The sequence below is a fragment of the Molothrus aeneus genome, chromosome Z (genome assembly GCF_037042795.1).
Source record: "Molothrus aeneus isolate 106 chromosome Z, BPBGC_Maene_1.0, whole genome shotgun sequence".
Lineage (NCBI taxonomy): Eukaryota > Metazoa > Chordata > Aves > Passeriformes > Icteridae > Molothrus > Molothrus aeneus.
The window spans coordinates 63,414,115-63,558,293 of NC_089680.1; the positions used below are offsets into that span (position 1 = coordinate 63,414,115).

General features: G+C 38.6%; 1 protein-coding gene across 1 annotated transcript; it reads left to right on the forward strand.

The window, feature by feature from the left end:
- Window positions 1-121,807: 121,807 nt before the first annotated feature.
- Window positions 121,808-123,937, forward strand: LOC136569403 (endogenous retrovirus group K member 9 Gag polyprotein-like). Its single transcript, XM_066569796.1, has one exon. The coding sequence runs from the start codon at window positions 121,808-121,810 to the stop codon at window positions 123,935-123,937; it is 2,130 nt and encodes a 709-aa protein (XP_066425893.1).
- Window positions 123,938-144,179: the final 20,242 nt, after the last annotated feature.

The window sequence follows — 144,179 nt, forward strand, 5'->3', positions numbered from 1 at the left end:
CCACAAGTGAGTCATATGGTCCAACCCCTCACTATTATTAGCCACTTAAAAATATATATAATTTGACTTCAAGAAATTCTGTCAGTATCTGGCCTGTGATGCAGAGCTCAAAAAATTGCAGTGATTCATGTAAGGTTGTGTGGAAGGAAAGTGGTAGTCCTTTAAGGATAACTGGTCAAGGGCCTTTTCAATAGAAAAAATTTCAGAAAAAGAGGAAGTCATAAACAACACAGACAAACCTTTCAGTGCAATAATAAGGGAGAAAGAAAAAAACAAACCTTGTCAATCACACTAACTGGTAAGGTATGTGGAGTGTCTTTCTACAATTTTATGACCTCTGGACTCTGCAGCAGTCTCCTCACATCACCCTGGATCACCTTTTATTTCAGATGAAAAGAGCTATTTCCCTTGCATCTTTTTCTTGTTTACTCTATTGACAATGTATTGCATGTGTTTTGTATTAGGAACACTGTTGCAGCATGGCAGGGTGGTAGAAATGCTGCAGCCTTCTTTGAAACATCTCCTTCAGAAGCTGCCCAGAGTAAGGCCACAAGAACAGCCATTTCTAGCCCATGCACACACACACACACCCACCACAGATAGCTCAGCAGAGGAAAGACAGGAAGGGCCTTTGTATGATATATTCCAGTGAGGATTTATTACATCCACCATGCCAAAGGAACCAGAGACAAAACAGTCACAAAAAAATTGTGACTATGTGGTCTGCATGACTTAAGAATGGGGTCAGTGACCAATGACCTGAGGGCACAGGGGCGGGCAAAGGGCAGGGCAAAGGGCAGGAACCTGTAGGGGAAATGAGATGAATAATTGGGGTGCCGTGTCAACTGGGCAATGAGGGAGGCAATCTAATGTAGATTAGGAGATGCCGCAGAGCATCATGGGTTAAGTCTTCTCAATCAGCCTAGATGGGGAAAACTCTATGATACAGTCTTCCAAGACAAGGCTTTGGGGATTTCCCTGAGGGGGACAAGTCAGAGGATTCCACAGAACTCCTTTTTCCAGTCTTTATCTTGCACAGAGAGACAGACAGAAAATTATGGCATTTAAAAAAATATTGTAACAGGTCTAGCAGTTGATAGACTGAAGTTTCAAATAATAGGGTATCACCCATTGAGAAGTCCAGGTGACATGTACATTGCTTGTAATCTTTCATATTTCCCTTCTGCTGATGTGTTCATACTCAATTATACTGTGTGTTCCTGCAGCCCATAGATGTTTATAACATCTAGCAATTTGTTACATTAACAATCAATTATCAAAAGGTTGATTAATTGAACAATAAAGTCAGTGAAGATGATTTCTCAGCAATTCTTGGAGAAATAGCAAATTACTTTCACATACAGCTATCATGGGTAAAAACTTAAACATTTGGAGAGAATTTTAAGTAATGAATTTATCAATTTACAAATTGATAATCCAATTCTGGCATTGAAAGATGAAATGAACAAGCACTTTTGGAGAAGAGCCCTTGCTCCTGGTGTGATAAATGGATGTGATTCGTGCTAATATAATTGTAATTATATCAATAATTTGGGAAAATAATAAGAAAAAGTATATGTGATCAGTGTTAAAGAGCAGGAGGGTTCCCTTACAGATGTTTCTTGTGAGAAACTGGATATAGGATATAATGTTGGAATAAGCAGAATATCCAAAAGTAGAAATGGCTTTGAGGAGGAAAAACTCCCAACACAAAATTGGTAGAAGTAAGATGACTCCCAAAGCAAAATCGGCCTTGAGAAGAATAATGTTGGGACAATTCCAGATAGGGAGTCTAAAATAGTGGTCTTATCTATGAAATAAATAAGGTTTAATTGAAACATAGTGCTTACTTGTATAACACCAAGCTTAATGCACATGCGCCACCTGCCAGGTTATCCAGAGGGCATGTGAGGAAGACATTGGCCTTTCTCCAGGAAGACCACAAAAGAGCCAGAAGACCCCTTGGAAACAATGGGAGTATGCGCTGTGAAGAAGAGTGACGTAGATTTCAAGAATCAAAAATAGGAGGGGATTTATGGGAAACTAGTAATGAATATGTATTAGCACACAGTATGTAATTTGTGTTTGGATCCTTTTGCCTTTGTACATGAGGCAGGGTGGGAAACCCTTCCCATACCTCGATTGGTTTTCCTTATGCTTTATCCAAACCACTGCCAAATTTCTTTTCTGTAACTACTGAATTATATCTGATTGTATTACTTCATCTCAATTAAAATTACAGACCTCAATTAAAACTGCTGCTAAATTTTAAGTTTGTGATTTATGGAATTGGACATATGGGACCTCATTCATAACACTGGGAAACATCATCTTTACTCTCTTCCTGGTCTACCATCTTGTTCTGCAGGTTGCCCTTTGGGGCAGCAATGGGTACTAAGAATTCAGTATGACAGAAACACTCTAATTGTGCTAAGATCATTCTAATAAATACAAGTATCCATAAATAGATCTGAGTTGGAATGCCTGTGCACATTGGTGGCTGAGCACTCTGTTTTAAGAACACAGAAATGGGTTCCTCAGCAGAAGTCCTGCTTCTGTTATACATCTGCACTGAATTCCCATGTGAGCTTCAGTCAAGAGAAGACACTTGCCCATGGAGGTGCGAAGCAGTCTACTAAGGAGATGCACGTAAGAGTGAAGAGGCTCAAGGTATTAAGTGCTGTAAATGGAGAGACAATGTACAGCACAATAAATAAACAAGTCACAAGAACACTAAAGAAGGAAAAAAAAGTCAAGTAAAATTATAAAATTATTCAAAACTTGCTTTCACTGATCCATGAGGAAAGAAAGAATTATATGGCTATAAATATATGGAAAGTAATGCTAAATTTTTTCTGTCTGGAAGATTTGATAGCAAAATGTTCTGATTGCTTTAGAGTTAGAAGGGCTGGCATGATAATCTGTCTAGTCTTGAGATGAAATCTGAGATAATTAAGACTGCTTTGTCTACAGCATGTACAAACAAAAGTGTAATATTTGAAATTTCTTTTGTGTATGCCCTGAAAGTTTTATTTAAAAAACTCACAAAACAAAATAAACAAGAAACCAACAAACACACCCAACAAACAGCCTTTCTCTGGAATACTGTAATGTCAAAAATCTTCAGGAAAAATCGGCTAGTGACAAAAAGATCAAACTTGAAGTTACCATGAACAATTAGTGAAACATAACACACAGAGCATTCAGCATGCCCTTTCTTCTTATAGGTTGTGGAGAGCTTTGTGGACAGTTGGCTAGCTGAGAAAGGTCATGTTGACATGATACCGTTGGTTAAGTTAGAAGGAGGCAAGTCTAGGATTCAGCAGTCAGTGTCCAACCACTGACAAGGGTATTGTGCCTTTGATGCAACAACTGGATAGAGGAGAGGATCTTTTGCCAAAAATACGAGGATAGTTTCAGCAGAATAACCACAAGAATGTAGAAGTAGTAACAAAATAACCATAAGAATATAGAAGTAGGCATGGTTGACCGATAAGTAATTAACCAATAATGAGCTCAGCTTTGCAATATGTATAAGCTTCATTAACACCAACATAATATGTATGAACTATCAATAAAGTTTGAGACTTGCTGATCATGCATATTGTGTGCTGCATTTCTTCCACCGATCCAACAAACGGTGACCCCGCGACGTGATACCGGCAATGGCAACCATAGTGGATCGGTGTAGGAGTTCAGGTCCTGTCACAGCAAGGACAGTGAATAAGCACCGCTGAAAAAGGGAAGGTGCCGTGCCCTGGGTGACCTCAATGGAGAGCCTGGTCGATACGTGCTGCCAAGACCTTGTAGGGCTGCAACAGCGCGCTGACGTTTTTAAAATGGATAGAGAAAGGCAAGCAGCATATGATTTATTTACTTGCTTTTTACAAAAGCTTCAGGTTAAGGGCATAGATTTGCAGAAAGAGCTTCCTGGGTTGTTAGCTTATGGGTATGAACAGGGACTTTTTCAAAATCCTCACACAGTACATAAGTCAATAGAGTGGTGTAAATTTGGGGACAAGCTGTGGGAGGGAGTCACAGACAATGATAAAACTACAAAAAAGTTGGGAAAGCTGTGGCGAGCTGTGCATGATGAGTTATTACAATATCAGGCAGAAGAAAAGGCTGCTCAGCAAGCTAGCACGGTGCATGAAAAGAATAAGGGTTATGGGGACTGGTTTAATTGTCTGTTACCCCCTGCCACACCTACAGTCATTTTGCTACCAACATTGGCTCCTGCTTCGAGCAGCAGCTCACCCCCATTGGCTCCTGCTTCGAGCAGCAGCTTACCCCCTGCGTGTGCTACAACAGCACCGTCCACACCACCTGTGTCAGACCCTCCATCTCCTCCTCCTAGTAAATGAGCTGATCCCTGGGTCAGAAAGTGACCTAGCGGGGGCCATTGCACGGGGGCGAAGGGAGGCATGGGCAGCGGTAGCAAAAGATATCATGGATACGGGGGATGAGGAGGCTATAAAAGCAGCTATGGATGTTGTTTGTCCGGTGATATATTCTCCTGTGGCAGGGGGTGGGCTTCAAGCAACAATAACTGCTTTAGACTGGAAGTTGTTGTCGCAATTACGGTCCACAGTTAGTCAATTTAGGGTAACCAGTGAGCCCACAAAACAAATGATTGATTACATCTGGGAGACTCAGGTTTTGCTGCCGGCTGATTGCAGAGGAATAGCGAAGCTTATCTTCACTCCGCATCAGCAGCTCTTGTTTAATGCACAATGGCAATCACTCTGTCAGGAAAGTGTAGCAGTAATACGGCAGCCCCGTGACCTGTTACATGGAACAACCCTAGAGGAGTTAATGGGTCTAGGGCCTTTTCTTTGGACAGAAGCACAAGCGTTCATCGGTCCTGATAAGTGTCGGGAGGTTATGCGTCTGGTGCGGTTGGCTAGAGAGAGGATAAAAGAGCCATTCCCAAAAGGGAATTCCTTCTTATATGGGAATAAAGCAAGGGAGAGATGAGTCATTTGGATCTTTTATAGATAAGGTAGCCAATGCTATTGAGTGGGCAGGAGTCCCTGATTTCATGAAGGGTACTTTGTTAAAACAATGTGCACTCCAAAACAGTAATCAGGCTACAAAGAACGTATTAAATACCCTAGGAGCTAATTGGTCTATAGAAGAAGATTTAGAACAATTGGCAAATGTGCCCGTAGGGAATCAAGCAATGTTAGTAGATGCTAACTGGGAACAGGATTACAAAAACAGGCAGAAGCCTCACAGAGTCAGGTGTTAGCTGCTCTTGCCCCCCTACAAGCAGCGGCAACAATTACTCCACAGGCTCCATCTACTGGCCGATTCAAATGTTACCAGTGTGGAGGTATAGGACACACGCCACGGGCCTGTCAAGCAGCCAGAATCTGGTGCAAAAATTGTCACTTGGATACCCACAACACCGGAGCTTGCTGACGCCTCACAGGAAACAGGAAAGCCAGCGCGTCCACCAGCAGCCGCGCCCAGACACAAGTAGCTGCTGTCAACACCTCAGCCCAGCTTCCCTTCAACCAGCCACCGCCGGGAGCCTCAGATTGGACGTGGCAGCCTCAGCAGCAGTAACCTTGATGACCACCCAACCGGAAAAGGTTCCGACTGGAATAAAGGGACCAATCATCATTGATGGATTACCTATGGGAGCTTTACTTCTAGGACGATCATCGGCTACCGTAATAGGATTATTTGTTTTACCTGGGGTAATAGACGCTGATTATATGGGGGAAATTTGTGTTGTGGTGCATACTCTTTTGTCCACCTATACAAATCAAGAATGGACAAAAGATAGCTCAATTGGTTCCTTTGGAACAAATGGCTAAAACTTTACCCCCTCGTCAATCACAGTCGAGAGGGGAGCGAGGATTTGGTTCTACTGGAGGACTTACTTTATTAACAATGAACCTGAATGATTGACCAAAGCGCACTGTAATAATGGAGTATCGGGGTGGGAGGCAAACCTTGGAAGGATTATTGGATACTGGCGTGGACTCCAGCATGATGAGTCCAGACTTCTAGCCCCACAACTGGCCATTACAGCCAACCACAGTGACAGTTACCAGGGTTGGAGGCCTAACACTTGCAAGAAAATCACCCATGTTATCCGTAACTATTGATGGAAAAACTTTGTGGAGTGTTTTCTCAATTGTACCTTTGCCCCCTACTGTACAATGCCTCATTGGTTGGGACATTTTGGCTCAAATGGGAGTAGTGCTGACAAATGAGAACCCTTTGGGCCATTAGGCCATTGCGTGGACTATCCCAATCCCATTAACTTGGACCACGGATATTCCAGTGTGGATTAAGCAATGGCCGTTAAAAAGGGAAAGTCTGGAACAAGTTCATATACTAATACATGAACAATATAAACGTGGTCATTCACAGTTGTCAACAAGTCCATGGAATACCCCTATCTTTGTTATTAAAAAGCAGTAGCTGGGAAGATCAGGGTGACGTGGCAAACTTATGCTGCTGTTTTACTAAACTTCACCCTCTTAATAGACAGTACAGATGTTGCTGGAGGAGTGGAAACCCATCATGTATGGGCCCCACTTCAGCCCAAGACTAACATCTGGGTCACCCTGGCAAATTTAACTAACCAGGAGGCTATTTGCCTGTCATTATCTTCTCCTGGTAATCCATGTACAACCTGTTTGGTTGGGTTACCAGCAGATCCCTGGCCATTCTAGCCTTTTGCTTGATGTTGATTCTATTCGCCATGCAATCCTTCAAAATAGAGCTGCAATTGATTTTCTTTTACTTGCACAAGGCCATGGTTGTGAAGAATTTGAGGGCATGCATTGCATGAATCTTTCTGATCATTCACAGTCCATTCACTCCCAACTCTCTGAGTTGCAGAGGTTAACTGGAAACCTACAGGTAGAATTGGGCTTTGGTATTGATGGATGGCTCAAATCTTTAGGCCTGGGATCATGGTTACGCTGTATTGTTAAGGTCAGCATTATAGTGGGCATTATAGCTTTGTTACTAGTATTAATTTTGCCGTGCTTTTGCATATGCCTAGAGAACATGGTGCAAAAGATGACATCTGCTGCATTTAATCAGACCATGCTTGTTCAACAGAAAAACAGGGGAAGTGTGGAGAGCTTTATGGACAGTTGGCTAGCTGAGAAAGGTCACGTCGACATGATACCGTTGGTTAAGTTAGAAGGAGGCAAGTCTAGGATTCAGCAGTCAGTGTCCAACCACTGACAAGGGTATTGTGACCTTGGTGCAACAACTGGATAGAGGAGAGGATCTTTTGCCAAAAATATGAGGATAGTTTCAGCAGAATAACCACAAGAATGTAGAAGTAGTAACAAAATAACCATAAGAATATAGAAGTAGGCATGGTTGACCGATAAGTAATTAACCAATAATGAGCTCAGCTTTGCAAAATGTATAAGCTTCATTAACACCAATATAAAATATGTGTGAACTATCAATAAAGTTTGAGACTTGCTGATCACGCATATTGTGTGCCGCATTTCTTCCACCGATCCAACAATAGGTTGCATGTACCAGTGTTTCATTGTCGACAGAATTCTCTGTGGCTATGTACTATGATGCACACTGATATACAGAAATAAATACTTTGCTTAGAAATACACATGAAGTTTTATTCTCTTACAATGAGAAAAATTAGATGCTCCCATGAGCTAACTGCTAAAATTGGCAACATAATTATCATACAATTACTTTCATTTTAAGTAGGGCTGTTCTAAATGTATTTCAGGTTCAGAATGACAGATCATATTTAGAATCAAACTGAACACAGTAGAAGGAAACTTTGGTTTATTATAGATGTATCCATCAAAATCTCTTCTACTGACTGTCCTGTACACTCAGACTAAATAGCATGGAGGAGATGGAAGGGAAAGATGAAAGAGGGAACAACATAAAAGAAGCTAATCTGTCATCAAACAGAAACAACAATCAGGAGACATCTATAAATAAATGGAACTGAGAGTCAAGAATGTGCCTCTTGTCTTGTAAAGTCAAATTTTAATGTAGATTGCAGGGGGCATAGTTTTTCACTGCATGAAATTTGAAGTACAGTTACATTTTCAGTTAGTAAAGTTATTTAAACTACTGTTTGCCATTTACTGAATGTGCATAAACAAAGCCTCTTTCTGTAGTATATATCAGATAAACAACTGTGGTTTTGAGTGCATTATAGTTTAACAAAAAATTCTGCAGTTTCAGAATGTTTATAAATCTGTCTCTGTCTGCAAGCATGCAGTGATATGAACAGAAGCATCCCCGTTGTGTTTAGGAGGAGACCTTACGATCATCAATACCTCAGTACAAAAACCAAATCTGAAATTTCTAGAAAACATGGAATTATTAGCCCCATAAACCCAGATTATTTTCATAGTTTCAAAAATGTTCTTTCTTTACGTAAAAAATATCCCACTAAAATTCAGCAACTATTTAAGACATTGTAGTAACTTTCCAGTCACATCTTTATCATAAATCAGAATCGTATTGCTAAACGTTTGCTTTTTTCTTCTCACACTGGGCAGAAAGAAACCCCTTTATAATCAGATTTTGCAGTTGTGATAACTGATAAGAATGTATTACAACAGTTTCATTCCTCTATTTTGAAAATAGAAAAAAAGTCATTTTTACCAATCCAGATAAAAATTCTGACTATGAACCAAATTCCATGGTCTTGGAATAGACAGTTAATAAGTTTGAGTTGGGTTAAGATCAACCAACTTTGGAGGGGAAAAGACTTTAAAAATATATAAAGGATATGTTGCTAAATTTGTTCCCATTGAAAAGAGTGTTTTAGATCTATTTCTGCTTCATTATCTCACATAATATAATAACAGTATTACTTGATCCCAGGTCTTAAAATAGCTCCATTATATTTAAAGTATTTTACATATATGATAATTTCAGATTCTCTGTGAGATGATTAGAGATGAATACTACTGGTTTAAACTAGCAAAAGTACTTGATATGCATAATGCATATTTTGGCTGTACTTAAAACTGACAAAACTATGCCCAATATGGTGGTGTGTTTTTCTGTTACAAGTTTGTAATGGTCTGTTCCATTAGCCTTATGTAGATGGCTTATACCTGGGTCGTATTCTCGCACCACCCTTGTCCATCTTCCCAAAGACCTTCCCTTTGCTCCAGGCCCTTCCATGCCTATCATTGTAACTCTACCCTCCTCTCTTGTCTATCATTGTGGCCCTGCCTTTGTTCCTAAAACTTTCCATGTCACTTGTATATCCCCTGAGACCACATCAGTGTACTCAAACTGTTCTCCTCCCCTGTTACTCCCTACTGGTCTAGACATTGTAGTCCCCACCTTGTACTCCTCCCGTTTCCCTGCAATTGGTTGAAGTTCTGTGCCCTCCCCCTGTCACCTCCCTCCTTTATAATTTACTGTACTTTGTTGTTCTCTGTTCTTTGCCTCTGGCTCCTCTCGAGAATAATGCTTTGGGGAATTCATGCAAGGGACCCCTCCCATTCCTTTATCTTGATCCTCGATGCCTTTTAGGATCAGTTCCTGTAGAGAGCAGCACAGCTGTTTTGGGTGCCAAGCAGCCCTGCTCTCACCACTACCCAGACCAGCCTCAGGGACAGGGAGGGACCACTCTTGGTGCAGTCCAGGAGAGGGCTAGCCTGGAAATATCTCCTGTGGAACCATGTCAGTGCAATGAAAGAAACATCAGACACACTGAAATGTTTAATCAAAGTTTTTTAGTATTGTAGTGTAAAATTTTCATACTCAAATAAATTAAAGCAATAATCTGCAAAAAGAAGGGGGAGTTAATGTGGGGAGATATCGCAAGGTCTCAAGATATCACGAGGTCTCAAGTTATCGCGATGTTACGCTTAGGCGGAACCCCTCCCCTTTTACCGTTAACTGACTGTTACCCCCTGTTATAAAAGACCCTGCCTAACCGTTAATAAATGCCAGTTACTGTCCACCACATTGGTGTATGCATGTGCTTGGCCCATGTGGCAGAGGCGCCACCACTGAACCGTCTTCGACCCTGGACGCCATGCCCCAAGTGGTGGCAACAAGTTTCTTGAGTCATTCTAATGCTTTTGTTTTGTAGTGCTGAGCCAAATATGTCTGTAAAGTGCCAGAGGAACTGCAAATTGTAAAGTTAGTAAGATGTTTTTACTGCAATAGTTTCTGATTTTATACAGAATATAAACTCAACAAGTTCAGCAGAGAGAGTTATCTAAGTAAGAATGAAGTGCACAGTGGAAGTGCAAGTGAAGGAGCAATTTGGATATCAAACCTGTATTTCTTCTTCTTCTGAGAAGAAAGATTTTTCTTCTGCCTTTTGTCTTTGTACAAACCTAATAATGCTTCAGTCACATCTTCATTGCACATAAAACCAATGTATAATGATAGTAACACAGGAAATAATGGAAGAAAAAGAAAATAGGATCCAAGGTTGATCTCATTCCTTTCTATTCATTGTCACACAATAAAACAACCTACAGCTGGAAACCAAACAATACTTTTTCAAAACACTTGAGACAGTGAATTGATACTGAAATTGTCTCCTTATAAGCAATGATTTGTAGATGACAACAAAAAAAATCTCTTAAATTTTGCTGAGCTGTTCCTTTTTATTTTTATAATGGTAATTCTTAATTGGGCTTTTTCTTTTATTTCCATTCTATTTATTTGTTTTCCATTTTAGTATCAAATACTCATCCTACATTTTGTCAGTGTCATATCCTGATCTAGCCCTGTCACATGCCAATCTTTTTAAGTATGACTATACTGATTCCTGACTATGTAAATAGAAAATCAGGGAGACACTATAACACTGATCAACCACACTGCATTCCACATTTCCTCATCTTGTTTTTGTCTGTAACTGGCAGTATTCACTGGCTCAATAGCCATGCATTATTCAATAAATGTGAGAACTGTCTGTAGTGGGAGTATGAACCTGACTGCACCATTGCTATCACTGTTATTACTTGAAGAGCATGCATGTACATTTATCTCTTCAGATCACATACGCTATTTGGGGTCCAGAGGAGGCCAGAAGCCATGTGCTGTATTACAGATCCATCTTCAGTGCAGATATTCTTCAGTGCAAGAAGAGTATCAGCATAGACTGAGATTGAGAGATCTGGGTTTATGGTTTATCGTGATTTTAAGAACTTCATTATTTAAGAACCTCTTATTTAAGAACCTCAGATTCATTATGCATTTTAGCATTTTCCCTGGCATGCTTAAAGTGCAATTCTGGCTACCAACAAAACCAAATTCCTGAGGCAGTGAGGAGACTTTAATAGAGGCAGATTTCCGTCACAGAGCCAGCAGTGAAGGCAATCCAAAACACTTATATCATCAGGCATGAAGGGCCAATTCAACACAGATAAGTGTTCAAGGAAGATGATGAAATGGCCATTTGACAGTACTTAAAAATAGCAGATAGGCAAAATTTTAAATTATTTAACAATGTAGATGGTAATCTTGAAGACCATGGTAGTCCCAATGATAAAATTGTTTATTCATCCAAAACCATCTGCTTGGTCACTCTTCTACTACAAAAAGGAAATTATTTCATTGGCATCTGAACCAAAAGGAGCTAGTATGGATCATTCCCAGAAAAATAAGAATCTAAAGGACTCTGCTCCTGTACTGATTATCTAATTCAGATGATTTAAAAGTACTATAGACAGATGAGATAATGAGATGTAAACTGGGGACTCAAACCTCTTAGCAAAACACTAAACTGAAAAGAAACCAGTGTTCTTGATAAGGGACCAGATCAATGGGTAAAAACCTTACATGTCTAAATACTAGAAAAGTCCATCAGGCGTACATCAGAGACCAATAATATAGCATCTTATTTGGTATTTATCCATTTTCAAACAGTAGATAAATATCCTCTCAGAAATGTCAGTGCAGTTGTCATATGCTTGTTTTGATAATATGAATACTATTCTCTTGTCTGTGTAATTCACCATGAAATTACTAAAACATTAGAACAAAAATGAAATTGACATGACATATAGTTAAATTAAATATTTTTGTACTCAAATCCAGTGGCTGGAGTTACTAAGAACTCCCCTTTTCTTTTGTATAAAGCAACTAGTTCTTTGCTTGAAAATTTAAGAGAAATGCCATAGACAACTGATCAATCAGTCAATTATAATATGCGCCAGAAGTTGGCTTCTTCAACCCAATCTGTCCATGAGGACTCTTAGGACTCGCATTACATCTATCTGGTGTTATTGAATGTGGGAAAGCAGTGTTCAGTGAGAGATGCTTGTGGAAATATTCTAACAAATCCTCAAGTAATGGTTATATCAGTGTACTATCTAATTTATCAAAACAGATCCAGCTGTTGACATGAACCTTTTAAACACTAATGTTAGAGTTCCTGCTCTAACTTACGTAGCAAATCAGATGCCTGAATACAGAAAGTCTCTCAAATCTCGTCCATTTGCCCTACAGATCTTCTTAACTGTGCATTTAATTTTTTTTTTTTCCATCATTATGAATTATGGTTTCGAAGGGGGAAAAAACTAATGCTAGTCCAAAGTAATTTACAATGTTGATTCAGCAAGCTTTCCAAACAATTACATGCAGTTCTTTCAGTTTAGAGACACTTAGAACTTAATAAACATGCAGAACTTACTGAAGAATGATCCTAAATTCCAACTGCTGCATATCCCTAAGGCTTAGTTTTGTACATCCCCTGGGATGTAATATATTTGCGTGATGTTTGACTCCAAGTCACCACTTTCAAAAACTCTTTAATAATCAAAATTAATTTCCTAAGTTAATATGCTTTTCACATAACTTGTTATATTTTGATAGACGTAAATATTCATTTATAGTAACAATACTTGGAATATCAGAGAAGAAAGTGAACTGTATTTGTTTAATAATTTGAGTTTAAATGACAAAGAAACAGCAATGACAATAGAATCAAGCACCTATCTGTGAGACTGTGACAAACTTTCATGCAATAATTATCACATAGATAATTTCTACCCTTAGGCTACCCATAGGCTATTTTCTACCATTTTATATGGTTTTCTGTAATAAAATAAATACAAAAATATTTTAATCTAATTTAGGAGAGTACCAAAAAAGGCCACCAAATATCTTATGTATGCATATAGCCACACTACTTAATACCATGAAATATCAAAATTTTAAAAAGTTAATTACTCAATCTTTATCCTTAATTTCTTCATGAAATTTATAAAACGATTGCTTGGCTATGAGAAAGAGTTTACAAAAAGATAAATTCCAGATGTCTACTTTCTCATCAGTGGATATTATAATGGGAGATTTATGTGTAAGTTTTAAAGTATAACATATTGCAATTTGAGAAATATAATGGTATCAAAATCTTAAAAAGATGCTTTCAAATTTGAAAAGTTGCAATGACTAGGGAATGATATCACACATGACATCAAAAAGTTCTCTCAGCTTTTGCAAATTATTTGTACATTTCATTTGCAAAAAGAGTTTTTATTTTTCCAATTGCTTCCCATAAAAATTTATAGAGAAAATAAGCATTACCATGTCAGACCAAGATATATGATAAAAATCAAGTAGGTGGCTAAAGTTATCTGAATATAAAGTATCAAAGATGTGTATAAAATTGTTTCATATTCTGCTGTACAAGAATAATGATGTTATACAAGAAATAGATGATTGAAATAGATAGAAATAGATGATCTTTGGCTCCAGGAACCATAATTATTACAATATCAAAAAGTCAGGATTGTTTGGTTTGGTTTTGATTTTTCTTCTTTCCTTTTTCTTTTATTTTTCCCCCTTTTCTTTTATCTCTCTATAATATAGCCATAATGACAGTTTCCAGTTACTGAAGTAGTAATTTTATACAGGAAATACATGCAGAGCATTAGATAATCCTTTCTTACAGATTTTAGATTTTCCAAAGCTTCATTTCCTTTGCTTCATCTATCTATGTCATCCAGTAAGAGAGTCTCAGAAGTTAAAGTAAAAAAAAAAAGGTTTTTCCTAGATCTGTAATGATGAATTAGTTTTAGCTCAAACAAGTTATTGAATCTGTAAAGTGAACAGTTTGAAACGTTATTTGAGGTCTCAATTAAAAGGTTATTTATGAAAACATTTGGCTGTTTCTAGTCTCGCTCTAGAAATCTAAATGCCTGAAATCTAAAGAAACCCTAAACAACCACAATGCTAAGGATAGTCATCCTGCTTCTTTCATTTCTGCCACTGAAAAAAATGAAGCTGAGCTTTTCTTCAGAGGAGTGGGGTAGGAAATTCCTTTGCTATGGGTGATCTACTTGAACATCAATTGTAATTTTTTCATTCATATTATATGAATGCAAACTCATAGAAGAATGCAAATTCTTCACAGGAGCTGTGAAAGCTTTATTAGAATTTCAATATGGATAAAAACAGTATGTAAACATAAGCTTTGTTGATTCCACTTCTGTCAGTAGGGGTTAACTGACTAATCACTAGTAGACTGTGCATAGAGTAAAATGATAGTTAGAAGCTGGGTAAAAAGATGAATGTTGTTGCACTGCTCCCTCATCCTCAAAAAGACTTACTATACCAGAGGAAGAAGTCAATAATGAGCCACCCAACAATTTTACAAAAGCAATCTATAAGACAGTGAATAAAACATTACAGATAAAATTCCAAGCTTAGAGATACAAACTCTACAGAGACACAACCCTGCACTGGTGCAGAACTGGCTGCATCCTGTGCTGGGGTTCATAGCTGCAGCTCTGCCCCCACCTGAGGTGCAGGGGAGGTGTGGTGTCATGTGTTTTTCAAGTATTATTGTTGGTTCTGTTACACAGTTATTTTCTGTTAGTTAGGAAAATGGTTTGATCCTCTGTACCCCCTCAGAACAGTTTCTCCCTAAGTTGTTTACTCCCTGCTTTTCCCGCCACCTGACTGTCCCTCAAGGTGACTTATCCCCTGCACCTCCCCTTGTGTTCTTAAATGCCTATGTCAATCCCAGTAGTACTACCCTCTGCCCCTGCCTGCCGTCATAACTACCCGCCTTTCTTTTGAGAAAATTCCGTATCAATCATCCCCAACTCGGATGATTCAACTCCAAGGCTTCTTCCCTCCTCTATGTAATTCACATTGGTTCTACCACGTTATACCCCTCCCCTTGCTTTTGCTCATTGGTTGCCTTGTATTTCCACCCCTCATGCCCACTCCCTTTGTAAATTACCCAGACCCCTTTTCCTTGGCACTTGTCCCTAGTCCCACTGAGGAATAATGTCTCCTTGGTATCTATACAAGTGTCCTCTCTCTCATTCCTTCCTCTTGGATCCTTGCAGCCTGCACTTGCCTGCATCACCCACGCTGCAGCCTTCACCACTACCTGGGTAGTCTCCTTGAGAGCTGGGGAGTGGCTGCTCTTGTGGCCCCCTCCGGTCACTCGAGTAGCAGCTAGCTGGCATTTCTCCACTCCTGTGACCGCAGTGCAAGATGCAGGCAGGGAGGAAACCCAGCAGTGGGGACAATCCATATGCTACCCGGGTGGGAGCAGGAGGTGATTGTCCCGCTTGCGCTGGTGGAAGCGAAGGGGCAGAAGCGACCGCGGCTCCAATTGGAATAATTGCTGACTGTGGACATGGAGCCTCTAAAGGCTTTGGTCCTTCCTGCGCATGTGCCAGGAAGCCAGGAGAGAGCTGCTCTGGGTGCCCTGTGGGCAATGCCGTCCCCCCTTGCGGTGCTGTGGGAGAAAGAACCAGCTGTGGCTCTCTGTTAACGGACCATTCCCTGTAATGGATTGTTCCCTGTAAACGGATCGTTCCATGGCTGGCTGTGGTGGAGAGGCCGGTGGCTGCCCGTGCGGTGGGAGGCACTCCTCCAAGTCCGACTGGGACGTGCCTATTGAGGTGGTTTTGCTTCTCCTTGGGGTCCAGCCCCTCATTGCTTTGGAAAGCATCGACCAAATTGGTAGTAGTGGAGGTACACTCGCATCTCCTCTCCTGAGTCCCTCCAATAGAAAGAAACCCAGTGAGTCCCAGGCCTGTGGATCCAAAGAGGTTTCCACATCCATGGGGAAATAATGAATTTTGGCCCAACCAAAAAGCCTGTAGAGAGCATCTTCTGACACAGGAAGTCTCTTATAACAAATCACAAGTTCCCACACCATGAGGGTTACATGTTCAGGCATAGAAATTTGGATGCCCATGGCACCTCTTCCCAATCGAAAGCCCACCCTGGGTTGCAGGCAGTGCTACTGATGAGAAATCTGTTCCCCACCCTGGTCCGTAGGCTATGACACGAGGTCATAGCCTAAGGGCCAGGGTGGTCCCGAGGGACAGATCTTCTCCAGGAAGATGCAGGGAAAGGTTACGTTATCTCTCCAGAAAAACAGAAGGTGTCCGGTTATGAGTGGTGCCGCAGGGTCTGAGCAAGGTCCTGACGGAGTCCTGGCAGAGTCCCAATGAAGTCCCAGCAGAGTCCTGGCGGGGTCCCAGCAGGGTCCTGAAGTGTCTCCACCCATTCTGTGACTCCATGATTGATGTAACACACGTCAGGTCACCAATTGTCATCGCAGGCCCCCAGACAGGTAATAATTAGCATTGATTCCATGATTCACAGAAGGCTGATCTATCACTTTATTATACTATACTTATTAAGAAACCCATTGCTTTTATTGACAGGTACGATACAGGTGGACCTAGTTGGTCCTCCAGTCCAAACACCATCACCATTGGCTAATTAAGAAACACCCTTTGGTAAATAAATCTTCATAATACATTCCACATGTTCACAACAACAGGTGCAGCAGACCAAGACAAGAATTGTTTCTCATTCTTTTCTCTGATCTTCTCACAGCATTTCCCAGGATGATGCCTGGGAAAAGTTGTGTTGCCCTCTGTAGCAGGAGAGCTGCTGCCACACATCTATGTATTTGTGCACTTGTAGAGACAGTTTTTAAGATGGAGAAGGGAATTACTTGCATGACTGGAAATATGGATGGAAGGAGAGGCTGAATCAAGGACCGTGAAAAAATGAATGTGTTAAAAGTGTTAAATGTGTTTAAAAAATGAGCTGAATTAAGTTCAGTGTCAGACTAGTTGTTAAAAAATTGTTAGTTGTCTGCTTTTCTTTAAATTTATTTGAGGACCCCCCTTATTATAAATGATTCTGTTCTGTGAAGACTTGATGCAGTAGTGCTTATTTGTTTATTTATTGTAGTTTTGTTGAATTGGGTTTTTTCTCTCTTTTTTTTAATAGACTTGATTCTAGTCTTGACACTTTAAAAAATGCATATAAATAATCTTAGCTACACTTCCACTTCTATGATCCAAATTTATGATGATAGCAACTTATTTTGGTAATAATGGAAGCAAGACTTTTCCTGTTGAAGAAAATGGCAAGACAGTTTATTAAGTAGAGCTTTTAAGAAATTAAAAACAGCATATGCTAGAAAACTGGCCCAACACATCTTGCAATATTAGGAGATATTGTAAGCAGAAGCAAGAGTAAAAATAAACAATTTTATCATCATTAGGAATATTCTGGAAATGTTTTGAGAATTAAATGCAGCTTGGAGGACTCACAGAATGGGAGAGGAAAAGTTACCTAGACTTATTGGCAGTAGACTTCTGGGAATACAAGGAACTCAGCAGACAAACTAATCAGCAAAACAGTATGAAACAATAGCTGAACTATGATGGCTGTACTAATGGAACTCATGACTAGCAATCAAGTTCTGTAACATTCCCAGGGAAAATAAAGCCAGACATTGTGATCAAAGAATCATGGAATCATTAACATTGTAAAAGACCTCCAAGATCATGAAGTCCAATCTTTGTTCAAACTCTACCACGTGAACTAAACCATAGCACTAAGTGCCATGTCCAGTCCAGTGACAGATCATATACAGACAAAAGAGACATTTTAAGCTAAATATATCATGTACATCACACAGAGGAAGGATGCTGATGATATAGAGAGAGCATTAAAGCAGAAACATGAAAAACCAAACACAACCAAAAGCCTCACCAAACATACAAAACAATAATAACAATTAAATGTATACTCCAGCATTCCTGTCAGGATTGTCAGGAGCACAGTGATTTTCTAAAGTTTTTTTTTATTTCTGCTCCACAGTGGCAGGTAAAAAGATGAAGATAGTCCCAAATTATAAAGTACCCCTGGGTTACCATCCATGATCAGTTGCTTTATTTGAAATACATGAAAATAAAATAAGCAAAAATGACCCAATTCTTCACTAAATTACTGAATAGTACAGTTAACCTAAAGTCTTCTACGTGAAATGAATGTTCTTAATTATTTAGGTTTGTTTAGTTACTAGGGCTTTTACAACAAAACATAACACCAGGTTATTTGCTTATTTAAAACATCCATATAGCTGTTCAAATGTTAGGTATGTGAATCTTTTCTACTGAGCTGTCAAATGAATTAGACAAAACTAGCCTATAAAATTTATAACTCAGGAAAACTCATAACCAAAGAAAAATTAATTTCAATAATTATTAGTCATTCTTATTTGGTGTTTAGGTGATACAAGGTGTTTTGGCAGTTACAAAAAATTGCTGATATTTTACTGGCCTTCACAACATCTTCAACAAATGTGCTTATGAACAGATCAGTTTTGGTTCTTCTTTGTAGACAGCTACTATAGTTAAGTAGGCATACAGAATTCCACTGCTTTAGAGAGTCTCCAAATGATGCATTTTACAAATCAGCTTCAATCCATGCATACAGCGCACTGATATAATGTTCTTCTATGTCATCCATCCACAGAAGTTGCATAGCTATGTGCTTTCATGCACAGAGCTTGATTTTTTCAACACTAACATGCCCCTTTTCCCCAAACATAAGCACATGCATGTTCACATATGCCAGAGTTTTACATTATTTATAATACATCTCCTATATACAGGTAATTGTCCAAAAATATCCTCAGGCATTCAGCTAAAGGAAAGGAAGCTTGGTATTGACAGGTTTACAATAGAGGAAGGTTCTAAGTGCTGTCTTTACTAAAGTGCTGTCTTTACCAACAAGCACTTTTTTTTTTTCACAAAACACTAGCCACTGGTACACTCAGGACTTCACTGTATAGATTTTCCTTTTCTCTTGTGAAATTGTCATATTTATAATTGCTCTATGGTTCTTCTAACAGTTTAGCTTTTTCTCTTCAGCATATATGAAATACATGCACTACATAACACGGCAGAAAATTAAGTCCAATAAATTTTTGGTCAACTCAGCAGAAGGATAAGCACTTAAAATAAAATTTATGGTATTCCAGACTTACATACTTGGGCTGTAGCAATTATTATTCCCCTGATTCTGGAAAAATATGGAAAGGTCTAGATGAGACAGGAAACTAAGTTTCCTTAGGCCTTCTCTACAATAAAATGTCTAAGTTATGCTTCAGCTCCAATTTGCTATTGGGATAATGACACTTTTATTGCTACCTAATATGGTAGGACTTGCCTGCTGTACTTTTTTCCTCAGCTGATGTTGCTTCAGAAAAATATCTGTCAAGATACTTGAATTCAGTGAAGCAGACAGTTTCTGAAAGATTGTCTTTTAATTTTAGCAGAGAATGAATGATCCTGTCAAATTCCAAAGACAAAAGTAGACTGCTCACTCAGTTTGTAATTAATTTGTGACTTGTCAAAAGATAATGTAGACACTACACTGATGCTTGAATTCAAAGGGAGACTAAAAAGTCTGTAAAACAGAAATCTTTCACGTACAAAAACCAACTCTGATAAACAAATCCCTACAACAATGGATTGGGAGAGTAATTTTGGGAAGGGCACCAGTACATGCTTGTTTTGTTCCTGTACTCTTGTCTACTTAGTCAGTGTTGGAGGCAGTACCAGATTATTCCTTTGCTCCAACATTATGCTCAGGGAGAAGACTCTTTGATGAACTGATCTGAGAATAAACATCAGAAGTAAATGGAGGAAAGAGCTGAGCTGCTCTCCACAGAGCTTTGACGAGAAGTCTGAAACATGAAAAGAAAAAAATGGGCTTAGCAGAATTTGTGCTGAAAATCTCCAACTCCTTAACAGTCTGGAAAGGAAAAAGGCTGCAAAACAGATTTTGAGTTAGTTTTAACAAACCTATCCACTGTAGTGGGTAGGAAAGCTGTTAAGGTTTCTGACAAACTTGTGACATTAGAATGGATGCTACAATACTTGCACCCAAAAGGGAGGAACCTTGCCAGAAACACTGAAACAGGAATCTTAACAGTTAATATCAGTAATATCCAAGGTGCTGTAAAAAAATAAACAGTGTTGGATAGAAAAATAAGAAAAGTCTTCAGAACAAGCTTTATTACACACTAAGAGAAATGGTTCTAATGTAAAAAAGATGCCAAATCATTATTTCCCCTATGCTTTGTATGAGTTGTATACCTCTCTCACTCTGCTTGTACAAGCCCAGCACACAAGGAGTGGTAAATATAATAAACAATAAAAAGTGCTTCTACTTCTTCTGGGTCCTATGCAGCTGTAGTCACATTGTTAATGACTTACACAACCAACCAACCCATCTCTGCCATTGTGTGCTTCAGTGAGGGAGAAGTGATAGACTTTGATGACAAGATACGAACTGTGATAGTTGGGAAAAACGAAAATTGAAAATTGCAAAAGCATATAGACCATGTTGTGGATAAAACTTGTTCATTCGCATGACTTAGATGCTAAGTTTGTTAAAGCCAAACCTAAGTGAAAATGGATTCATTCAATTCACTGGTTATCAAAATTTACTCCAGTTTGAAAACTCTCCTTAGCACATAAAAAACTTGGATTAAATAGTTTGTACTAGCTAAGCAAACAATGAAGACCAAAAGGCATTGGTTCAAAGCAACAAGCTGCACTGACAGTCAGGAACACTACCTGGAAACTTTTCAAATTCAAGGGAAAAAGTCAGTGGTGACTATTACAATCAGTAGTTCTCTTTAAGAGGTACCTTCAATCATATTGAGGAAGAATTAAATAGAGACAGAACAAAGATTTTACAGATCTCACAAGCATACAGAAGTCAAGACAGGTCAGGCTGTGAGTTGTTCTTGTAGAGGGATTGCAGAAATAAAAAAAGTGTAAAATTGACTGGCCTTAGATCCTAAGGCAGTCTCACTAGCAGTTGAAAATACAAGCTCACCTGTACGCTTTGCTTTCATTAGGTAGAGCAGAAAGCATCAATCAAAAAGTCAAAGCTGTTGACCCACATTAAAAGCTTTTTTTAGGAGATACTAGCATCAGTCAGATCCAGAGGTATGAGTAACAGTGACAGAAGGGAGTTTTCACAGAGTTAAGATATTTAAGAGGGCAGAAATAAAAGTAATTTAATACACTCTTAAGAAGAAGTGTATTATGAAGATGAAAACTCTTGACAGCTAAAAATAAAAAATAAAATTAGAAACATAGATATGTCTGAAGAAACTACATGACTAAGATCACCAGATGCAAAAAGTAATAACATAAACTCCCTATATTCTGAACATTGATAAGAGTATTTCTCCTTTTTTGCACTACCAGTAATTCATTGTACTGGCTGAAATGGACCAGTGTCACAGCTCTATGGAAACATTTTTGTGCTGGCAGACTGCAGTTTTAAGTCTTTCCTACCATTTAGATGCAAATGGAATGTACTGCAACTATATAGTAACTAAATCGAGCAGTACAATCATTTTCGCAAAACAGACTCTGCCTGCACAGTTTCACATAACCCTTTGCTGAACAAGTTACACTGGATACCTTCTACATGGCCTCAGTATGACTGTCTTTTTCAATGATAATGAAGATTGAAAATGGTAATTTCTTAGAAAGTATCCTCCTTTTTCTTTTGATAGTTTTTTTTACTCTCCAGATGGATAAATTTGCTAAAAGAAAATCCTGAATTTATCTAAACTTTTACTTTTAAACCCTAGAAGATTTCTCACTTTGAAAAGCAGTGAAAATATAGTGGTTTTGTTCAATTTCTCAGATGTTAACAGGTATGTAAGATTAAAGTCTGCTCCAGATGATAGGATGATTTATCTCTGGTGACATTTTTCTTTTATATATCCTGTAATGTTTCCTTTCCATTTACTGTTATCTTGACACTATTAGCTACAGTGTGAACAGTTACTTGTATTAATTTTGAGGAATACCTGTAAGTCATCAGGAGGAAAACACTCTTATCAGCTATGCTGTTGAAGCACCAGACAGGTTTATAGGACTTAAGAAGGAAACCCAAAGCTGTGAATAAACTACAAAATTAGACCATGATATGTATGCATGGCATCAACTAAATTTTGTTGCTGCTGAAGATCAAAATACGAACTTGAAATAAATAAATGTTCTTGAATGTTTACTAAATAAATTGTTTGGGACCTGTGAGCCACAGGTCTATGTGCAAGACACATCTCATTTGGTTGATGAATCTGTGTTTGATTATTTATATTGATCCTTGTCAATATCCCCCCGTATCTTCCAAAAGTTTATCAGTTTCTCTAAATGCTGCTGAGAAAGCAATCAGATTTTCAGTTCTCATTATCCATAGGAGACTATTAATAAAAAAAAGACAGATTTTAGTGGGAGAAGTAAAGAGACAAGACTACAAACTCTAACAACAGCATCAAAACAATTCTTACTGATTCACCTCAAGAAATTTTTAAGGAGCATTACAAGGATATAGAAGTGGGTTGCAAAGCATTATGTTGCAAGAGAAGTTAAAAATTTATTCCCATTTCTTAAAACCTTGCTCTAGAAATGTACCTCTTTCTAAATATCTTCTTTTTGTTTAGCATATTTCTCTATCACATTGGGGTACCCTGAGATGCATCTGAAGTACTTAGCAGCAGAAAGTTGAAAGCTGTAAACAGCAAACCAACCTGAACCCTAATAATACCAAATCACATACCTCAGAGATAATGCCAGCACAGATCTTTCTTTCAGAGAAGCCATCACTATCTAGTATCCTAAAGGACAGAGAGCAAAAAAAAAAGCCTTGGCCCAGTAGAAATACTTGTAATTATGTCAAAAGAGAATAAACAGTTTGAACTTTCATTTACTCAATGAAAAAACCACAAACCGACAAAGAAATGACATAGGGACAAAAAAACCCATCACTAGCAAAAAAAAAAACACAGTGAAAACCCCATTAAAAAACCCCAGACACACACTTCAAATTTGAATGGCAACAAATTTAGGACCTCATCTTCAAAACCAGAAGGGAATCTGCACTTAGTTTCAGAAGTACAATACTAGTGCCATGAAATGATTAAGAACTGTGGTTCAGACCTGGAGTCTAGATGCATCCATCCTTTCATGCAACTGGATGAAAATAGGACAAAACTTCCAATTTTCCCTGTCAAAAACAAAATCACAGAAGAATTCAGTTGTTGATGAAATGTGTAAAAGAGCTGTCCAAAGCTTTCCTGGTATTTCTTTTTGACATCAGACAGTAACCAGATCACGATTATTCAGAAGCAAAATCCTGCATTACACTTGTAAAGTCATACCTGGAACTCTATGAAGCAAAATCCTGCATTACACTTGTAAAGTCATACCTGGAACTCTTTGAAGCTATGCATACATATACATAGACACAGGTTTACTTTTCTGTTTTCTAGAAACATCAATTAACTGTTGAGAGTTGGCTTGCTGCTAAGCAAGCTCACTTTTGTCAGCGCTGCCCAAGAGTGTACCATTTTCCAGAAAAGTTGAGACTTGTTGCTGTACTTCATTAGCGAGATCCTGGATGCTCTTATACTCAAGTAGCAAAATTACATTTCAAGAATCTTTTCTTCCACCATTAACCATATATAAAGTACTTAATTGATCCAATAATCTGAAAGCTACTTCTCTATTCTACTAGTAAGACAGACATGAAGAAGTTAATATGCCTGAATTCTATTATCTGTTCCATTGAACATTTAGTTATTAAAAACAGCATAGTATTAGTAAGATCCATCTACTGAAATGTCTATAGCTTGCAGTGACAGAATTTTTCAGATGCCCTATAGCCCATTGTAATTATTTATACATAGATTTATTTTAACTCCTATATAGCAATGTGCCCCCCAAATTCCTTCGTCAATAAGAAGGGCTACAATATATGATAAACAATCTTATCCTTTAATTGTTTAGATCAAGATGCATCATTGCTCTCTACATCTCTATCCAGAGCAGAGTTCTGTAGGCCTTGGCCCTCTGCTCTTGCAGGGCTTTTTCCCTGCAATTTTTCTAATAAGTATGCATATATATGTGTATATATATACACACACGTGTGTGTATATATATTTATATATAAATATGTGTGCGTGTCTTACAAGGTACTTTCTTTTAACTGTGAAATGGCAAAAATGATATCAAGTAATTTACATATTTTAATGTGAAAGTTGCATAAAGTTTTCAAGATAAATGAGAGAAAATGCAGCCAAATAAAGCCAGGCTAGAGAAACTCATATTGTACTATTAAATATACATTATGTACTTACAAGCCAGTTTGCACGACATTCCACCAGTACTAAATATTCAAAGCTTAATCACAGATTATTTTCATATATCAGAATTTAGATCCAAGTCAGAATAAAAGAGTGAATGAAGCTGACATAGACCTCTGGACATTGGCTTCTCCACTCTCCTATTCAACCTAGAACAGGATATAGTCCTGGTTTAAACAAATGCTCACCAAGGAGAAAACACCTTGTTTTACATGCTGGTTTTGGATCCAATCACTTGCACAGACTTCATTTTCCTCTTTTTCAAATAAACAGGTTGGGCTTAGATCAAATGAGACAACAAAATTTTTCTGAATTCTACATCTATTAGAGATTTATACCTAGACTCCCATGTTGATATACAGAATACATGTTTTCGAGTTTCAGACATTGCTTCATGTGCCAGATGAATTTTCTGACAGTTTATAAGTGCTTCAGATAATTGGTGTAGAGTTTATAAATATTTCTAAAACAACTTGTCAAGATTTTTTTAAAAGAATCTTTTTAAGGCTTTTCAAAGTCAAGGTCTGTTCTTAGCTCTTTGTAGTTTTCATATAATTCAATTTAATAAAATGAAGCCTGTAAAAAAAATTGGGAAGCATAGAGGAGAAATTCTCTTTCCAAGTTTGTCATATCAAGTACAGTGTTTCATGAGGAATCTGTTAAAAAACAGAGACAAAATATGATTTAAAATTCTCAATTCTTAGTGAACTGAAAATAAGAGATACAGCTCATACAAAAGTGGTGACAAGAAAGGAAGTTTTTCCTTGCAGCAAATTTAAATGGCCTTAAAGAAAGTATAGAGGGAGAGATTTTGTTCGATGGTTTTTCTAAATTAGCAGCTCTTCTCTCACAAACAAACCAAAAACATCTAGAAGGCAGATTTAAGAACTCGTGTGTCAGAGATTGAAATAGTTCATCCCTCAAACATTGATATAAAGTTTTGCTCATTATAACAAAAACTGTATAAAGAAGCTACAACCAAAGAAACCTCCCTGAAGATACCTGATTGAGACTTTGGACTAAAAGTCAAAGTGCTTAGAAGAGATAAAGGGAAAACCCATTGTTCAATCACCTGAAACAAACATGTAAACACGGAAAAGAATGTGAGCCAAACCCAGCAGCTGTGCTAAGAATCATCTTTGTCTTTGTTATAGATGGATAAAGAAACGATTGGCTCTCTTAATTAAGAGAATGTGAATATTAAAAGAAGCTTTATTGATGTATATGTTATTGTATTATGTTATTGTTGTTTAGATGTCCTCTGTTCTCCCCATAGACCCCTTTTCCCTGCTCTGTACTGTTACCACCGGACAGCCTGGGTTATCTAGGACAGGCAGAAAGAAGGCGTGTACGTATACCCCTTGCACGAGGCAGTTGAGAATGGAAAAGCTTGTGGCTAGGGGGGCGTGGCATGACAGCACTTGACCCTCCAATCAAGTTACAAGAAAACAGTCTCCACCAATAAACGGCAAAGAAGAGTTGACTGACAGACTTTGGGAAGGGCTAGGGCTAGCTGATGCAACTCCCAGCGGTAGGAAAGGCAAAGCATCCAGCTTGAAAATGAGCCACGTGGTAGACAGCTACAAGGGGGCCTCTCAGGCCTGTTTCTCCTTATTTTGTCCTTTTGTTGTATTTTTTGTTAAGGTTGAATAAACCCTTTAAAATTTTTAAAGTGAGCAGTTGTTTCTCACAGCCTTGCTTTGGGGTGGGGGAGGCTGTAGCCCACACACCCATTTGCTGGGAGCAGGTTTCCACAGATTTCCCCCACCAAGCGAGGTGGGGAAAGGAATTTTTGGTATGTCATAACCTCTACTCAGGGGCCGCGGACCCTTACACAAACTGGTTATGGAACCCCCAACCCTGAGAATTGCACATCCATGGGACAGTCACATGAGGGGCAGCTGAGGGGATGCCTTAATCCATCAAAGGTCCACTGAAGTGCCCCCCAGGGTCATTCCTGAAGCCTTGCATCATAGGACTGCATGTGATGTAAAAGATGCAGAGTCTGTTTCAAGAGACAATGGCAAACTCCCCCCCTGCTCCCTGGGAGGTGACTGGATTTTCCTACCTGGCCTGAGTGTATATTGACCCATCAGATTCTATGCTTTTTGGGGGGGACCTTCACCACAAAGAAGACCAGCTGGAGAGGATCAACAGAACATCGCTGGGATCCACAGAGTGGTGATGTTTTCCTTATTCTGCCCCTGTTCCTCTCTTTCTGTTCCCCCACCCCGCCCCAACCTATTTCCTATTTCTTTCTTTCTCTCTCTCTCTCCACCCCCCCCCCTCCCCCCCCCCCCAATACTATTAATCAGATAAAACCCATACTATTGTCACTGGCATAGGGGCTCTTTTGCACCTTAATTCGGGCAGTGGCATTTCTAAGAACCTTAGTATTCAGATCCTGACACTCATGTCTATGGCACAGTAGGTTGTTAATACAGATTCATATCCAAAATCTGTAAGAAGCTGTTGTTTAAAGCACTGTCGTAATTTCAGCAATTGAAGAAGTGAATCTTTAGCTGCTGTTTATGAGAGCAATTAGAAGAGGTGTAAGAAACCTTTAGAGACACAGAGACTGAAATCCAAAGGACTCAATTCAGCATCTTATGTAAAAGAATAAAAACATGTATAAACTTTAAAGCACCTATCTAGAATCCATATATCAAGGATTTTCTAAGAAAGAAGCTTATGAATTTGCTTCAGTGTGATGAATTGCCTTTAACTATTAGAAAAAGCATAAGTAGTAGTTTTCATGTAATGTAAGCAAAACAGGACAGAACAACTTACAAACTTTTCCAATACAAAATACAGATACTATAATACAGAGCTAGCAATAGAAACATATAGATACTTCCAATTAAGGGAAAAGAAAGTATGCATTTATAGAGCAGTTGTATACCAATAGTATAGTTAATGCGCAATAATACATTTTCCTTTCAGTGCCACAATAGCTTTACCCTGTTAATGGAGCAGAATTTTAAGAGTTGTAGAGTCACGGTGTAATTCGGGCTGATAAGGACCTTAAAGGACATCTAGCTCCTACACCATCTAAAATTTTGTAAAATCAGTACTTTCTGGGTCTTTTGATGGAGAATATATTGCCTAAAAACACCATCTCTATGAGAACAGCAGATATATACACCTGCCCATCAGAATAAAAACTGACACAAAATTGAGGGCTTAATTCTTTTTCTGATCCAGAAATTAAAAATAATTGAGCAAGAAAAGAGAAAACCTGACATAATATCAAAGAGTAAACTCCACAAGCTCTAATGAATAGAACAGAGAGAAATCTGTTGCAACGGTTTACACCTAATGCAATTTTATGTGAGCAGCAATGAAAGTGCACCACGTTGATATATGTGCACATATACACACACACACTTGTGTGTGTGTACATAAAATTCTGTGTTGCATGTGTTACTTGCCTCACTGCGTGTTTTTTCCACCATTAATTTATTTGAAATGACAGTTTTCATAACTCAATTCTTAGTCTGGCTACATTCATTCACAGAGATAAGAGATATATTTTATTCCTTTCCTCCATGGCACTGTGCATTCCACAGACTTTTTAGCATTACCATGAAAGTTCTGTAAATGGTAAAGGTCCACCTTGCCCATCTGTGTTACCAGTTTCCACAGTGCTATATAAACTCTAGGTACAAGTCTACATTTTTCCAGCAGGCCAGGAAAATCATTCCCCTAAATTTTCTCAGGTCTTCTGAAAAACTCACATTTCTTTTAGAAACTTGTTGCAAATGGATTCTATGGCAGATGTCACAGGAACGCAATAGCAGTTAAGGGGTATAATTACTCAGGTACTAGAAAATATTTCCTCCTCTTTCAAAATGCTGATATTGGAGCTGTTATTACCACAATCAATCAATAACTGCCCTTATCTAAAATATCATATTAAAAATGGGTGCTTTACTCCTCACAAATGTAAACCCAGAATATCCTATTAGCCAAAAAACAAGGATCACCCATACTTACTAATAAAAAAACCCCAAAAAATGTATTATATTAATAAATGTACAAAATATATTCATTAGTTATTGTCTTGCCATTACACTTTAAATGGCTAAATTTTATATACTTTAATTCAAGCAATTAATATATCATGACAAACTTCCTGTCATGCCTCCTGTAATCCAAGAAAATTACCATTCGGGTATTAAGTTGTATCTTATATACATGTGCATGCATATACAATTTTTCTTTTTGAAAAAAATACAGGGCTCCGTAGAATTCCTTCCTGCATTATTACATTTTTCCCTGTAACATATACTAGACTTGGTAGACACTTTGGCAGAACTTCCTCTTAACCACAAAAAGAAAATTTGCTGCACTTTCAGAAATGCCCATGATTTTCTACTTACACTCTTTCTTTTATGTATTTTACTGTATTTTAGTAACACAGCTCTGTCGTGTCATGCAGTTACCCAATCTCTCATCTCTTTTAATGGAAACTCAGTTTTTTCCTCTCTCTCTCATCTCATATAAAACTTTGTATACTAGCCACAGAAGGTAAAGTCATTAGCCTTAATTACTCCTTGTTGATTAATCTGTTATAAATTCCTCAGAAAAGTATGTGAACAAGTAGAGCTTACTAAAGCAATAAAAGAATGCAATAGATTATGAAACAAGAGATTTACATTCAAATGTTATTTTGAACACTGCAATTGCTGAACTGCAAATATGTGGAGAATGTGAGGAGGATCTCTTATTTCACTGAAAAAACAGGAAAAAGAATGATGTTGGGAAGCTTATGCATCATGATAACATTGAAGTGTGTTCTAAAAATTTAGATCTGTTTCTTCAGTTTATTATTAATGTGAGTCTAAATTTTATCATTCAAGAGAATTTGTCCATCATGTCTACTTGCCTAACTGATAGAGAACTATTGTTTTAACAAGAGGTGAAAGTCCCTTCTTTTCTCTGATGAGTCAACATGTGTCTTTCACAATAAGGTGGCCTCAGCTAAGGAACCATTCATTTCATGCCAAAACACATATATTACCTAAGATACTTTCTATAAATGTTTGTTCAGAAGAAACAGCTTTAGCTCATCATTCACCTTTCACTGACAGTAGACATGGCAATAGCTATCTTAAGAGCCAATATTTTTTTCTTCTAAAGAAATAAGACAATTCAGTACAAAGACAGGATGCAGCTTTTCTGTACAGATCTAGAAAATTCTGTTCTTCAGTGTGTTGATTTTGGCATAGCCTAATTTTTTGGTAGTGGAGGAGGGCCACAGGGGTAGTTTCTGTGAGAAGCTGCTAGAAGCTTCCACCATGTCCAAAGAGCTCTGATGGCTCTGCAGACAGACATGCCACTGGCCCAATTAGAGAGGCAGGCAATATGTCTCTGTGATGACATATTTAAGAAAAACATAACAGTGCACATGCAGTTTTTTTCTAGGGGTGGAGAGGTGCTGCTGCCGGGGGCCATCCCTGGTGCAGCTTGTGCAGATGCACCACCACAGCTCCTGCCATCTCAGTGCAGCCCAGAGTGACCTGCTCCTAGCCAGCCACACTGTGGACAGAAGGTCAGGAGTAGCAGCGGTGGCTTCTCCATCACAGTGCCCTGAATGAAGAGATACATTAAATAGTGCCAGCACTTGTGGTGGCCACCACTGCCTGTGCAATGGCAGCGGGGCCACAGGGCTGGCAGCAAAAGCATGACAAGTGACTCCCTGACATGGAACTTAGATGAAATCAAGATCCTCTTAGTGCTGCGGGATCCTGCAGGAATCTGAATTAGTAGAACTTGTTGGCAATGGTACCTACAAGCAGTAGTTTTTCTTCCAGTCAGAGAGGAGGAAGTGAGGTTGTGTGAGAGAGAACAACATGGCAACACCAAGGTCAGTGGAAAAAAAGGGAGGGGGAGGAGGTGCTTCAAATGTCAGAGCTGAGGTTCCTCTGCAGGCCATGGTGAGGATTATGGTAAAACAGACTGTTCCCTTGTAATGCATGAAGTCGATGGGGGATGCAGGAAAAGTGCTCACACAGGAGCGGATGGATGCTAGAGAAAACTGTGAGCCAGTGGGAGACCCAAATAAAGAGAGAGAGCCCCTCTGCTTCCAGAGATAGAGATGGCCTTTGCTTCCAAACTAGAGCAGCCTATCCTTCGAGGACTGCACCCTGTGAAGAAGTTACCCACACCACAATAGTTTTGGGAAAACTGTGTCCCCCCCCGTGGGAGGGACTCCACAGCATAGCAGGGAAAAAAAATCCTCTCGCTGAGTGAGCTGAAGATCTCAAATGATGAATTGACCAAAACCCCCATACCCTGTCTCCCTGCACTGTTGGTGGGAAGGAGGGAAGAGCTAGGGGGAAAAAGATGTTTTAAGGTTATTTTACTTCTCGTTATCCTCCTCTGATTCCGTTAATAATAAATTCACCTTATACCTTTAAATTTGAACCTATTTTGTCCTTACAGTGTTTTTCTCCTAATCCTTATCTCAACTCATGAGTCCTTTGTTAATATTTTTTTCCATCTCTTCTGCCCAAATGTAGCAGAAGAAGATGAGTGAATGACTTTCATGGGTGCCTGGTGTTTGGCCAGTGTCAAACCATGACACTCAGTTTCTGTTTATATTTGCATAGCATAGGAAGGTTGATACAGGCAGTGTTAAGGTCATTAGTAATGCAACAAATCACACCTAGTCAGAAAGTCTAGCTGCTCAGTGATATTAACAAGACTATTCACCTTTACTTCTTTGCTGGCACTCCTGGCTTGACCTCATTGAGAAGTCGTCTGATTCACTGGGCTGAAGATGCCCTCAGCTGTCCCTCTGGTCAGTCCAGATCCACAGCTGCCCCATGGCAAATCCCCACTGATCCCACTGTCCTTGCCTTGAGGAAGCAGCTGGTCCACTTTGGAACACAACACAAATGCAATCTTAAACACAAATATGTTAGCTTATGTATGATACTTATGTACTGATACTTAATTTATTTGTAGGCCTTTCTTCATGTGCTCTTTGGCACATGACCTAATAAATTCATCCTCTTCACAAAGAAGTCATATCACATGATATGATACACTGATACTCACATAAATAGAGAAAAAAAACTTGGCTAGTTTCACAGAGTTGAGAGCTTATAGTTCAAATCCATGTCCTCAAAACCAAGGCACTGCTACTCTTGCCTCTTTGGAAGACAGACCTTTACCATAAATTTGCCTAGTCACTTACTTTTACCAAAATGTTTACATCTGGGCACCATATCTACCTACTTTCTGACTGTGCTCAGGAGTTCTATGCCTAAGTCCTACCAGAAATCAGAACGTGTCATGTTTCCACATTTCTGAAAATCTAATCTAAGAATCTCACATCCCCTAAAATATATTGTGAAGACATGGAGATGTCTTCACCTGCATGACCCACACTCAGGCAGGGTGAGATTGATGCCATACCTTTACCCAAGACTGAAGGCAAACTGTGGTATAAATTCCAGCTATCCCTAAAGGAACATGAAATGAAATGTCTCACCTCTCAAGATAATGCCATAATTCGGTAATCACTTATTTTTGAGTTAGTCTTTCTCAAACCTGTCCTTGTTTGGTTAATCCCTAAACTGAGGATACCTGCTTAAAAGTAAGCATCTAAATTATGAAAATACAGAATCTCTCCTCAGAGAACAGCCCTCTGTACCTCATGTTCCAGTCCTTACTACAGATAAACTGTCCTGACTTTGATAAGTAAAAGTACATTACACTTCTCAATTCCTGCATGCATAAACTGCTGCTTTAGTTCATTATTTATAGGACTACTCACAAGACCCTTAACAAAATTAATAGATATTATTAATTCGTCCCTATTTAGTCCCCATCAAATTTGACTGTCATAGGATTCAAGATTCCCTATTTGCCTCAGTGACATACAGTGCAATAAAAAGGCTATTACAGATACAATCATGCCTGTGTTTATCAGGGTACTTGGTAGTTTTGGAAATTAGTAGTGGATGATATTATATAAACTCTTAGGTATGAAGAAATGAACCAGATTTATTTCACCCAATACAGAAAAATTTCATTTACCTCTAAAAAAACCGGTCTGCCAATATAAAAATATTTCAAATTTACTTGATCTGATCTTTACAGAAAATAGAGCCTTCTAATTTGATCATCTTTTAATTTTGGTAGATTTTTTTAGAAGTGTTCCTGGAACAGCAAAACTGAATGTAGGAATGTCCAAGCAGGTTGTCGGACCAACTAATAGTTAAGTCTTTTTCCTGCTATTTTTGTAAGTGGTCCACATATTCCTTCTTAAATTAGTATGTTAAGTCAGTTTTGATAATCTTTATTTCTATCTTTTGAACAATACTAACAGAAACAGGCACTTTTGGAATCTAATCTTTCCTTTACATTAGCCAAAACAGATTTTATTTCTTGCACTTCTGCCCTCCAATCATAGGCATTTCAGGTTTATCTTGAGAACTGCTGATTAGTGTAACAAAGTTTATAAAAAATTTGTTGTTTTCTTTTTTGCCTTTGATGTAATGAATGCTCATTCATTTTCATTATTATATCATGTGCAAATAGGCATGAAATGTTTATTTATTAAATTTATCTTTCCTCTAATGTTGAACATTTTCATGCTTTTCAGTAATGCTAATGTCAAAATTGTCCTTAGGATCCTATTTCCTTTATATCTTCTCTATTGTTAAATCAAAATACTGAAGTTGAAAAGCAGCATTATCACAGTACAAAACAGCAAAACCAAGAAATGCAAATAAGAAATACAAAGTGCTTATAACTACACTTCCTTCTCTGTAAGGATTAACTCTATGTTCAAAGGAATTTTTGGCCAGCTTGTGACTGCAAAATAATATCCAATTTATACGTCTTCCTATTACGATAAAAATGAATTGTTACAGTGAATTTTGTACTTGTAATAAAAAAATGAAATTAACAAAACAAAGCAGCTCAGTTGTTCTTAGTGCATTTTACACTTTTCATGCAAATATAAAAGAGATATAGATTTGTAACTTAATTCTACATACTTGATATTTCTTCTCCTACATACTTAATATTTCTTCTCCTCTCTTCTCACTGGCATACTAGCTAAAGACCTAATATTTACAGGATTTCACCAGAGTAACCAAATCTAGGAAAATACTGTGGCACCAGTTTATGGAAGTTAAGTAAGCTGCAGTAATTGTGAGGTCTCCTTAACATGAATCTTCTATGAAGGAAGAGGAACAAAGAGAAATAAGCCAAATTTATATAAATGGTTTATTGGATTTTCTAATCTAATCTTAGAATCTACTTTTCACCTGGACTCCAGAAATCTTTTAAGGGAAAATATTAATAGTTAATAATTGCCTTATTCATTTAATCTAATTTCTTGTATGATGATAACTTCAGATGTCAAACCTTACACTAGGGATAAACTACCTAATAATTAGCTAGTAAAAATAACTTAAGGGTGTGCTAATGCAGAATGACCATATTGTTCCATGAAACTTATCAAAAAGACTGAAAACATTCTAATTTCTATAGTGTCCTGAACAAATATAGAAATACAAACTTTCAAAATGCATTATGTACATTCTTTGATTTTGACAAGACAAAGGCATGTCTGCATACAGCTACATGCCTTCCTCTTACAGGATCACAATGTATAAATTACCTAATGGGTTTATTTTCCATTTCTTTCCTTCAAAATTCCAGTTGTTAAAGTGGAATAGTCCTGGCTGTACTATAACTGTGAAACTCTTCATAACCTGCTGAAAGACTTCTGCTTGACTGTGACAGGACCTTTCCCCCGATACAGCAGAAACTTACTTCCCCATCATACATAACTAAGTCAGACTGGAATGGTTTGTCACGTGATGAATTATCTTGGCTGAAAACACCCTTAGCCAACAATGAACATCCTTATGTCTGAGAAAGGATAACATAAAATTAGTGATTTCAGAACACAAGCCCTTTTACAACTACAAAAGACCAGTATGATATTTAATTAAATAAGAAATCTCTTATATACTCTCTTAGTGTGTAGAGAGTTCTCAACATGGAGACATTAATGTCAAGTTACTTCCCTGGGATTAAGAGGAATTAAGGGATTCTCTGCATACCACTATCATTAGTTGGTAAGTGACACTGGCTCCTAATCGATACTATTTCTTCATTAGCTAAAATACAGCTCCCTTTATTATGCACTGTATTTTACCTATGAGTATTGTTTATTTTGTTTATCCTGGGTAGTAAGTAAGACCGTTTAACTCTTGAGTCTGTTTTCCTTGATCTCTTCAATAAGTAATTCTAGTTGTAGTAGGGCTGATCAGTCATCATGAAAAACTTGTGATTGAGAGTGGGTTTTGGGGTGCTGGCTGCCTCAATAAAGCAGCTGTCTACTGCCAAAAACATTTCAAAGGCAGAGACTTGTCCAAGCTCCCCTCTCCATTTGTAACATTGATCTATTCCTATTTTTAGCTTCACAAACTGTAACACAAAACAAAACTCATTACTACAGAAACTGCAATACAGCCATCTATCATAGGAACTGTGTTCCCGTCTACAAAGGTGACATCAGTCTGTCCAAATGGCTCAACTCCAATTCATTTGCCTTTCCCCACCACAGCTGCAGAAGCAGTGCCACCCAAGGGGGTGATGTTCTCTCCCACAGGTTTCACACTCCCAGCCCCACGCTGGCTGGGCCCAGGTGTGGCAGGCAGGCTGGGCCATGGATGCACTCAAGTGGCCCATCCACCGGGACAGGAGTGAAGTGGCACAGGCGAAAACCCAGTCCAAGGACCACTCTCCTGCTCCATCTCCTGGGTATTGTCCAGCCAAGGGCAGGGGCCACCTCCAGCCACAGCTGTCAGAGCAACTGTTTCGTGCCTTCCATCACAGGGGGTGTGATTTCTTCGCTCACACAGTGTTCCGTGACTGCATTCAAAGATTCCGGAGATGCCTCTTCCCTGAAATCCTAGGAAAAAGTGCTATGAAGTCCCTTCCTGGATCTTAGAAGAAACTGAGCCTCCTCTCAGACTGCTCCGCTTCAACCTCTGCTTGGGACTTCCCTTTCCACAGATGGAATACTGTCCATGTTCACCATAATGTAGGAAGTGGGGCCCTTCCCCTTCCACCATGGCGCAAGCCAAACTTCCCCTGGCTGTTCCGAAAAACCTGTCCCATTTATGCTCAGGCATCTGTAGGTAAATCTCACATTCAAAACCTGTGCATGCTGAGCATAAAAAAACCTCTGGAAGGTCATGTGCTCTTCTCCAACAGTAAACAATTTTAGCCCAGTGGACACACACACATGCCATGCCCCTCTGCCAGCCAAGCTGGAACAGGTTAGAAAAGTGGCAAAAAGAAAAACCTTTGAGAAACCCCTCAAAAATCAAGTCCCCCTCCACACCACACTGGGTTGGAATGCTGGAATTTCTAGCCAATACTGACCTTACACAGATACACAATACGCACTCAGAAAAACAATACACACTACAGAACAAGAAGAGCTGCTGTGTTACCTCCTGTGAGTTCCTGGGACCATGGTTCCTTGCCTCTCAGGCAATTGCAGGAAAATTCTTAGGGTTGCCAGCAGGAAAGAATTCCTTGCAAGATGTATCTGATCTGATCTGGAGGAAAGATACCATGTCCTGTCTCATCTGGGGTGCCAAAAAAAGTGATGACTTAAGGAACCTTTAAATGAAACAACACACACTTTTGAGGTAATATCAGTATAGGAGGTAATTTAAGGCTGGTCTTTATTGGATGCCTCCAGGGGCAGATACGGAAAATGTCCACAAAAGCCCACCTACATGAGGTAAATACAGTTTTTATAAGTTTAGCAAATTAGCATATTTGACAAAAATCATAAATGAGGGGCACAAGTGATGATGAAATTTCTCCTCTTCTAAATCCTCCCCCTTTAGATAGGCCTAAACTTTGTTGATGAAAAATGTCTTGAATACCTGCTTTTTGGCCTTGGTTCCCAGAAAGAACCAAGATAGGATAGAGGCTTTGGAACATGTTTTATTTTTCTGCCTGGGAAAATACTGGAGCTAAGTTACAATATTAGTCTACAAAGCTGCAAGTACATGTGTAGAGAATATGGAGAATATATAAAAGAAAAAAGACAATCATTAGGCATAAATATCCATGTGCTTTATGTTCTTCAAGAATATTGCAAAAATATTGCAGTGGAGAATTTCCGCATCTGGTCTTTTCAACAGTAGGACTTAACTAGTTTTAGTAGGACCTAACTAGCTTTCAACACTTATTTCTCCATGAACAACACTGAAGAAGTGGTCCTTCTCCATTATGGTAAATATAACAATTCATCATTACCTGCCATCTAGTCTTCCCTGTAGTCAGAAGATTTGCAACACTTCTGATCCATTCTTACAGTTCTGTCTTTCCAAGGTTCTTATGGGGATTTTGTTATTGTTTTCTCAAAAACACAAATGATATAAACTTTGTCATCATAACCAATCTATTGATGTATAGATCTAATGAACAATGGGGAATAACTACTTGAGAGCAACATTTTTTAAGTGTTTGATTTGTCTGGGTATTTATCATATAATCAGCAGATAACACAGCTATATAGAAAATGATATTCTCTCCCATTCAACTATGGAGCACCATAATAATGTCAGATGATATTACAAATACAAGTTTAAGTCATGTCACCCCCCTTGTATATACAAAGGGGTTTTTGGATATTTTTTCATGAATAGAAGAAAATTTTAATAATGATTGCACAATAAAGGCATTTAAAAATAGATGTTTCATCAGCAGGAATTTAATCAGATAGTATAAACAAACATTTAATCAAACTATGTGTTAGTTAAAATATTCCATGAAATGGTATTTTGTGCTCTAGTTAGCATTTAAAAATACATTTAGAAACCAATAAACTGAATTAAAATATCTTTAGATGTGGTATTTCATGCCAAAAGAAAACAACTTTCAGATGAATGTTCACAGTAAGTAGTGAACCAACATCAGGAAAACACCACACTAAGGGAAAACCTTTCAGTTCTATTAAGGAGCTAAAAGTTATTTCTGCTAAAGTCCACCTTTTACACTTTCATAAATAAAGGTCTTCTAAGAAATCTCTATGTTGCTTTTTGGTAAAAGTAGACTTTACTGTTTGCAGTTGTCTTGGTTTAGGAACAAATTTAGAGAGGAAATTTCCAAAGGGGTCCCTCTAGAAAGCAAATTCAAGCAGCCCCTCCCCCCATTCAGGACGAAAATCTTTGAGAGAAGTGGAAAAAACTGTTTAAGAAGCAAAGTACTCACAAAGATGAAAAAATGAATAAAATGAAACAATGGAACCTCTCATTGTTCTGAGGACATGGGAAATTCAGAGAGAGTTGTTCTGTGGGGTGTAGCTTGGCTCATTCAGTCTCTTATCAGTCCCTGCTGTGCAGGAAAATGCCACGTCCTGACTCCTGGTGGGCCACAGGCATGAGCTCCCAGTGTTTTTCTGGGTTTTCATTCCAGAGCAGGGCTGATCAGTTCCAAGAAAAAGAAAAGCCACAGTCCAGGGGACTTCTGTGCCTCAGCCAGCTAAAAACTAACAAAAAGCAAAGAAGAGTTCTCTCCTGCTCCCTGTCTGTGCTGCAGACAACATGCACTGAGAGAGAGAGAGCTAAAGCTCTTATCTCTATGGTTTTGAATACAGCCACAAAAAAAAAAAAAATTCCACTGCTTTTCCTTCTTCCCCCTTTCACTCTCAAATCTAGTTTTATAGGTGCAGAACTTACTTCTGGGCTAAACAGATGGATGGGGATACTGGCATCATAAAGTCACCCCAGGACAGCAGTATGTACAGAGTAGGTTTACCAAGAAATGCTGTTTATGTTCCTTCATTTCTAAAAGAAAGCTCCACATGCCCTTATTCTCTACTACCTCAGAATATATGTTGCATGTTGTATTGCACTTAATAGTTTATTTAGTAGTTGTTCTGCACTGGGTAACAGGAATTTTGTACAGAGTGTGGTATGTCATGTAGATTATTCCCCCTTCCTCATCACATGGTTTCTCCCCATGCACTCCTTTCTACACACCTGGTGGTCTGCCCCATGGATACCCCTCCCCTCGCCCCTCCCCAATGGCATCTCATTGGCCACAGTCCTCTTTCCCCGCCCCCTTTCCCCTGGGGGATAAAACTCCACTGCACTAAAGGTTCAGCCTCTTTTGCTACCTGGGTGGTTGCTGCAGCTGGCAGTGTCTCATCACAAGCCAATAAACAAGATACTCGTCCCCACGTGGTGGAAGAGTGCTCTTCGTCTTTTATCTTCAGTCCATGCAGGTCTGTGTGGGCTTGGGTTCCAGCTAGCCGGATTGGACCCATAGAAAGCCCAGAGGACCACGGATTACTGCAGTTGCATTGCTTCAAAAGATGGAGGAGGAGATTGAAGAAATATGGTAAAGGTTTTCAAGAGGAAATAAGTAATTTTGTGGCAAATTCTGGTATGACTTAAACAACTTTTTTTTTTTTTAAATTTGCTATTATTTGCTAAGCACTGTGCAGACAATGCACAGAGTTAAATGCATTTTATGTTCTTAAAATGCATTTTAAGAACAGTAATATGGACTGTTGTGGATAGCAAAGAAAGATCTTTGGTGTGAGGGAAAATATACAGTTGAAAGAAATTTCAGCTCTGTTAGGTGTCATCCAGTATGACATTTGAAGGTATTCCACAGGCAATATAATGACCTTGGAGGGGAACAGCAGGGAATGGTGTTGAGGGGCATAATCAGGCTAAAACAGTTACATAAATAGAACATAGTAAGAGCTAGACCATATTTTTTTTTGTTTAAATTATGAGCATAAAGCTCACAAAGATTCAGTCCTAAGCTATTTACATAGGTTTAATTACATTACAACTGGAGTTAGCAGTTCAGGATTTGGACCCCTGCCATTTGTAATTAGCTCTTTGCAATATCCTGCCAAAAAACAGCTCTGGTAGCCTGAAAGAGGCAAAGTTGTCTAACAATGCCTCCACTTAGCAATGCAGCCTTAAAGGGGCTGGAGTTGCACTGGATACCCTGCGTAGGAGCAAGCGGAGAAACAAATCAGGAGCTTGTTCCACACTTTCAGACTTGCAAACACACACTGCACATTCTTTAATGTGGCTAGCATGCAGAGGATTATAATCTCTGTCAGCCTCAACATTTCTCCTGAAAATTCAGGTGGTCAGAATTCCTGCACACCTAAAAAAGAGGAAGTGAGCTTTATTCCATGAGTATGTTTTCTATTCCATGAGTATGAGCTTTATTAGTAGTATGTTCTTTGCTGCAGTGTGTTTTCTTTAGTTTTTATTAGCATGTTCACTGTTTAATATGTGATTTTACAATCCCTTTTTGTTGTTCTCCCCTGCCTTTGGAGTGGCACAGGTTCCCCATTTTGTAGCTCATGTTTCTAAAATTAGACTTGCTCCCTCATTATTATTTAGTTCTATTAAGTGTCAGTCATTCTGTTGGTTACTTGGCCACTCCCTGCCAAGTTTCAAACCCCTCCCCTTCCCAGTTGTCAATCTCTCCTATCCCTACCCTTTTCCCCAGAACCTTCCTTGCTCCTCCTCCTAGTAGTTGTCAGTCCTTCCCTGAATCTGTCCTCTTTTCTAGAAGTTTCTGTGTCAATTTTTTATCCTTTAGAACCCTATTGGTTTACTCAAGTTCTTCCCCTCCCTATTGCTCCTCCATTGGTTCAAGTGTAAAATAACCCTAACCCACTCCAACCATATCCCTAGTGGTTTGTTGCCCCAAACCCCTCCTCTCAAGACATGTTATAAAAACCTCTGTAACCCTCGAGTCTGGGTCTTGGATGTTTGGAGTCCCGAACTCAAGGGAAGCTCTCACCAGATAAAGCTACTCTGGTTCCAGCCCAAGACCTGTGCTGCTGCTTTTTTATTCCTGCGCTGGACCATCACTGGTAGCTGGGATTCACAGAGCTTGCAAGGGGGTCTGTTGCGCCCCTGCTGTTGCTGAGCCAGGTTACCCTGATTTTAGCACACCACGACAGTTCTTCCTCTTAGCTAAATGTATAGCCACCAAAATTCACGTAATACAGTTCTAAACAGAAAGTTGCTAAAATACAATCAACAGTTGAAAAATTATGTGTTTTAAATACAACCACTGAGAATAATAAGTTAATCTCAGAATAGGTAAACAATAAAGTTTGAGGACAATATCCTTATTTTATTGCACTAGTTTAACCTTGAATATAATATTCTCACATAATTTTGAGTAACTTTTGTTGCAAAACAGAATTTCTTCTTCATCTTGATGCTGAGCTTCTCAAATATTTGAAAGCAAGCTAGTCTTGATACTGTGCTGAATATGTACAGTATCATCGATGATTAAGCGATACAGCACTTATAAAAATAAGTCCCAAAGTTTGTTTTTAGCAAGTACATTTACTTTTATTATATTTAACATATAATGCAGAAGTGGCCTATTTACAAGGACAAATTAAATTATGCTTAGTTAATTGATGAAAATATGATAAATTTAAATCAGTCTTTTTTAAAAAAAACATGTTTTTATTAACATGTCAGGAATCATCCATTTCAAAATACTGTGAACTTCCTCTTTCTGAAAATGGCAGTCCATTGACCTCCTTTTCCTAGACCTACCTGAAGTGTAGCCATATACTTAACTAGAGATAAAAAATCCTATGAAAGCCCGAATTTTATTTCTATTTAGATTTATCTGATGCTGCACTATAAAACTATGTGGCAGCAGCTCTCTGGCCACAGAGAGCAACACAACTTTCCCAGGCATCGTCCTGGGGAAGGCTGTGAGAAGATCAGAGAAAAGAATGATCAACAGTTCTTATCTTCACTTGCTGCACTTGTTGTGAACATGTGGAACTGTGTTATGGAGATTTCTTTACCAAAGGGTAGTTTCTTAATTGGCCAATGGTGATGGTGTTTAGATTGAAGGACCAATTTGGTCCACCTGTATCATGACTATCTATAAGGGTGATGGGTTTCTTAATAAGTATAGTATAATAAAGTGATAGATCAGCCTTCTGAGAATCATGGAATCAATACTAATTATTATCTGGCTGTGGCCTCTGATGACAAAACTAATCTATTATTTCTATGAAATCTAAGGTTCTAGGGTTTTCTTTCTTGTTCTTGTCCAGACGAAACACCTTTTTACCAGTGAAGATAGATACAGAAAATATCCATACCCAATTCGTTTTCAGAGTAATTGTTATCCAGAAAGAGAGGGGTCTCTAGAGACCAATACAGAAGCAAATAAGAAAATATAAAGAATATAGCATAGAAATGCTGATACTTCTGACAAACACGACTATCTTTTATATATATATATATAAGATTATTCTTTACAGTGAATTATAGTATCTTAATGCTCTGTAGACTTGGTAAATTATTTGCTACCACATTTGCTAAACATAATTCTGAGGGAAGGCTAGAAAAATGATAATACATTGAAAGAGCAGTGTGATTTTCCAGGTACCAACTCGCAAGGTTCTTTTGCTGAGGTACAATTATGTTATTTGTTGTCACTTGACAAACTAAAATACTTAATCAGAAAGTTACTATACTTAAGATCTCAAGTGCATTTTAGTGTCTTCTACAAATTTCAGACAGAAGACTGCTTCTTCCTGCCTCTGCCTCTATTCCTTTCCAAAAAGCTGTATCACACAGGTGTTGCACACTTCCCAGAAATCTGCCAGTTTCAGACTACTTTGAACTGAGGATGAGGGAAAAAGCTTTCATGGGTAATGTCCTGCCAAGTATCATGTCTCATATATCAGTCGGTAGCAGGTGTGGCAAAACCGCGTGAGAAGAGATTAATTCCTGGTAGACCATTTAGTACCTTATGGGTCATAACAAGCATCTTAAATTCCATCTGGAGACCATGAGGCAGTCACTGGAAATACTACAAAAGTACATCACCACTCCCAGTAAAATATCCTCTTTTAGCTCTCCATAGTAAGTGACTATTTTGTACAACATCTGTGTCAGCTCCTAACAGACATCAAGCTACAAAACAATAAGAAGTGTATTTTTGCAGTCTAAGAAAATTACTCCCTTTCCTTGGGGAAAGCAAACAAACACAACCAAAAAAAAAAACCACCCAAGACTAACAACAAAAAAAAAAATCAACAACAAAAATGCAAAACACAAAACCAAACCAAGCCAAAACCAAACAAACCAAAAGCCAAGCAAAAACTGCAAAAAATTTTGTAAGATAAGAGAGAAACCTGAGAGACTATTGGTAAAAATGCTGACTTCCACAATGTGACTTTAATAATAATAATGGAGAACCAATTCTGCCACTAATGATATTAATGAGGACTGACAAAGTCTATATCATTGGTAACGGAATACACACCCTCTACTGTCCAAGTTTTATCTAGGATGTGTTTTCTCTTATGTGGATTGTGGCAGAGATCGCTCTACATCACTGGAACGAGGAAAAGGTTTCTGTGTCTGTCGTTAAATACTCTGTGGCAAATGATAGGGTAGACGTTTGTTACCAAATCTTAAAACTGGATCCTGCCATCTATGAAATACAGTATGCTGAGTTGGATAATTTTTGTTTTATTTCTTTATTTCAAAAATTTTCAGGTTAAGTTCTCATAAGTCTTCCAATACTCTGATACTTGTTCTGATGCATAGCTACTTTATTTTGGGTCTTTATCAAGATTTTATGATCCTATTGTACCTGTCTTATTGATCACTGAACAGTATACATGAAAAATATAAGTAAATATAAATGGAGATAAAATGTTTAGATAAAAAACTTTGTGGTGTTTTGTGTTTTGACTAAACAATGTCAAATTTTTATGTAGTCAGTTAAGCAAGTATCTTTTTCAAAACAAAGGGTATCCATGATTTTAATTATTCTGAAAAAAAAAAACCCTTACAGAGGTATTTTGATGTTTTTTTAACATACTAATTTGCTTTACCTTAGCAAAGTATATTACTACAGATCCTGCTTAACAACGCTTGAAAGTTTTGGTTGATTTTTACTTAAGTCATCAATATGAAGGTCATTATCTTGTCAAAAAGATGATCATTGTGCCTGCCCACAGCATTGCCCTTTATTTAACTTCATTAGCATGCAGTGAGCAGTCTATAAAAAGAATTACTGGAGAATCATAGATACTGATTAAAACCATTGTTTCTGATAGCATAAAAATGTCCTTTTTTACAATTCTTTGTAAAACATAACACAGAATATTTTGGAATCACTCAGTAACATAAAAGGTTCACATTTTTTTCCACTTCAGAAGACTGAGTATTTACTTGTTTAAATATATAGAAGTAAAATAATAAATATTCAACTAAAAATTGTATTTTAAAATATTTAAAATACTGTAGTAGTGTAATGATGTGTAGTAAAAAACAAAAAAACAAAAAACGAAAAACAACTCCAAGAAAGGGATGATATTTAAGGAAAAGGTCTTTGAGGCACTCTGCATTTGACATGGCTTGATAGCAGTGTACTAGAACTTCCTTCCCTGTGGTTATTTCACACAGGGAAAGACGAGGCCTGCTATAAAACAGGATCTTTAAAAAGTCTATGGTTTGAAATACAGAATTGCAACATCCTTTCAAGCTTCACTTGTACACTCCAGGTTCTCTTATTCACTGCTCAAAATACAGCTTTCAGAGCTTACAATGATATGTAAATTACCATATTAGTAAAAGCTGTGCCTTTTTGGGCACTGAAAATTCTAATCAAAGCTGGATACTAGGTGACAGATTCTTCTCAAAAGGACAGGTCAATTACAGTACATTCAGATTCTTTACTGCACCTGTATGGAATGGAATTTTTTTAACAAGTCATTTTTTATATTGTCCAATGTCATGTCCAACAGACACACAGGAATTCCGTTTTGCTCTTTTTTAATCAAGTCAGATTATTTAGGACGTGTTTTGGTTTTTTAATTTGATAAAATGATATTATATAGAAAATATATCAAAAAAACAGACAAATGGCATTGTTAAAATCTCTAAAAGCATGAATCAGTGACAAAACCAAAGTTTTTGGAAAGAGTTCCCATATTAATTCATTTCAATCATCAAATTTGCAATGATTTGCTAACATTGCATCAGGACAGGTGAGGGAGTAATAAAGAACAGCTGGAGGTTTTGGCAGAGACAAGAAAATCCTGTAGCTGTGTTACCAGACAAAAGGTGAAAGAGAAATCCAATATTTACAGGATTTTAAATATTTTCCTCTTTTCACACCTTGTTCTCTTTGGTTAATAGTAAATAAGTCTTTTATTTTCCCATTTTGCTAAAGATGTTTGTACAAAAAATATTTCCTTTATCCATGTTAATGTTTCCATAGCAAATTGGTAAATGCTAGCATCTCTTCTAATTTTAAAAACAGGCTATATATATATATATATATATATATATATATATATATATATATATATATATATATATATCCTTGCAATGCAAATTTTGTCAGGGAATAGACTCACTTAGAGCACTTAAGTCTCAGTATATGGTTTGACTTCTAACTTGAGCTAGAAATCTTCCTTAATGAAAAAGAGCAAAGGAAACAAGCCAAATTATTCCACTACGTAAGACAAATAATGTATTTGTTGCCTGGAAACTGAAATAGTGACAAATCTATGGGTTGACTTGGAAAATAATAACATACATCACATGCAATATTACAGCTTAAGGCTTGCTGTAATCCCCTTGCTCGGGTTGGCCAGGAGGAGCTGACAAAATAAAGGGACAGGAAACAATGGTCTAGCCTGGAAAATAAAAACTTTAATAATGAAAATAACAAACGTGGAAACCACAGGTTACTGGGACTAGATTCCAAAGACCTGTGAAGGGAGCCAACACAGACAGGTATAGGGGCAAAGGTCCAACCACAAACATGAACTTGGAATATGACCTTATATGAACTAGGCATTGAGCCAATTGAGAACAAGAACTAGAAACTTGACCAAATACATGGTTCCATTAGCATACTACTAATTCCCATGACCCCATTCTTCCCACCATGGCCTAGTCAGGTGCCTGCTCCCCTCAGTATCTTGCCTCCTGTTTGTGACCAATGACCTCTTCAAATTTGAAGCAGAAATCCCAGCTGGAAAAGATCCCACAATGCAAGCTTTCAGATGTGTTATTCCAAATATTGTTTCCAACTGCTTAACACCTCTGAATTCTGATTACAGAACACAATAATTTAGGGTGGAATGTACCTATTGAGATTTAGTGCAATCTCCCTACTCAAGATGGGTAAGCTGAAGCAGATTGCCCAAGACACTGTCCAGTTGGGTTCTGAATATCTCTACAGATCGATATCCATCATGACCTACCGTGTAGGCTCGTCAGCAGATCTATTTGAGAGAAATCTTCATCTAAAAAGTGAGAGCCTTCATCTTCCAGTGTATTTTTCACTTCATTAAATGAAATTGCTATTTCAGTAGAGAGGTTTGCTGCATAAGAACATTCCAACATTTGTGAATTATCAAGTATTTTTCAGATATTGACACTGACAGACCTGTGAAATACAAAAGAGATCTGTACTGTATGTGTGTATTCTTTTATGATCAATGTTTTTGTAACAGAGTAATTGGAATATTTACCTTTCTCAATTAAGAATGAAATTATATTGTTTGAAAATACTGATTTACTCTTCTTATGCCCTGTAAAGCTTCAAGAGGTAATGGAAGGTTTGCAATGCACTAGTTTAGCTGTAGAATTGTTATGTAAGGGGAAGGAAAAAAATCCCTTGCAAATCTTAAATACGACCTAAATAAACCATCACAAGTGGTGAAGTGTGATTCTTTTTATGTTCATATTGCTCTTGGTGGTGACAGTTAAAGTTGGCAATAATATGTGTTACCTTTGCAATGAGGATATTTTTCTGCTACAAACCAGAATGACATTTCTCTTCCCTTTTCCAAGAAGAGAGGTGTTTGAATATTCACTCAGTTAAAACCACTAATATCTCAGACATAAAATATTTTGCCTTTACAACCTAGAGAAGCACAAGCACATATTTTACACACCTTCAACAGTAATATATACCAAACCATCAGCTTGGTTTCTGGGGTTACATTTATAATATTGATGAGTTTGTATTGCCGTTGTTTTAATAAAATGCTTTTTTCCATTTAAACTATTTGTTCTTTGATTTTTTTAGATCAAATATTTCCACATTATTTAATTAATTTACTAATGAAGCCAAAATCACTCACTGAAAATTTTTACTCGCTTGAAAAATGCAAGCAAAGACAATAAAAGGACAATATGAAACTCAAACTAAAAGCCTAGCAAATACACAGTGAGGCAACATCAACACTTCCCTTGCACTGATCTCCATCTTGGAGTCTCTAGAAGACAGCAGGCAAAAGGTAAAATGCAAGTACAAGAACACACAAACCACTGGTGAGAAGAAACAATGAACCTTACTAATTTCATTTATAAGTTAATTAAAAGAATAAAATTACATAAATGGAAAGGAATTCAGGGAAGGAAAAAGAAGGCAGCTGAGTAAATTATTTGGTACAAGTTTAACAAATTTGTGCCATGCCATCACCTCTCTCTAGGCCCTATGGTTTATATAAACAGCAAACACCTGCCTAAACATCAACAAGGTTAAGACACAACAGTTTAAAAAACTTTTTAGATTTAAATCTAGTTATATGTACTCTTCAGTTTTAGAGCATCCAAGTATATTGTTAGAATTGTCATGATACTAGTTGTGCTTACCCCAAAACCCTTTGATAAAGATCATCAGCTACTAAAAGCATTTCAGTACCAAACTCCGTGCATTTTTGCATTTGACTACTCTCTAGCAAGTCTGCCTTAAAACACACTTCTTGGAATTTCTTGGGACATAATGTCCTGACTTCTCTGAAATTCTTAACAAAAGTTCCAGGAAGCTAGACTTTTACTCACATTATTACATATTTCACAGAAACAACTAGGTTGTATCATCAGACTGTATTTTACCACGGGAAAGCCAAAATATTTCCAGAAGATTTATCAACAGAAGAAACAGATGTCCTTGTCCATAGAAAAGAATGATAATAGGATACTAAGTCAGCACTCATGCAGAGTGCTTTGATAGTTTGATAGCCCAGCTATACTTCAGCACACAAATAAAGAGAACTACTTTTTCCCATGCCAGAATGTTTCATCAGTGGAACAGTAAAGAAATGGCAGTCCTGGTCCTAGCAGAGAGACTGATCCTCAGAAACAAAAACACATGCTCGTCTGAACTACTGCACAGCAGAACTAAAACAACTTCCAAAGATCTTGGAAAACAAATCAAGTATTCTAGGCTAGACTGTAATAAGTAAAGTGTGTCCATGTCTTTGAGAAGTACTCCACAGAAAGCTCGGTGAACAGTTTGTTCTTGGCATTGAATTTCAGAAGTAGAGGACCTGAACGATTTGCAGACTGCACTCCTCATGCTCTCTACACAAGTTCTTTCCCCTTAAAGCTCTGTCTGACTTCCTTTTGTTCAAACTATTGTGAAGGGAGTTCTGCATAAAAAGAAGAAGCAACACTTAGAATGAAAATATGTTTTGAGAAAAAAACCCAACTATTGAGGAACAAGCTCTTCCTTCTTTCCTTCCAGGGGAATGATGAGAATGACAGCAGCTGAATGGATAGGTAACAAAAAGCACTGTCAGGAAAACCCAGCCAGATCTAAACAATCCTGGATTTCAAGCAGATAATAAAGGAGTAAGTGAATAAAATTACATTAATACTGCTGTCATTTTTACTACTTAAATCCTAGATCCGGCATCCTGCAGCACCTATTTTATGATCTGCATCCATCAGACTACAGAACACAGAACTGTGGATTCTGACCATTAAAAAAAAATCAAGGTTTTAATTTTTTCAGAGCTGCTTCCAAATTCATAATGAATTGATAAATGCATGTAAACACAGTAACAGCTACTTAACAACGTAATGGCATTTTACTTGCCTATTTGAGCAAACAGTCAAAGAAGTAAATAAAAACATTGTGACTGTCTCTAGAACTTCAGTGTATTCTTCGAAGTGCTGAAATCAAGAAAAGGTTGTCTGCTAAAAATGACATGTGTTTTACATGGCATTAACTGAAACAATTAGGTTTGGTTGCTCAAATTTTCTAGACTTAAGCTGTTCCATTCATTCTTTAATGGGATAAAGTAAACACATTTACTTAAAACCTTTAATCTCACCTTGAGAGAGTTAAAACTAGTTTAAAAATTGGACATACATTCTATTCTACATAATTATAAAGATTTTTTTTTCATTCCCCTATTTATTCCCAACACAGAGTTATGCTAGTCACCAAGTGCAGATTCTTTTGGTAACTGCAAACTGCTCTGAATTTCAAGAGAATAAGTAATTGTTATTGTCAACAGAAAATAGTTTACTATATTCAGCAGGACAAATTATATTTCCAGTCACAATTTGGTGAATCTGGATTCATACACTGAATTGCAGAGTTGCACCACATTTGTGCTCATAATTAAAAAAAAACTGTTTAAATCATATCTTTTCTTAAAGTTTTAATCACTTTTCAGGAAACTTACTGAATGATGACTTTTTGAGTCTAATTTTCTTTAGTGTTGAATATACATAATTTTACTTTTTCTCTTCATATATGGTCATGGTTTGTCCCACCAATTTTGGTCTATAATTGCATGTAATCATTATTGCCCATTACACATTTCACTATACCTAGACAGTAAGCTGGGGTTGTTAATTGCACTGCTGGTGCTACGTAGCACAGATACTTTCATGTTATCTTTTATAAGAGATCCAATAACTTAGCACTCATTTCAGCTGATTCATAACACTGACTTTTTCTTAGAGTTTGTGGAAACCATATGGATATGATGTAGCCAGCTGGAGCTCAGGCTATCTCGGAATACTCTGGCAGCACACCAAGAGTGGGGAGCAGGTGGGGACTGGAGAATGCCCACAGGTGAACCTGAAGAGCTGCTTGCTCTATGGTGCATGATGCCACAGCTACAGGGACTAGGTGAAGGGGAAAAGAGGAGGCTCTTTGTCTTGAGGTTCCATAGAGAAGGCCTTTTCCAGGTGAAAGAAGCAAGGCAAAACAGCCCTGAGCACCTCTGCACAGGGTTTTATACACTAACAAATTGTGGAGAGCTTTGTGGACAGTTGGCTAGCTGAGAAAGGTCACGTCGGCATAATACTGTTGGTTAAGTTAGAAGGAGGCAAGTCTAGGATTCAGCAGTCCGTGTCCAACCACTGTGTGCCCTTGGTGCAACAACTGGATAGAGGAGAGGATCTTTTGCCAAAAATAGTGATAGTTAGTGAAAGATAGTATCAGCAGAATAACCACAAGAATGTAGAAGTAGTAACAAAATAACCATAAGAATATAGAAGTAGGCATGGTTGACCGATAAGTAATTAACCAATAATGAGCTCAGCTTTGCAATATGTATAAGCTTCATTAACACCAATATAAAATATGTGTGAACTATCAATAAAGTTTGAGACTTGCTGATCATGCATATTGTGTGCCACATTTCTTCCACCGATTTCCCACAACAAATCAGGGGGTGGGTACAAGCAAGCAACCAATAAGGGAGCACCAGAGGAGGAGCAAGGGGATTACATCAAAAACATGGCACTAATAAGGGTAGGAGGAGGAGAAGGAAAGGTCACATGGGCCAATGGAGCATTGTAGATTAGGGGATTTCCAAGTAGGTCGTTCAATCAGGGATTGGTCCACGGAGAGAGTGGCAGGGAATGTTCAGGAAAAAGGGGCAAGGTTGCCCTGACAGGCAGGGGAGGGACTAGAACAAAGGGAGGATATAGCTTGAGGGACAGCTTTAAGGGTGGGTATGACTCAAGGGTAGACCAACTTTGGGGAGAACATAGGGGTATAATAGGACAAACCATTTAACAAAATAAAGTATGAACCACAACATCGACTCCCACTTATATAAAGAGACAAAAGATTTTATGCCAAAATCTGCTTAGCTGGCTGGCCAGCTCTTTCAATTTTGCTTCAGTAAGAAGAAAAAAGCTTAAAACACAGTTACTACTTTCAGATCTCATACAATACTATTACCTATCATGCTACTACAAAAAAAATAAAAGAAAGAAAAAAGACATTTGAGGCAAAATTAACACTTTATCTAAGAACAATGTCAAAATGAGTAGCCCAGCTCAATTTTTAAAAATTGTATCTAGTATCACAGTGAAACAAATTCTCTTTTTTATATTTAATGCAACTGTTTTTCACTGGTATAGCCATAAACCTCATCAAAGATTTCTCAGGAAAAAGCATGAGCATATTAACATCATCATTAATATAGAGTTTATGGGGTACTAGTTGCTTATGTACAACTATGTACAACTATGACAAAATATTAATACATACAATGTTTTGAATTAATATTGTCACCAGCCACTCCCTAATGAGACTTTGTCAGCAGCAGATTCCTGCATTAGAAGGAGTTTTGCTGAGATGTTAAGGCAGTGTTAATGTAGGTATTAGGTCATTTTTTTACCTTACACAATACAGAATTCCCATGGTGTTCATAATTTTCTACGGTTCTTACTTCCTCAATCACTACCTGAGCAGGATCTGCTCTATAAAAACTTTACTTCCTAATTAGCATAAATATGTATTTAATTTAACCAAGAGGAATTGCTGTAAGTATTCTAATATATATGTTTGGCAATAAATGAATGAAATGGATTGGCCAGGATGAAAACCAGACTGTGACTGTCCAAACACACGTGTGCTCTCAGTACACACTTATTCATGGTCATCTACCATATTAACAAAGGCAGATGCCTTCCAGCAGGAAGAGAACCACAGAAATCCTTCAAAAGGAGCAACTAAGCTGTAGTTCCCACCACACTATCACTTACCACTAGCAATATTAATTTTCCATATTCTTGCTCCTTGTGACTTACCAAGGATGAAGATAAGTTTTTAGCAAAGTCCATTGAACTAAACTGGTTGTCACCATGGACAGGGACTGAAATGGTTCATGCCTTTAACATTCTTATGAAGGAGTTTTGCCCATTACAGCAAAAACTGTACGAAGAAGCTACAACCACAGAAGCCCACCTCTCCTTGAAGATGCCCAACTGGAACTTTGGACTGTGAGTAAAGCCACCTAGATAAGATAAAGGGGGCAATTGTTCAATCATCTCAGGTCTAGGGAGAAACAAACAAGGCTGAGGGAAAGGAATGCATCCACAAGAAAGCCAAACGCAGAAGAGAATTATCCCTGGCTGGGTTTGGGATGGGGGAGACCACAGGCCACAGAGTCGTTTTACACAGATTTTCCCCCCAGAATGAGGTGGGGGGCAGGAGGTTTCAGGTGTGTAGTGTAACTTCTCGTCAGAGCCACTGAAGACCCATCCTCCCTAACACAAACCAGCCCAGCTGTGAAACTCCAACCCCAGGAACACCACATCCATGGGACATTCATGTGGGTGGCAGCTGAGGGGGTGTGATAATCCATCAAAGACCCCCCCTAAAGCACTCCCCAGAGGCCTTGCACCACAGGACTGCATGTGATGCAAAATGATGCAACAGATCAAGAGATTGTGTCGAACTTCACCCCGCCCTTCCTCCCTTGTTCTCCCCCACTTCTGGGGAAGGTACCTGGGCATTCCCACCTCGCCTGAATGTATATTAATCCATTGGGTTCTATGCTTTTTGGGGGAACCTTCAGCACCAAGAAGACTAGATGGAGAGGATAAGTGAGACACTGGTGGAATCCATGGAGTGGTGATATTTTCTTTCTTCTGTGTATATCACTCTTTCCTATACCCCCACCTCTTTTCTATTTCTTTCTTTTCCCTTTTCTCTATTTTCCTCTCTCTGTTGTATTTACTATCAAATTAAACCCATACTATTTATTGACTTTCTTATATTGTCTTGTCTGCACCTTAATTTGGGCAGAGGCCAAATTAAGGCGCAGACAAGACAATATAAGATTATTATTTGTAATAACTTTAAAAAACAAAACATAACATTTATTTTGGCACAGAAGGAAGGGTAATGTTCCCTGACAGAAGTGCCTTTGACAATAGCATGGCCTCCTCTGAGGGGATTATTTCATATGGTTTCCTTGTGTGGGAAAACTTTAGAAAAAACAAAGCAAGGTACCTTTCCAACCCTCTCTTGCCCTTTGCTTGTTTTTTTGTTTGCTTTTTAAGTGCATGTTGTAACTTTGTGAAGCTGTGTGAGAAGCTTTTTGAACTGTGTGAGAAAACTAAGTGCTCTAAAGGCATAAGGAGTAGGATATTGGAAAATATTTTAAATAGAGTGCCCTGAGAGAGAGACTATTCCTATGTTTGTATCTTAACTTTGTAGAAAAGTAACTTTGGTATATGAGGTATCTTCCCAGAGTAAGGAGTGAGATTTTGGAAATCAGCTGTAGTTTTATAAGCAGTATCCTCTGGGAAAGATTGACTCTGATTTTTGTAGTATTGGCAACTCCAATAGGAATTCTGATGCGGCCTTCTCTGAGACAAGGTTGGGGTCTCTTCTGTAGGGACCCAAATTCTTGGAAATTCTTATGCAGCTTTCTCTGAAGAAGTTGTGGAGATTATAGTGAACTCCTAGGAACTTTGATGCAGCCTTCTCTGAGCGGGATCTCTTCTACAGGGATCCACACTCTTGGGAATTCTGATGCAGCTTTCTCTGAGGAAGTTGTGGAGGTTGTAGTAAATTGATTTGGGGGTTTAATTCCTTTGCTTTGTTGTGAAGAGCCAGAATTGGCAGGTTCAAGTCCTGAGGCCAATTCTGCAGCTGCTGTCTTGTGGGGATGGTGTTGTCCCTATGTAGAAACTTTAGAGGAAAATTACTGTCCTGGGTGGCTAGTGTAAAGAAAATATTTAGTTGTCCTTCCTTGGTTAATTTGTTAAGTCACCTCTCTACCCCTGGAGTAGGCTTGATGCATAAAACTGGGACAGGGAGTGATTAGTTACTAAGAAGGTGATTGGTAGCTAAAAAGGTTCAAGCAGAAGCATTGCTTGCCGCTGAAATCAATCATGTCCAAAAGGAAAACCACTGTAATAAAAATATCAAACGGATAAGGCTAATTGCTCCAGGGCAAAAAGCAGAAGCCTACTAAAACACCAAAAGAAAGGCAACTCAAATGCCTAAACCACTCCCTAATTCACAGGCTGGCAATTCTTGCAAAATTTAAAAGCAGTCTCACTTCCTCCACCAAACACTGAAAAACTGTGGGAAGCAACAAAAGTTGTGCAACAAGCACTTCATAGAATAAAAGCTGAAACTCCACCTAAATAAGTTAATGCAATTAATAACTCATGTCACTCAGGCATATTTTGCCAGGGAAGTTTGTTTCTTTTCTTTTTTCTAGGAGTGTCAAACATCCCTGCATTGAAGGTAAGGAAAACAAATTTGAGAGCAGAAAAACTGCAAGCAGTAAATTCACACCTAGATGTGAACCATTTCTTCACTTAGATGTTGCCACTTATGTCTTAGCTACAAGAAGTTTTTGCTTCTTGTAGCTATAGACGATAATTGGTCTATATTGGAACCTACCAACACATGAGATGGAACTGTGAAAAGCAATAAAATTAAATTGCTACCATAATTGCTTATATTGTCAGTTTGTCAGTGTTTGTAATTTGTGTTTTCATTGCAAGTGACTTGCTGGAAGATCAAATATTAGTAAAAGTACTCTACATATTATTAGGTTTGATTTTTTTCTCTAGATTGTTTTGTCTTTTTACTGAAAAATTGTGTGGGAATAGGTTTTATGGGTATAAAGTTTGTACAGTTTTATCCTGAGAGCTGGTATAAGAATTTATACATATTTGAAGTTATACAAATATGTACTAACTTTCCCAGTTCTGCCTTAGAAGGCTTTAAAATTATTTTGATTTGGCTAATTTTTTTTGAGTTAGTAATTAGTGAACAAAATAAGAAATGTTACATGAAAAACAGTACTCCCTCTTCCTAAACCAGGAAGGATAACTATGTGCTGCAAAGAAAATATGAATGAAATACAAAAAATCTTCTACCAAATCTCAAGCCAATCAAATATCCCTCAGGTACTGTTGAGTTTCCTATGTCCTAGAAGAATATTTTAATTATAGCTTGCATCTTTTATTTATGCTAATCAGTGTGGTGATTATAGCACATTCTGCCATGCACATGCTTCTTAGTTGTGGATGCAGAAGGTGATGAGGGCAATTTGCTCACTAAAATCCCAAAGGAAAAAGGTACTTGGGATGATATAACTAAGTTTAAAAGCGAATTAATTTTATTTTTAATCCCAGCAATAATAAAGCCACATGTTGAGGGTTGGATTTTTTATTTATTTTCTTTCCTTGTTACTTGTGGAATTTTTTCCCATTGAGTTGCTAAGATGACTGGGTGCCTGAGAGAGTGGAGAGCTGGAACTCTGGTTTTTGGAAGTTTCTCGGGGGGGGGGGGGGCGGAGGGGGAGGGGGGGGCGGAGGGGGAGGGGAAGAGAGATACGTCAAGAATAGAAGCCCGAAAAAGAGGAGGGCTGGGGAGTTGGGGACAGTCTCTGTCTCTGGGCCTCAGAGGTGGATGGTCACTGCTTGGGGAAAGAAATTCAATGCCACCGCCATAATTCAGCTGGGAGCTGCCATTCTTCTGCTGCTGGGCCCCGCATTCCCTGCCCTGCTGGCATGGGCCTCAGTTTCCAGCTATCGCGACGGAGTTTCTGATACATCTCATCCACCACCCCGGGATTTCTGCTCATTCCTGCCGTTCCAGCTTGCTGCTTATGAGAGTCCTGTTGGAGCACTGGGATCGACTGCCCCAAGGTTTCTGAAGCAAGGCCTCTCTTCCACTCCTCCCTGTCTCACACAAAGCCGCCATTACAGAGAGATGCTGCCCGAGATCGCGCTACAGCGCCCCCTGCAGTCACGTGGGGATCATCGCACCTGCTCTGTCCCCTGGGAGCCACCAGCGCCCCTGCCGGCTGTGACCATAACTACACCAAAGGGGAAAGTGCCTGCGGTCAGGAAAGCTGTTGCTGGGTTCCTGGTTCTGTTTATTATTAATGCTGTAGTTGTTGTTGTTTTGTTTGCCATGTTATACATACTAGTAAAGAATTGTTGTTCCTATTCCCTTATGTTTGCCTGAGAACCCCTTAATTTCAAACTTAAAATAATTCGGAGGAAGGGGTTTAACATTCTCCATTCCAAGGGAGGCTCCTGCTTTCTCTAGCAGACACTTGTCTTTCAAACCAGGAACCACAGTTTCTGTTTTGTGTCTAGATTGAATTACAAACGTGCTATAATTGGTCTCCTGGAAAACAGAGCATAGCCCTGATGTAAAGATGTGTTTGCATGAGAACCCTTTGTATGCTGGGACAGGACCTCTGAAGCTTATCTGCTAAGCCTGGCCAGAATAGTTTGCCTTATGGTGAGTTACTGCAGCTGAAAACATCCTTAGCCAGCAATAAACATCCTGCTTTGAATGCATGGGAAAGGTTAAGCAAAAATTCTGACTGGTAGATACAGTACTTCTACAAACTATAGAAGACCACTATAATTTTCATAAAATCAGAAATCTCTTACACACTTTCTGGGTGTCTATGCACTGTCTATAAACCTACTAGTAGGGTTTCTTTTGTTTGTCCTGGGTAGTGAGAACTCTGTTTAAAGTCTTATGTCTGCTCTTCCTTGTGTTTTTCAATAAATAATTCATGTTGTAATAGATCTGATCTGTCATTATTAAGAACTTGTGAATGAGAGTGGGTTTTGGGGTGCTGTCTGCCTCAAAAAAGCTGTTACCTATTCCCTGAAACCTCCCAGTCCCCACAAAGGCAGGGACTTGTCTAAATTATCCTCTCTCCATTCATAACAAATGTTTAGTGTGTTACTTTTGTAGCATAAAAGCTAATTTCTCTTAATGTTTAGTATTATCCAGCAGAGCAGGAATATTACCTATAAAATTCTTCCAACTGTAAGTAAATGTGGACTAGACATCCTCAACAAATCAATTCACATTTATTCCAGGGGTGCAAATTAATCAATTACACTACAGGAGCTGGGAATCCTCTTTTCTATTTCTTTCTCTTACTTTTTCTCTCTTTTCCTCTTTCTCTCTCATATTGACTATCAAATAAAATCCATATGTTGACTTTGGCATAGGGTCTCATTTGTGTGGAGACGCTGGGGGGGCACTCTCTATTTAGGGAGATGTAAGAAACTTACCTCAAAAAGCTGTCAAGACCCCATTGGCTCATTCCCCTGTTCCTATGTCTGTTTCTATATCCCTTTGTATGTTGGGACAGTCAGTCCCTCCCTATTCCCTGACTGGCCCTCATCTTTGTACTCCCCCAGGACCAGGTTCATCCCCAGGACTCTCAGGGACTGATAAACTTGGACCCTCCATGGGTAGTTGCTGGGACCTGATCATCTCACTGCATGGCTTAATAAAACATCTGTGGATATTATGCAAAGGCCCTTTTTGCTTCCTTACCCTGGACTATACTAGCAGCAGTTCAGGCTGCAACACATTTGCACCTCAATTTTGGCAGAGGCATTTCTAATAACTTTAGAAGCCTGACAATAAAACCATGATGCAAAGACCCTTTTTACTTCCTTACCCTGGACTATACAGGCAGCTATTCAGGCTGCAACACATTTGCACCTCAATTTTGGCAGAGGCATTTCTAATAACTTTAGAAGCCTGACCATAAAACCATGGAGGTGCAAATACCTGTAGTGGTAGGGTAAGGAAGGGGAAATTACTTTAAACTGTAATAAGGTAGGCTTAGATTACGAAGAAATTATTTACTATGGGGGTGGTGAGGAACTGGCACATGTTGCCCAGAGAAGGTGTGGATGCCACATCACTGGAAGTGTTTAAGGCCAGGCTGGATGGGCCTTTGAGAGACCTGATCAAGTAGAAGGTGTCCTGCCCATGGCCCATGGGTTGGAGATGATTTTTAAAGTCTCTTCCAACTCAAACCATTCTATGATTCTATAGCTGATCAAATTTGCTCAGTCTACCCCATTAGGCAGATATTCAGTCTTAGTTTAGATACCCTTGGAGAACAGGATTCTCTGTGAAGCACTACATGCACAGAGCCAAACTGTAAACAGGTTGAAAGTAAAACATAGCTGACCTAAGGCTATTGCAGAGGACTAGTTATTAAATGTGTCAAGTCAAGCAGCAGCAATGGGGGAAAAAGCTACTTCCTTATGGGAACAGCAAGCATCATTCTTAGACCAGCAGAGAAAAGACAGGAGAGAAGTTAGTAAATCAGTAAGGGCTAGCCAATGGGAAAATTAAATTACTCCCATATTTTTCAGGAAATTAATGCTGAATTACAACATGTTGGACCCCAGTGTCATGGAACAATGAGGGCCAGATGCCTTTCAAGTGGTGGAGAGCCAGGAGCAGGTCATGGCAACAATATAGGCAGGGACAGTGGCTTGGCCCCATTTGCAGGTACCCTGCAGTTATTTGTGCCTGGGAATCTCTCTCCAAGGTCTCTAGTGGGAAGGGACAGCCTTCAGCTGCATTATAAATGCCTGCCATATGACCCTCTGCCCCAACAGTTAAACCTCCAGGAGGAAGGTTGCAATCAGGGCCATGACAATTGCTGTGAAACTCACAGTACAACAGTTGCAACCAGTCTGATGTCAATTGAATTAATAAGGTATCAACAAAAGAGGGATCAGAAGTTCTGCAGGTTCAGTATTTATTTTTACATTTCATAATTATCCGCTGATCTTTTTTTTGTTAATTATCACAGAGCTACCTTCTGCCTCCTACAGATGAGTCAGTGAATCCTCACCTGTGTCATGTCTTTAGAAAAAGACCAAGAAAGTCTTCAAAAAGTTTGAAAATCTCTTCATGGAAGTGCAGAAGAACTGTTTAGACTTCATGCTACATGAACTGAATGAGAAATCTTGTCTGGGCTACCTGAAACATTCAAAATATCACTTTTGCATGCAAAGTTAAACAGTAATTGAGTTTTTGAGTATAAGTTTCCACATGTTCACTACCAGATGTCATCATCCTCTGTGATGTTACAGTAGGTTTTTTCAGAGCAATATCTGTTAAACATGTGAATTTTATAAGCAAAACACACATACAGAAGCAGAGCTTTAAATATTTTTTTATGTTCAAATTTTTCCTAGCAATTTCTCTCCTTTTTCCATATTTCAAATCTTTATAAATAATATCACAATCGATTCACTCTTTTTATTACAAAATAGATATCTTGTGTGGTTAAAATGTGCAAACATATGCAAAATATATGCCATTTTTTGCTGTTAAATTATCTTTGCAACCCTGGAAATTTAAGAAGCAGTTGTACTTCATTTACTTTCATAGTGCTGGTTTATCTTGCAAATTTTGCCTGGAGTATAGCCTTTGACTAGCCTCTCTCCTCTAGTGGACTGAAATGTGTCTGTTAAACTTCAAACACAATAGCTCATTAATGAGGGTTGGAAGTCTAAATGAAGAGTAGCTGATGCAGTGAAACATATGTGAATTGTCAGACCTAAGTTAATGTCAGATGTAAGAATCAATTCTTCAAATGTAAGATATTTCTACCCATTTCTTGAACTTGAGCTATTTCAGATACAGGCAACTTGAAAGCTCTTTTGGCATGTAATTCCAAAGAGGCATGACTACCCAGCAAGGCAGAAAGCCCCCAATGGCAAAAAGACAAGTGTATTTTTTTAACTACCCGTGGACTCACACAACAGCAATTTCAGCTCTATATTTTTTTAAATTTGTATTGGAGAATGTGAAGAGAAGATGAAGCTTACTGAAGCTTATGATTTCTTCTTCATTTCTCATGGGTTCCGACATATTGTCAAAGAAAACATTGAATTCAACTTATTTATTAAAAGAACCAACAGGTACTTCTCATCTTCTCATTTACATACATGCAGTTTAATAGCTTGTATCTTCCTGTAAGTAACTTTAGGTCACTTTATTATTATTGCACACATCTTCATTCCTTTTTTTAAAGCTATATTCTACATAAAGCTATACTCTCTTCTCTGATTTCTCTGCATTACTCTCCTGTGAATTCTTAAAAACTCTGGCTGCAGAAAATTCCCATCCATCCTATTTAATTTAACATTTTTAGCTAGCCTAAAGGTTTAGCTAACCTTGTTAATGGGCTACTCTGCTCTAATCAACACCTTCAATTCCTTAGTGATTTAAATTAACTGTTTTAAGAGTCCAGGCAACATGAAACATCACTTTTCCAACTCTGTCCCTAAAATTTTGTTATTTTATTATATGTTATTTACCTGTAAGCTTTTTCAGGCCTCAAGCCATTCTTTCTTTTGTATATTTATTGCTAACATTTATAAGAGATTTTGGGTTTTATACTATCCTTTGCTAGTTACATATTTCATATTTCTGACCTTTCTGCCATGCTTGAGCTTTTTTATTAATTCCTGGTACAAAATACTGATTTTGTGACATCCTTGTTTTTCTCCTTTTTCTCTGAGTTATATATCTGTTTACACAATCTGGCAGGTCTTTGTTATATACAAACACTTAATGATTTATTGCTGAATTAGCGTTATTTTCTCAAGTCTTTATTGTACATGTTTATAAGGATCTAACAAACAAACTGCGGTAGGTTTATCTGTGTAAGGTTAAGATTTTACCTGCTTTAAAATGTCTGGCTACCTGTCTGAGAATGAAATAAAATGGTGTAAAATTCAGTTGTCACCATTTACCATCTCCTTTCATAATACTAGCAAAGCTGGTTGAAGCTGACACCAAAACGTGTCCCACTTCTGTCACATATAGTTTGTGGTCTTTATAAAAAAATAAGTGTTGACAACGGAGAATCACAAATTTCTGCAGTTTACCTCTCAGAACCTTTAAAATTTTAATTACTCCTTAGGCTTATCTTCCCCCTGGAATTTCTTCCCAGCATCTCAGTTCTTAGTTTAGCTGATGTTTTATTTGGAGGCTTAATTTAGTTTCTCACTTCAACTTCTGGCAAAATCTTCATTTTACGTGGATCCATTGGATCCTTCTGATGTCTGTGACATTCTGCCTAAAAGCCTAAGTAAACTGCATTGTTCTATGGACTTCCTTCACATTCAGACACAAGTTTGCTCTTACCATATTCCAGAATGAATGCCTTTTTTCCTGTCCTTTCCAAAATACTTATTTTAGCTTAAGTTCCATATTATCAAATCATGCTTTCTAATTCTTCAAAAAGGCAAAGCAATCAAACCAAAACCTGTCCCTCTCTTTTCAAGTAGATAAAATTCTCATAACTTCAGCTTCTTTCTTGTTTTTGTGGGGTTGGTTTTGTTGGTTTTTTTGTGTGTTTTTTTTCTTCTCCTTTCTCTAGGCAGCCTTAGAAGCCTGATTTCCATCTGAGATAGGTAATAATCAGGCAAATATGCCAATGTACAACAAAGGAGTTCCTTGCCTATTCCTTACTCCTTATGTCCATTCTGAAAAAAATGTGCATTGCAATTTTCTTGTAAGATGCTCATAGTGAGTATTGTTATAGCAGAAAATGAACATATAAAAATAAAAAGCATACTGTTCTAATCTTCATTTACCTTGAAAGTAGTTTCTTATCCATGCAACCCAAAGGTGGTCTATATATCTGAAGCCATGTATTTTCAGTGCATTACAGCATGTACATAAAGGTTACCCAGTCGAAGAATGGAGTTCTACCCACAGATGCAACTGTGTTCTATCTTACACTACAGTTAAATCAAAATTGTATATTTTCATTATCTACCTTATAGCAAATCTACAACCATATCATACATAGGTATCTGACTGATGCTTGAGAAAACTAAGATTTCTACTATGTTTTAGCACCCTTTCCATTTGAAATGTCTTCACTTTGCACTAATTTAGGATCCATTTCTTTCATCTTTTTTTTCGTGTTGATTAATACTTCAGCACAGAAATAAACCCATAGCTGTGCTACTCAATACTATGGAAGAAAATTGGAGTAATACTGATTTACATGAGCCAACAAATATTTTAATTCTTCAAGTAGAATTGCTGATTTTCAGACTCCTAGAAGTTCTACTTTATGAAGAAATGTCTGCTGTTCATGAACATGAACAAATAAATATATTTGAACAAAAATGTGATGATAGATCAGACATGCATCAATTCTCTCCCTGAATGGAATTAATTCTTAGATTTGTTTGTTCAGCTTCATGTGTACCAAGAAGTAGAGAAGCATTCACTGTGGAAATGTGTTCAGTAATATAACTAATGTGAAAAAACGTTTTTTTCCACTGCTAGAGACAGACATATGCCCTAACATCAATAAAATATTAAAAAAAAAAAAGGTAGGCATGCATAAAATGGATAAGGAGGACAGAAACATCTCTTCCAACTCAACTGTTGTAGCACTTTTTAGTTTGAACTCTGCCACTCATTACATGGGATTTAAGATTCTAATGATAATCTGATTTATTTATTTCTAATCTAAGATTCAAAGCTGGATATTACCCATATATTCAGCTTCACTGAGAAAGCAACAGGAGGTTTTTTTGATGCAATGTGAATAGCACCAAATACAATATAATTTTGCTGATTCTGAGGTATGTACTTACATACACTATTTCAGCTACCAAAGAATTTTTCGATTTTTTATTTTAAAAAATGCATCTAGAAGTCTTCTCTTTCTACATTACACTAGTTTTGCACATCAGGACTTTGGAGTTACTCTCCATTTGCCATAAAATGCAGTGCAAAGTCTCAGAAAACTTTATCCAAACTTTATGACATTTGCTGTGAATTTTTTTAAGATTTTAAGAATACCAAGAGAGGATTAAAAAAATAATTAAAACATGCCTTTGTTTCTTGAAAGGTTTATTTTAATACAGAATCACTATCATTAGGAAACCTAAATGCTATATTGTCAACAGTATGTTTCCTACTAATTAAAATAATTAAAATGTGAAAGAGGAAACTCCTCACCACATGGGACATGTCTTCCAGTGAGCTGGGATTCTGTTTTAGTGTTATTTTTTTTTTTTTGCTTTATTTATAATTTGATTTATTTCATGCAAATATCTTTTTTCTTGGGAACTCAGAAGAATCTTTTCTGGTTTCTCTTTCTTAATGACTCATTTCTTTATCCCCATTCATGAACATAGAGGAAGCATTTAAAACCTGAGATCAAGAGAGGGTAATACAATTAAAGAATATTTATGAGTTATCTCCATCTCTGTAGATAATTTTGTAAGAACTGCTTCCCCAAGGAAAGAACAGAAAGTAGGTTCAGGCAAAATCAGTGAAAGGCATCAGTAACTTCATGACTTACATTTAATTACTGCCCTTCTAAAAAGTGATACTGCATGTGGCAGTCTCCAGTACAAGCTCTCTTACTTCCATGAAAACTAGCATTCACTCTCATTAAAAGTTCATCACTAGTTTTCGCAATTATAATTTGTTTAATAAAATTAAGCGAGCTAAAATACTCCGTAGAGCCAGGGATGGAAAAAATTTAGAGTCAGAAACCCAAACTAAGGCTATAAATAATTGAAGCACATTTGAGGCATAAAAGAACAATTTAAAATAATACATTTTAATATAAAGAGCATAAACAAATAATAATGTATTGTTCATTTTTCACACAGAGTGAAGATGATAGAAATGTCATTCTTGAAAACAAATTCCCAGTCAAATCTAAAGTGAAATTTTTGCCATACTGAACCTCATTACATTCAGTTATTCTTTTCAACAACACAACTATATAACACCATGGAAGCATACCATTTTTTTCCTCAATGCGGTGGTGGCAAATACAGCATTATAAGCAAATAAGAAACATGCTTTTCTTTCATGTTGACCATCATATTAAAAAATACCTAACTGCAGATCTAGCTCTCACTGATAGTTCTAAAGTACTAAAAAGCAACTTAATTGTTATAAATAGAATTATAAATACATATTACACACATATATATAATATATATAATAATGAAGTAAAAAACCCCAAAAAAATGAAGTTGCCATTTGAAGTTATACAACTCTGCTTTCATGTCCAGAACACCATGGAGAGTTAAGGGAACTTAACAAGGAATCTCTAGAAACATTTAAGATATTTAAGACTATCAGTCCTGATTCTGCACTCCCCATCTATTCCTCATAATCTGGGGCACATTCTGAAGCATCCTCTCTCAGTCTTCAATCATGAACATCTTGGAGATTCTTAGCAAAACAACTGGTGAAAATGCAGTACACATGTTAAAAGGCAGTAGCACATGCTCAAAGAGCAGTATTTATCAACAGTACAGTTCCATCCTTTCATGCTAAATCTGGAGTTCATTAATCTAGTTCCTGAATATTTCCTTCTCATTAACTATTGTCATGGACTGCACAGAATGATTTTTAATGCAGTCCCACCCCACAGTGAGTTAAAAATAAAGTATTCCCCACTATATTTCATGACTTTGTTTGACAGGTTTGCTAGTTTACTTTTTAAATGGACAAATCCATGAATATCACTCTGGATAGAAAGGGAAAAATAACATCCCAGCATCGCATAGGAAAGGCCATTTCACAAGAGATATCCTGTATCACACAGAGAACTTTTTTGGCTTTAACATTCCTTTTTTTTGGATGAAAAGGGCTTGGGTTAAAAATAAACCAATGCAGAACAAAATAGGATGGATCTGTTGATATGAGGAGATGGCTGAGCTTCTGTACACAATAGCTTACTGAAAATAAGCAAACACAAGGAAAAAACAGCAGCAGAGGTATTAAAAGGCATGTTCATGTATAGATTGTTGGCCATTACTTTTAAAATTAAAAGATATGATACTTTCTAGGAGTATACTGATTCATGGAAGCTGGTGCAAAATGCTAGAAAAATGCACAAAAGGTATTAATTGCAATGAGCACCCTTCTTGTTCAGTGGCCTTACAGAGCAGATGAAGGCATTCATCTTCCTTCGTAGGTATGAAAACAATAATGAAAAAGTTAAGACCAATTACAAGAAAATGGTAATGGTACATTTGTGCCAGATATAACACACTTTTTATGTTACCACTGAGTGAGTATGTCCATTCCAAAACTGCCTTTTTGAAGATATGTTCTGGAAGGCTATAAGAAGGTAGCTGCAGTTCATTAGATGCAACTTACAAGGCATAGAATGAATTGGATTTTGCTACAATTTATCTGTCAGCGCAATGGGCTAGGATCGGGCAATAAGTTACATAGACTCCAAGAAATTACAGAAACCTGATGATTTTCTTTATTAAGAAACCCATTGCTTTCTTTATACCCTAGTTTGCTACGTGTAGACCTAATTGGTCCTCTAATTAAAACACTATCACTATTAAGATACCACCCTTTGGTAAATAAATCTCCATAACACATTCCACATCTTCACAACAACAGGTGCAGCAAGTTAAGAATTTTTTCTCATTCTTTTCTCTGATCTTCTCACAGACTTTCCCAGAACGATGCCTAGGAAAGTTGTCTGTTGCTCTCTGTAACCAGAGAGCTGCTGCAACAGTTATCCTTGTCAGAAATTGCATTTTCAGTAAACAACAATTGTCTACTTATTTTGCAGTTTGTGTTGTTTAGGGTTATAGCATAAAATGGAGACTTTGCTTCATTTCACTACTGCTATACCTACAGTAGTAAATGCTAATATGTTCTATGGTTCCCAGAAGTGAGGTCAGAGACACTGGGCTAGGAAAGTGATAGAACAGAATATTCCTAATTTCCTCTGACAAGATGAATGAAAAACATTTTTTTCCCCAGTAACCTTATTATCATGTGATGTTCTCCCCAGTAGAGGGGAGAATTTAAATTAATTACATTAATTTTGTAATGTTTTGATTAAGGACAACAATACATTTAAGGCTTGGAGTGCTTTAAAGGTAAATGTTATGTAGCTACAAAAACATGCCCCCCCAAAAAAATTCACTTAACTGCTTTTTTAAAGATATCAGAAAAAACCCTTCATCACCACCAGTAATTTCACCATACAAATGGCATTTGTAAAAGGTACATGTTAAGTGTATTAACAAATAAAATTTATCCCTTCCTCTGCAATTCTACAAAACAGCTGAACTTGCAGTTCAGTAGAGCGGAGTAACTATTACTTTTTGTAATGTTGTCTTACAAAAGACTAAGGAGACTAAGGTAATATCATAGAAAAAGGCAGGCTATAGTTAAAGGCAGCTGCATAAGAGCAGTCTCATTCAATTGCAGACAACTTTTAGAGGCCGTGATTGATAGAAATACAGCTGTTTATTCTCCTTCATCAATAGAATTAAATTTTAGTTGGACTCAATGGTACATTTACATGCATAAAACAGGTAATTGCATACTAAACTATCTGCTTCTTATATGCAATTACCCCTTCTATGTACAAAAGGATAATTTTTGCAAACTTAAAATTCATCAGCATTAGGAGTATTAGGCAAACATTATTTTTCTGATAATCAGACTGCAGATGAATAAAGGAATGAGCCCTTATTCTAATAATAGTCCTCCTATTCAATTTAAATCAGAATTTTTCCTGCCAGGCAAGTCCATACGATATTTTTTGTTTGTAACTTCTCCGGCAGGGGATGCCCCATCTCCCCACCCCACTTCACGCATCCGCCATTTTGATTATAGAGTTAACTATAGACCAGAAAGTGCAGTGAACATATGTTTATGGCAGATGGTGCACCAGATATGAAGACACCATAATTTCTGTAATTTTAGTTATTGAAAACTACTCACTATCATTCATGACAATACTTTGAGCAGATATTCCACAGTGATGCTTGAGAGGCAGCAATCTACTACCTCAGAAATAAAAAGGAGTACATGTGGACATCTTTGGGTTTGGGAAGCAAGGTCAACAACAAAGGGAAGTCCCATCCCTGGGTATCAGGAAGTTCCCTGAGGACAAGCCAGGACACAGGTCCTCTGGGTGCATCCATGACCAGACAGGGCAAATCTGAAGAATAGCTCTAGTTCTCTTCAGAAAAATCTGTGAATTTCTGTAATGCTTTGAAAAATAACTCAGTGCTTTGAAAAATCATGCTAGAGATTCATTACTGTAATAACTAAGGGTACAGAAAGAAGCTTGTTTTCTTTGCAATGTTTTACTTCTATCAGTTGGTCTACCCTACAAAAATGACCTCATTGTTTTTATTGAGATGTGGTGTCAAGGCAAATTTATTTGATGCGGCATTTGTCTATATAAACTATACCACAGACTTAAAACACAGTTATCACAATGCACAGTGGAAATCTGGGGTTTGTTCTATGTTGCCAAAATTAAGCAACTACCATGTCAAATTCTCATTGGTGTAATTCCAGTAGAATCAGTTATTTGGGATAATGTGAAAAAGTCACCTTAAGGGCAAAGGCTTATTTTGATTCTTTTCCAGCAGGATGGAAAATACTACACTGGAAGTTTGGAAAAATTTAATTGGAAGTTGGCAAAATTTTATCTCTGATCCAGGATATTTTAGCTTCTATTTATTTTACCAGGTCTTCCCCTGCCTTCCTAAACCCCATTCATTCCTGGCTGGCATTCCCAAGTTCATACATATCTATAATCAGCTTCAGTTTAGCCCAGCTGGTCAGGATGCTTCAGCAGCTCTTATTGCACTCTTTTAATTAATTTTTTACCTTTCTAGTCATCCACCTATCCAGACCACAACACTACAAGGATATGGTGGGAGAGTGTCAAGAGCCTTGCAAAAGTTGAGGAAAATGGATCCACTGTCGCCTTCTCTTCCAGAAATCCCACTTAGTTAGCCTAGAAGACAATCATATTGGACCATTACAATTTATTCTTGATGAATCCATGCTGACCCCTCCTAGTCACATTCTCTTTCAAGTGCTCAAAAATGTGCCCCAAGATGACAAACTATAATTTTTCCAGGGACTAGGGAGACACTGACTGGTATTTCTCATGTTTTTTTGAAGATTTGAGACAATTTGTCCTTCTCCAGCTGCTGAGGGCATCTGATTTCCAGAACAATTAAAAAATTATATAAGATTGTCTCAGTATGATATGAGCCATGCTCTGTCAGCACTCTCTGACTGACAAACCCCTATCACGGAAGGAAATGGGCAAACATGATGTGCCCATGAAACTCATGGAATGATGCATGGTGTGACTGACTGCAGGTGTTGCAAAGAATCTGACTGTATCTCAACACAGATGAGACAGTTTAGATTCACTTGTTAGGAATCTGTAATAATACCAAATAGAGTTTTGGTGATTTCTGCACAAGTCTTAGAAGGATAACTTACTATCTATGGCAGTTGTCCTCCATAACCACCAACATCACTATTTCATTAGGACTTTTTTTCCATTTGTTAGGATTTGCAAATTGGCTAGGCAGAGCTAAAAATAAAGTCATTATAGTAGACACCTTTAAATACACATACATACATATTCCATATTCCATCAAAATCCATTGAACTGTAGAATCACAGTTTCTTTTTAAATAAATATTTAGAATTTAAAACCATCTTTCATTGTGCCTGATCAGTGATATTCATTTTGTAGGTAAACAGTGTTGAATTTCAATTGACAGATATGCTGGAAACTATTTTACGTCAATTTTTAGCAGAGTTACAAATTTCAGCTCAGTAAGAGGTAGGATACACTTTCCCTGCTTTGAGCTAAAGCAACTTGACATACTAATTTTGAACATACATTTAAAAAACACAGTAATGAAAAAACCAGGGTGGAAAGGTGAATATGGCATCTATAAATTGTTATTACTCATCACTAAATCAATAAAAAATGTATTACATGGACACTTTCCCTAGGTGAGAAAGATTTTTCTTGTGACTCAGAGGGTAAATGTCCTTGAATTCCCTTAACAAAGTAGAATCAAAAATAGCTTTCAGAGAAGAACAAAAACTTGTACAAATGAGGGGAAAACACAAAGTAATTCAAGTAATTTTACAGAAATGACTAAGGGTCATGCACTTACAAAAGCCAGAGTTCATGGATTTGTACAGGCACCAATACACTTGAATTGCTCCAGCCTCTCCTTCAATGCCTTACAACCATCAAAGAAGGCCAATAAAAAAATAGAACAGGATCTCAATTCTACAAGGCCTTCAGGTCATACATAATTGCCACTAATAGCAGACTTAGGTGAAAACAGGTTATAGGAAGAAAGGTGGAACAATTTAGGGATATGAATACTACATACTCTCATTTTGAGATTGTTTTCAGACTAAGCATGCATCCCAGTGCAGGAAAACCAATAGTCAAATCTACTTTTGGATACAAAAAATAAGAGATCAACAGATTGACATTGTGTTTTATTTCCAACTATATTAGAAAATGAGAGCATCAAAAGAGAGTAAAGGTAAAAGAATACTGGCACATTGCTTTATATTATGCATATTCTGAACATTAAGAAATTTAAAGACTGTTTTAAAAGGGAAAAAAATTTTGTTCTTGATTAAGAGTATAGGGACAGTAATATTTTGAAATTAAGTATAAAAAGTTACAGACTATAATAGTATGTACTTAGTACCTCTCTAGCAATATATGTGTGTTTACATATATTTAAAACCTTACCAAGACATTTTCTATTAGGACATCCTATGGAGCTAGAACTCCAGAATCAGGTTATAGATGGCTTCCTGGCAATAGTTTTCACTTAAACTGGGGTGTTAAGTGTTAGGTAATTAGTAATATAACTGAGAGAAGCCCATTCAATTTTGATTTCTGTCTCAACACTGGTTGTCTGAGGCACGTGGGGGAGGGGTTGCACATGTGCCACATGCAGGAAGCAATGTGGAGAAGATGGGAGAAAGCCTTGTCTCTGGGGAGACTTTGCCTGGTGACCATTACATGTCTCACATGGGACAGGCAGGCAGCAGACCACCACAGACATTGCATCCTCCAGAGGTGTTCTCCAATAGATGGAAAAAGGTCTCCACCAATGGACTGCAGTGGTACATTGGACTGGACCAATGGTCTTCTGTCAACAGGCAGACTTCGGGAGGAGACTGGGATATAGAAGTAACTGTATAATAATATTTGAGGTCTTCTTGGCTTTGGCTTTTTGGTTTGGCTCTAGCCAGCTGTCTGCTTCTTGCCCTGGCCCTAGCCTATTTTTGTCCTTTTTGACCTGGCTCCAGCCTGCTATATAGCCTTTTTGTCCTCACTGGCTTTGAGAAATGATGCTCACTCTTTAAGATTTTAAAAAGTTTAATGAGGGATAAAAGGGACAATATTCAGTGCTAAGGTGCTTGGCAATCTGCCAAAAGCACACCATTAGCTTAAAACAATGTTCTCTATATACTGTTACATGACAAGGGAGTGGGTGGTGGGGGGGGGATGAAGGGGGTACATGCATATTCATAAGAGTGTATACATATTCAAACTTTCCTGTGAGTTTAAATGTTCTAGCAGCTCTTTTGCTTGGTTTTAATTTTTGACTTGTCTGCATGCCATCTTGTAGATTAAAACAATATCTTTTCTTTCTTCTTGAGGCTCAGTTCTGTTGTTTTGACACTTCCTAATAATAACTGGAGTCAGTAGTATTTTTTTTTCTCTTGGTGTCCTGGTTCTTGTCACTGTTATCATTCAGGTAACATGGTCCACAAATGTGACAAACAGCATAGCTATTTCACACCATTATCTGAGATAGTTACACAAATAAAAGCATTTTAACATTACACAGTTTTTATTTTAATATTATGCTAAGGCCTAAAATATAATATATATTTATCACACCATTATTACTTATATAAACTATACAATACATACATAAAATGACAGGTTATATTATACCAAAAAGCAGTTAAAAGGAATTACAAATGGTACTATATCAGAATCTTTGTGATCAATAATAACTTGCAAAAGGTGAAAGCCGATAACTATATTTGTCGTTTATAACACTGGCCCTTGCTCACCCTCAGTCTCTCGTCCGGCTGCTCGCTGCGCATTTGGCTGCACTCCGGCTGACCTCCGAGCCTTGTGTGTAGCCTGTGTCCCGCCCCACCCCTCGCCTGTCCCAGCCGCCGCCTGTCCCGCCTCCCCGTGTTCTGACCGACGCCCTGCTTGCTTCGTTCCTGCGTTCCTGCCTGCCTCTAGCCCTGCTTCGCCGGTCCAGCCCGCCACCACGATCCCCACCGCCATCCTGTCCAGCGTTCCGGACGTCCCGCCCGAGCGCCCCCTCCCTCACTCACCTGGTGTCCGGCTGCCCGTGGCCGGGAGAGCTGTGCCTGTGGAGCCGTGCCTCTCCGAGGGCTGCGCAGGCTCCCCAGCAGCCAGCGGGCACACGCTCCCTGACACTGGACCGTCGGTGGCACTCCCTGACTTCGGGTGGTAATGCCCAATTTTTCTCTCTGTCTCTCTCACTCTCTCTCACTGTTTCTCTCTTCCCTCCCCATCCTTTTTAATTTTTCTTCCTCCTTTTCTGCCCTTTGTAGTCTTCTGTAGTAAGCCAGTACCTTTTTTGTTACCAATAAATGGTTCTCAGATATAATATTGTCTTGTTTGACTTAATTTTGTCCTAGACCATCAATTTTAATAGAACTTCCCACAGTTCCCCACAGTGGAATGCAACAACAGGAATTAGTCTACAGTCATCAGACTTTTGATTTGAGAGCTAAAATAATAATAGTAGTTGTTTAGCCAAGCATATTAGAAGCACTTAATAAGTTAACATAATTTCCTGTCTTAAATTTCATTATTACACAAACTCCTTGTTACTGCATTTTTTTTGGTCAAATTTCAAGTGTTCTGACAGGTAGATGTTTTGGTAGATAGTGTTTTTGCCTGAGTAAGGTCTTCAGATCTTGGGCTTTGAAATAACATTTGAGCTACAAGTTCAAATTTTAGGAACTGCCAAATACAGCAGCATTTTAACTGAAAATGTTTAGAACAATTCCCTATAATAGAGGGGGTGCTGTGCAGCCATGATCAACACCTTCCTTCCTCAGACTCTTTGCTGGAGTGAGACAATTGTGCAGTTTCATCTTGCCATAACACACTGATATTTATTGCATTAGATGGTTCTCCTTTTCTCATGCAATTACTATGGTTTTGTTTCTTTCATCATAAAAAAAATTTACATGTAGCTGTTTTTATGTTCTTGTTCAGTATTTGAGATATAAGAGCAGCATGCTTTTTTTAGCTCCTTTCTTTTTTTGGAAGTAGAAATTCTTTTCAGGGCAAATTCTAATCCTTTTTTTCACGGAAGCAGAGTGAGAGGACAGAAACATAGATAAAGCACAGAGCATACTCCTTCTCTACATGCCGTAAAATAGTCTTCCAGGTACTGACAGAGATAAGAGCATGAATTCATCAGAGTTAGAAGGTAATAGACTCACAGAAAAGAATGCTACAAATATGAGAAGTAGTCACAGCACCAATCCTGAGAGTCCAAGAAGCACTTGGACAGTGCTCTCAGGTGCATGGTATGACACTTAGGGATGGTGCTGTGCAGTGCCAGGAGTTGGACTCAATGATCCTGATAGGTCCCTTCCAACTCAGCATGTTCTGTGATTCAATGAGAGGCTGCATTGCTACATTGCTTTTAGGAGAGGAGGACAGGACTGTGAAGACACCCTTATACAGTCTTTTAGATTAAGAAAAGGATCCATAGTATATATTCCCTAACTTGAATTTAAGAATGAATCTGCTTTAGCTTCTTGTGTCCTTACTTTTTGATTGCAGTAAAACTATTAATTGCCAAAGCAGCCTGAATATACATTTTTTAACATTCTAGTGCCTTTGTTTATAACTTATATTTTTTTAATACCTCAAAAGAGCAATTGGCCTTTTACTGCTTTAAAAGGTAAAATTATTATTCCAAATGTAAAAGGGCATGGAAATCAATTAATGTCTATTGAAATAGAAACATCAAACCAAACCCACAACACATCTCCCTCCAAACCCTAATCATCCCCATTCAGCTATTGCCCTTTAGATATCTCATCCCTTTTGGAATAAAATTTAAGTAGCATACAAAAGTAATGTATTAGATAACTGTATGTTATATTTGAATCATCTTAAAATCTTACCTGGCAGATGTGGATTTATGAAACTTTACTTTTATGCAAAATACTATATGTAAAATGGAAGGCTCTCTGTGTATTGATCATTATAATCCTTTTAGCAATTAGGGAAGATATCATACTACCATTGAAGGTTAAAGGCTAACTTTCTTTTTATATCATTTCACTTCATAAAAAGCAAGCAGCAATCATAATGGAAAAAAGTTTGGTAAAAGAGTAGGCCAAGGTAAGGGCTAACATTACCACAAACAGGGTCACATTCCAGTACAGAAATGCTAGAAAGTTCTGTTTTTCTGTGGGCTAGCACTAGGGATTCAATGGCTGAGCAAGCTGTAATCCTTGCTTTTTACTTCTTCTGGCTTTTCTATACTGTTAGTAGAGTTGAAATCCACCAAGAGCCTGTCTAGCAATATCATTCCTGCTGGTTGTCCCCTGTCACTGGTCCATACTGTCCCCCGTCCCCAGCACTGTAGGGCTGTATTGTATCCTACTGCCTGCTCTGTTGTCAGCACCTGCCCCCTGGCTCCAACATAGCAGCACCCTCCTGGTTTTGTGGAGTACCTATCCCTGACGACATTTCTGTTGCTGATGGTACCAACCTAACAACCTAAATCCGACTAGAGCTGGTAAAAAGTCTGACTTCACAGGTGCCAAAGTTCAGTGATTATCATAAATGGCTCAGGACAGCTCTTTCAAGCAAATACATTGGTTGTTCATCCAAAGGCCTTCTACTCATCTTAGTGCACTTAAATCCACCTGAGTTCCAAGTTTGACAATTTCTATTGAAAAATTACGTGTGCTTGTTTTCTCAGGTAAGTTCAAACTGTCTGACTTCTCTGCAGGGGAAAGAAAGACATGTCCTTTACCTGCACTTTTTTCCTGCTGTGTTTATCACTATGTAGATCCTCAGCTTCCATCTCTTGTAGAATTAGAATTCTCAGATGTTACTGTACTTTGCTGTTAAGGATCAAAATCAAAATATAATCCTATTAAACTGGATGGCACAGTGCATGCAGATATTTCCTCATGATACAGTTTGTTCACACAGCAGTCAATGCTGAAAATAACTTATTGGTAATTTACTAATAAATAAATATAAATAATAAATATCTTATTCTGATTTACCTGCACTTCCCTGCTTATTTCCTTTAGTGATCCTTTTGGTTTATTCCATGTAATCAAGCAACACGGTAGATAAATTGAAATTCATGCAAAGGAATTAGAAATTTCCTGATTGTCTCCAAACAAAATCTTATGAGAAATTTTAATAAGAGTATTAAAAAACTAATACAGTACCCATTATATTGACATTAGATCATACTTGAATAATGTCCTGCTATTTGCCTCTCAAATTTAGAACACTTATTAGTATCCAGATGCACCATGGTCCATTATTCATTTTTTCTACACAACCCAACAGGCGAAATTCTGATTTTTGTTGAGAAAATAAAATCAAAATGTCAATTTATTGTCTTTTAGTAACATTAAAATCTTTTCGGTACTTCTCGAAAGGGTAGTTCTACTACCATATGCAAAGAAATGTGATCTCTCTGTGGAAGGCTTTGTAAAAAATAAATAAGCAAAAAGGCCACAGATATATTGAATATGTATCCTGATATTTATTACATACGCCTCTGCAATCCCACCTCTTCTTCTTTCCCCCTCAGCCTAAAGCAAGAATCACAGTGGAGCTAATGGAATCTTCAGAAGTCATGGAGACAAATGGAATATGCTGTAGAGAAAAGCTTCTAGTTCAAAACAAATAAATCTGTAACTGCAAACTCCTTAAAGTTCTATTTCAGTCTGCATGGAAGATACAGAAACCTACAGGCAGATAAAAAAATGCACAAAAGAATTCTTTTAGGGTGTAGTAAAATGGAAGACACAGAAGGAAGGAAGAGGAATTATCTAGGTGTATGTGTTGTTACAAAAATTGGCCAGATACCTCAACTTTCCCCAGCATTCCTATTGTGAACACATTTTCTTCTGCAATAACTTAGAATATGTCTTTTACAAGAAAGTTCAGTGGTTTTGGTCTTAACATTTATTGGGAGAATTAGAATATTTGAAGTCAGAACTGCACTTAAGAAAATGCACTGGAAATAGTTCAGCCAGAACTTATGTTTCTTTTCTAAATCCTCATCCACATGAAAGATAAAAGTATCTTTTATGCAGTGAAAATCTGCTAATATACAGGCTATTTTTGATGCTTAATACATTTATTCATGCACTATATAATTTATTCTTTAGCTCTTTCCTTTCTCCACATCTTGTCTTCCATAATGTACCTAAAATACAAATGGTGAAAACAGTTCAGTTCCTAATCTAAGTGACATTTTAAAAAGAATTATGCTTTGTATGTTCTTGAATCTACAAGTTTGCTCCTCCTTATATCTGTTCTGTTTTGTAATTTGTATACAATTTTGCTGTGGATTTAAGACTAAATTTTATTTTCTCTTTCTATTGAATAACTTGTGCAGGCATATATAAGTAGCTGCATTAACTGTGAAGTGCAAGACAAACCACAGCTTTGTACAGTGAATGAACATTTGTCAGTAAAATAAACTTTTGCTTTTGACTGAGTAATTTTACCAGATATTAAGTAAATGTTAAAGAAAACTAGGATCCTGCATAAGCAAATGTCAGATGACATTTTTCAGACCCCAAACCACACACTGTAGATAAACCCATCCAAATTTGTTTTTCTTGATGCATTGGTCTCAAGGTCAGAGAAAATAAATCAGACCTTCTCTGTCACTTAAAATTCCTAAAATTCATGTGTTCTTGTTTCTACAGACACAGCCACTCTTCACAAAGAATGTCTACCAGTTTACAATCAAGTGCAACTACATCTTCCTCTGGCATGTATTATTACTCTGAACTACTTTTTCTTTGTACCTACAGCCTCAAGCCTCACATACAGATTTGCAGAGAACCACAAGCTGAATTAATTCAGTAAACAAAAAGACCAGTGGCAGTCTCCGTAGAAGAGTCAGTAGAAATCTAAAGAGAGCTGTAGACTTGTTTTTGGCTTTCTATTCCTTTTCCCTGTGTAATAAAGCCTCTGTTCTGGCCTTATCATAAAGCAGAGCGGTGTAGCCCTGGGGCCCAGTCTCCAGAGAGACAGGGTGCCCAAAGGCTAAGCTAGCTCAGGCCGGTAGCCGCGGGCCCAACCCCATAGCAAGCTTGGTAGCTATCAGCTCTTATAGTGATTGCAAGCTCTTAGGATTTCAGCTATTGCTTACTAGGTAAGTTTGCCCTTGGCTTGAGGCTGCAGTAGACGGCAGAGAGAGGAGAAGGAGAAGCACTGGCTGGTTCCACAGAGATGGCTTTATTGGGGAAGTCTGTGAAGGGTCCCTGTGACAGCTCTTCTTTTGTCAAATGGGGTACAGTATGCCCTTTTTATAGGGTTGGATAGAATCCAAACTTAACCAATGGTAAGGGTTTAGGGGTATCCATAATTGACCAATAGTAAGGGTTAAAGTAAAATGGCCTTACAAAGTTACAGAGATAGGTTATGGGGCAGAGGTCAGGGAAACAGGAATTTTCTTTTGCTGTTTCAGCATTCCTATTGTTCATATTCTCCATGGTGCTTTTCCCAAACTTATGGGGTTTACTACACCTGTGAATGCAGCTTTTTGAAGTTTTTTACAGTAAGAAAGTCAATTGGTTTTACACTGCCTTCTCAGACACCTCTTACTTTAAGCTATGTTGTCCATGACATTCAGCATAATTATTTGCCACTTCTTATCAGTTGAAGCATTTAGGTTATAAATACGATGCAACAATAAACACCATGCAGTACTGTTTCATAATTTATCTCTGATATAGATGATGGGATCAAGTACACCTTCAACACATTTGTAGTGGACACCAAGAGGAGTGGTGGGGTTGTTGCACCTGAGGGACAGGATCCAAAGGGAGGAACTCAAGAAATGGGGTTTAGGGAGCTGATCCTGCCCTTCTATTCCACTCTTTGAGATACCGTCTAATATAATATTGTCCAGTTGTGGGGTCCTCAGCTCAAGAAGGACATGGCCCTGTTGAAGCAAGTTGTGAGGAGGGCCACAAAGATGATAACAGGGCTGGAGTGCTTCTAAGAAAACAGACTGAGAGAGTTAAAGTTGTTCATTCTGCAGAAGAGGTGCCTTTGGGAAGACCTCAATGCAGCATTTCAGCACTTAGAGGAGGCTTATAAGTAAGATGGGGACATCCATTTCAGTGTGAACAGGATACAATACAGGGTTATTATTTTAGACTAAAAGAGGGTAGATTTAAACTAGATATTAAACAGGCATTTTTCACAATGAGAGTGGTAAAACACTGAAACAGGTTTTCCAGAGATATCCTGGAAATATTCAAGGTCAAGTCAGACAGGGCTCTGAACAACCTGATCTAGTGGAAGATGTCCCTGCTTATTGGAAGCTGATTGGACTGGATGTATTTTGAAGGTCCCTTTCCAAAACTGTTCTATGATTTTTTTATTTTTCTGTGATTTGGTCTATATCTAGCACAGACAGCCACCTAGCAATGTCACTGCTATATTTCATCAATGCTGCTTTTCTATACAATAGATTAGGTGTGCTGGTCTAAAACTCAGCAGGAAAATTAACCCTACTTAAGCTCCCCTTGTTCCCCCATGCCCTTCCAACAGAGGAAATACTAGGAGACACCAGAAGTGGGAATCACAATTTTTCTGAAAAAAATCCTTGCAATAAACACAACAATATTGATAAAAGTGGATACCAAAAGAGAGAGTGCTCTACCCACAAGAAGGATATTCACCACTGAACAAACAAAAACTCATCCCAAAGACAGTGCCTGGTGTGGTTTTCACACTGAACTCAGCTGCTATTGGTGCTGCCACTCCTGATGGTCTTGTCACATTGGGGGGAAAACAGTCCCACCAGAGTGCCAGAGCTGCACCACCCAGTCCTGCAGGACTCAGCTACACCTCAGAGCAGTCCCTTCAGGGGTATGCCCAGAAGACAGGGGACTGGTAGGGCACAAGGAACAGTGTCTGCAGGTCTGATACTGACAGTCCCTCTGCTAGAGCAAGCAAGACAAAGTGGCCAACTTCCAGGTTCCTGTGCTTGGCTTCTCCTGATGAAAATATGATGTAGATGGTTTGGAGCAATGCTAAAATTCCACCTTCCCTCTCTGTATCCAAAACATTAGATTAAATAGAGCATAACATGGGTATTGATAATGGTCCAGAGGCAGTTTGTGTGTTTCAATGTGGCATTAAGTTATGCTGTGTAGATACATGTTAGTGTGCAAGATAAAACTACTTTCTTTATACAGGATGTCCTTTCTCAAGAGGCAGATTATTATTAATATAAAATAAAATACCTGAAAAAAAGGGAAATACGTCACACAAATACTAGGATGTATTGTCAAACTAAATAACTCAGTTGTGCTACAAAAGCACATAAGCTTTTATGCCTTGAGGGCATCCAAGCCCTTTTCATCAATGTTTATAAAACATCCATCTGTATGACAATACAAACAGAAACTGCACAGGGAGAAATTATTCCCAACACACATTTCAGCATGACTGTCGCAAAGGATAACAGAATGAGATACAATTGAAGAAGACATTAAGTGGGAAGCTTAATGTCTGTTAAGCTATTTCTATTGGAATTTTTAGGGTTAGTCAGAAGGAAATTTGCAGCTCTTTGTAAGCTTGCTGGTTACACAAACCATTATATTTGACCAAAATTTCAGGTTTGATTTAGACAAAGGATTTTAATTGAAGGTACCAATATGAACATGTTATTACGCAAGTACCACTCTACAGTCACTATTGGTATCTTTCAGTAATAACCTCAAATAATGTTAACATGATTTATAACTAACTTAAATAATTAATAATCAAAATGCTAATTGTCAACAGGAAATACAGATGTGATACTACAGTAAACTAGGAAAGAAAAGTGTCATATATATATATACACATATGCTGAGGGCACGTTCAGAAATAATTGTCCTGAAAGAAATGAAAATCTGTTCAATAATCATCTTGACACATCTGAAATGAGAATGATAATAAAACAGACACATCAAAATGGACAGTAGGAAGATGCTTGAGACACAGAAGAGTTCTGAGGCATACACTAGACAGGATGGGATATATACAACGGAAATGACTGACAGATGCTGTCAACCAGGCCAGGACCGGGCAATAAGTTATATAGACTCCATGCATTTAGAGAAGGCTGATCATTTGTTTATTTATTAAGAAACCCATTGCTCTTTTATATCCTTTTATATCCTAGTTTGCTGCAGGTTGACCTAATCAGTCCTTTACTTAAAACACCCTCACCATTGGTTAATTAAGAAACCACCCTTTGGTAAACAGATCTCCATAACATATTTCACATGTTCACAATACCAGGTGCAGCAAGTTAAGAATTTTTTTTCATTCTTTTCTCTAATCTTCTCACAGACTTTCCCAGAATGATGCCTGGGAAATTTGTCTGTTTCTCTCTGTGGCCAGAAACTTGCTGCCACACTACTCCTCAACCAAATTTATTGGGAAATTGGACGAATTCTAAAGGGCTACAGAGTAACATTAAGATCAAAGCACAATTGTCATAACAGAAAAGAGATGAAAATTTATGCTCAAGAGTCTGACATTTCTATTCCCCTCATTTGAAAGTCCTATTGAGGAATTGTAACAGCAATACAGTCTTCTTATGGGGTAAGTGTTGAGATCAACTCAGTTAGAGAATGGTATTAAGACCAAGGTTGTTGAGTTGGACTTGATCACAAAATTATTTTAACTTTTATGTATTCTTCATATATATTCTTAGCTCTGTAGACCTGTATTGTATAGTCATATAGTTCCTAGTTAACTCCAGTATTTTTCCTATTAGACAAAACACATTACAAAGACCCTCTCCTAATCTTGCTTCTTCTGGCAACCAAGGAGAAGCCACTCTCCCAAGACACTTTCTCATAAATAAACTAGAGCTATTAGCAAGAAGTGGAGGAGCTCCAGAAGAGTTGAACCAAGTGGAGGAATTACCTCATTAACTGTGTTTCTAACTGAGGATTGTCAATTATGCTAATTTGCTAAACTTACAAAACTGTACCTGCCCAATGTCACATGGTGCCCTGGTTTAGGGCAACTTTGAGAGGAAACCTCCAAAAGGGGGCCCCCCCAGAAAGAAAACCCAAATGGCCCCTCCCCCCAACCTGTTTGGGAAAAATTTCCTCAGAGACAAGTGGAAAAAAACCAGTTTATTTAAACAGGCAAAGCACTCTCCAGCACAAAAAATGAACAATACTAGATGACAAAACTCATTTGCTGCTCGGAAGACATGACAAATTCAGAAAATCTCTCCAGTGAGTGGTTGCTCTGTTATCAGTCCCTCCAGCACTGGGAAAGGCTGCTGTCCATAGTACTCCCTGATAGGCCACAAAGTGCAAGCTCTTGGTGCTCCCCTGGTCCCAGTCTGGTGCAGGTTCAAACCACCCCAAGAAAAGGAAAACAAAACCAGTCCAGGGAACCAGTCCAGGGAAAATTTCTCTGCCTCAGCTAGAGCATCTGAACTAAAAAGCAAAGGAGGGCCCTTTGCTTTTTTGCCCCACCTGTGCCCAGACAACACAGTGCAGCAGAATGTGGAGGAGTGAGTGCAGGCTGATAACAAACTCCGTGCTTCTTCTTCCCCCTGCCTTCACTCTCAGAGCCAGTCTTGAAGGCACAGAATATAATATGCAGCATAAATAGAACACACGACTGGGGATACAAGCATCATAACATGACCCTAGAACACATGGGCATATTTCCATAGTTGCCCCTGGGGGCCTCCAATTCCAGCTTTTCCTATACTTTCTATATTATTATTAGTATATTTCCTTCTAGTAATATTGTCTCAAAAGATGTGTTGTTTTGTTTCTATATTTTTAAGACATTAGTCTCGATGATCCTTCTGGATCCATTCCAACTCAGTTTATTCTGTGATTCTGTTCAGTGACTTCTATTTTCTTGTGCTAGTGGTCAATGTTTAAAATGAGTTTGCATAGTTTGGGAAAAACCCCGAAGTTATACTAAATACTCATTATTGCTTTTAACTGTGTTTTTAGTTACTAACAAACTTTGTGAACCATTTTGCATTTACTTTCATTGGGCTTCATATTTTGAAATGTACTTTGGCAAAATTTTGCAGAAACAAAATTTTACATTTCCCACTACTGAGTGGTTGAACAATGCCGACTTTCTTGGCCTTCCTTCACAAAAGAGGTGCTTCAGCTCTCTGATCATCTTCATGGCCTCTTCTAGACACATTCCAACTAGTCCAGGTCTTTCTTGAATTGAGAACCCCAGAACTGGATGCAATACTCCAGGTGGGATCTCACAAGGGCAGAGCAGCAGGGAAAAATCAATTCTCTTGACCTGCTTGCCCCTCCTTCATTTTAAAGAAGCATTGAGAAAATGCTGCTACAAGGGACAAATATTTCGTATCATCTTTTCTCCAGTGTTTACCCTGTAAGTATAATATCTCTTTTCCTCACTGTCACTTTCATAAGATTGATCAATATGTGATCAATACGTGATTGGTACAGATTATTTTTTCCACAACTATACAATAATAAAAGTATCTATAAATATTCTCTTTTCATCCATTCACTAAGAATTAGTGGTAAACATCTTGATCTTAGGTACTCCTTTATATCTCATTAATGATTAGTTTTTACTCTTTAATCTATTCCTCAAGAAATAGAAAATTAATTAATCATCATCCCCACAATCACTTCAAGAAAACAAAGTTACATGACTGGCTTCAAGTGACTAAGTGACTCCTGACTAACATGTATGTGATTTGTTTCACACTGGTTAGAATCATGGAGGAAGAGAATTTATTGGCATGTAAAAAAATACTGTAATAATGTGACCTTCTTAGACTGCCAGAACTTTTACATAGAAGTTTAAATCTACTTTTTATTTCATCTCTAGGCCTCTGGTAGGGAAACTTCTGGAAAATAAACCCAAACATCCACATGCACACAAAAATTTCTACAAGGGCTCTTCTGAGATTACACCTGAGATTATGCCTCCTTGACATGGAGCTAGCAAAGCATGGTTAGGGTCTCAAGATCACCACAACTAAAAGCAGAACAAAGGCCATTTCCAGTGCTGAATCCTAAGGAACTGGAAGGCTGAAGTTCTTGTTCTGTACACTCCTGAATTACTTAATCTCAAGTAGTTGTAGTGAAAAAACCAAAATCTTTCTGCTGCTCTGGAGTAGGAGTGTATGGATTACTCAAACCCTGAACATCTGGAATACTTGAAGCCAGAGTATAAGTCAGCTTCATAGCTTGTGTGACTAACAAAGGCTAGGTATTTGCCAATTGAATTAGGAAATAGCAGTGTCGAACTTGAAATATCACTTGGAGTGTTCAGCTCCTCATGATACGAATGAGGGCTTCACCTGTCCCAAAATGATGACAGAATCTGCTTCTGTAGGTCATAATCAGGGCAGAAAATACTATGTGTGCATAAAAATTAGAAGTACGCATTGTTGTACTCACTGAGGTTGAACCTCACCACAAAATAATTTCACTAAATATGAGCTTTCCAACATCTGCCAACATAACGGAGAGATCCACTGTTTACAAAAATATTAGTGGATGAAAGTTAGATGATGTCAAATTCTCCCCATGTGTATCACAGCATTGCTTTTAGCTCTCCCTCTCTCTTCCATGGCCAGAGCTTAAGTGAAAAATGCCTGCAACAGAATCTGTAAAACAAAATAGGAAGAGAAAAGACTATTAAAATAATATTAGTTTTTAAAATGACTGATTTTCCTCTGTGAATGGGAGGGAGATTTGTTGAGTTGACTTCTTTTTTCTCCTCCCTTTCTTTTTTTCTCCTTTTAAAGCTCAGTGCTTTATGCTTGCAAGTCAATATGTAGCGGAATGTCAACAACCGTATGCTTCAGCTTTTCATTTTTTCTGATTTTCTATTTCAGTAACTATTTCCTAATTCACAACAGGGGAAATGTAAACAAAAGGTCTGTTGTTTAAGTTGCACAATCCTGACTATATTCTCAAGTATACACAGATACAGACCAAAATTTTAGCTCTTGCTGTTGAAGCAAAATTACCATTCACTGGCTCTTAAAAAATCCTTTAGCATTTGGTATGTCACCAGACTAGATAGGTGCACACCAACTAGTACTCAGGTTTATTATTTCTTCTGTCAAAAGGAGCTTAATTCACACCACCAGAATTGCATCAGAGTTTCTGTTAAGTACAAGTGAAGCAATCTTCACTCAACTCAGTAATGTTACAGGTTGTTCTTCGGCAAAATGAAACAACACACTACACAAGCAAAAGATTGTATTTTCCATGCAGGACCAGAGAGGGGCTTCCTCTGTCACCGAGTGGCTGCTTGTGGGAACACTGAGCAGGCGCGTTGCTTGTGCTTGAGGGTCATGAGGTCTGGGGCAGGACTTTCTCTGAATAGCAGGCTGATTAAAAGAGGCCTCTAGGGAGCGCAGTGACCCAGAGTGCAGTGAACAGGAGTGGGTAGAGAGGGGCATGGCGCATCTCTGAGGGCATGGCATGGTATTTTGCAAGGCAGTTCACACAGGCAGGGCAAGCAGGCAGGGTTGCAGGGTTTCTTGCTAATAAGGTGTGTTCTGTGTTGTTTAAGGTGTTTGAGTTGGCTGCTTGATTTTCAGCTTTCTCCCAGTAATGGTTTTAACACAGTCAAAAACTGTGGCCGGTACAAGTGTATGCCACCAAGAGGAGCCCTCCAAAAAGGATGCGTCTGTCCAGACCCATTCCTGCCTGGAGTGTTTGAGCTTATCAGTGGTTTCAGGGGGTGTTGTGGAGGTGTTGTGTTCATACTGTCTACAGGGTGAACAAGTGAACAACTTACTTTCACAGGTAGCTGAGCTTAGCGAGGAAGTTGAAAGACTAAGGAATATCAGGGAGAGTGAAAGAGAAATAGATTGGTGGAGTTCAGCCCTTCCATTCTTGAGGGAGGCCCACCAAGTGTCAGAGGACTCCTATGCCTCTCACTGTCAGACAATAGAAGGACACCTGATAGATAAAGAGGAGTGGAAATGGATCCCTACTCGAGGAGGTAATAATAAAAATTCCTCCCACCCCCCATCCCCTAGCCAGATGCCAATTCAGAACAGGGATGAGGCACGGGATCTAGAGAGTCAGACAGATGATTTAGAATTTATGATTTAGATCTGCCCAGTGAGTCTCCCAGTTCTCACTCATTTGTAAGACAGATCACCACCTCTAACATCAAGAAGAAAAGAAGGGTAATTGTGATGGGTAATTCCCTTCTGAGGGGAACAGAGGGCCCCATATGTGGACCGGACCCACCCCACAGAGAGGGCTGCTGCCCCCCTGGGGTCTGGGTATGGGATATCACTGAGACACTTTCTGGGCTGATTCAGCCCTCTGATTATTACCCACTGCTGATACTTCAGGCTGGCAGTGATGAGACTGAAAAGAGGAGTGTCAGGGCAATTTAAAAGGGACTTTAGGGCACTGGGTCAAGTGGTCAATAGGGCAGGGGTGCAGGTAGTCTTTTCCTCAGTCCCTTTGGTGGCTAAGAAAAATGGTGGAAGGAATAGGACAGCTCACATTATCAATAAGTGGCTTAAGCGTTGGTGTCATCGGCAAAATTTTGGATTCTTTGATCATGGGGAAACTTTTATGGCACCTGTTCTACTGGAACCAGATGGGATACATCTCTCTGTTAAGGGCAGAAGGTTTTTCACCTTCATGAAGGGGCAGACCTTGTTAAGAGGTCTTCAAAATAGGTTTGAAGGGGGAAGGGGATGCATCTGTGCTGTCTGGAAGCAGGCCCAAGGGTGGTAAGCCTGAGACAGGAGAGAAATCAGTAGCCCAGCTGAGGCGCATGTACCTAATGCACACAGCATGGATAACAAACAAGAAGAACTAGAGGCCATGGTGCAACAGCAGAGCTATGATGTAGTCTCCATCACAGAAACATGGTGGGATGACTCACATAGTTGGAGGACTGCACAGGGTGGCTGCAAGCTCTTCAGAATAGACAGGAAAGCGAGAAGATGTGGAGGGGTGGCCCTTTATATTAAGGAGGCTTTTGATGCCTACAATAGGTATTGAAACTTATGAAGATGGAGTCGAATGCCTATGGGTAAGAATTAAGGGGAAGGCCAACAAGGCAGACATCCTACTGGGAGTTTGTTATTGTCCACTCAACCAGGAATAAGAGGTGGAGAACTTACTCTATAAGCAGCTAGATACTGTTTCAGGATCATCAGCCCTTGTTCTTGTCCGTGACTTCAACATAGCACACATCTGCTGGGAACTTAATACAGCTGAAAAAAGGCAGTCCAGGAAATTTTTAGAGTGTATGGAGGACAACTTTTTCTTGCAGCTGGTGGGTGGGCCCACCAGTGGAGGGACTATGTTAGACCCGCTCTTTTCAAATAAAGATGGTCTGGTGAGAGATGTGGTGGTTGGAGGCTGCTTGGGGCAGAGTGATCATGAAATTATAGAGTTCTCGATATTTGATGAAATGAGGAGGAATACCAATAAGACTCTTACACTGGACTTCTGGAGGACAGACTTTGGCCTATTAAGGAGACTTATTCAGAGAGTTCCTTGGGAAGCAGTCCTTAAAAACAAATGAGTTCAGGAGAGATGGGCGTACTTCAAAATGGAGATCTTGAGGGCTCAGGAACAGACTGTCCCTGTGTGCTGAAAGATGAGTCGACAAGGCAGATGTCCAGCCTGAATGGGCAAGGAGGTTTTGAAGGAACTTAAGAATAGAAGGAGGATGTATCATCTTTGGAAGGAGGGTCAGGTCTCTCAGGAAGTATTTAAGAGAGCTGCTAGAGCATGTAGGAAAAAAATTAGGGAGGCCAAAGCTCAGTTTGAACTTAAAATGGTAACTTTTGTAAAGAATAGGAAGGGTAAGGCCAACCTTTATTCTTTACTGGATGAGGGAGGGAACCTAGTAACTGCAGATGAGGAGAATGCAGAAGTGCTTGATGCCATCTTTGCCTCAGTTTTTAGTGGGAAGACAACTTGCCTTCAGGACAGCTGTCCTCTTGGATTGGTCGATGATATCAGGGAACAGAATGGTCCCCCAGTTATCCAAGAAGAGGCTGTCAGAGAAATGCTGAGATGCTTGGATGTTCATAAATCTATGGGACCAGATGGGATCCATCCCAGGGTAATGAGAGAGCTGGCAGATGAGCTTGCAAAGCCACCTTCCATCATTTACCAACAGTCTTGGCTCAGTGGTGAGGTTCCAGATGACTGGAAGCTGGCCAGTGTGACACCCATTCATAAAAAGGGTGGGAAGGAGGATCCTGTTAATTATAGGCGAGTTAGCCTGACCTCAGTACCAGGTAAGATTATGGAACAGTTTATATTGAGTGTCATCAGACAGAATTTACAGGAAGGCCAGGGTGTCAGACTCAGCCAGCACAGGTTTAGAAGGGGTGGGTCGTGTTTGACCAACCTGATCTCTTTTTATGACCAAGTGAACCGCCTGGTGGATGCAGGAAGGGCTGTTGATGTTGTTTACCTGGACTTCAGCAAGGCCTTTGATACTGTCTCCCACAGCACACTCCTGGAAAAGCTGGCAGCCCACAGCTTGGACAGGAGCACTCTGCTGGGTTAGGAACTGGCTGGATGGCCGGGCTCAGAGAGTGGTGGTGAACGGTGCTGCATCCAGCTGGTGGCCAGTCACCAGTGGTGTCCCTCAGGGCTCTGTGCTGGGACCAGTTCTGTTTAATATTTTTATTGACAACATGGATGAGGGGATTAAGTCTTTCATTAGTAAATTTGCAGATGACACTAATCTGGGAGCGTGTGTTGATCTGTTGGAGGGAAGGGTGGCTCTGCAGAGAGATCTGGAACAGTTGGATGGATGGGCAGAGTCCAATAGGATGAAGTTTAAGAAGTCCAAGTGACCATTTTGGTCAAATTAACCCCCTGCAGCATTATAGTCTGGGGATGGTGTGGCTGGAGAGCGCTCAGGCAGAAAGGGACCTGTGGGTACTGCTCAACAGCCGACTGAACGTGAACCAGCAGTGTGCCTTGGTGGGGCCAGCACTGTGCCCTGGTGGCCTAGAAGGCCAACAGCATCCTGGCCTGTATCAGGAATAGTGTGGCCAGCAGGAGCAGGGAGGTCACTCTCCCCCTACACTCGACACTGGTGAGGATGTACCTTGAGTACTGTGTCCAGTTCTGGGTCCCTCCGTTTAGGAAAGGATGTTGAGACACTCGAGTGCATCCAGAGGAGGGCAACAAGGCTGGTGAAGGGCTTGAACACAAGCCCCATGAGGAACGGCTGAGGGAGTTGGGATTGTTTAGCCTGGAGAAAAGGAGACTCAGAGGTGACCTTATCACTCTCTACAACTTTCTGAAAGGTGGTTGTAGTCAAGTCTCTTTCACCAGGCAGCAATTGACAGAGCTAGAGGATACAGTCTCAAGCTGTGCCGAGGGAAATATAGGTTGGATATTAGGAAAAAGTTTTTCATGCAAAGAGTGATAAAGTTCTGGAGTGGTCTGCCCAGGGAGGTGGCGGAGGCACCATCCCTGGATGTGTTTAAAAAAAGGCTGGATATGGTACTCGATGCCATGGTTTAGTTGAGGTGTTAGGGCATGGGTAGGACTCGATGATCTTGAAGGTCTTGTATTTTGCAGTGTTTCTCCCTGATATTCCTTAGTCTTTCAACTTCCTCGCTAAGCTCAGCTACCTGTGAAAGTAAGTTGTTCACTTGTTCACCCTGTAGACAGTATGAACACAACACCTCCACAACACCCCCTGAAACCACTGATAAGCTCAAACACTCCAGGCAGGAATGGGTCTGGACAGACGCATCCTTTTTGGAGGGCTCCTCTTGGTGGCATACACTTGTACCGGCCACAGTTTTTGACTGTGTTAAAACCATTACTGGGAGAAAGCTGAAAATCAAGCAGCCAACTCAAACACCTTAAACAACACAGAACACACCTTATTAGCAAGAAACCCTGCAACCCTGCCTACTTACCCTCTCTGCATGAACTGCTGCACAAACTTCAGTGTCCATGCCCCAGAGATGTGCCATGCCCCTGCTAAAATAACATTTTAACATGTCACCAAAAAACAAAGGAGATTATAGCACCAGTCAAGCCATTCTTTACCTACATATATGATATACAGAAGAATTTCAGATATTATCATTAAAACCTAATAGCATTGAAGTTTATGGCTATGTCTATGGTGTAACATCTTTGGGTGGAAGGCTTTTATATTGATGATTCCTGATACAAGGATATGGTGAGACTTAGATAGCAAAGTAGATTACCAGAACATTCTTTCTATATCCCATTAATTTTTCTTCGTAGTGATTTACCTGACTTTAGTATAATTCCCTACTTATGCAAACAGGGATGGTCACCTTCATTTTTTACTAAGAAGAATACTGAGAATCTTTAGTAACATACCACATTAAATGTGAAAACAAGAATTGTTGATTTTTACAAATTCCCAAGTATAGTGTTTGTGTGAGAGGAATTTATTAATAAGTTTAATCAGTCATGTACTCCACATCTGGTATTGGCTGTGCTAACATTACAGTATTTACCCAACATCCTTTGACAAAATACTTATTTGCCATTTTCCTGTGCAACAAAAATAGAAAATATTTTCTCTCATAGTGTATGTAGGAAAGACAAGATGATATACCAAGAAGGCAAATACAAAAATAAGATTTCTTTGCAATTTTTTGAGGATTTTTTTTTTATGCTGAGGCATTTTCAGGGAAAAGTAAAAAGTCTTAAATAGCTCATAAAACCCCACCTATATAGCTGTAGGAATAGAACATGAGTGTAATGTACATAAAACCTCTCTTTCAAATATTCAGATGTTTTTAAAAGAAATGTTGGTATTTTAATATAAAATCTTGTTTCAGATCTGAGATACAAGAGATTTATAGTGGAAAACATAAAGCAGTGTCCTTTCTTATTTCAATGACACTACAATGTCACTCAAGTGCCTGGAATAGTATAAGAGATACTAGGCCATAAGGTTAGGATATTTAACTTGCAAGGGAGTTAATGAAAGGGAATGAGTCCTCCTCACAGAGAAGCACAGTAGCTGTTCCCTCTTAAGGACCACAAATGGATTTTTCTTCTCCATTAAGACCATCAAAGTAGACTTCCATTAATAAATTCTTTCCCAAATAAGAAGATATAGTCTAGTTCATTTCATAGGACTAATAAACATCTCTTGCTGTAGCAGTCATCAATATCTACTTCCACCAATGACGACTTGCTGTAAGAAACACTAGCAAAGAACTTAATGCTTGCTGTGAAAATCTAGCATGTCAACTAGCCAGTGGTTAATAGAGAAGAGATTTTTTTTTTTAAATTTGAAAAACAAAAGCAATTCCAAGCAATTTATTATATTGATGAATTGACTTAATGCTTTTTGCTGCCTACCATCTCTAGAATTGCTCTTATTATTTCTCAGCAAGTACTCCTTTTTGACAGCACTATTGTTCTTTAATCCAGTTCTAATTTTCAGCTACTAACCTGTCATTTTTGGGATTATCACTTTCTCCCTGATTCACCCAAATATGAAAATGCAGTGGGAATTTACTTCAAATGACATCAAAATGTACACATGCATAAACAGTCCATTCCAAGATTCCTACTATTAAGAATTTATGGTGGACTTTAAAATCTCAGAATTTCTTTTAAAGTTTCACTTTCATGCTTAACATCATCAGTAATAGTTCTAGTCTATGAGAGAAAGAAAAGCTAGATTGCTGTACGACAAGGCTATCACCCCTGAAATATTACCGTGAATTCTTCTCTAATATAGGCAAGTGAGCAAATGAAATTCAGCACTGCATTGCAGGTTTATCATGTCACGCAGTAACTGATGTGAATGCCTTTAGCAGGAAAAAAAAGAACCACAATTTTACAACATTGTTACTCATCTGGTACTTCAGCATCTGCATTTTCAGCTGGAGATTGCAAGGGGTGTTTTGCACTGAAATACCCAACATATATTCTCCTACTACTTGCAGATTTTACAGAGGACAGGAGCTGGGAGTGTTCATGGGAGTTGCTTTTAAAAATCTACTGCCAGAGAGAGAGCTAGAATTGTTCAATCCCCAGTGGCCTACCATTTGTCCTCTCTCATGTACAGTCTGGAAATATTCTTTCCAGACACGACTTACCTTGAGCTTACCAAAACACCCATACCAAAACATATCTTTCCAAGCAGTTAGTCTTCTGCTGCTCACCAAAGGACAAGATTGCACTAGCCATGAATTTTAATTTATAACCCAAAAATATATTTGGGTATAGCTACTTTTTTTTTTTTTTCCTCACATAGCCAGTATAGTAATGGCAAACTAGGATAATAAATTCTCTCATTTACCAAGTGAAGACAAGTACTGTTCCCCTTTAGGGTACTGACTTCTATTAGCCTCCAAAAAGAAAAAAAAAAAAATCAGAAAATAAGTCCAATTGTGATCTATGCTAAAATCACCTAACATTAGCAGAATTCAATGCATGCAACTGGAGTTAAATTTAACTAAACCAAATGTAAATATAGAGAACTTGAGTGAAAGACTGAAGAAATCAGGGTGGAAGGATATCAACTTCTGTGTCATTTAAATCTCAGAAAAAAAAGGTAGCCTTTGGGCAAATATTCACTATTTTACTAGGCAAGGATATTTTGCTTGTGAATCTTCATATAGATACTGAAAAGAAGGTTTCCATGACCTAGAAAGAAAATATGCTTTGCCAGATACTATGGCATAAAATCAATTTCTTCATAGTTGTTTATCTCATATCTCATCATCTTCAGATGATGGACCTGCTGATACCAGTCAGCATTTTCCCTTTTTTTCCCCTTCTCATTATCTAGTTTTAGTTTATTTGGTCTGGAAATTGAATGATGCCTTCACAGTTTCATGCAGAATAAGAAAGTAACTTAGAAATGGAACTTTTTGAATGGAGCATCTGTCCTCTTTTCTTGTAACATCTCAACTTCTTATGTTCATTAAGAAATAAAACTATACAGTTGTCGGATGATACCCTTTTCCTGACCCAGAAATGGGGCAACTTAAAGGTGTTTTAAAAACTTTTATTTCATTTTCAGTCTCATGAGAAGAGTGAGACAATACAGATGTTATAATTCATGCCATCACAATCAGAAGCCAGCTATTTCCTAATTACAATACACTATAAGCATTTCTTGGCCTATCAGCTTTTTCCCACACCATGCTGTAGGTGCCTTAAAGGCAATCATCTAAAACTACCTCTTGTGGGCCCTACTACAATGCATCTTTCATAGCTCTATTTCTCCAAAGTATCTAGTCTTATTTGCAAGGCCATCCTTTGAAACTTTTTTCTAGCTCCATTTCTGTCTCAACAGTATCTGTCCTATTCTGTGGCACTTCTAAGTCAGCATATCTTATCTCAAAGTTTGCATACAGATGCATACTGTGTCATCCTGCTGTCAGGCCCTGAGAAGTTTCTACAAATCCATTTCCCACATACAGTGTGAAATACAAATAATAGAATCAAATAAACACTCTGTAAGCAAGAAAAAGTGAGGCATGTGAGTTCACTCTTTTGGTGCTCTTTAGAATATATTTGAAAATACTGTAAGAGATCAAAAAATTGCTTTTTATCATTCATAGGTGTTTTGCTTCAAGGCATGCTACAACTGACCTATCATAAAATAACCACTGCCACTAAAAAAAAGGACTGGTGTTGTTTTATTCCAGCTCTTATAGAAGTTGCTCCTACTCCAAACAATTTTGAAATTGCTTTGTTATCACTTCTGTTCTCAATCACTGCTAACACTTCCATTCATTTTAATAAGCTATTGATAATTTATGACTTGGAGAAATCAGATGGATAAAGCCAAATGATCAGTGCAATAATGACAGGGTGTAACTGAAGAAAATAACCTGAAAATCAATTAATGGCTATTTTATTTTATTATTCTATTTTATCCATGGTGACCATGGATATTTACAAGTATCATGAAAATGCTGAATGTAGAAGAATTATTTAACAATTTTGTGACTTACAATTTTAAGAGTATTGTTCTGATGAAATTTCTCCAGTATTTGTGCATTTTCTAATAAAACAGTCTACTTCTAAGAGCCCATGCAGGTCTCTGCATGAGGTTAAACTTCCTAAGTTGCAACATACCAATGAGGTCAGGATAAAAATATTGACAATGATTCTTCAATTTCTCGTACCAGATGGGAGAAATTTATTATCAAAAAATCATGTTCTTTCATGAATATGTATTTCCCATAAGTATAGTGAGCAGCTAGAAATGTATTTCAACAATCCTTTGGGATGTCTGGACAAGTCATCAATTATATGTTTTTTTAGAAGTCACAATTCTGAATTCATTTAGAAAAGAATGTGGAACGATTTGTAGCCTTTAAATGAACCTGCACAGCTGTTTTACTGCTAACCATGGTTGCTAAAATGGATGGCAATTTTCACTTTTACCAAAGGAAAAAACTCCAAAAAACCAAAAAAGCACACAAGATCAAATTACATATTCTCACCATGCAGATCCATATAAATAGATTCTGCAGTTATTCAGTTTCAGCTGAAATGAAAACTCATTGCCAAGTTCCACCACACAAGAAGATAAATATATATAATCTACAAGTACATGTATGGTACTCTGCATTTTCAGAATTTGGCGTTTTTCTGCACTCTGGTGTTATGTGTAGTCAAAGGCGCTTCTGGCCAGGGAAGAGTATCCTGCAATGACTGTACCAATAATGTTATGGATGGAATGGACCTATTACTCCTCTGGCCTCCTTTAAGTTCTTCAAAAGTTCAGTCTTACTTATGGGTTTCATTTTAAATTCTGGAATTTCTTCCTCTCTCAGAGGTGAGGGTTCTGTGCTTTAATGAAAATCAAATTCAACATTGTCATCATTAATTTCATCAGACCTTTTACAAATATCACCATCCCCATCATCAGGTGATATTATTAACTTCAGAATGTGTTTAATAGCTAAAGATTTGAGTTTTTTTTTAATAAAGTTAATTTCAATTTTTCTTTTAAGGTTTTTTTTTTTCCTTGGATCCTTTTACCTGTTGTTTTAATTTGTCATTTCATCTGTTGCCTCCATTGGCAAGCAGATTTTAAACATGGTGTAAGTTCATGACAAAATTCCTGTTTTATCTTTCAGCAATTTCTGTTTTTCATTTATTTTCTCTTGTATTTTTTTTCCCAATCAAAGCAGTTATCTCCTGGCCAAGGGTCATCAATTTCTATATGAACACTTGCCCCTGTAGGTAATCTGCTAAGCATTTGGTCTGTTTTTCTAAATCATTTGCCATCCTGCCTTTGACTATGTTAATAACATTTTGAATTGTCAAAGGCACCTTGGGTCAGAGAACAGTATCCTGCTGACTGTGCCAATAACATGGATCAAGGGAGAGCATTAGACAAGACCTGCCTTAACTCAGATTTTTGGCAGCAGCTCTACTCGGGTGACATGCACATAAATTTCTCTGGCTCATGAGTTCTCAAGAATGACAGATCAGGTTATATTATAAAATGAGTTATTTATTGAATAGACAGGATATTAACAGACAAAAAACAGAGACACTTACTACACAGGATAAATAACTACTAGTACATTACACCAAACAATGCACAACATAAAGATATCTATGTTATAGCTAGCAGGTGAACAGTGTAGAGTAGGAGTCAATGTAACTTACACTGAATTGATGATGTTGTAAACTAAGGATCAAGAGTAAATTTTAGAAAGGACTTTGAGACAACCTGGCCTATGCACTTATTGCATAAATGTGGGCTTTTGCCCCTAAAGTCAGTATGCCGCTTTATGGTTACTCTCTTGAAGACTGAGTGAAAGGACTTAGTGTGGTAGTAGTTATTTTCTTTTTTACTGTGATGTTGTCTTATCAGAAATCTGTAAAGGACACTGTCTGATTCTTGATTACTTCTCTATCAGTGGACAGACAACCTCTTGTGCATCACCTCCACTCTGAAGGTAGACAAATGCTACCTCTACCATGATTTCACCTTTGAATGCATGTACTGATGACTCAATCATGATGCAGTCCTTCAGAAATCCCACTCCCTAACTTGAAATAAATTTCTGTGGTTAGGTATTTCAGTTGATAGGGGACATGGCAAGACAGTGATAAAACTGAGAACAAATAACAGATGGGAGGTATTGTGGTGATTTTTGAGCCTGTCCTTCATTTATGTGGCCCTCTCTCTTCTTTGCATTAATTTTTATTAGAACTAAAGCATTTTCAAAGGGAAATAACCCAAGGACAATTTTGATTATTTCAGACGGCAAAAACTAAGAGATATAAATTACAATGGATCAGGAAAATACTCTTCAGACAGAATCTGACTTGGCTGCCATAGTGCCTAGCATAACAGCATTTTCCTTCATTTAAACATTCCATCATAATAAGCCTCCAGTTACTTCCTGTGTACAAAAATAAAAATCTTCAGAGATTTCACATATCCTACCCTCAGAACAAAGACTTTACTGCAAATTTAATTAAAAACACCCGTAAAAAATACTGTTCTTCAAGGTCTGTAACTTTATCAATGGAAAACTGTTCCCACTGGTGGAAAGAGTCTTGTAGCCTGAAATCTAGGAACCAAACTCATAGCTAAATCTTGGAAACATGAGAGACTGCTATTATGAAAGGCATTAATGACAGAAAGACTGTTTCACGGAACTGAGGCCATTCAGGGTTCAACTGGGCAAGCAGCCAGACAGTTCTGAATTGTGGAGTGTGACAAGCAGCTAATAGAAGGATTTAGACATCACACTGCTGGACATTCCACTTTTTCACAGGACTGTGTAAGATGAGTGCTACTTCTTAGTGAAATGGACAAATGTGTAGCTCACTTGAAAAAATATTTCAGAGTTAGAATGAGCACATGAAGTGAACAGGTATTCTCTCTTTCCATGCTATTGATTGTGCCATATGACTTGAAAGATTACTAACCTGTCATTGCCTAAACTTTCCTATGTAAGAAATGAAGGTAATAATACTTTGCTTTTCAAATATATCAGGTGTAATTACATGAAGAGGACTACAGCAGGCATCCCTGCTAACAGCTACCAGAGGTGATTTGAGATTTGACCTATTACTAAAATCTGTATTATACCAAACAATTTTCATAATATTCCATGCCATAAGTCATTCCCCAAAGTCTGAGAACTGATGCATCACAATTCACACCCAGATCCAAAGTTTTCAGTGCGCATTTCACTTGCAGATAGAAACATGTTTCACATTAATCTGAAGGCAAATTTTCACTCCTCTATAATCCCCACGTCTTTACTACCACTGTTACAAGTTACATACATAAATCAAATCTGGAAGTTAATAATACCTTTCAAATGCCTCTCAGACTTACCCAATACTCTCCCATCCCAAAAACACACACTGAAGTTACAATACAGAATGCAACTGGCTGTAGTTACAATGTTGACACAAAACAGGTATCAGACTAGCTAAAAGCATGCACTCAATGTTTTGACAAACGAGAAGCATTAAATAATTTTGTATTGTAAATGTCACCTCTACTCCACACCCAAAGAACTACAAGTTTGAGAAAAATCTCTTGCAGATTTTATTTATCTGACTTTACTAATGAATCATTGAATATGTCATTTGGGCTCTCCCAAGTTCATACTTAAAACTAGGCTTTTGTAAGACATGAAAAAAAAAGCAAGCAATGTTGTGTGTCCAGCTTTGAGGAAAAGATATATTTCTAGAGCATTTTTGGTGGGTTTTTGGTTTGGGTTTTATTTTTGGGGTTTTAGTTTTTCTTTTTTACTTAATAGAAAAGAAATATGAAGGTCATATTTTAGCATTTACCCAAATTATTACTCAGGTTATTAGGAAATGTTTTTACTGAGTTTTTTTTAAAGGTCAAGGTTGAGCTCTCTGAGATTATCTGGTGAAATCTTTTGTTTTCTGAATGGCTATACACCTTTCTCATTAGTTTAATTATGTAAAATTCAGTATTTCTTCATTCTTTGTAACTTGAAAATATTTATGCTTCAAAAATTTTAGCAAAATAACTAAATTAGACTTGGAATTTTTATAAATAAAATCCAAAAAAATTGAGGGGCAAGAAAAGATACAAGATAAAGAAACTAGATATTCTAAACCCATTTCTTGTTTATTTTAGTTTCCAATAGGACTTAATTTTTTAATATTAAAGTACTTAATTATTCCAATTAATGAGTTAAATATTTTCATTTGGATCTGAATGATCCAAAATAGTTAAATAGTTTCATTTGCATCTTGTCTACTTGCACCCATGATGACCCTGAAATAACACTTCATGTAGTTTTCTTCTCTAGGAGATACTGCAAACCTGATATATCTCCATTATCATGTAATGTAAAGAATATCTTGCTGGACTTGCCAAATAACACAATTTTTTCAGATATAGAGTAACCAGTGATTCGCTGTGGACATTTTTTAGTACTTCCTGTTACTAAAGAGTGTAAAGCAAACCTGCATCCCAAGGAAGAATGTGTCCTTGAAGAAATGCAAGTGAAAGATTAGTCCACCTTCAAAACCTCCCCTTTCATCTATGTATTTCTATCTCAGCTAACACATACCTTAGAAAATGCAGTGTGCCTGAATTCCCCTAGCCAGAAACTCACGTAATAGTAAATGCCTGCAGTCATAAAAATAATTTGTGCTTAAATTCCCTTTTAGTTTGATGTTCCATGTTGTGAAAGACAAGTAGGACCCCTACTTGACAGAGGGTTCTAATTTGGTTAAATTATGCTCCTAGCAAGTGAATTGTCAAAGTAGGGCAACAAAGCCAAAAGCTGTTTGATATAATTCACACCTAACTCATCATTTACATTTTCCCTTTCACATGCATGGCGTCTTGTTCCCATTACTACAAGTTGCATATTGATGACAGTAGCCCTTGATCCCCTGTGCTCTTAGAAAAAGTAATTCAATCCAGTAGCTAGAATCAATGTATGCTACAACATGCTCTTGAAGTCTAATATTAGTAAATAGATAAACAAGGAGCTCATGAGAGAGAACAAAAGGAGAATTTTCTTGCATTGAAAGAAGTTGTAAGAGTAGAGGGTTTAAATATATGGATTTCTACAGCTTATATTCTAAAAACTTCAAGTATATCAAATAAAACTAGATATTGTACGTCTCGGCATCTGATTATTTTTAATTGTTTACTTATTTTTCGGAAGACAAAAGAGTCAAATCACTGTGTTAATCTTGATGAACTAATAACTGCAATTTATTGGTAAAACAAGTAACTTTTTTTTCTTCTTTCATTGCTTATAAATTCACTGTCTTAACATTCTGTGGAATCTGTGAAAATGGAACTTAACATGATGGTCTTCCCAAAAATTATATCCTGTACAGTAGATCAAGTTTTACTCGTAACTGTATTTCTTTTCTTTTCCATATGAAAGGACAGAGAGTTTCTTCCATTCTCACTACACACAAATCTCTAGCAGTAGAAGCTTAAGTTATTGTGATGTTATAGTTAAATTATAGCTTAAGTTACTGTTCCCAGCTGATGAATAATTCTCACTGTTAATCAAAAGCCACTATAATCACTTGGTTTTCTTTGCCTCAAAAAGAGGTCTGCTTGAGTAAATTTCAGAAAATATAATAAACTATCAGGTAAAATATCAGGATGCTCACTTTGTGTCTCAACATGTTAAAGAGTAAGGAAAAAATAATTCAGAAGAAGGACCACAATTTGGGCAAAATATTCCACAAAACATGTTTAAAATGTTTATTGTAATGTTGAAAAAAAATACCTCTTGTCAATAACAGAGAATCATTAGAATAATAGTTTCTTAAAAGTTAAAGTAGCTGGTTACCATTTCAGAATGCTGTAAAGTATATGTTACTGGAATATTTTGGCATTTTGTGTCTGATTTTCCAGGTAATATGTAGACTTTTGAACCCAGTTCTTCTGGGCAAAGACTACAGTCTCTGTAAACTTTTATTAAATAAGAAAAAAAGAATATAGTATATATAACACAATACCTGAATACAGGCAGCTTCAGACTTCAGCAATTAAGACTGAATACTCTCTAAAAAATCACAAATATTGGAGTTTAATTCCAATTAATTGTTTTTGCACAAATGAATTTGCTGTGATGTCATCAGTTCACAGTACCTGAATTATAAAGTAAAATCTTGACACTTTCACTCAGATATTACTTTGCATTTTCCTTGAAAGAGGCAAAAAATGCTCAGATTAAGTACAGTAAAGAAATAATCTCTTAACAAATGTCTCTGTTTTTTTTTTTTTCTAGACATTTGCTTTGAATCTGTTTAGCAATAGCTGAAACTAGATACAATGAAGGTGCTTACCATGCAGACATTTCTCCTAACCTGACTCTTAAAAATCACCAATTTGGTTTAGCAGACAAATAATCCAGACAAAGAAATGCAGTACTAAACAATCTTAGCTGCTTAAAAATGTTATGGATTCAAAGGACCATGAAGAAGTATCTCTAGATTGAAATCAAATTCCTTAGACACTAGGATTTCAATTAAAAATTGACTTGACTCCAAGCTGAAACACAAATATCCATTTAATCCTTTTTTCCAGGGAGATTATCTCTTCCATAAGAGAAGATGAAACAATTTTCCATTATCATTGTATAAAACACCCTTTGTTTCTGTCTTTGTTTATATTTGAAGGCCAAATTTTTTTCTTATCTTTTTTTCTGTTCTGTATTGACTGTCCTTATACAGGTATACCTTGACAGTATACCCATTTCCACTGACCTTTAATTTTCAATTTTTCTAAGGTGTCAAAGCTGAGCATAGGTGCAGAAGCATGAATTAGAATCAAGCACATGCCACTTTTCTTGCAAATTGACTTTTTGTTACAGTTGTAGCTCAGATGAAGCAAACAAAGAAACCTATTCCCTATCTTTATTTTTGGAATCCAAATAAGGAAAAATTTTTCTTCCTTTTACTCAAATTTTCCCTAGAAGGCAAAAAGGCAAAAATATTCCAATAGCGGGTAGAACCAATGTTAAAAAGATATTATCTTGCTGAATATGATTGCATTCTTTCATATAGACAGAGAAATAATTAAGATCACATCTTGTGAAATACACTCAAAATGTATTGAAATTGACTTAAGAACATTTTTGTGTGGAATAAAATTTGGGAAAGGAAAATATAAAAGAAATTGCCTCTGTAATTTGGCCTAGAATGGAGGATTAGATCTTGAACATTTTTCACTAAACATACAATTACAATAGATGACTAAGCCAAAAGTCTTATTTATTTATCAAGAGAAATAAACAGCTATAGAGAATTTCTCTCATTATTAGGCTTATTTTTGGAAAAGAGGAAGATGGTATCTATACATCCCATCAGTAAGTGGAGGTCAGACTTTTTCCATTAAATTGAAAGACTTGGAGTTATCAACTAGCAGTAACTTACATAATAGTTGCTGCTGCTCTTCACTGTAGATCATATTTGTGACTTCTCTGAGGATTTTAGAGTGCATGCAGGTATTTATTGTGCTTTCCAATCGTCTAATCCAAATTCTAGGATTATTATTGTAATGGGACAATTTCAAGGCATCTCCACGGAAATTAAAAAAACAGAACAGGGAAGAAATATCCAATGCCAATTAAAGGATACATAGAAATCTATAGAAGTGGGTACACAGAACAATTAAAAAAATACTACCATCTGTTTATTTCTCTTACTTGTAAGAAGAAAAATATTTTCCATCCTACAAAATAAGCCATTTTGCTATTTTTTTTCCTTTGCAATGTGTTTGAAGGTTCTTAAAGTTGAATTAACCTAAATTTCTGAGATTAATATTTTCATGTGTCATATTTTTTAGAACTACTGGTTAATCTCTTAATATACTTACTCTGGGAATTAAAGGAAAACTTTCCTTCACTTCAAAAACTGGAATAATATACCCAGCTACTGTATTTTCTAGAGGATTAGCTCTCTCCTATTGCTCTTCATTTATAGATCTGTTTGGTTTTTCAAGCCAAACTATAATTTTGCAACATGAAATGGTAAATGTGGTTTGCACAGAGCCGTTTGAAAACAGGACTGTTAGTGAGTAATCTGGTTTAAACACCCTTGTCCTCACAGAATAAGAGCTGAATCACCATGAGCAGTGTCTGGTAAGAAAATTGAGCTAATATTCTTGTCTTGTTCAGGAAACTTGATTTTCTAAGTTCAAGATTAATAACATCAGTGGGCAGGATTCATGAGACAGATCCCCAGAGAAGCAGAACAGCCTGAAGACAACAGATTTCTTATACCTGGCAAAGTAAGGAACATGGTGCTTTGCTAAAAACCTGGGCAGTAATTCCTTTCTTATTCTCTTAAATTAGAAGCTCAAAAATCTTTATCCTTGTCCATCTGCCAACATCAATTAAAATGAATATTTCTCATCAACACCTGCTGACTCAATGCATAATAGATTTTTTTCCATGTGATTATTTTCTCTACTTTCAGATCTATAGTAGTTGAAAAACAGATGTCATTCTGAATTTCAATTACCACAGCCCAAGTGTGGGCAAATTAGACATATTTTCAGTAGAAAAAATTTTGTCCAGTTGATGGTGCTCTTCCTGAACAGTTTATGTACTTGGGATTTTTATTACAACAGAACAAGTAAGTCATGCACAATTTACTAACAAGTAAAGCCAAAAGGTTAACACATCTTAAGTCTGGAGAAACAAACAACTTTTGCTGTGATGCCTTTATTCTCAAGCATTACTAGTCCATTTGCAGACTTGTATAAAATACATATAATGCTTTAATCATTCACAATTATAATATTATATTCTGTTCACTGAAAGGGATTCTTTTACATACAGCTTTATTCCTATGTCCTCAAATACAAGGGCCTACTCAGGGCAATCTCTAGTTAAAAGCTTGAGTGACCACTTGAATATCCATTTAATCCTGCCACTGATAAAGAAATTAATTTTTTCATGAATGATGATATGACATTGTGCCTCAGTGAAGCAGCACATAAAAAAATTAAAAGTGGGAAAACTGACTGGACTGAAAATTTTACCTCAACTCAACTTTATCCAAGGTTATCAGATGCTCCAAGGGAGGCCAAGATTTGCTCTGGCGCCTGTGTGAAATATCTTGGCCACTATTAAACATAAATGCACACTTAGCTCAAAGACAGTGGTCTGAGTGGGAAGCTCATCAGAGTACTTACAAGTTACCTGTGTAGGTTTTCCTACAGTATTAATCTCTGTAGCATACACATTATAAAACAAAAAACACTTGGCATTCTGGAATCTACTTAACATACCACTAGACCATAATTGCTGTAAGCTTCAGAGCGCATCTTTAAATTTATCATAGAATGGTTTGAGTTGAAAGGGACCTTAGAAGTCATTCCAACCCCTCTGCCATGGGCAGGAACACCTTCCACTAGACCAGGTTGCTCAGAGCTGCTCAGAGCACCATCCAGCTAGGCCTTGGACACTGCCAGGAATGGGGCAGCCATAGCTTCTTTGGGCGACCTGTTCCAGTGCCTCAGCACCCTCACAGGAAAGAATTTATTATCTATTCTAATTCTACTCTCCCTCAGTTTGAAGCCACTGGCCCCTCATCCTGTCCCTTACATGCTTCTGTAAATAGCCTCTCTTCATCTTCCTTGTGGATTCCCTTTGGAATTCAGGCTGCAATTAGGTCACCCAGAAGCTTTCTCTTTTCCAGGCTGAACAATCTCAATTCTCTTAGCCTTTCCCCATAGGAGAGGAGCTCCATCCCTCTGATCATCTTGGTGTCCCTCCTCTGGACTTATTTCAACAGCTCCATGCCCTTTCCTGTGCTGGGACCCAGAGCTGGAGGCAGCTCTGCTGGTGGGGTGTTACCAGAGTGGGGCAGGGAGGCAGAATCCCCTCCCTCCCCTGCTGCCCACTAGACTTTGGATGCAGCTCAGTGCTTCAAAAACTACATGCATATAATAAAACGTATAGCACAAAAATGCCTAGAACTCCTAACCAAACACAAAGATAATATTAGAACTTATATACACACAGACATAGACTTGCCACAAGAGCGAAACCAAGTGGTTCATCCAGCATCACCAATTTGCATCAGTACAAGGACTACAGTCTAATCAAGTCTCAGACATGAACCTTGCCAAATAACATCTCTGGTTACACAAGCATTATGCCTCTGTTTAGAGAACCAGCCCTAGATCTGAAGCCAGTTGGACTGGAGCTGGTTTAGGGCTCACACAGCCTGGTCAGAGTAGAAGACCTACACAATACAAGCTATTAATGTAGCAATGGATTTTATTCCCCTTAATACTTTATTTTCCATATTCCCAACAAGCCTGATTGATTTTCTCTTTGATTCCTCTCTTTCAAGTCCTTCCTTATACAATTTAGGAGAACAATGAATGTTTAAAATAAAAAATAAGATGGCCTTGTATGGTGGGTCAAAAATACATAAGACAGCTAAGAAATTTGACAAACAGCTGCTATTATTTGTCCAAAGACAGTCAGCACATGAATTAAAGTGGCTATTTTACATTTGAATTGCTACTGAGCAGTATTTCAAGATCATAAAATGTTTTAAAATAAATTGAAACCCTTGGAAAAAACAACTCTGATTTCAACACTAATACAAGACACAAGAAAACATACCAGGCACATACAGTTGACATATTGTATTTGAAACATTTTGCACCATGATTTGGTAGGTCTACGAGGACTATTCCAGATACTCTATAGCTGCAAAATGTGGGCACAATGCCATACTGGTAAATATTCTATTTTGGAAAACATTCTCACTCATTAATCTAGCAAGTCTATGCTTTTTAATGCAAAATCTACTATCCTCCTTTGGTGCACAGTGTGATCACGATCCTGACATCCTTATTTGAGCAAATATTTCATCAACTATCAAGAGTCTAAGAAAACAAAAAAGTATTTTATGATCATGACTAGATTTTTCAGCTTTCAGTGCTTTGATATGGAGTTCTAATCTGGCTTTTCCTTTACTAAAAATATAATAGAATACAATACAATATATATATAATGCAATATAATATAACAAAATATGATTCAATACAGTATGATACAATATAATATGATACAATGCAATATAATTTAAACCATTATATTTATAATTTCTTTGCAAATAATTCCAAAGGCATTGAATAATCTCTTTCTACAGGGAAGTAATATCTTCCTGTTCAAATTCCCGTGTAATTTTTGCTATGCTCTAATTTGTACTTATGGTTTAAATAGGTTATCATCACTATATTCATAGTCACCACAAGGAGTTGAGGCAACAGTCAAAAAACCCCTCAAAATTACTCACTCTGACATTGCTTTTAGGAGCGATTTTAAACCATTTTTCATTATGTGAGTTGAAAAGTTCTGCATTTCGTCGTTCTTATCAGTTTGGTAATTCTACAGAAATACTGAAATTTCCTTTCTGGAATGCTTTCTGCATTCAGTAACTCATACTGAGCTGAATCACATTGAGCTTTGTTCTTCTGCCATCAAAAACCAGCAGCAAAACAAGCCTGAGTATCATACTGAAAACACTAAAATACTCTAATTTTTGCCTGTACTCCCTTTTTTACATACATTCAAGAACATCAAGCTTAAGTCTATTCAAGAGGATACCCTGCTTCTATATTCATATTCTGTGGCTAAAACCTGGAATAAAATTAAGAAAATACATTTAACTCCTTGTTCGTAAATGTGATTACCAGTGCTACTTCATAACGTTTAATACTTCCCTATTACCTCCAAGAGCAATAAAGCCTTTTATTGCCAATTATGCTTTTTAAGACCAAATTTTACCATTTGGTAGTACAACTCAAGAGTAAATTAACAGACTAGATAGATAATCTCAGAACATGTCTGATTTCACTAGTTATATTGATTAATTATTTTGATTACTATTTCTGGGTTCTACTTTTACAACAATTATTTGATTTTTTGAAGCAAGAGAGCCAAGTGCAAGTAAAACCATTTCAGTTATCCCAACGCAGTTAATAACTTATTTTAGTGATACGGATGGTTCATTTTAATAATTTTATAAGCTAAATATTTCATCTTCATTGAGTTAGTTTTTAGAAGCCTAATTATGCAAGCCTAAGGCAGTTAAAATTGGCGTTCTTGTCCAGTAAAAGCACTGTCACACGTTCATCACTTACAACCTCTGTGAACTTGAGCTATCTGATTTCATGTCTTGGTCTTTGTTTGATTTCCAGGATTGATGTTTGGGTGTTTTAGGAACACAAAACACTCTTGATGGTCTAATGATTCCAAAAAGAGTTAAGATAGCCCATCATTACCCCAAGAATTCAGACTGACATACAGTGTGTATTTAAATTAATTTGTAAGGTGCACACCTTGTACATATAATTCCTTTTCACAGTGATCTGTACTAAGATTTAGTGAATGCAGTGTTCATCTTCTTTCAATATAAGCTTTGTTATTAAATGTATTCACTCAAGAGTGAAAAGCAAGTGAGGTTATAAATCCTGGTTGATATATGTAGATGGAGAAATGTAAAGTCCTACCAAATGCTAATAAAATTAGTTGATTTTTCCTCTCTGTTGGTTAATACTGCTTTTAATTACATTTTAAAAATTAGCAGTCTTCTGCTGGGAGGGATATATATTCTGCAAGAGAATTAAATATAGATGTTACAATTAACAAATTTTCACTTTTGTCTTCAATCTCTAAGACTATCAATTCCAAAATTAGTTTGAATTATCTTTTGCATAAAGACTTCAAAATTCTAAGGCATATGTTCCCTAAAAAAGTTTTCAATGGGCCTATATTATTGCACTGGATGAAAATTCAGAACTTATTATCTTACTTTTGTGGTATCTTGTAGCAGCCACAGGGCCTGCAAGGCCTCCCTGGCAGTCAGTTGCCCAAGATAAGAAATGCCGAGTCATGATGACTGGACCAAGCAAGCCCCTCTTCCACCTTCGGACCCTCATTATCTCTCTGTAAGACAATAGGTCATATCCACCTCGACCCTTACTATTGGACTGTTTCCCAAAACCCCTATACACTTTCTGCACTGTTCAGCAGAAGAGCTGTAACTGTCACCCTTCGTAGAAGCTGCCAATAAAGACACCTCTGTGGGACCTCATACAACTCTTCTCCTCTCTCTCCCTGTGTCTTGCAAAGGCACTTAGCAAGCAAAGAACTGAAATCACTAAAGAGCTGAATTCGCCGAAGAGCTGGTCTCAAGAGTTGATCCGAGCTGAGCTGCTTGCTAAGATTGCCTGTGGCTGGGAGCCTGCCTGAAGAACCAGGTGCTTAGCTGTACTTGGCTATCCGGACACCTATGGCAGCCAGGGTTGGATAGACCCTGAGAATCTCTCACTGTAATAGTACCTTTATCCCTATATCATCAGCTTACTACTAAAATTGATATATATTCTAACTTTACAAACACTTACATTATAGATACAATATATAGCTATATATAGACAATGGCAGTAACATTTAACAAACAGTGATATTTACACATAGTTCTCACTTAACAATTAGATCTCCCTGAGGTATATATTGTGTTGTTCTCTCTTTCTGCATTATCTACTGCGTGCAACCTTGTTCTTGAGTAAAGACAACCCTACAAATAGGTTTGTTTGTACTTGAGGCAGAATTCATTATTCATGTCTTCTTTAACAAACTTCTGACATGTAATACTGGGACTTTGTCTGCTGTATGCCGGGGGTCAGACTGGTTAGGGCCTGTTTGGTTCGTAGAACATCACGTTTTAATTAACTTGGTGGCTTTTGCTAGATGCTGCTCTTAATTTTTGAAAGATCCCCCAGTTAATGCTTTTAAGGTGTTTTTAACAGTCCATTGTACCTTTCCACTTTGCCTGCAGCTGTTGCATGGTAGGGAATATGGTATACTTATTTAATGTTTTTTAGTCTAGGTGTGGATTAGGTTGTTCTTGAAATGAGTCTTGTTTGACTTAGTCATCTCAGGAGTACCATGCCTTCAAAGAACCTGCTTTTCAAGGCCCAGGATGGTGTTATGGGCAATAGCATGAGGCACAGGGTAGGTATCTATCTTGTTGTTGCTTTTATCATTGTGAGCATTGCCTTGGCACGTCTGCGGAAGTGTAATCTGTCAGGCTTCTCTATATTAATATTTGGACTACTGCCTATTACACTATAGGGGCTTCACCCGCTTGGCTTGTTTGATGGCAGTACATGCTTTGCAGTCATGGATAACTTGAGAAATACTGTCCAAGGTTAGATCTACTCTTCGGTCTCATGCCCACTTATAGGTGGCATCTCTACCGTGATGACCTGAGGCATCATGAGCCTATGTAGCTAGGAACAACTCTCTTTTGTGTTGCTAATCTAAGTTTATTTTTGACACTTCTATCTTTGCAGCCTGATCTACCTGCTGATTGTTTTGGTGTTTTTCATTGGCTTTACTCTTGGAGACATGGACCTCTACATGGCGGACTTTTACAGGTAGTTCTTCCACCCTAGTAGCGATGTCTTTCCACTTATCAGCAGCCTAAATTTGTTTGCTTCTACACTACTAATTAACCTTTTTCCACTTTTCTAATTATTCTCACAGAGCATTGGCTACCATCCATGAATCAGTGTAGAGGTAGAGCTTTGGTCACTTCTTTCTTTTGTCTATGTCCAGGTCCAGTTGAACAGCTTTGTGTTCAGTAAGTTGGCTTGATCTACTTTCTCCTTTGGTAGCTTTTGCGACCTGTCGTGTGGGGCTGCATATGGCCTCTTTCTACTTTTGTTTCATCTCTACAATGCAGCAAGAACCATTAGTAAAAAGAGCATAATGTTTCTTCTGCTGGCAGTTGGTTGTACGGTGAAACTTCCTTAGCATGTGTTATTGGTTTTTTTTTGTTAGCAAGACTAAAGTTTTCACCTGTAGGCTAAATTGTAATTACCTCTAAAATTCCAGGGCGATTGCACTTTCTCATACAGGCTTGCTGTGTGATGAGGGCAATCTACTTGCTCTATGCAGTTATTGGGCATGGTGTGTAGAGGGAGCTTTTGCTTTGAACATCTACTTCAGTACTGATATTTGGGGAGCCAAGAGGAGTTGTGTTTTATCACTGGCCGGGGGCTAGGTACAAATCACGATCAGGACGGGACCGCTAGGAACGTGCCTTGAGCTGTTTTATTTTCCAGCATCGGTCTTATTACATGGTTATGACAATGGGAAGATGTCATCAGCCCACATCCCAGGCAGCAGACAAAGAACTTAATGTTACAACTTACATTATAAGTTTTTTGACCAATCACACAAAGCAAAAGCATATTGACGGTAGTTTCATCCGATTGGTATAAGCATACGTACCTTTGGTTAAAACAGTGCTTGCTTATTTTGAATACAATACCTAAAACACAATGCACAGAGCTCCATTATTAAGCTTAGAACTTCCTAATATCTTGCTAGATGTACTTTTCTGCAGCTTAGTGAGTTATTCTAGACAAGTGTTTATACACAGACTATTGCCCTATTTGTCCTTACTTTTCTACTTTTTACATAATTTTTCTGCTGACTTATTTTATGGCTACTGCTTAGCTCTAATCAAAGTCCTGCTGTCTCTGAGGCCTGCCTTTTGCAGCTTTCCCAAAACCCTCTGATATTATGGATTTCCACAGTGTTTTAGTGCTGATCACTTCTGAGCTAGCTTGGACTCTTTCACAGGCTGCTAAAATTTTCTTCTCTGTTGGAGTGTAGTTGGCTTCAGACTCTCTGTAGCTTAGATTCTAAAATCTTAGTGGTTGGTTTTGAGTTTCACCAGGCACCTTCTGCCAAAGGCTCCAGGACAGACTATGGCAACTGGCTGCAGTGTAGAGGATGTTTTTTACATCTGGTCTTTTATTGGCTGGGCTAAGGGCTACTGCATGAGCAATCTCTCACTTAATCTGGGTAAAGGTTTATTGGAACGTATTCTTCTTGTAGGTGACTAGGTAAAGAGGACTCACAATCTCAGGAGTATACTCTCAGGTTGTACTCAGGAATATGCTAAAAGTCTGTGGCATCAAGGAAAGCTTGCATTTCTTTTTTGTTGGTTGGTGGAGACATTGCTGTGATCTTGTTGATGGTATTTGTGGGAATCTGATGCTGTCTTGCTAGTTTACTCTCAAGAACTGGATCTTTCATATAGGTCCTTTAACTTTGTGCTTCTTGATGGCCAAACAGGCTTTCAGGAGAATCTGGATTATTTTCTTTGTTTTCTTAAACACTTCTACTGCCATGTTTCCCCACACAATGATGTCATCAATGTATTGCAGATGTTCTGGAGCCTCACCTTTTTCTAGTGCAGTTTGTATCAGTTTATGACAGATGGTAGGATTGCATTTCCACCGCTGGGGCAATAAGTTCTAGGTTTACTGTACAACTCTCTACATGAAGACAAACTGAGGCCTGCATTCTGCTGCTAAAGCAATGGAGAAAAATGCATTTGCAACGTTAATAGTGGCATTCTACTTTTGCTTTGGACTCCAGCTCATACTGGTTTTAACATGTCTGGTACAGTAGTGCTTAATGGTGAAGTCATTTCATTTAAGGCATGATAGTCTACAGTCAGTCTCTATTCTCCTTTTAGATTTGTGCACAGGCTAAATGGGGCTTTGAAGGGTGAGTGGGATTCACTGACCACCCTTTGGCTCTTTAGTTTACAGGTCATTTTGGGGCATCATGGCATCTTGAGCTGTTCATTACTGTTGGCAGTGCATTGTTGAGGTGGTAATTGGTACTTGTTGCTCTTTTACCTTCAGGAATCTTACTGTAGATGGGTTCTTTGATAGTCTAGGCAAGGTGTTTAATTGTTTGGTGTCCTCTGTCTCTAGAGCTGCTATCCCAAACACCCACCTGAGTCCATTTGGGTCTTTGAAATACCTACTTTGGAGGAAGTCTGTGCCTAAAATGCATGGAGTCTCTGGGCTAGTTTCTTCTACTAATTTCTAATTAGACTCACTTCAGCTTCTACTAAAGTAAAATCCCGTGATTCCCTTGTCATGCCAGCAATAGAAACAGATTCTGCTGTCACATGTCTTGATGGGATTAATGTGCACTGTGCACCAGTGTCAACTAGGGCTTCAAATTTTTATGGTTCTGATGTGCTAGGCAAACGAATCTACATTGCCTAAAAACCACCATTTTCCCTAGCCTCTACCTGGCTAGAGACTCCTCTAAGCCTGGTTACCCTTTTTATTTTGGCATATGTCTTGGAGGTTCTTTATAGGGCATTGGACATATCATCATTATCATATTTGGCAGTTCAGCTAGGGGCTACTGGGGCTGCTTTTTTTTTTTTTTTTGGTGGAACTTCTTCTCTGAGTCTTGCTGTCTTTTAATTCAAGCACCCGTTGTGCTAGAGCAGTAGTAGATTTTCTATTCCACCTCCTCATATGTTCTCTATTATCATGCAGGAAGAACTACAGTTTAGCTAGTGGGGTGTGCCTTCTCTCCCCATCTGGGGGACTTTTACATTTGGTAGTTGAACTTTTGATCCGTATTGCTGAGATTTGGAGAAGGTTCTCTTTGATATGTTTTCTTCTCAAGTCAGGTCTTAATTAGCTCTCAGGGAAACTTATCTTACCCGAGAAAACTCAGCTACCTCAAATGGCATAAAATCAGAAGGATGACTTCTGAGTTAGTGTTGGAAACAGAAGAGTTTTAATAAAAGGTAAAATAACAAGGCTCTTTACAGAGAAAACCCGAGCCAGGGGCAAGAGGTTCTTGTTCCTGCTAAAAACACCCCACAAAAGCGATTCTTTCTTTCTCTTCTTTTTCTAGTGAATTACCTAGGCAGGACATTTTGGTTTCTGTCCAGCTGAATATCCTTAGGTTTGAGGTGAAGTCCCCAAGATCCTATGAGGTGTCTTTTTACCAAATTGAGGAGACAAACTTCTGGGCTTTTTTCCTTTTCAAGGAGACAAAGGGTAATTTGGTCACTCTGTCAACAGGGGGCACATTCCTACACCTCTTTAGTCTCTTCCTTGAGTTTCTTGTGATTCTCCTCTATCTCATCTTCTAATTTCTGTGTATGTGTTTCTAAAGCTGTGATTCTTGCATGTGTTGGGCCATCCACAGCATCTACATATGCTTGGAGCTTCTTCGCCAGATCAAGCACGGTCTCTTCCCTGTCATCCTGCTTCATTATTGCTAAAGTAGAAGCGTACTTTTGTGTTTTAAGTTGTATAAATTTTCACCACATTACTCATGTACATGGTCCTAAGTCTGAATTTACAGTGTCTAGGTAATCTGAGAAGACAATCTCTGCCACTGCCATTTCTCTTAAGCGTTGAATCCCTTGTTCTATGGTCTTTTATTGGGTTTGCTGTATATAGAGATCGTCTGCGGACAGGTATCTTTGTGCTGCACTTCCTAGGACCCGTGATCAGAGATTGTGAGGGTCAGCCCCTCTCATCATTCTTTGGTCAATAACTGGATCATGTGACAGGGATCTCAAATGCCTCGCTTCAGTACCGTCCAGGATTGTAGCCTCGCCTGCAGCATCTCAAAGATGGACTAACTAACCAATTACAGATTAATTAGGTTGTTGAGTGTAATCTTTTTTTAGGTTACAAAGTCCTTCAGGAAATGGACTCAAGAGTGATCTCTGATTTTGTGTCAGTTCTTAGCTTTGAGGGTCCTTCCTCCAGATCATTACTATCATCCACTGGACCATCAGTTTTAAATGTGTGTTTTCTGCTTGTTGTGGCTGGAGCAACAGCTATTGGTTGAGGCTCACTGTTTGGTTTAGTTGCAGATGTAGGCTCACTTTCTGGTTTAGTTGCAGGCTTAGGTTCACTGACTGGTTTAGCTACAACTTGAGTAGCTGGGGTATTGGCTGCAGCTTGAGTGACTAGGGTAGCTGCTGATTTATCTCCCTGCCTCCCTGCCTCTTTCTGCCACCCTACAATATTTAGCAGTGTGTGGTAAGTATTGGCCAGGGTTTAGCTTATTGCAATGATGTTTTTCTCCTTAGAGTCACTATGGCAGTTCTATTTTAGATATTTCCCCACCTTGTCTGGGTTCTGAATTTGTCTACATGAAAATTCCCAGGCTGAGGAATCAGAAAATTCTTTCAGGGTTCGACATATTTTCTCCCATTTTCTACACTACTTAGGATTTTTATGCCTGGGTTAGGGGTAATGTGGGAAATGGATTTGTAGAAAGTTCTCAAGACCTGGCAGCAGGCCCATACAGTATACATCTGCATGCAAACTTTGAGATAAGAAGTGCTGATTTAGAAATGCCACAGAATAGGACAGATACTGTTGAGACAGAAATGGAGCTAGAAAAAGGATGGCCTTGCAAATAAGCAAATAAGACTAGATACTTTAGAGAAATAGAGCTATGAAAGATGCATTGTAGTAGGGCCCACAAGAGGTAGTTTTAGATGATTGTCTTTAAGATATCTGCAGCATGGTGTGGGAAAAAGCTGATAGGCCAAGAAATGCTTATAGTGTATTGTAATTAGGAAATAGCTGGCTTCTGATTGTGACAGTGTGAATTATAACATCTGTATTGTCTCACTCTTCTCATGAGACTGAAAATGGAATAAAAGTTTTAAAAATGCCTCTCCGTTGCCCCATCTCTGGGTATTGTCTGACAGGGTCTCATCAGCTCTTTTGGACAATTCAGCCTTCATTTTAGAGAAGTTGTAGACTGTATAGAGGAAGTTTAACAGATTAAATACTAAGAAGGTGGTCTCTTTAATATATAGGGGAAACTGAATGTGAGAAATGACCAGTCACTTTTGGAAAATTTTAAAGGTTTATTAAACTTTTACAAAAAATACAACAAAAATAACTAAATAAGGAAAAATAAGGAGTTCCCCCCTTCCCCATGACTCATTTTCAAGATGCATGCTTCACCTTTTATACCCCTGGGAGGCTGCATGAGCCAACCCTGGCCACTCCCAAAGTCTGTCAGGGGACTCTTTGCTGCTTATTGATGGAGACTGCTTTCTTGTAACTTGATTAGAGGGTCAGGTGTTGTCATGCTGCACCCCCCTAGCAACAAGCTTTTCCATTCTCAACTGCTCCATGCAAGGGGTATATGCACATGCCTTCTTTCTACCTGTCCTAGATATCCCAGTCTCTCTGGTAGTAACAGTACAGAGCAGGGAAAAGGGGACTATTGGGAGAAGTGAGGACATCTAAAAAACAAATAACAATAACATAACTATATATAAATAAGGCTTGTCTTGATATACACACAGTATTCATCCCATAATTGCGAGAGCCAATCATCTCATTATCCATTTATAACACTGGACATTCTTACAAGTGACTGAATGGATTCAAAGGAGAAAAAGCAAAGGCTGAAAAGTCTCATCCCCTGCTCTTCCCCTAATAAAGAGGATGTAATTACCAAGAAACATTCTACTGGAACTGGGATGTAGGGAAGGATGAAGAGACTAAATATATCTCGAATAGACTCCAGTACTTTTGTAAATGCCCTATAAATCATTATCACGGAGCCCAGAATATTAGTTATTTTAATCTGTGCCCCTCTACTGTAAAAGCTACATATTAGGGACATTACTGGGACTATTTCTGGATAAGAAAATAAACTTAGGGACTACAAAGGTATTAATACCTCAAAAAGGCCTAGGGACCAGAAACACATGAAGGCTTCCACCCAGAAAGATATTATGAATTCAAGCAACATGACTACTGACTGCTTTATCTTAATACAGAGTAAGTACAACCACAATGCAATAAGTACAGGTTGTTCTAATTTTTTGAGCTGTATGTTGGGTGCCAAAAATTGTATTTGTCTTGGTTTAGGGCAAATTTTTGACAGAACCTCTGAATGGGTTCCTCTGGAAAGCACATTTAAGCAGCTCCTCTCTCAACCAGTTTGGGAAAATATTTCCTTGGAGAAAAGTGGAAAAAATCATTTATTTAACAGGTAAAGCATTTACCAGCACAAAAAATGAACAATGTTAAACAACAAAACTTCTTGCCACTCTAAAGGAGATGATAAACTTAGAAAGTTCCCTCTGTGGGCCGTAGCTCAGCTCACTAGTCTCTTATCAGTTCTTCCAGTGCTGGAAATGCCACAACCCAGGCCTGGCCCAGTGGGCCATAGGTGTGAGCTGCTGGTGCTCTTCTGGGTGTTTAGTCTGGAGCAGGTTTAAACAGGTCTAAAGAAAAACTACAGTCTAGGGAACTTTTTGCCTCAGCTAGCTAAAAACTATATAAAAGTAAAGGAGAGTTCTGTCTCACTGTCTGTCTCTCCACAGACAGCACAGTCTAGGAGCAGGAATATGGACGAGTCAGTGTAGTTTCTGAAAACAAATTGTATGCTTCTTCTTCCACCCCCTTCAATTTCAGAACTAATCTTAAAGATGCAAAACTTATTTCTGGGCTAAACAGACAAATGGGGATATGAGCATGATAAAGTCCCCTTAGGACAATAACATAATAATTAAACCATGAGTTATTGAATGGCCAAGACAGCCAGCATCACAGTCACTTAGACTGAAACTGACCAGTGAAGTGAACTGTGATGCATATTGGGGATATCTATCTCAGTGGTAAGTGAAGTAAGTGAATAAAATATTAGTATTTGAATATAAGCCCATAAGAAACTCTGGTAGTTCCCAGGCTTGAATTTTCCAAGATGAACAATTGAACTTAAATGTAGTGACTTGGTGCCAAAAATTATTGTCTGGTCAATCTTTAATGAAGGAACATTATTGTGTAGTACATTAAACAACTCAAGTCACAAAGTCACTCTCACACAGTTGCAGTATTTGTCACTCCTGAGTTAAGTTCCATGACAATACTATGCCCTTTGCCAATGACTAACATACTATGCTGCTGCACTCTAATTCTTTGGGAGTTACTTGTAAAAAAGCGCAAGTTTTGTTACACCTGGAAAAAATGCTTGATGCTGATCGAGAGTGATTGGCTGCTGCTAAAGAAATCAGAACCTTTATAAGCCACCTCATAATACAGAGAAAAAGACAGAGCTTCAGTATACTATTTTTCCCATGTTTTACCTTATGTAATAAGGTAATAAATGTAATAAATTATATAATTTAAAAACCCAAAAAAACCAGAACAAAAAACCTCTCACTTATTTATTAATTATAAATTCTGAAAAATAAAGCCTTAATTTCAGAAAATGTATTCCTTTTCCAATCAACTCTTATCTGATATTATGGGGAGCACTGGTAAGATTGCCTTGGGTTTGTGCAATATAGCTTTAATTTTATTGATCTATTACTCATCCATCAACAATTATATCAGGAACTCCAGCCATTTATTTGCTCAGGTTGGTGCCATTGTTTCTGCATTACCAATTTTTCAATTGTTTATCTATGTTAAGTTCAGGCATATAAATAGATAACTGATCTGAGTATTTAAACACATATCTTTCTGTAAAGAGAAAGCTCTCTTCGAGTTGCAGTTGTGTCAGTGTCATAATGTAAATTGCATTAGAATTAATTTTTTTATGTTGTTCCTTATAACACTGATGTCACACTAGAAAAGGAAAGCCTAACTATATGAACTAGAGAAGGTAAATGAGGATTAGATGTGAAACATTTGGGCTTGTAAATTTTTAAGTCTTCACTCCTTGGAAGTACAGTAAAAAGCATTAGTATCACATCCTAAAAAATATGTAACTATTGAACTTATGGAGAACTTTAATTTTAAAAATTTTAAAATTAATTTTAAAATTAAAGTTCTCTGGAAAATACATTTCTTATAAGATCTTCATATTAAAACTACCTGACTTACCTGATAATGGTACTTGATAAAGGATACATTGTATTCATTACAGGCTGTTTAACCTTTCAGATTTCAGCTATTGTCTGGTTTGGCTGTTTTAGAGAAATGCTTTATGTTGTGTGATTTTCTTCATAGAAGCTCCCTGTCCCCACTACTTGCATCATCCACAGATCTCAGTAAAATACCAAAGATTTAATTTAAATTCCCCAAAGCTACTAACTCTTGGTATGCAGAAGAGTCAATTGTACTGGCTAATGAGCTAATAATACTTTACAATCAAAATCAATGGTCATATTCCAATTTAGTTATCCCATTTGCAGCAGTGATACATGCTCAGGAAGTCAGTGAAATCAGGGTTTTTTTGATATTTTAAGAATAAAAAGGAGAAGAAAATTCTTAGAAAGCACATGGGGGAAAAAGAATGTTATTTAGCTAGTCTACAACCTTCTTTAATTGATGTTGCTGTATCTTTCCTTTCAACTCATTGTAGGTGAGTCAATGTGTGGCATAAGTCATATACAATGACTCATCAGTAACAGGCAGTGTCTTATATAAAGGATACTGGATTTTGAAATGCCATTATCATTACCTGTATATGCAAGTGAAGTATTTACTAATCTGAGAGTGATGGGTGTCAAACCAGGACTCAAATATGAAGCTGGATATTTTCTTTTAAATCTAGATGGTTAAAAACTATCTATGGAGTAGAAGGAAGATGCAGTGGTTAGACATTAAAAAGGTTCTCTCAGAACAAAACAAAATGTTGGCCTTAAAATCATGATAGCCTGAATGTGTACATAGAAGATACATATGTATATATATATGTTCATGCCAGTATATATATATGTTCATGCCAATCATGACCTTTCAGCTTGTCAGAAGCAGAAATTACTTTGCTTAGTAATTGGAACTAAAAATTTAAACTACAGCAACTTAGCAACTTAATTTAAACTATAGCAACTGAAGTTCCTTTATTTTTCTGTTGGAATCAGCACCGTGTCAGATCTGAATCCAGATCCTAAGTAAGCAAGCAGACTGCAGGAGAACAGTAAGCTACCATGGCCTCACACTTTGCCTTTAATCAATGTTCTTGGTTTGTTATTTCTGCTAACAGAGTACTCAGGCTATATTGAGCATCTTCTCTGACTTTGTCTGTCACCAGCACTTGCCCCACCTTTTCAGGCAGCAACTAGAAACCAAGACATTCCAAGGTTCTCTTATCAATTTGTCCCTTTCCCCTGGTCCTATTTCTCAGGGCAGGCAGCAAATTTTCCCTGCTGGAAAGACATTCAGTTTAGTGCAGAGCCTCAAGGGTTATTTTATATCCACAAAGCTGTCCTTTGGAAGGTTATAAAGATGATTTGAAATCATGGAAAAACATCCTAGGCATCTTGAAAGCAAACTTACCAAGGAATCAAAGACAAAGTAGGAAACTGAGAAAACCTTTTGCTAGTATTATCAAAGCAAATAGTAACAGAATATGCAGGAGATACGTGTAAGTTGAAGGACATTTTCATGTCCTCTAAGGGATTATTCAGAAGATTTGGAGGGACAAGATGTGTCATACTGGTGATCTATTTTGACTTGATGCTAACACTAAAATTTTTTTTGCTATACAGAAGGATTTTTATCACTCATCTTCTTTCATTGTGTCTGCAGTGCAGTGTATTAGGCACAGGGCCTGCAAGGCCTCTCTGGCAGTCAGCAGCCTCAGATAGGAAATGCTGAGTCATGATGACTGGACCTTAGAAGCCCCTCTCCCACCTTTTGGACCCTTGCTTATCTCTGTAAGACGAATTTCTAAAACTCCTGTATCCTATAAAAACCCTTACTTTTGCCCAGTTGGGCAGAAGAGCTGTCCCTGAGAACCTCTGCAGAAGATTTAATAAAGACACCCCTGTGGAACCTAATACAGCACTTCTCCTCTCTATCCCTGCATCTGCCTAAGGCGCTTAGCAAGCAGAGCACTGAAATCACAAAATGAGCTGATAATCACTAAGAGCTGATTTCGCTAAGAGCTGAGCTTGCTAAGGTAGCCTGCGGCTGGGAGCTGCCTGGGAACTCAGGCTGTGCTGAACAGGACTGCGCTATCAGGACTCATGCTCAACAGGACTGCGCTATCCAGACTCATGGCACCCCGCTGGGGATACCCTGAAACCTGGCCAAGGCCGCATTAGTGCAGCTCCAAATATGACTACAGGACAATGAGATATTCAAGCTATCTTAAAGACTGCTTCCTCAAGGCAGTGAAAATAACAGAAAGTCCAGGTTCAGAATCTGTTCAATTGAAATCAATAAGCTAGTTCTCTTTGCCAGACATAAAAGGAGAAATCTGCAATTAGACCTACATTCCTCTATAACATGTTACTTGCTCAACAGATATTTATTCATTTGATTCTCACAAGATCATATTTTTGTGATTTTGTGATCTCAAGGTCAAAAAAAAAATACTCACTTGCAAAGTGTTATTAAATCTCTATGTGCAAAATGGTTAGCTGATTAATTGGTTTGGTTGCACGTACCTGAACAGGAGATACATTGATAGGATAATGACTTTATAGGCTATACTGTAATGTATAGGGGATGGAATAAAAGAATCCAAATTCATTCAGTTCACAAGACAAAACTGCTTTGGAAATGATCCAATATATGCATCAGAGAATACTTTGTTTTTTTAGAAATTGAAAGATTCTCAAAATTGAATTCTCAAGAGTTATAAAAATGGTCAGTTAAAGCAAATCACACCTGTGACATTCTAGTCAGGCTGGGATCACTTCTTCTTTAGAGCCTGACCTGAATTTCTGAAGTGCTGAGATGATGAAAACAGTAAAAATTATGGTTCATTCAGATATGGGAAAGATTTTGTGGTGTTGTCAGGTCTTGCCTGGTTCAAACAGATTCATCCTAATTTAGCAAATACTGTTGACCTTAATCTCTCTGTCTCAATTTCTAATCTTAAATTTGGAAAGGATGAATAATTCACAAGTGTAAAAAAAGCAATTGTGCTGGCAGAGGAGCCCACTGAAAATTTAGCACACAAAAAGCAGCACCTCACATTTAGATAGACCAACTCAGTATTTAGCTGCTCATTTACTTTCTCATTTTGTTTGTCCTATCCTCTAAATAAAACTACCATCCAAATAAACCCAGTTTATAGTTTGTAGAGAGAGACAAGATAGAATTGATTTACAGGCTGTGGCACATGCCTGTGTAACACCTTGGCAGCACAGAGACGCTTGTCTCTGCATGACCTTGGGGGAAAGAAATGCCAGGTGGCCATCACCCCACAGAGAGAAGCCTGCCAGAAGCTGCCAAACACCCAAACAACACATGATCATGCCATATAAGGACATTAAGAAAGTGTGTTGCTGATGTGACAACATGTGATAAGTTGCTTAGTGAAAAACATCCAATTAGGAAATACTGTGTCTTGAAGAAGTGTATAAAACCAGCTCATTTATCTCAATAAATGTCTCAGTATCCCTGCCGGTCTGAGTCCATGCCTTGGTTATTACAAATGGCACCCTGCATCAGGGACTTGATAGGCAAGTAGTGGCTGCACTGGTGACAATGTGTGGCTGAACTCCAGGAGGACTGAAACAAAACCCGGTGACTGAATGAAGCCTGTGGCACTGATCGACTTTCTGCAGGAGAGAAGGTAAGCAGCCAAGAAATATGGGGAGTGGTGTATCCTGGAAACAAAAGGAGCTGTGGAGGTGTTGAAACAGATTTTGAAAAAACACAGAAGGAATGTTGAATCTAATCTTGTTATGGGCTAAAGACTGTGATTCAACTTTAGATAGTACCAATGGTTTTGACCCTCAGACATGGGACTGTTATATTTTCCCAATTATCCCATCATCAAAAAAAACCCCAAACAATATTAGAGGTAGCAGCAATTTTAATTGAATAGCTTAGAAAATATATAAAATCGGATACATTTGAAATATTGATAATATAATTTGGTTAAAAAATAAGGGATACTTGTGTTCCAATAATAGCGCATCAGAAAAAACAAAAAAAATAACCGCACGGGGTACGGACTGTAGGATCCTTGGACCCCTGCCACCTCATGTACAAGCTTGTCAAGTGAAAATTCCCCCTTATACGCCATATGTGGATGCCATCTCCTCCCATTTTCGATTCATCACACTTCTACCTCCGCCCTCATCACCACCTTTACTGCACATGCTCCACCACTCTTTTAGGTGGTCACACCAGTCTTTGGGGGTCGTCATTGTTGAAGGCCTCTCCTCTTCCTCGATGACCTTTAATTCACCTTTGGGTAACACATGTGCACCAAGCTGGTATAATGTAAGCCAAAACGAACATAATATTATATTTAAGCATTGAAGCAATAAATCTCTTCTAACTAGCATTTTCCTGGGACCCAACCAGATTTTCCTTTCTTTCTGTTAATTTTTAGTAACTGTTATCTCTTGCTTTTTCCTGCCTTGAACATGTGCAGGAAAGGGTGGGGGGGGGGAGGTTGAACCCCTCGTCTCCCTTTCTTTCTTGGCATTACACCTTTTAACTGCTTTATTATTTCCAAATATTAATTACTGTATCAATATTGATTACTGTTTCAATTTTGTCAGGATGAATCGTACCTATTTACCACAGGACATTTTAGGAGGCACTTTTTGGGACTGAGTTACATGAGGCGACAAATCACTGGCAGAGCTTTTGTGTCTGTGGTGGACTGTGTGTGAAGCGCTCATGGCACATGCAGCACCCATAGACCAGAGAAAGAAGGATGGTTGTGCCGCTGTGACAGCTGTGCCGGCTCCTTCCATGTCTACTCCTTCTGTGCTACCATTGAGTGAAATACAAAGCTCTGATCATAAGTTTCTCGGGGCTGTGGAAGGAGAACCAGAGGATGGCCCCTGGTCCCCTGATCTGTTTGATTCTGGAAGGGAGCCTGATATTTTCACCCCTGATCTAAGGGCAGCGGAGAGACAACAGAGGGGGATGCTGACTTATTGCATACGTGCAGAGGGGGATGAGGACTTATTGCAGGCTTTTCTGGTTATTTATCAGCCCAACCAACCACCTAGATGGGAAGGCTTGCCTTATGGTATCATAAAAGAGCTGCATCATTCTGCCTTAGATAATGGCATCAATGTCCCTTTTACTAGCCTTTTGGAAACCATGGTGAACTTGTATGATTTGGCACCACAAGACTTTACACAAATTGTGCCAATTATGCTGACATGGGTATACTATTCACTGTCTGGATGTCAGAGTGGAGAGAGCTTTGCACTGTTCAAGCTAGGGACAGTTTCTAGCAAACCCAAGGGCACGTTTTGTGACCTATTGGTCCTGAAGCCCTTATGGGGGAGGGCCAATATGCACTGACTGATTTCCGGTGGAAGCACTTCGGCGTTCAAAGGAACTCGTTTTATGGGCTTTCCATAAAGTGCCGGATGGTGGTCTCACTACAACCTCATTTGTTAATATAAGAAAAAGAGCTGACAAACCTTTTATTAAGTTTCTAGATAAGCTAAAAGCTGCCCTAAAAAAGCAAATAGCATCACCACATGAGAAATATTACTGAAGCACTTAGCAGTGGAAAGCGCAAACCCTGACTGTCAAAAGGTTTTACAGCCCCTGTGAGCCCCCACTGTCACAGAAATGCTTAAGCTTTGTCAGGGAATCAGCACTGCCAGCCATGCCATGGCTTTGCTTTCTGAGGCTCTCGCTACAATGAGTGTTCACTCTGGATTGAATCTTTGCTTTTCTTACAGGAAGCCAGGTCACATGAGGTGTGAGTGCCCCCAGAAAAATGGAGGTTCTGAAAGACTAGGCATATACTTGCATTGCTGGAGGGAGCGGCATTATGCAAAACAATGCTGATCTAAATTTACTAAAGGAGAGAGAGGCGCTGCTCCCAGCTACATCTATGGCCCCTTTGGGAAACCACCAGCGGAGTGCCAGGAGGAACCATGCATGGATAGTAAATCAGGCCTTGCTGCACTCATTCCAGCAAATGCCTTGTGAGCCCAGACAGCAGGCACTGCTGTCATGGACCTGGTCTCCACCATCACAATTATTCTTCAGGATAATGTTATGTACTGTTTGCCTTCAGATGTCCGGGGACCACTGGGCTAGGGGTGCAGTGCACTTGTGATCAGTTGATTATCAATCACAAGCAGGGCTTTTTGTTCTCCCTGGACTTATAGACAAGGATTTTACTGGGAAGATTCAGATAATGGTTTGGATGCCTGTACCCTGTATCAAATTTGTGAATGCACACAAATTGCTCAGCTTGTTTATTCCCATTCTGACCACCATGGCAGTCTTCCGTAGGCTGTTAGAGGAAACAGAAGTTTTAACTCCACTGAGCAGCCACAAATCCTATGGGCACAATTGCTTTCCAGTCATAGACCCACTCTCAAGTGTGCCCTCTGGCATCAAAATGAGAAGCTACAAATTGTGGATATACTTGATGGTGGTGCTGATTGTACTGTTATAGCCTTCTCGTCTTGGCCCAGTCATTGGCCTTTGATTCAAGCCACTAAGGGCCTAGCTGGGGTTGGAGGCCTCTCTATTCCGAAGCAGAGTGTTAATTTTGCCACAGTCAAGGGCCCTGAAGGTTGCACTGCCACCGTGAAACCTTCTGTACTCTCACTGCCTGTTGCTTTGTGGGGACAAGACTGCCTTAGCTAATATGGTCTTGTGTTGGGAACAAATTTACCATGGGGAATACTGCCAAGAAGCATGTCCCTGCTGTTACCTGGACAACGCCTACTGTGTGGGTGAACCAGTGGCCTCTATCTTGGGAGAAGTGACAATATTTGCACCAACTTGTCCAAGAGTAGCTGCAAGCAGGACATATTGTCCATACAACTAGTGCTTGGAACTCTCCTGTACAGAAAAAAAAATGGATCGTGGTGATTGCTGCATGATCTTAGAAAAATCAATGATGTTACCATGCCTACGGGAGCCCTATGGCCAGGGCTACCATCTCCTGTGATGCCACAACCCTGGACTCTCATTGTTATTGATCTCAAAGATGGTTTTTTTTACCATACCACTTTGTGAACACAATGCCTGTGGAAGGGGCTAACAGCGGGCCTGTTAGCTAAAGGAGCGAGAAGAAGCTGAGAAGTAAGAAGAAACTGATAAGGAGCTCTCTCCAAGGCTGTAGCCAAGGAGACCGAGGGAAGAAAGATAGAAGAACTTTGCAGCTGGATGAAACATTTTTAGAAAGTTAATTAAGTCACCATAACTTCTCACCAATAGTATTATGTTGATTTATTGTGGCCAATAGTAAAGATAGAAGAAGGATAAACAATTGGAAAGTGTATAAAAAGCAGCCATATTCAATAATAAAGTGTTGCCAACTGAGACTGCTTGTGGTCTCTGCTTTATGTTGTGACCGCCTCGACAGCGACATTTGGTGATCCCCGACGTGATAAGAAGTCGGTGGGGGCCCATAAGAGGTCCTAGCAACTGGCAACCGTGACCCACTGGGACGTAGTGGGGGAGGCGGCGTTGGTGTAGCTGAGAGTGGCAGGTGGAAGCCACAGGGAGGTCCGGACCTGATTTTCTCCTATCAAGACACCTGGAAGAAGGTGAGCCACCAACTAGTAATAATGGGACATAATTTAACTAAAGAGGAAGAAAATGTTCTGGCTACATGGAAAGTTTTGTTAAGAAATAAGGGAATTAATACGTCAGACTATGCCCTTCGAAATATACTGCTGTGGGCTAAATCTCAGAATTTTGGCACTGATCCCCACACAGCTTTTAGTGTTAAGGCATGGAAAAAAGTCGGGGACAGACTGTGGGAAGTCATCCGAAAGGGAGATAAAATGGTTGTCGATCTAGCAGTTACTTGGGAATCGCTCTTTGAGGCATTAAAGGAATGGAAAACAGAGCGAGAACAAGCAGAGCAGGATGTGGACGAAGAGTTGGGGCTGATAACAGAACCTGATGGGGGGGATGAGGCAGAGGGGGCCTCTGATGGGGAACTTGAAGAAAGTCCGGGTGCCATGCAAGTTACCTGGCAAGCTGCCAAAGCTTCCGGGAAGGCTGCCAAAGCTTCCGGGAAAGGTGCCAGAGCTTCTGGGAAAGCTGCCAAGGCTTCTGGGAAAGCTGCCAAAACTTCTGGGCAACCTGCAGTAGCATCCTCTTATCATACCCCTAAACCTCTCTATCTCACACCTGCACAGCAGCTCGCAATGGTGCCTGTATATACTACACCGCTACGCCAGTTAGCTGAAATATCTTTAGCAGAGAGACAAACCCAGCCATCTGCCCCCCTGCTTCCCTCCGCTCTAGTCCAGCCGTCCGCCCCCCCGCTCCTGTCTGAGCAGTTTGAACAACCTGCAAGGCCGTATCCTCCGTTACCTGACAGTGACAGCAGCAGCGAAGCAAGTGATGAGTCGCCTGCAGTAACATCTGAGTTGGGGCAAGGAGCTCTGGTCTCTTTACCTCCAAAGAGCTCTAGCCTTGCTGCCCCATGGACTTTGCCTCCATGTCAAGTAACTGTGCTTCCTCGACACCCTCAGGAGTTTTGGGAATTTGTTAGGAGGAAAGCAGTTGAAGAAAAGAATTGGGACACCATAGAAAGGTTAGGTGCTCCAAGAGTACCTCAGGAGAACAGTGCCAATGCAAATGGTGCTTGTGATAACCCTATGGCTTTTCCAGTCTTTAAAGCAGCTCCTGGAGCAGGGCAGGATGACAGTCATCATGTCTTTGCCTGGAGGGTTGTGCAAGACCTCCAATCGAAAGTGGCTCAGTACGGTATTAATTCCTCAGAGGTAATGCAATTAATACGTGTGATTAATGCAGATTTGCTTTCACCTTACGACATTGCGCATCTTGCTACAATTCTATTCCAGCCAGTACAATGCGGTGTATTTCAAGAAACTTGGAGGCGCGCAGCTGAACGCACCGCTTTAACAAATATGCAGTTGCCTCAACACGATCCTCGTCATGCTGTGGGTGTTGATGCCCTACTGGGCACTGGGCCTTTTGCCAATCCAGATTTACAGGCAAGGTGGGACCCTTCGATTTTGGCACAAGCTCAACAAATTGGCATGAGTGCCTTAACTAAAACAATGGAAATGGCAGCTCCAAAACAGAAATATGTCACTATACAGCAAGGGACAAGAGAACCATTTTTGCAATTTGCAGAAAAACTTGCTGCAGCTATTGAGAAACAGGTAGAAGATGAAACTTTGCGAGACAAATTGTGCATACAATTGGCTAAAGAAAATGCAAACCCAGATTGCAGAAAGATTATTGATACTTTACCTGGGGAACCCACCTTGTCTGAAATGGTTACTGCTTGCTCAAAAGTTGGTTCAGTCGAGCATAAAATGGCAGCTCTTGCTGCAGTGCTAAGACCTTCAGCAAAATGTTATAATTGTGGACAACAAGGGCATGGAAGATCACAGTGTACCACAGTGTCAAATGTTGTCCGGAAAACAACATTTAAGCCAAGTGCAAGCAGCGATGTTGTGTGCAATCGCTATGCTAAACTTGGGCACTATGCTAAACAGTGCAGGAGTAAATATCACGCAAATGGTCAGCTATTGCCGGGAAACCCAAAGAGGAGCGCGAAGGGGCGCGTGGGGAAACAAATACCCCAACAACAACAACTACCACAACAGCAAATGCGGGCCTTCCCAGCACTGCAAAGCTACCCATTTGCGAGCAATACTCAGGGGCAACAAGTGGGTCCGCAGGGATTGATATACCCACCGCTGACACAGTAACCATTCTGACAAAAGAAATATGTAAAGTGCCCCTTGATGCCTATGGTCCGATAGGACGGGGATTGAGTGCGTTTTTAATAGGGAGGTCGAGTACTACACTTAGAGGTATTCATGTGCATCTAGGGCTTATTGATGCCGATTATTTAGGACAGATTCATGCCATGGTATCCATCGATGACCCTCCTGTCACTATTCAGAAAGGAACTTGCATTGCTCAAATTGTACCTTTTGTGAGTTTTGTTCCAAATACAGTGGACCGAAGTCGCGGCGCAGGAAGTTTTGGATCAACAGGAGTACCTCGAGTGTTCTGGACTGAAAAAGTAACGGAGAGCCGTCCAGAAAAGACATGCACTCTCACTGCCAGTGGATGTCATCCAGGAACTATATCAGTAACAGGTTTGATTGACACTGGAGCAGATGTCACAATACTCTCGCGACTTTGCTGGCCTCAATCGTGGCCTCTCACTCATGCAAGTTTTGGACTCCTGGGGTTGGGTGGTGCTACAACAGGTGGCCTGTCAGCCATTGTAATTAATGTGAAACATCCTGATGGCCAACAAGCTAACATCAGACCCTATATTGCCGATGCTCCTCAGAGTTTGTGGGGACGAGATTGCTTATCTCAATGGGGTGTCAAAATTACTACGGATTTTTAATGGGGGCCACTGTGATGCAGGGCAATGAACGTCCAGTTGTAGCCCTGACATGGTTGACAGATAAGCCTGTCTGGGCTCGCCAGTGGCCCCTTACTACTGAAAAGCTTACTGCCCTGCAAGAATTAGTCACAGAAAAATTGCAATCAGGACATATTGAGGAATCATTCAGTCCCTGGAATACCCCTGTTTTTGTAATAAAAAAGAAATCAGGAAAATGGAGACTTTTACATGATTTACGGCAGATAAATGCTGTAATGGCAACAATGGGAGCTTTACAACCAGGCCTTCCTATACCCACAATGATTCCACAGGAATGGCAAATAGTTGTCATTGATCTGAAAGATTGTTTCTTCACTATTCCATTGGCTGAGCAGGACAAAGAAAAATTCGCTTTCACTGTGCCTTCTATAAATCATGCGGAACCCGATAAAAGATATCAATGGAAGGTACTTCCCCAAGGCATGAAAAATTCGCCAACTATTTGTCAATGGTTTGTGGCACAGGCCTTGTCAAAAGTGCGGGAGCAATTTAAAAATTGCTACTGTTATCACTACATGGATGATATCTTGTTGGCATCTGACAACAAACAACAGTTATCAGCTCTTAAACAATGTGCTGTGACAAATTTGAAGGCTTTTGGCCTGATCATTGCTCCAGAGAAAGTGCAGGAACACATGCCTTGGAAATATCTAGGTATGTTGGTGACCAACACTCAAGTTATGCCTCAACCTGTAAAGTTAGACATTGATGTTAAAACTGCTACTGATGTACAGAAATTGGTTGGTTTGATAGGTTGGATTCGATCATATTTAGGTATAACTAATCATCAGAGTGCTCAAGCTTTACAGCAGCAATTCAAATTGTCTTCTGGTGAAGCAAAATCAATCCTTTCTTCTTGTCCTGACTGTCACATGACTCATGTCACTCAGTATTATGGTACCAACCCTAGGGGCCTTTCTGCGTTAGAAGAATGGCAAACTGATGTTACTAAAATACCAGAATTTGGTCGCTTTAAGTATGTTCATGTTACAGTTGATACTTTTTCTCATGCAATGGTTGCTTCAGCATTCACAGGAGAAAAAACTCATGATGCTATTCGTCATTTTTATCATGCCTTTTCTATTCTAGGTGTTCCGTGTCACGTAAAAACAGATAACGGCCCAGCATATGCTTCACAGAAAATGCAAGCATTCTTTCATGCTTGGGGCATTGAGCAATCTACAGGCGTCCCACATGTCCCCACGGGCCAAGAGAAAGAGCTCACGGACTTCTTAAACGTCAGGTTCAAAAACAAAAAGGGGGAATGCAACAGGAGTCACCTCAAGTGAGATTAGATAAAGCTGTTTATGTGTTAAACTTTTTGCGTCCCCTACCTGATTCACAGTTATCTCCAATCTTTTACCATTTTTCTTCTTTGAATTCTAAGCAACCAGATTTCCGTAGAAATGTTAAGGTATGGGTTAAGGATTTGATTACTGGTATATGGTCTGGCCCAGTGGAACTGATAACCTGGGGGAGGGGTTATGCTTGTGTTTTGACAGATAATGGTCCTCGATGGGTTCCTGCTCGCTGTGTTAAACCTTACCTAGAACGTGCAGGAAAGGACAGGATGGATGGTTCCGCAGTTGAAGCAGAACGTGCGGATGACACCGGCTAAGACCATATATCAGTACTCAAAGATGGATGAAGGACAGGAATGATTGTATTAAGAGTGGGAATTTTGTTGATGGTTGTGATTGTGGGTTTTGTGTGTCCCCTCTCTGCTGGGATTTTTGCAAAGGGCCCTGCAAAAATCCATGGCAGCTGTATTTACAGTCCAAAAACAAAAAGGGGGAATTGTGGAAGGGGCTAACAGCGGGCCTGTTAGCTAAAGGAGCGAGAAGAAGCTGAGAAGTAAGAAGAAACTGATAAGGAGCTCTCTCCAAGGCTGTAGCCAAGGAGACCGAGGGAAGAAAGATAGAAGAACTTTGCAGCTGGATGAAACATTTTTAGAAAGTTAATTAAGTCACCATAACTTCTCACCAATAGTATTATGTTGATTTATTGTGGCCAATAGTAAAGATAGAAGAAGGATAAACAATTGGAAAGTGTATAAAAAGCAGCCATATTCAATAATAAAGTGTTGCCAACTGAGACTGCTTGTGGTCTCTGCTTTATGTCGTGACCGCCTCGACAGCGACAAATGCCCCCTCATCTGCATTTTCTGTGCCTTCCATTAATGCTGCCCTATCAAAGATAGCATTGGAAATTTTTACCTCAGGTCATGAAAAATAGTTCCATCATTTGCCAACTTTTTGTTGCTCAAGCACTAGCTCCAGTACACTTGAAATCACCTAATATTTTACTTTATTGTTACATGGACAATATTTTGATTGCTGCTAACATTCCTGCTGAAGCAGCAAGGCTAAAAGAGTTGGTTACTGAGGCTGTGGAATGAAAGGGTTTGACAGTAGCAAACGAAAAGATACTAGGAGAAATTCCTTAGAAATATTTAGGGTGGAAATTTTTAAATCAAACTATTCAGCCTTTGCAGCTGCAATTGATATCTCAAGTGTCCACCCACAATGATTTGCAAAAGCTCTTAGGAGCAATTAATTAGGTACACCCTTTATTGGGTATCACCACTGAACAATTCAACCCCCTTTTCCAGTTACAGAAAGGGGACCCTGAACTTACTTCCCCCTACACCCTGACACCCAGAGCAACAGGAGCCTTAGAACAGATCACACAGATGTTAAGTGCTTGACAAGCTTGTACAAAAGTTGATGGTATTCCTGTCAATTTCTATCTCATCAATCAATGCTTCTTATCAGCTGTATGCTTTGGCCCAATGGGATGATGCTCAAAGGACCCCCTTGTTATTTTGGAGTGGAATTTTTGCCACATAAATTTGGAAAAACCATTGTTTCCTGCACAGACCTGATTTCACTGTCAATACAGAGAGGTTGACAGTGCCTGCTGCGACTTGATGGTGCTGATACCTCTGTTATGTACTTACCCATGACCCAAGATTATTTAGATTGGCTGTGGTAACACTCACTGGTTTTTCATGTTGCCTTGCAAGGGTCTTCTGATCAATTAAATATTCATTTGCCTTCCCCTACTTTGTTGAGCAGCCTATCACAGTTGAATTTTATTGAAAAATTTTATTGTTCCCCAGTTCCTATTGCCAATGCTCATATGGTGTTCACAGATGGCTCTTGAAGGACTGGGCAGCCTATAATAGTGTGGCAAAGTAATGGGCAATGGCTACAAGAGATAGAAGTAGCTCATGGTTCTTCACAATTGGTAGAACTAGCACCTACAGTAACAGCTTTTGAAAAATTTTAGGATGAACTCAACATTGTTACGGACTCCACTTATGTTGCATGTATAGTGACAAGAATAGAAGAAGCGTGTATCAAAGAAGTAACTAACCCATTGCTTTTTTCTTTATTTTTACATTTGCATTTGCAGCACACTTGCCTATGAAAAGCTATTATATCCTACGTGTACATTTCCATACTAGTCTTCCTGGCCCCATCTCTGAAGGTAATGCCTGTGCAGACCAGTTAGCTAGGGCTGTTGTTGTGACAGATGTTTTTTCTCATGCATGTCTGTCCTAGGGTGATGTTATGATGCTTGTATCCCCATTCATGTGTTCTGTTTATGTTTATATTATGTTCTGTGCCTTCAAGACTGGTTCTGAAGAGTGAATCTTTTGTTTTGGTTTTGCTATCAGCCACACCCCCGCAGCTGGCAGGACACACAGACAGGGCAGTACATAGTGCTGCTTTCGCTTTTTGCTTGGCTTTTCACTTTGCTTTGCTCTTGCTTCTGCTTTGCACCTGCTTTGCTCTTGCTTTTTTGCTTCTGCTCATTAGCTAGTTTAGCTAAGCAGTCCAAATTTTTCCTGGACTGTTTCTCCTTTCCCTTTTTTATGGACCTACTCAAACCTGCTCCAGACTGAAACCTGGGAAACACCGAGAGTTTGCACCTTGTGGCTGCAGCAGCTACCCCAAGCACAGGATAGACTGATAACAGACCGACCACCCCCAAGAGACACTCTCTCAATTTGTCATCTTTTTTTCAGAACGGTGAAAGAGCAGTGTCATCCAACATTGTTCATTTTGGGTGCTGGGGGGGTGCTGTGCCTGTTAAATAAACAGATTCTTTCCACTTCTCTCCTAGAAATCCTTCCTGAACCGGTTGAGGGGAGGGGCTGTATGGGTTTGCCTTATGGAGGGCCCCCTTTTGAAAGTTTTCTCCCAAATCTGCCCTAAACCAGGACAATGTCTGTCATGGGGAGTTTTCACCTGAGTGCAGCAGCTCATCGAATACAATTTTTCAGCTTACACACAAGGAAGCACAGCAAATTGTGCAAGCCTCTGCTGACTGTCAACAGGTCACACCCTTGCCTGGCCTTGGACTCAGTCCCCGGGGACTTCAAGATCTAGAAATCTGGCAAACTGATGTTACACATATTCTTGAAATTGGCAGGTTGAAATATGTTCACGTTATGATTTATATCTTATCCACATGTATTTTTGCCTCTGCCTATACAGGTGAATGGGCAAAAGATATCCAGTGTCATTTTTTGTCCACTTTTGCAGCCCTTGTAGAGTTCCTGTCTTTGTGAAAACTGATAATGGATGAGCCTATACATTGAAATGGATGGCATTTTTTTTCATTGTGGGTGTTCAACATTCCCCTACAGGTCAAATGATTTTTAAACAGGCCCAGAACACTCTCAAGTCCATGTTGTTAAAACAAAAATGGAGGAGTGCAGGAATGGGATATACCCCCCGAGAAAGACTACAAAAAACCTTGTATGTTGTTAATTTTTTGAATCACGTTCAGAACGACCTAACCCCTGTCCAACAACATTTTAGTGAATCACAGGTTTACTTAGAATGAAGCTCAAGTACTTGTTATGAATCTTGAGAGTGGAAAATGGGGAGGACCCTTTCCATTGATAACCTGGGGGTGAGGATATGCTTGGTTTTCCAGATTCCAATGCATGATGGGTACCTGCAAGAGTGGTCTGACTAGCCTTGTTTACTGCTGCTTCATCATCAGCTTGTGGAGAAGCTGACAGAACAAGATGAATGGAGCTTGTTTGATTTGGGCAGTGGATCAAAAATGTTCTAATGCTCAGAGTGTTTTGTTTTATGATTCTTGTTCATATAGTTGATCAAAAATTGGAAAAGATTCTGGTGGTACATTTTGAAAACAAAAAAGGGGAATTGTAGAGAGAGATAAGGTAGAATTAGTTACAGACTGTGGGACATGCCTGCAGAACACCATGGCAGCACAGAGAAACTGGTCTCTTTCTGACTTTGGGGAAAAAAAATGCCAGGTGGCAGACACCCCACAGAGAGGAGCCTGCCAGAAGCTGCCAGACACCTGAACCGTGCGTGATCAGCCCATATAAGGACATGAAGATAGCATGCTGCTGACATGGTAATGTGTGATACGTTGCAAAGGGAAAAACGTCTATTAGGAAATACTGTGTCTTGAAGAAGTGCATAAAACCAGTTCATTTCTCTCAATAAACATCTCAGTATCCCTGCTAGTCTGAGTCCATGGTCATTACAGTAGTTAAAAGCCTGTATGTGGAAATGCATTAAGAATAAATACAGCTACTTAAACCTCATATTTCCTATTGGTTGACTACTTTTAAATAAAAAGGTTTTAATGCAAGAAAATAAAGTGCCAAATACAGCCTAAATCATCCTGGCCTGATTACTGCAAGTTGAGGAGATTTGGAGCATTCTGATGGCAAAGTTTTTATCTCTGAACTAGAATAATGAACAGTGTGATTAGAATTAGAACCAATATTTCAAGCAGCCCCAAAGATGCTGCAGATACCAGTTACTAACTGAGTACTTGGATTCCCAGCTCCTGGATCCTCTTCCTGATAGCTGACAAAGGCACTGAACATTTCAACCTTTCTTCTATATTTTGTTAATCAATATGACATCTTAGCAGCTTAGAAACACATCCATGAATTGCAGTCACAGAAAAAACATCAACAGAAGGCTTGCATAAACCCGTTTTTCACAATCTGGGCAAACAGCACCTTGAAGACATTTAGACCCGAGACTTTCAATCAAGCACCTGTAAAATGTTATTTCTTCATTTCATCACATGCTCCCTTAGATTCCCTAAGTTCTGATTTGATTGTAAAAGTGTTCTATATGTCAAGGGACCACATAAAACAAGCACACACTTCACAAACAAGTCTGACATATGGTCTGTACTGAGGTACCTTTACAAAGGTTTATACCCTTGTAAAACTGGGCATAAACCACTCCAAAACAAGCCAGTTTTGGACTTTGACACCCTGAAAAGACAGAGATGGGAGATGGACACAGAATCAATCTGATCAACCAGACATATTTAAACATCAGCGTGAACAGTTTGAAGCTTACAAAAAAAGTTTTTTTCATTTAAGAAGTGCCAGGAGTCCTTATTGTGTCATTCCTATTATGAGACAAAATAGTTTTTCTGTTGTGTTCTATTGTGACAAACGGGTCATTTATTCTACATTAAAGTCTGAAGCTTTATGATTAGAAAATTTCAAAAGAGAAGTGTGGAATATTACTGAAAGTAATTCAGTCATAATAAAGAGCACATTGGGAATAATGTGGTTGAATAGTTAAAACATTTATTTTGCTCAAATTGAAGGCTTCATCAAGTTTATAGCTAAATGTGCTGGTTAGAAAGATTTGTCTTCTAGGATGTTGTATCAATAATTTGGCAGGGGAAAAACTAAAAGACATTGGAAACAAACTTTATTGTAATAATTACTACTAATTATTTATTATCTCTCTTGTTTAAACTTGAAGGTCAGTTAAGTGTCCTTCCAAAGAATTTCATGTGCAGGGGAAAAAAGGACTCAGTTGAATAGTTCCAGTAGAAATATATTAATAAAAGAATTCTATCAACACTATATAATCCGTACAGGAGAGTATATATTCTTAAAAAGGTAGGAAAAGGTTAAAGTGCAATATTTGTACAAACACCCATGGAAATAAATTTACAGATCATATTACATTCAAATTTGTTTCAATGTTTGTATTAAAATATGTATTTTTATATGTTTGCTCTGGGGAACAGACAAAGACAGACACAACACTTTAAAGTTCAAGTGGCATTAGCTGAATGTTCATTACACACACCTTATATTTATATGGTTATCAGAAGGTACTGCGTTTAATTCCAATTGGTCAGTAACCTTTCTCCATTCTGTTCATTGGTTAGTAGCTGTTCATGTGCATACATGCTAATGGCTTTCCTCTTTACAGATGTTTGCATTTGTGTCCCCTAAGAAGAACTGTTTCACATGGCAGAATTTTTCCTCTTCAAAGGTGCAAATTGTTTTCCCCCCAAGAATAAATCAATATGCAAGCTGATTCTCACTGTTACCACTCCCTTCACATGGGAACTTAGCTGAAGTAACAAGGCCTTTCCCCATATAAGGTTTTCCCCATATGCGACAATATTTAAACGTTCCATTCTGCCCTCTTGTTTTCCCAGACCAGTTTTTAAAGTAGTTCTACTTAATAAATTGAAGTCAGCATTTACAATTTTTCTCTGGGATACAAGATTACACTGTCATGGGTTTATGAGGATTTTTCAGATTCTAATTTTAAAATATAATAACTTAAAACTGGAGAGAATTCAGAAATTGGGAAATAATGCTTGGGTGGCTCCCGACCACTCGGGAAATGGGTGATCATTGTCCTGGAAGCTTCTATTCTTACGTTAAGGTGTTGATTGTTATCTTAACTTGTGTCAGGGAACTATTTGAATCTAAATAAGACAGCTGCTCCTGGCCGGGGTGGTGAAAAGACAAGTTTTGGATTTCACAATATTTTATACCATACATTAACAGCATGAATAATCCCTACCATATATTACAGTATTTAGAAGATTCACGAAAGACACATAAATTGAAGAACGTGGAGATGAAATTAGATACATGACCAAGAAAAAGTTTCAAATGAAATGTATTCTCAGAGACTGTAATTGAGCACTTTTCCCATGGAGTGTGTGGTTTGGAGCACCATGCAGACAATATGAGCTGGAGTCTTTGCTTGCTGCCTTGCTAATTACATTGAAGGAGGTTGTTTAATGTTGATTAATTTTATTTTGTAGCAACTCTAACGTAGCATCTTTGCTTTCTGCTACCACTATGTAGTAGCAGTTGCCATGATCTCATTTATGTCACGCTCACACAGAGAGGAATTTTCCCAATACTTCAACAGCCCTGAAATTTGTCCAGAGGGAAAAATAAATTGTAAAGCATAGTAATAATAGTAATTTTTACCTATATATGAGGACTAGCCCCAATAAATTATAGTCAAAGTAGTTTATAGTGTGTGCCTGAGTCTGGATTTAGGGTTTGAGGATATCCAAGGACCTATGGAGTCAAAGCTACTTGAGAAGAGGGAGGGACATGTCTACTGTGGTAATATTTAGGAATAGAGACATTTACAGGGACTTATCTGAATGTCTTATTGATACTGACTTTTTGCAGAATGTTCTTGTCCCTACCCCTTATGTTCTCCCCTCTTATCCACACTTGTAAGTTGCAGGATCTATGGCTCCCTGTAATCCTTACCTCAGAAATTTCTGAGTGATGAAAGCTGTCCCACAGCAGTTGTACCTTATCCTTGAGCATTCTTACTGCATGATGAGTGAGTTTTTCTTCACCCTTCCCTCTTTCCATTGGTCTCCTATCTCCAACTTTGTATTTTTCTGGAGAATAGTTAAAATTCAGCTTTCGAGCAGCAGTTATTATATTTTTCAAGATAGACACATGAGCAGCTAGAAGTCTGGGCAGGAAGCCAAGCTCCCTTATCACTGGAAAGAAACAGGAGCACTACGTTCAAAGGAAGAAAGAAGATTGGAGGAAAGGAAAAGAGACAATTAACCATGTCATTAGTCAAAAGCCCTGTGAATAGGAAAATTAGGTGCTACCAGATTTAAAACATCATAGAAGCAGCTGAATGTTGTGGTGTTGTGAGGGTCTCAGGACAAGGTGAGAGATGAGAATTGACTCCAAGTTCTCAGAAGGCTGATTTATTATATTATGATATTATATTAAAAGAAATTATATACTAAAACTATACTAAAGAAAGAGGAGACATCAGAAGGCTAGACAAGAATGAATAAAAGCCTGTGACTGACCAGAGAGTCTGACACAGCTGGACTGGGATTGGTCATTAAGTTAAAGCAATTCATATGCAACCAATCAAAGATGCACCTGTCACATTCCAAAGCAGCAAAACACAGGGAGAAGCTATTAGATAATATTGTTTACATTTCTTTTCTGAGCCTTCTCAGCTTCTCAGGAGAAAAAATCCTGGCCAGGGGATTTTTCAGAAAATATCATGGTGACAGCTGAACATCTAGAACCTACTGCAAATCACTTAGCAACTGTGCTGATGGTCTGATGACATCAACATGCTAACTTATGTTTCTGAATTTACATAGTGTCTTAAAATTTGGTCTTGCTAGATATGCTTTCAGCATTTCAATACAAGAAGGCTATCTGAGTTTGGTAGTGGTTGACATTCAATGGAAAACGAATTCATGTCTAAATAACACATCTTCACACAAAGCCCAAGGACAGTGTTTGAAAGAAGCACACAGTAACAGTTCTGATTAACTCTGAGAGGGTTATAGAAAGAACTAAGCAATGGAGCAAATGGGCGTCAGATCTCACCAGAAAAAAAATTAGAGAATGGCAAAAAATGAAGACATTTAAAATTCTAAAAATAGAACCAGTCAGAACCAGACTCAGAATCAGATTTCACAACCTCTGTGGGTATTCTCTTCCAGTGCACAGTCACCTGCACAATGGAAATGTTCTCCCTCATATTCATTTTGATGCACTTATGTTTTATGTACTGCAACTAAAATAAAGACTTAATTTTCCTTGATCAACAATGATGTACCACTTTTTCTGCCTATTTTTTGCTTTTAGTATTGATGTCTATTTAGTATTGATGTCTATAACAGAACTTAGGGATAAGTTGATGACTAAATGATACATGCATTTTCAGTGTCTGTGTCAATTTTATTATTTGGATGTTCGAATCATAAGAGGGCAATGATAGTCTTGTTACCAAGACTTATGGTTGTGGTTAACTTCATGTGAAAAGCTGTTTTCTTTCCCTTAAGCATTATGTGAAAAGCAGGGCTGGCCCAAAGTTACATAATTAAGTAAATTTGCGACTGATCTACTGAAGTGCATAGATTTACACATCAAAACATGAGCTACTCTGCTTATGCCCTGGATTTACCTTTGAAAATCACCATGGATTTGGATCGTAAAAATTACCACAACAGTTTATATATTAAAGACTGTAACTTGCATTGCATGTGAGCTCTCCATGAATGAAACACTGCTCCAGAGGAAAGACAGAAGACAGGTGTGCATACATACCTAGGTTATGATGCTTTCAAACCTGACAGTGAAACGTAAGGAAAAAAAAAAGAAAAAAATTAACTGCTGATTTTGATGGGATCAGGTTTCTACCTAAGTTCTATGTTAAAAATTAAATCTTTAGTGGCATTAATTTTCTTTCTAGGTGTCTAGTTTATACACATGCAAATACAGGAGCACAGTAATCTTTACTATTCTCCTCAGCTAATTGCCCAAGACTCACAGTTTTACTTTCATCCATTTTCTCATTCAGATGCAAAGAATGTTGGATATTCTCTGAAAAAGGGGATTTATGCCAACAGGGCCTCACTCATCTTCCCAGGCTGTGAAAGCCTACAGCTGAGTGCATAGAAGGAGCAGGAAGAATGTTTGCAAATATCTGTAGGCTTACGGAATTCAGGGAGCCCAGGCCTTTATGGGATGACCATCTCAGTAGCTGTCTATGTTTCTAGCTTTTTCTTTGGCCTCAGGATAAAGTAAGAGAAAAGACCTAACCAGTCTGAAAGATTTTCTGTTCATGTCCAGACAAAAGCCATAAGTGATGCCAAAAGGAGAAAAAAGAATACTCCTCTGGAAGGTAAGATTGTGAAGTAATGCTGTCAGACAGTTTGATCTACAGTGTTCAGAATCACAGCTATGGATTTAGGTATTTCAAAGCAGGCTGTTAAGAACTCTCAGGTACAAGGAGAATTAAATTCTTCACTAAACTCGACAAGCCAAGTCTTTCTAGGTATCAGTGTGTCCCACCAAAGTTTTAGGATCACAACCAGGAGCTATCAAAAGCACAATTTTACTGGGTGGCATGCAGCAGGCTAATTTCCTAAAACTTAAAAAAAGCAGGCATGTTAAGAACTCTCAGGTACAAGGAGAATTAAATTCTTCACTAAACTCGACAAGCCAAGTCTTTCTAGGTATCAGTGTGTCCCACCAAAGTTTTAGGATCACAACCAGGAGCTATCAAAAGCACAATTTTACTGGGTGGCATGCAGCAGGCTAATTTCCTAAAACTTAAAACTTACAACTTGACTATTATAAACAAGAGAACTTTAAAACTATCAGAGGCAACATTTAAAACTGTCAGAGGTAGCATTTCCTTCGGTAAGTAATGTCCTTAAAGTGTCCGATTCTTGAGGTCCAGGTGAAGTCACAGGTGAATTGTCATTCCAAAGTTCTCAGATTTCCATCCAGCTAGTGCAGAAGATTGTTCACTGCTCCACTGCATCTGCTGAGAGGCCATCAGGAAGATGCTGCTGGTTGTGGTCCAAGCAGAGCGCAGATGAGGTCACACACACCAAGCAGGTGTGTGTGAATTGAATATTGGCATCTGTCTTTGGTCAAAAATGTATTTTTGTCTATTAAATGTATTAAATGTGTATTCTACCGCCATCTGTTAGAGGTGGGGCAGTTATTTTCTGTTAATGGGCCACCAGTTAAAACCAGGCGTGGCAGTTTTTTTTATCTCTTCCACAACTAATCCTCCCTCAGGGAAATATCTTCTGTTAATGGGCCATTGAGTCTCACTGCTTGACTGATAAAATTACATCATCCCATTGTGAGATGGTCCACCCAGGGGGAGGAGCCAAGCATTCCTAAATGTATCTAAGTGGAGATTTAGAACACCACAAGCAGCCTTTTCCCACTGGACTCCCAGAGGAAGACCAGGCCCATCTACATCACCACTGAACCTTCAGAGGAAAATGACACCCTTCTACAGGATCACTTTTCTACTAGAACCACATCTGTCACTACAAAAAGACTGCAGCCACCATTTAATCGGACTACAACCAATGCCCTGACCAACAGGTGTCAGGTCATATTCAGACTCTGTGAGTGTCGTTTTGTATTACTACATTTTTCTTTGCTTTTTATTTTTTCCCTAATAAAGAACTGTTATTCCTACTCCCATATCTCTGAGAGCCCATTTGTCAGGAATCGGCAGAAGAATTGCAGCATACAATATGCGTGAACAACAAATCTCAACGTTTATTGATAGCTCACACATATTTATATTGGTGTTAATGAAGCTTATACATATTGCAAAGCTGAGCTCATTATTGGTTAAAACATACATGAATCAACCACACCTACTTCTATGCTCTAATGATTATTTTGTTTCTATGTTTACATTCTTGTGGCTATTCTACCAAGGCTATCTTCATTTTTCTGGCAAAAGATTTTCTCCCCCATCTTCATGTTGCAGCAAAGGTCACCATGACCCTTGTCAGTGATTGGACACTGACTACTTAATCCCCAGCTTGTTTCCCTTAACCTTATCCAACAGTATCACATCAAAGTGGCCTTTCTCAGCTAGCCAATTATCCACAAAGCTCTCCACACCCCTTAATTTCAAAATTATAATAATTTAGAAGGAGGGGGTTTACATTCTCCATTTCAAAGGAGGTTCCTACCTTCCTTAGCAGACACCTGTCTTTTCAAGAAATTCAATGGATTATGGTATCTTGGATAATCCTTTTAGAAGCCTTCAGATTACAAACACTAGCTGTCAGGCTGAAATACCATAGTTTTTAAAATCGGATCATCTAAAATGTTTCAATGATCGTGCAGGCCTTGACTTGGTGAGCACTAGTCAATCAAAATGCATATTTATGGGTGTTCTGAATTTGATTTTTTATGTTTGCATCTCTGCTTTTAGACACAGAAATGCAGAAAGAGCACAGCACTGAGCACCAGGTTGATACTTTTTCTAGTCTTTCATTCCCATTCCATGTATAGTACTATATAGATGTATTTAAATCAAGGCAATAAATATTTGCTGAGGTAGCTGAATAGGTTATCAGTACTCACTGCTGTTTTCAGCCTTAATAACTATAAAATTAACATAATTTAATCTGTTAAATTCAAAGGGTGTTCAGCACTTATCTTATTATGAAGAGTAAAACAATACATCCAACAAAACAATATGTACTACTAAACAAAAAATACTTACAACTGCCTAAATGCTTACCAATTCCCAAGGTTTGCCATAGCTGGGGAGCCCCTTTTCCTGGCAAGGACTTGGGGAGCCCCTCCCAGATAAGGCCTTCAAGTTTACCTTGAAAAGGGGCATAGCTTTCATAAGACCAAATTTACAAGTCAAAGTAACTTGAGTTCATTTTTAGGACAGAAACGCCTGGGTTTGACAGTATAATCCCCAGTCAGCTAGGGCTAGGGCTTGGCCAGAGCCTCAAGCCTTGACTGAGAATGTTTCTCTGAAATACCTGTAAGCAAACTTTTATGAATATAACTAAAGGAGTGTGTGTAAGTAGCATAAAATAATTATCTTACAACCAAATCCCTTCATGAAAACTCTATATATTAATGCTTTCTGATTCCAGAAATACACTATAATCACCTAGCTAACCTTGGATTTCTCTAATGAACAGTCATTCAGTGAAAACATAAAGTTACTTTTTAACAAAAGCAAAAAATGACTTGACAATACTTAAATCTGCTTATTTTCCTTCACAGAAGGTATTTAAATCTAGGCTTGGGACATTATAATTATATTAACATTATCTCCTTAAGTGGTTTCATGAGAAAAAGTTGCTGAGTCAAAAGTTGCTTTAGGATGAGAGGGTTAGGTCTTTCATTCCAGTAGTAACCTTTTCCACATCAGGGAAGCTGCAAGGTGGGAGCTGCTCTTTCAGTTTCTTTAGTAAGAAAAGGGTACTTTGAAAACACATATCAGGTAATTTCCACTTGAAAGGATAGCTTACAATTTAGAATTATTACAGGAGCATCTATTCACAAAAAGCAATCAGAGCAATGAGGGGGTCACGAAGTGGTATGGTAAAAATGGCAATCTTAATAGTGGGGGTCTGAGATAGTGGTAACACAGGAAAAACAACAATACTGATCCTAACAATCATGCAGTAATCACCACCTGAATAGTAAAAACAGAGGAGTTTTTAGGATCACGACCAGGAGTTATCAAAGGCACAATTTTACTGGGTGGCATGCAGCAGGCTAATTTCCTAAAACTTACAACTGTGGATCAGCTGCAGAAACGACATGCCTAGCCTGAAGCTGCTCCCACACAAGGCAGTGCAAATGCTGTAGTCCCCCTAAGGAAGGAGTTACACCAGCCAGGTCCTTTCTCCAGTACAGTGTCAGCTCACAGGACATGGGAGCCCTGGCTGTAGCAGGAGTTGCATGGGTTGGGGGCCATGCTAGGGTGGCTTGAGGGGCTCTGCTGGCTCACAAGATAGCTGTGCCTCACTGATCAAAGACTGCCATGGGTGGGGAGCAGACATGTGGCACTGCCCCTACCAGTACCACAGCACTCCCTGGGTTGCTTCCTCACAGCCCACATGCAGGGAATTGAGGGCCCCTTGCCAGACCTGCTGAGAAGGTCACCTGCCACTTGCCACTGTCCACCAGCTGTGCCATGTGGTCACCAGCGCAGTGTGGCCATGTGGTTGCCACCATGTGATCGGAGATATGCGCTTGCTGTAGCAGCCCTTGTGGCCCGCCCCCGCCTCTGCCACCACTGCTCCACTCTCACAGAGGGCACAGAGGTAGCATGCTATCAGAAAGGGAACTCCTGGTTCCAGCCACTGACTGTAATATGGCTCCAGCTGATGCTGCTGCATGGTGTGGGGTGGCGAGAGCTCATCCGTGATACCTTCAGGGTCCCCTCCAGGATTAAATGGATTGGGCGACCAGGGGCCATCTTCTAGTTCCCCTCCCACAGCTCTGGCAGACTTAAGGTGATTTGCTGGCAGTGCAGAAGGGGTTAATATGGCTGCTGCGGTGGTAAAAGCGTCCTTCTTTGTTGCATGTTCTATGCATGCACCATAAGAACTTTACACACAGTCCTCCAGGATACAAAAGCTTTGTCATGGTGTCCCGTGGCCCCAGGTGTCAGCAGCTCTACGCATGGGCATGTGTGGTGCCAGGAGGGCTCTGGCAGTGGGGCCACTGTCTTCTCTTCCAGCTTCTGGTGCCTCAATACTTCTGGCGGGTTCTGGCAGGTGCGCTGGCACTGCGGAACTGGAGAGCTCCAATAATGGCTGCTCCCCCTCTAGCTGCTTCTCCTGTGCCTGGTGTAGCATCTCTTGCCCCATGGGATGACCCCCCTGCTCCACTGTCTTGGGATGTTTTGGCAGGCTGTCCCCATAGCACTTGGACTACACCATCCGGAGCAGGCGACTCTCACCAAGATGGCATTCGCCATCTTGGGGCTCTTCATCTACTCAGGCCATGTGTTCTCCACCATTTTGAGCAAATGGCACTGGTGTATTTGCAGCCACTTTTGTGTTTCTCTCAGCTCTTATCAACTTTAGCATGTCCATTATTAACTTCCAGGTAGTTAAAACTCTTATAGCAATTTCATCACCTCTAGCAGCAGAGTCAAAAATAAATTTGCCAACTCATTCCTAGATTTTAACATTAAAGGCAGCATCTGTGGTGATTTCTACACCTTGGTTCTTGCAAAATTGTAGTAATGCCTCTAGAGCCTCTTCATTGTGCTCAACCCCTCTTTTACTTAAGATCAGAGTCCAAATATTCACTATAGCTCTGTCTTCTGCAGAAATTGTACCACCCATTGTTCCCAGCAGTAGTTTATGTCCTCATCTTGACAATCACAGCTCCTCAGCTGTTGGCAGCTCTCTGGCTGCATTTCTCAACAGCTGTCCAGGCTTTTTTTCCTCTCTCCCAGCTCTGGCCATTTTTCTTTTGGAGCTCTGGCTGTAACAGCTCCTCAGCTGTCCCTCTCTGGTGCTCTGTCTCCTTTGTTTTCTCCTGGCTTAGTTATCTCCTCACATCAGGGTGATAATATGTTGCAATTGGAGAGATGACACAACACTCTGAGGTTCATGTGGCAGAGAGAGCTTTAATATATAATAGCCTAATAATAGCCTTTATAAGTGTGCTGCTCTTACATAGGCTATTCAAAAGACCCTGTGTTTGAACCTGATTGGCTAAGGTTTGATTACTACCCGGCTCACTGGCCAACAGTTACTTGCTGAGGTTCTCTTCTGGGATTGGCTGCATCCCCTTTCTTTGAGGCTCATAGCCCATCTGTTTTGCCGTCATAGTTCTCTACCCCTTCAAAACTATAGGTGAATTACTGAAAATGCAACTGGTTCAGCCATCTGTTTGTAACAATTGCTCATGTTTGTAGTTTTGCTTATGTTAATTTAAATCTTCCTTCTATGTAAACACTCTGCTTGTGTTAATAGTTCTGTCTGTAAGCAATGAGCATATTTCTCTCCTAGTAGAACTTTTAGGCTCTCAGACCTCTCATTCTTGATACGCTTATATAAAATACACTGAACAGGATATCTAGTTGCACTAAAATTAATATGTGATATGAACATAGAGCATGTAGGCGGGCTCTCTGAGTGATTTCAGAGGCCAAACACAGCAAGCCCCTGCCAAGTAATAGAGGTATAGAGGTATACTTTTTGAAGAACAGAAATCAAAACTGACATTTTGTAGAAGAAAAGAGGAAATTTCAATAATTAACTGAGAATACTCAAAGATTCTTCTTGTCCTGTCTCAAACAGTCTTTTTCCATATCAGATTTAGACTGACACTAAATATAAACCATATAATGTAAAAGCTAATACATGTTTAATATTCCAACTCCTGTCCTCAAACTTCTCATTTTACCTCATGGATTTCTGTCATTCCGTGACCCTCCTACGTTACACTAGACTTTGATTCCTGCCTGTATATTATCACTTCACTGAAAGAAATTTGCCACCAAGAATTTTAATACTTAAGAACACATGATAGGGAATTTAACCCACCATTCAATGATGCATAAGGTATTAAATCTTATAACTAACATCAGAATTCAGTTAAGTGAGGACAGAAAGCTTTGACAGAGTTAAACAACCAAAATCTTTTTTCATTTGCATATTTCAGTTGAAATCAGGTATCTAGTTGATGTTAAACAATTTTTGTTAAAGCCATTTAATATGATACATAATTATTTTACAAATTATAAATTTTTATATAATTAATAGTGAAGTAGAATATGGTGCAGATTTCTATAATATGTCTTCTTCAAGACGAGCTTGAATAATTAGATGGTCATGGAAGAATGTAATTGATAAAGACACATCTTTTCCTTTACTGAGATTATATGTTATTTGATGGCTTAAGGAATCTATGGAAACACATTTGGTCAGGTGGATTTATTTTGCCTTTCCTCTTCCATTCATTTTTTCACCTATCTGTGGCTCCAAAATTGATTTATAACTTAATTGGCTTGAAGTTGGGACTCATGCTTCAGGAAAACAGTCGGATTTTCTATTTATAATCTTGAGCAACTCTAACAGGGGTATTAGCAAATTCTTCATCCTTTTGCATCATAAAATAGGACCTCAAAGAGTCTTAGGGAGAACTTTTCCTCATGCAAGCAGACTTCTCAAGCTCTGTCAGATTCAGTCCCCGCACTTGTTCAAAGGTGAATATTTCAGTTACAGTTTCTGTCTTGCTGTTCCTACAGGCAGAAAGATGCTGTGGTTAGTTTTGCTTAGAAACGATAATTAATCATTATAACATTTTGCCAGTTTTAACTCTCCAAAAGCTACTGGCCATTTCTTTTCCCCCTTTTTTGGATTCTTGTGACTGCTGAAAATTTCTTTTTTTTTTTTCTCTTTTCTCGGTTGTGCACAGTACAATTACCTTATTTTTTTCCCATGAAAATATTTCTAAAGATATCAAGACAAAAATGTTTTTTAAGAAAATAAACATGGTAAGGATGTAAAAAACTCAGAGAAATGTAGTGAAACTTTTAAAAACTGTGTTAACTAAACTCTGAACGATCTTTCGTTAAGATATATTTTCAAGGTGATAAGCTTGTATTTCTGTCTTCTACAAAGATTAGCTTGGAAGTCATTACAACAACCTGGAAATCTTCTTCAGGTGGTGTAATTCAGATATCTTGACACTTCAGTGAGCTCAAAATACATCTGTAGCTGTGTGTTATATAAATACCCAATTTGTGCTCTTCCCAAATTGTTTCTCTTTTGGAAATGCACTGCAAGGCAAAAGCTTCTGTGGCTTATTAATAGCATCATCACAGTGACTGTCACTATCGGGCAAATGGTTAATCATGGATCTTACATCACAAATGTGATCTTACACCATTAATGTGGGAAAGCCATTATAATAGCTTTTATAGTACTTGGACAAATCAAGAGATACTGCTTGTGCACGGCAGTGTAACTATTCTTCATACAAAATTGATGAATTGTCTTTCAGAAGGTATGGGAAAGAATATGCCATCATTTAGGAAGAATGAGAGATTTAAATGGGCATTTAAACAACAGAGTTTCAGAAGATTTCCACAACTGTTTAGTAGAAAAGCTAGCAGCAATAGCAACAGTCAAATAGTTTTGTGACCAGTCAAAGGATTGATATCTTGGAAATTTCTGATCCATTGAAACACAAATTTCTTTCTGTGTAAGGTACCACTTTGAAAAACTTTCAAAACATTTAGAATTTTTAGTCAAACTTCAGAGCAATGGATGCTACAAAAGAAAACATAGTGCAGTTAAATGTAGTGTAGGAATCTTTTCCTTTCTAATTCAGAGCAGGGAACTGTACCTTCTTACACCCCTATTGAAAGTGAGCACTTTGGCCTTTGGATTGTTACTCCCCTTGTGTTTCAGTAGATTCTTAAGGGTACTACTTCTGTTCCTATAAATAACGTTACTGGTTTTGACATGATAAACTTATTTTTTGATAAGGCACTTTTTTCATTTTATTCTAAAGTAGGCATGTATATCAAGGATAATTGCTCCCCATGGAGAGGGGTGAATAAAAAAGCTGGTTAAATGCATGTATCTCCTTGATGAGGAGGGGGACTGAGGCCCTGAAGGAAACTTCAGCCCTTGGATAATCCATGATGGAACAAGATCCTGGCAGGAGCCATTGCCTGTGTAAACAAGCCCACACAGGAACAGAATTTCTAGTAGTAACTGTGACCCGTAAGGCACCCACATTGGAACAGTCTGTTCCTTGTGTACCTGATGAAGTAGATCCACCTTGGAGCAGATCTTGGATAACTGCAGCCCCTGGGAAGAACCCATGGGAAGCAGTTAGTGAAAGACTGTATTCCACAGTATCCTGTATCCCCACAGGATGGGGGCCATCCCTTCTGGAGTTGTGAGGGTCTTCTCTGAGAAGG

Bases quoted from the DNA above. Each gene is read 5' to 3' on its own strand.
- LOC136569403 (XM_066569796.1), top strand. From the start codon at position 121,808: ATGGGACATAATTTAACTAAAGAGGAAGAAAATGTTCTGGCTACATGG.